The following is a 144,179-nucleotide window of genomic DNA, read 5'->3' as shown; positions in this document are numbered from 1 at the left end:
AAACTTCTTGCCCAAATATTTTTGTGAGGGGGCATTTGTTACTCCTTAATTTTCACATCCGATGAAAAGCGGCGGCCCAACTCAGAGGATAAGCTCATCCGGCCTACAAAAAAATTCAGCCCGGAGGTCCATGCCCATCTAGCCCAGAAGACCCCACCTCGGATGAGAAAATAATTCAAATCGGATAAGAAGAATAATGAGAATAGTGGGGGAGGTTTGTTCCTAAAATGGTGGAAGTTTGAGAAAGTGGAGAGAGTGAATAAATATAATGGTTGGGTGGAAAGAAGTGGGTAGTTAGAGACGTTAAGAGTAAGAAACATAAATATATAAATATGAGAAGGAGAATCATGATTCAGACGTCCTGCACTGTCCACTTCAAAATTTATTTATTGTTTCTTCTTTTATTGTTCTTTCCTTATATTTTATTACATTTTTGCATTCTTTTATGTATGCACATTTAATTATTTTCCCTTTCTTGTTTCTATTTTCTTGTTGAAATCCTTTTTTTCCAATTTAATTTAATTTCTTCTTTGAGTGTACGGTTATACTTCCTAATTTCAGCAAATTAATCACATCATATTCATATTAATTTGTTCTTATTGCGAGACTTAGCTCAGATACTTTTTTGAGTGGGCCGGGAAACCCGATTATTGTCGATTTCGATTGTTCAAGATTCATTGGGCCGTCATCAACGAATTTCAGCTACAATAATTATACAAATATCATTATTTTTATATTACACAATACTAATATTATCACTAAAAATTTTGTCGATGACGATTGAAATCGATAAAAATTGAATTTTTCGGCCTACTCAAAAAAGTATCTTGCAATTAAAAACTAATGTATCTAACTATGTAAAAGTTAATTTGTTGAAATAGTATTTGAAAATGAAAGAAGAGCAGTGGACGAATAACCAAGAAAAACTAATGTGTCTAATTATGTAAAGGTTAATTTGTTGAAATAGTATTTGAAAATGAAAGAAGAGTAGTAGACGAATAACCAAGAAAGAAATGAATTGAATTGAATAAAATAAATTAACAAGAAATTAGGGAAAAAAACTCAAAAAAAAAAAAAAAAACAACAAATCATGTATGATGATGATCCCTCGTTTGATTCTTGCTCTTCTTTAAGTAGTTTGGGTTGCTTGTTCCTAGGTTTTCTAACTTTTCATTATTTTAGGAACAAACTCTTTCCATTACTTATATTATTCGAATGGGATTTTTTAATAGGCTTCTAGGCCGGAGCAGTTTTGGGCTGCTGAATTTCTCTCATCCATGGTGGACTCTTGGGATGGATTAGCTTTAGGCCGCCTTGTCTAACATTCGGGCTAGGCTCTTAATCACTTTTGGAAGCCCAAAAATATTTGGGAGTAACAAATGCCACACAAGAATAATTGGGCAAAAAGTTTGCCTGAAATGCCGAACTTTGAAGCCTAATATTTTTGTATAAGGTTTCGGAGGTACGTTGACTCGGGTTTCACACGACAATTCTATTTTGGTAGCTCCTTTGTTATCTTTTGGCAGCAGCTTTGTCCGGCGGCTCTTTCCTTTCAAACTTAGCGGAGCGATGATCCAGGTCATTGTAGGATCACATTTGCCCCCTAGGAGGCATGGCGGTTGGATTTAAAGGATCTTGACTTTCTTGGCAAGAACCCAACCACATTGATTTTGAAGTCATTTTCATACCGTAGGTTACGCTCCAAGTCGTGATCATTTGTGACGAAATCTAAACTCACAATCGATGTCTTATCATCCTCCGATGCTTCAATGAGTGGCTCATCCTTCGGAATAGGTTCTACTGGTATCTCCGGGTCAGGTGAAACACATACGGCCCAACTTTCATGAGTCTGGCACGACCCAGTTCATTGGCAAGCCGGGCCAGACACGGCCCGAAAAAATATAGGCCTATTTTTTAGGGTCCAAACACAAATTTTTCGTGTTTGGAATGAATTTTCGGATGGACTATTTTTGCCAGTTCTTTTAGATGAAACCGGTCTGGGGGGCTTCAGATCCTCGACATCAAAGTGGTCTCGGCCCCATTCAGCATCATCAATGAGAGGGCGTAACGTGTATTTTATTTTATTTTCATTTTTTATTTTTCTAAAAAAATTTTAAAAAATTCTTAATTTAAATTTCAGTCCTTTTCATCTTTCCTATTTCACAAATTCGAACCCTAAATTTGCTCCGCTCGTTATCACGCAGGTAACCGCCGTCGATGGCAGATCCATCTTCACAATGCCACAGACGGCGCCGTCCTTGTCGGCTCGTCGATGGCATATGCTTCTCCGTCGTCTTCAATTATTATTGTTATCATCATTCATCACATCTGCCTCGATTTGCCTCATCATCTACATCTTCTCACGGCTTCTTCGCCTCCGACATCCTTCTCGGCAAGATGTAAGATATGCAGAATAGTTGTGAATAATAATTTCACACTCTTTGTTACCATCTGATACACCTTTAGCTTTATGATATCCTTAGCTTGTAAATATCAGCAATACATAGGTTAGACCGCTTGGTCTATGGACTTCTTATCCTAGCCAGAAGTGGTTCTAAAGCTAAAATTTTTCGGCAGCAAGTAGTTTATATATTAAAGGAATATTTATATGTGTGTTATGTGCAAAGTAACTAGTTGTTTTTCAAACCTCTTTTATGCATAAAATAGACTTGGATGATAAATATATTGATTTTTATCATATCATGGCTTAATGTTTCAGATTGAATCAGGAGAGATTAAGAAACAATATATTGCAAGGGTAAAGGGAGTATTTCCTGAAACAGAGGTACTTCAATTTTTTTGTTTTGCAGATTCCCATTCGCATATGGTTTTCGGTATATATACCCTTTTCCTTCCATTGAGTACTCATGTTTTCCTTACTTTTCTCTTTCAAATCTTTGATGTACAACAAGTTGCCAATGCAAGCATTGAATATAATGCTCGAGAAGAAAATGGCATGTGTTGCTATTCTTTCAATGATGTAGTTTGATGCACTGTTTGATTTTTTTTATCCTGATAGATAGCGTATTTATTCTAATGGTTTTCCACCACTACCAAAAAAATGGCTATTTGTAGCGGCTTTAAAACCTCTACAAATGGCCATTTTTTATTATAAAAAGCTATTTGTAACAATTTTGTACCGGATTTTGGCCCGTGCATATACTCGAGTTACAAAAAGTCTTACCGATATTTTCCGTAACAAAAAGTGGACAGTCAACGCGAGTGAGAAATATTTTTGTAACGGCTTTTGTAACGCTAACAATGTTTTTTGATTTATTTGTAGCGGATGTTTCTCGTAATAAAAGAGTCGTTACAATAAATGTTCATGCATTTGTAATAGCTTTTGTTACGGTATAATTTTTGTTACAATAAACTGATTGTCAGAAAAATATTTTAAACGACATTCATAATTTTTTGTACCGGTATTTGTAACGAACACAATTTCGCAACAAAAAGTGTATCCTTATTTTTTTAGTAATAACAAAAAAATAGTATCGGAACCGAAAAACATAACTAGTTCGCAATACAACCATTAGTAGCACCAAGTACGCACTGTTTAGGAACATAACTAGTTCGCAACACAGCCAACATATACAATCCAAAGGCAAAATATAGCAACAAACACACAAAATGAAGCAACATATGCAAGTTCAACCTACGTAAAGGACTTAGTATCAATCCACAAACAAAAGTTATCATTATAGAATTACATGCAACGCTGCATCGCCCCATGCAGCGTCAAAATGAATATACACGGTAGTTACGCGTGACGAACAAGCTGCCAACATAGTGAAAAATTATATAAGAATTTACTTGCGAGTTGATTAAGTTATAATCTAATAGAAAGTTATAAAAATAGTTACGTACATCCTTGAATGTCCAGTCGGTTGGTTCGACATGGACAAACTCACAGAGTGTTTGCACTTTAGAAATCGTTCGTGAATTAGCGTAGCCTCCGGAACGGTAACAGCCGTGAAAAAAGCTTTACTATATTAATGGTATAACCTACATACATATAAAGAAAACATGTGCATATCATTGAAAACAAAATGCAACTCACAAAATTTCATTATCTTAAAGCGGATGATCGATACTGCAGCATTAATAAATATACAAAACAATCATGACCTAAGAGATATTCACATGTGGCTTCAAATGCATACCGAGAAAATATATAAAACTATATATATCCAGAAGAAATGCTTGCAAGTTTCTAGATTTCCTGCATGAATCGAAAACATAACCTATATTTATTTTTTTTACAAAATTGATGGAATGAATAAGAGAAGAGGCAAGGACAATAGAAAAAAATGCAGCAAAATTATTCTCACATAAAAGTTATGACATCTCTTTATTACCAAATCCAAAAGTGTTGGCATAAAACAGTTAACCAAAGGTAGCATCGTACCGAACTGGAGCCCTTGACTATAATGCATATAGGAGAAACCACTAAGACACATTCATTAGCTGAATAATCCAATTATAAAAAAAAAATCACAATACTGAATAATAGACAAGGAAATTATAATTCTACATTCTTTCAGCATATTATAGAGGGACACAATATCACCACTAGCTGCAAATGCCTTGTCTCTCTACCTTTCAAAATTTTCCAACCATATGTTAGGTGAAAACACGAAAATAAAATACAAGTGACTTGGGAGGCAAAAAGACAATCTTCAAAACTACAAACCCAACATCCGAGTCATCTTCCCAACTTCTGTACAATGTCTAAAGCCTGTCTACCTGTGATGCACATAGATTTAAATATTATGTACTCATGAGAGCGAAGTATTGAATTGATTATTAAGTAGCATTTCAGTATTCAAGATATCTCAACCTTTACAGTAAGCAAATAGATTATATTTTCTGATAATTAAAAGAAAGTAATTTATAGATATAGTCAAGCCAAACTTTTAGCTTAAAAAATACGGAACTATTTCTCTAACTATTGATGTAGTTAATCAACTTGATTCTTGAGCATATACATGATGTTTTTCTCCAATGCATTCAACTTAGTTCTGAGCAATATAAATTGATTATGCTCAAGTGCAAGACAAACATGTTCACACAATACAGGTAAATACCAAGCCCTATAAATTTCGGGCAGACAAATTCCCACAAACAAAATAATGCAAAAGCAAACAATTCATTTTCAAGAATCACAAAATAATTCCATGCAGTAGATTGGATTTTCATAAATCAACCAACAAACTTAAAGACCCACAAATTAGAAATAGATGCATGTAGCTCTTTTCACTTGGCCTAGCTCATGATATAAAAACAAGTCATTATAATGATTACCCGTTACACTTAATGTGAAGAAACTTATGAAATCATCAGCACAAGAAATCCATAAAGTTAGTGAACAATTTCTATTGTACAAACCAATTGACAAATAATAAGTTGGACTTTAGCTAGCGATAAGTTCAGACATGGCTACTGCAACAAATGAAGAAAAGTCAATCTCCACAACTGAATTGTCAGAACACAAGCTTGATTACACTTTTTCTTTACTACCTATATGAAAGTAATATTTCCTAGTGATTTTGATAATTTTCATACCTGAAATAATGTCAATTATAGCCATACTGCCGTGACTAATCAAATATGCAAGAAAAATTCACTAGGATTAATCCAGTATTGATGTCTGCATCCTTATAGAAATCCAGTAATGATTATAGAATAAATTTTTTGGTAGATAACAATGCATAATTGACAGGAATAAAAGATAACTTTTTAATTGAATTTGTTGATACATCACAAGAAAACAGTCGAGGCAGTGCTTGTTTGCTTAGCAGAAACGTCTCCCTATATACCAGACGAACAGAAGCATAGCATCATGCATTACAAGACATAGAGAAAGTTTAGAGAAAATAACAAAGAAATAATGTTTAAAATGTAAAATTTTAGTTAATAATAGCTAATTCATACATGATAACATTCTACACCACAAATCCACACTTCCAAAGAGCTAAACAACGGAAGAAAATTAAATCTGGAATAAAGTAAAAATAAATTCATGGGCTGCACTTTAATCAAAATTGTTCAAGTTCAGCCCAAATTCCTGTTCCAAATTAGATACAAACCTCATATACATAACCCATATCATATGCAAGGATAAACAAATAAAATGAAGAATATGAGTCATGAAATCCATAATTCATTACAAAACCTAAGTGTATATGAAGAATAAGTTCTTTATTTTTGGCAGTAACAACACAACTCACAATCATAACTATAGAATCATCCACAATGCAAATCCAAAAGTAAATCAATGACAATAGCTATTCTATAATTAATAGTTATTCATTAATCATAGAAAAAAATCCACTAACCTATTATATAATTAATAGCTAACACAATGCATCAAACTAAGATCTACAAATCAAACAAATACGAAAGTTGGAAAACCATCACAAGTAACCAATAAACTCGTGAACATATACTATTAATTAAAATTCAACAAAAAAACAATACATGAATACCAACCAAACTAAAAAATAATAATAATCATACTTTAATCTATATCAACACCAAAATACACGTGCAAACCAACAAGTTATTCAAGACATATATTCATATAACCTAAATATTAAAATTATTTATCGATACTTTTGGACCAAATTAACTTAAAAATTTTAACATCAACCATAACAAGAAGAAAAATAAAACAACAAAATTCGAAAAAAATGTCTCGTTTTCAGAACTTTTCAGTTTCTTGGGACGCATACTAGAAACTGCAACCGATTTTTTCTCATTATACCTCACATGATATTTTCAATATTAATAAGGTTGATAACAAAACAAGCAACGGTGTGCAGTAAATGACAACACCACATATCATATGCAAACTTGAAACTAGAACCTTTTGTCTGGAATTGTGAAGCCTTGTCAGTTTTGTCTGCTACTGTAACAACCTTGTTATTCTCGGGTTTAACAATATATCCAGATTGAACCGAAGAAAATCAAGATTCCAAACCATAATAATAAAACAAGCAATGGTGTACAATTCTAAATTACCACATAACAGATGCAGACTTAAAATAGAACCTTTTGCTTGGAATTACAAAGCTTTATTATTGTTACTCTCTAGCTTGATAGCATCTTCAAATTGAATGGAAGAAAATTAAGAATCCCAAACATAGGAACACAAATTCAAAATGATCATAAACTTGTAAAAGTTAAATTTAAAACAAGAAAAGAACATAATATTCATCTATCAACCAATGTGTTATATGGTGAGGCAAGAAAGACACATAAAAGATGCAACAATTTGAAAATAACACACCTTCATTGTCTTTTGTTCGAAGCTGCTCAAGCTGACCACCATACATGGTATTTTTAACTAGAATGTTTCTACCTCCAACAACTGAACAATTCTTCAACTCAATGGAATGATTAGTATCTTGAATGGCAATACTTACAATTGAGAATCAATATCAAAACTAGTACCACTCACAAAATCCAGAAAAAAATTATTAAAACAAAAAATTTTACTTACAATTGAACATAGCCAAACCTTCGATGCTCACTTGATCCTAATATAAAAACAAGCAAAGACCGATCAAAAATAAAATCTTAGTCTAGACAAAATGTTTTTGCTACAAGAAATAAAAAAAATCATGATTTTTTTACTTCAAAATAAGCAATTTTAAAATCAATCCCATCCCATCTAAGTATTATTCTTTTGGTTGTCCACAACATTTAAAATCATAAACTTGTTTCAGGTGATCCTCAAATTCAACGTGGGCACTAGATTAGCCTACCTTTTTTGGTAACCATAAAGCATCTTCTTATTGGTCCAATCTTACTGAAAGTTTCTTCCATCTAAATAAACATCGACAACAAAAAATAACACAAAACAATAAATAAATCTAAACTCACGGAAAGATCTAGGGTTGGCATTTCAGGATGTTGGTAGGCAGCGGTGACTCGCTATCGACAGGTCGAGGAAGACGGTGGCAGAGCGCGATTAACGGCCGACGAAGGTGGAGATGTGCGCTGTTCAAGGGTGCAGGGCGGAGAAATTAAAGGAAGGTGAAGGAGGACGTATGGGAAAGAGAAGAAGAAAAGGAAAGAAAAAGAAGAAGAAGAAGAACGAAGGACGAAGAAGAACAAGAAGGACGAAGAAGAAAAGTGAATAAGAAGAACAGAGAAAACGAAATAGAAGATATGAATTGGACGGCGCATTAGGGTTTATTTAAAAATGTTTTAATTTTAATTTTATTTTAATTTTTATTGTATATAATAGTTTCAATTTTAAATAAATATATATTTTTTTAAATTTCAATTTGTATATATTAATATATAAATATTATATATGTGTATGTATATATGATATATATGTGATATATTAATTTAGATTATTTTAGTATAAAATTTAAAATTAAAAGTATTGTAATTGTAACAAAAAAAATAACGCAACAAAAGAAAAATTTTGACCAAACCGAAAAAGCTATTTGTTACGAAAATATCCGGAACAAAAAATAGCTTTTGTAACAAAAAAATTGTAGCGGAAAAGATTTCGCTACAAATGACCATTTTTTTGGTAGTGTACCGATGTCATGGAATTTGCTTGGGATAACACATCCTGCCATTTCATGCTTAGAAATTTAGCATCTACAATAGTCCAAATGGGAAAAATCCTTCCAAAGGGAAGGCCGCCTGCACAAAGTTCACTAGAATTAGCACTAACAAAACACAAAGCCTTGTCTTGTGTGAACCAATCACCTGAAGGACACATCAGGTAAAATATGAAAATATTAGAGATATTTGCTTATCTTTTACATTAAGAGTATATCTTCACAGTCCACATCTCTTTGTCTAGGTAGGAGGAGATGCTTAGTTCATTCCAGACACTTGTTTTGTGGTTCTTGGATGCTCAATCATGTAAGTTCTAATTATTTTAGTTGAATAATTTGTTATAATGCTGTTTTATCTTGAGCTCTCTCATCTTGCTTTGATCGGTTTTGAATTGGACTGTGCAACTATGAGCTCTTTCATATTTGCTACTGTTTTGTGTAGATCGGTTAAGTTCGAGTCCATTTCGGTTAGAACGGTTCAAAATCGTTTCGATTTGGTGAAAACCGATTTTGTCCGTTGTTATTTTAAGAAAATAAACCGTAAAACTTGTTGTTCCACCTTATTTTCGTGTAGATATATGCTTGTTGGGTTAAAATCCAAAAGTTTTTCAAGAATCTTTAAGACCAAAATTAACTTTTTGAAAGATCTTGTTAAATCTGTATTTGTGGCCTAGTGTCTCTGTTCGTGAGTTTCGGTGACTCTAACTTTGTTTAGAGGAGAAACATTGTTTCTGGTTTTGTTGTTATTAGTTGGCTAACCCCTATTCTTGAAAAAAAAAAAAAAGAATAGGTTATTTGTATATACCTTTGTACTGCTGTAGGGAATATATTGTTGCTGTACTTCGAGGGTAAACTCTTTAACCCTACTATTTTATTACTGTTATTTTACTTTAGTTTAATATCCGCATTTAAATTCCGCCCAATCGATTGTAAAGGCTATTATGATACCAAGGTTGCAAAACTCCGATCCTCACTCTTGTGAGTGATTCTCGAGTACCTTCGGTGGAATAGTCACGAATGAATGTTGTAATAGATAGGCTTTTTTTGTTAATCTTTGCCTGTGATTGCAATATTCTGTGATATATTTGTTGCTGTGTTTGACTGTTGTATTTGTTTTCTGTGAATTGCTATTAATGTGTTGTGATTTGGGTCTTTGTTTGGTTCTCAATTTGTTTTAAAATAATCTGTATTTTAATAAACTGTTTTCACAATAAACTATTTTTTTTAAAAACAAACATTTTTTGCCAAACAAATTGTGTTTTTCGGAAATTTTCTTTTTCTTTCGAAAACTGTTGATCATGGCTGGGCAAACCTTTTTTAATATCCAACCTTTGGATGGAAAAATTGATTTTGCTATTTGGAAACAAAAAATGAGAAGTATACTTGTTACTCAAAAATTAATAAAAGCTGTGGAGCCGGATCAAGCAACCACAGTCCCTCTTGAAAAGAGGCTGAGTTGGTTGAAATGGCTTCTTCTTGTATAATTCTAAATTTAGCTGATCATGTAATTCGTAAGGTTGGTAGACAAGAATCTGCTGTGGCATTGTGGAATAAATTGGATGAATTATATACTCAAACTTCTTTACCTAGTAGGCTTTATTTGTTAGAAAAGTTATTTAGTTTTAAACTTGATCAATTTAAAACTATTGATGAAAATCTTGATGTTTTTAAAAAATTAATTCAAGATATTAAGCTTACTGGTGATAAGAAGATAGATGATTATAGTGCAATAATTCTTTTGAATGCTATTCCAAGTGCTTTTTCTGATGTGAAATTGGTAATTAAATATGAGCGTGATTTTGTGACTTTAGATGTGGTTATTAATGGTTTGAAAAGTAAAGAATTAGATTTGAATGTAAATAAATCTAATAACTCTGGTGATGTTATGTTTATTAGGGGTAGGTCTCCTTTTAGATCTAATAGGAATAATAATTCTGAAAATTCTCATAATAAAATTAAAAATCAGAATAATAATAATAGAAGTCGTAATAGATCTAGAACTCCTAATAGAGGAGGAAAGAGATGTTATAATTGTGGTGATCCTTCACACTTTGTTAGATATTGCCCTAAGAAACATAATAATAATAATGTAGCAAGTGAGTTAGCCAATATGACTGTTATTGACAATGATTTCGGAAATGTGTTTGCTGTTTGTCCATATTTAAATTCAAATATTTTGAGTGCTAATGAATGGATAGTTGATTCTGCTTGCACATTTCATATGACACCTTTGAAAAATATTTTTCTGAGTTTAAGACTTTAACACATTGTTATGTGACTATGGTTGATAAACGTGTGTGTAAAGTTGAGGGAATTGGTGTTATTAATCTGAAATTTAAATCTGGAAATATACTGAAATTGCATGATGTGAGATATGTGCCTGATTTGTCCAATAATTTGTTGTCATGTGTTAGATTATCTACTTTAGGTTTAGAAGGAAAGTGGGGTTTAAATTGCATGAAAATAACAAAAGGGTCTTTAGTGATTTTTAGGGCAGAATTAAAAAATGACTTATATGTAACTTCTGCTGTGAGTGTATGTTCTGATTTAGATAATTCTGAAATTGATAATTCTGAATTTGATAATTCTGAATTATGTCATAATAGATTAGGTCATATTAGCAATAATGGCTTGAAAATTCTGCATGAATCTGGTTATTTGGAAAATGAAAAATTTTCTATTATTCCCTTTTGTAATATATGCAAACCTGAAAAATTAAATAAAGTTCAATTTTCGTTAAAAACCCCTGAAAATTATATTTTTTCAAAACATATTTTGGAATGTATACATATTGATTTATGTGAACCTTCTAATGAACCCACTTATGGTGGGAGTAGATATATCTTAACTGTTGTTGACGAGTTTTCTAGAAAAATTTGGATTTTCTTATTGAAAAGTAAATTGGATTTGTTTAAAAATTTCAAGAATTGGAAAATTCAAATTGAAGTTGAAACTGACAAAAAAAGTAAATATATTAAAGCTGATAATAGTTTAAATTTTTGTAATATCTGGTTTAGTAATTTTTGTGTGCAAAATTGTATCAATTTTTAATCTGTCCCCAAGGCATCCCAATTTAGTGGGATTGCTGAAAGGTTAAATCATACTCTTTTGGAAAGAGTTGGATGTCTTTTGACATCGTCTGGTTTAACTAGAAAATTTTGGGGTGAGGCTGCTGTAACAGCAGTTTATCTTTTAAATCGAATACCCTCTATCCCCCTTAACGGTGAAATTCCTGAAAGTAAGTGGTTGGGTAGGTTAGTCGACATATCTAATGTTTGTGTGTTTGGGTGTCATGCTGTGGTACATATTTGCATTGATGAATCTGAGATGAAAACTGAAAATTGTGTTTTCTTAGGATATGGTGTTACAGGGTATAAATTGTGGTTAAGTTCTAGACCCGGTTTGAAAACTGTTATTAGTAATAATGTGACATTTAATGAATGTTGTATGCCATGTTTGGATATTGGAGAATATGAATTGGTTGATTATGAAATTAGTGATATTGATACAAATGTTTCTAGTATAGGAATAAGGTGGAGCATAATTTGATTGATATAGAAAACAGAGAAATTAAAGCTGTAAAATCTGTTTTTAGTTTTGAATCTATTGATATTCAGCGTGTTGTTTGTGAATCCAAAAATGTGCAATTTGTTGACATTGAAATTGCTGCGATTGATTCTGTAATTAACTATAATGTTGCTGAAAGTGTATCTGTTCTAAGAAACGAAAATGCAGAGGTTGAGAGAGTGAGAGATTATGTTGATTATGTTTCTGATTGTGTTCAATCTGCTGAAATTGTGCAAATTGATGTTGAAATTGATAATATCAAATTTGAGGGAGAGATTAATACTGTTTTTGATAGTGTTCAAAATGAGGTAGATTTTGCTTTATACAGTGAAACTGATATTTTTGTTGGTGATTTTCGAATCTTACCTGTTGCTGGCCAGCCTATTGTGAATAAGTCTGAAAATACAGTTTCTGAAATTGAAAGCAATGTTGGAATTGTTTCAAATAATAGTAATGAGATTGAAAATTACCTATTTGTTAGAGATGAGGTTAGGAAGAGTCCTAAAGTGTTCTCTATGTTTGGTAATTTTGATTCATCTTCTTCACCTAGAAGTATGTTTGAGAGCTTAGATGTGGAGGAACCTATGAGTGATAGGAAATTGTTTAATCCAGAAAGTAAGTCTCAATGTTTAGTGGTAAAAGAAGATAAGAGCTCATTAGTTGATAATAAGTGTTTGAAATCAGTTCCTAGATTTTGTCATTGTCTTCTTGGCATTGTGTTATCATTGGTTGTGAATGATATGAAACTTGTGAAGCTTGCTACTATTGTTTTTTGTATATTGTGTGCTACATGTTTTGGTTGTACGACACATTTACAACGTACTGTAGTTCTATTGAAGTTTGGATTTGAATGTATTCCTGCTGTTATAGATACAATATTCTTGAAACTTGATAAATTTGTATCTTGTTTGAAAATGATATGTTTTGATACATTTGATTAGCTGTGTTCTACACATATGTAGATGGTAGGCTAAATTAATGTAATGTTTTTCTTTTTGCAGGTAAGTAATCCAAAATAATAGGCAATGATGTACCCCAGTCACTCGGACGAAAAATCAGGTGGAGGATTTGTTGGATTTTTTTGTCCATAATGATCCACCCCATTATACACAATACACACCCATTCTTTACGCAGCCCAATTGCATTTGGCCCAAACCCATGTGCCAGGCCCATGATCCGCTTACCTCTCTCTCGCCCGTGACCCGCACCCATGACCCGGATGGGATCCACGTCCCTTTTGCGAGGCCTGATCTAGGCCGTTGATTCTGGATCTAAATCTTGGCCATCCATTGCTTTGCCTTGAGTATATATATATTGAGAGAGAGAGATCGTGACTATCATTCACTCCATAATAATTTCTCTCTCTATATATCCTCTCGCCCGTTCTCTAGCTCCTCTCCTCTCTTTGCTCAACCTGTCTGGCCCTCCATTCCGGCGACGATTTCCAGTGGTTCTTCGACGGTTGCCTTCCTCCCATCTGTGGAGCTCTTTGGCATGGTTATTTTCCCCTGTTTTGTTGTGTTGAGCCGCAAGGGGCTCTCTCAACGTGTAGGCTTCTGTTAAGCCTTGTATTTTTGGTTTGTGGGGATATATGTCTTGTGTCGTGGGTTTTAGGCCGGTGCTTTTGTGTTCGTCGTGTTTGTTGGGTGTGTTTTAGTGTGATTTTGGTTTTCCGTGTTTGGTTGGGGCTGAGCCTTCAAAACCAAAACTAGTTCATGTTTTATCTTGCTTTATTTATTCGATTTCTTTAATAAAATCGCTAGATCCGTTTCGTAAATTTCATAACAGCAATCATTTGCATTTGCTGTTAATTATAGAATGAAAACAACAAATAAATAAATTCCCATCAATCCAACAAATTTCTCCCAGCTATGAATGTTTCTTCATATTCTGCCATTGCGTGTGAAATGCACAACCATGCATGACAACATACATCATTATTGCCAATAAACACTTTATAGTAAACAAAAATATTTCTTATATTTCTGATGCAACTGTAGTGGATTTCTTTTATACAATCATTTAACCTGAATAGATCTATTTACTATAAATATTATACTTTGCATATTCTTTTCAATACATTTAGCTATGGCAACAACAAAAATATCTGAGCCTTGATGTTCATGCCCATCTGATTGTTGCGGCTTCAGTCAGAACTGGCTTAGCATCCATAAACTGAAAGGAAAAAAATTAGAATGAAGTGCTTAATTCATTCAGAATTGGCTTGGCATCCATAATATGAAGATCAGTAATCTTACTAAGAAGATTGATGCACCAGTGCTTGTATTTCCTTCAAGTACACATAGCTAGTTTTCATTTTAGGCATATCAGAATTCAGTACCTGAAAAAAGAAATATCAAACGCATATGAGGTAAATTTGTCAATTGTATATCTATAATCAATAAATCATAAACTAATTATGCTTATAAATCTTGATGCTAATACAACACACCTCATTCCAAGTCCATGCCCATTATTCCAAATTAGATGGTTATGATCTATGATCTCCTATAACATTAGCAACTTCAGAGGTGCTGCTACGGACTGATTGAACCTGTATAAGTGTAGGCATTACTAACTGTGCAAAAATATAATAATTCATTTCATAACACTATAAATTGCAATATAAAAAAAATACCTTAAGTAATTCAGTGAAATTCATTGCATTTTTCAAGTCCCGTGGGCATTGAGTATGTATGTTTGGCATTGAATTAAATGCTTGAATCTATAATTACAAATCAAATAGAAAAATAAAATCCAGGTATAAGAAGTATAGGATAAGATCCAAAAGAAGTTTTTTTTTTTTTTTCAATAAAACATAACCTGTCGCGGGGCTGTTTGATGTTGCTGCAATCGAATGCCATCATCTTCAATGTATGTCTGATTTATCAATTGCTACTTAAGAAATAATTTATTTATATTAATATAAGATAAAAAAAATTGTAATAAACATCATTAATGCATCTTATCTTAGCTAAAATATCATTTATTCTACCATAGTTTGTTATTTTTTTTTCTTGAATTTTTTTCTAATCCACTTTTGGGTTTTTTACCCGAACGTACTCTTACTTTTTTTTTATCCCCTTTATTTGTATGTTGCTCACTTTCTCCGTAGTTTTTCCAACCCCTAAGCATGGTTGAGTATCTCTCACACACGATATCTCAGACACAATATTTCTCTTTAGTAAATGTTCATTCACCCAATCTATGGTCTTAAGAAATGTTTCTTTCACAATTTCATAAGTTTCTCTAGTTTCTAAAGCTCTTATGACTAGTTTGTTGAAAAACAAACTTAAATCCTTGTATCTCATGCTTGATTCCTTTTTTGGATCATCAACATTCTCTTCCAAGAAAACCACCCTCCCTAACTTGGCAAATTTTGTCCATCTTTTCATTACATATTGTTTTTGAATCTTCATAACATTATGAGTTGTGAGGACTTTCAACGCATGAGAACACAACAACCTACCAAATTCAAATTTCTTACAACTACAACAAACATCGTCATTTGAAGAGTTAAAACTAACAACATGCTGCTTTGTTCCTCCAAAATAACTCACATGATACTCTCAAATTGTTTCATGTGTGTGACTAAGGACACCCACACAATTATAAGCCTTCCCAATTTCTTTTTGGAAACCTTTAAAAACTTTAGGTGTATACACGTTTGCCGTATGTTTCAAGAGGTGAACAGACAAAGAAAAGACCGGAGCACTTGTACTTGCTTTGAAATCGGCTTTCAACTATTTATACCGGCAAGATTCAATCAAATTTTTGAAGCATTCAAAAAATACTCGCAATGAGTTCTTAAAACTAACATACCTTTTGATAACACAGTTTATACTCTCATTACGTTGTGTCGTAGTTATATCAACACAGAAAAACTGATGTCCATATACCAATTCTCATTTCTCTTTCACTTTGAACATTTTTTGTAACCAATAATTTTCTAAGATATCATACGTCATTAACATTTCATTCCATCTGTGCAAAAACTCATCTTCATCCTCAAAGTCATAGATGCAATCTTCCAAAGACATGTGCAAAATCTTTATGCTTTTCAAAAATGCCACTCAAATGTATTGACATTTTGATATATATGCCAAATAAATAATTTGTGACAAGTTTTGGCCATGTTGAAGCAAAGCATTTGCCATAGCATGGTCTTGATCTGTCAGAATAGTAATATGCTTTTTCCCACCCATGCTACTTGCGAATGTGTCAAACAACTACTGAAATGAAGGGATTGTCTTATCATATAGAAGTGAAGTGCCAAAAATAATCGTCTGTCTATGGTGATTAACACCAACAAACAAGGCAAGAGGATGACTTTCTCTATTCTTTCTATATGTTGTGTCAAAATTCACAATATCTCCAAAATCAGCACAATCTGCTTTCATTATGCCGTCTACCCAAAATATATTAGTTATCATGCCATCTTGATCCACTTGAATGGAATATGAAAAAATTAGGATCTTTACTCTGCATCCCATGCAAATATTCAAGCACTCCACTCGTATATCCGATTTCCATATCTTTTGTTCTTTTTGTGCGCAAATAATTCTTATAATCCTGCCTAGTAAATCCTAAATTGTCTCGGCTACCGGCTTCTTTAACCATTAGATTATGCGAGACTTTTGGAGTAAGTTCTACACATTCTGCTATCTCAATTTGTGCAGCATGAGCATCGCTAATCTTTCTATGCGATCTATGAAAATGTGTTTTTTGAGGACTTGTAAGATGATGCATATGTTAAAAAATGAACTCAACTTCATATTTTGCATTATTTCTCAAAGAAATTTTCATTCAAGCCTTGCACTCAAATCTTGTAATCGGCCGCGGAGCCTTGACATTGATACTTCTTTTATCTTCTCTCCGCTTTCCTTTAGCACACTACATGAAAATAATTTGTAAGTTATCTTACCCTTTTTATCTTTATGTAGCTTATGCCTTTTTATTCCAAACCCCATTTTTTTTAGCATAAGCTAAATAATACTGATACGCTTCTTCTTCCGTATCAAACTCCATTCCAGTTTAAGGAATTGCTTATGCTCCTATTCTATTTACATCAAGAATTTCAAACTCATTTTCCGCATTCTCAAAGTCTAATATACGAGATGACGAAGATTTATTCATCTCAAATTCATTAAATTCCATATCCTGTAATAAATAAATAACATACATGTATATTATTGGTAAAAGTGAAAGGGAATCAAAATGAAATTAAGAATTGACTATCATATAAAATAATTAAATACAATCCCAAATAAAATCATAAACCTCTAGGTAAAACAAGCAAAAGAGAATATCTATATTACTTGAAATATTCCTTGATTTTTGGGTAAATTAAAAGACAACTAGTGCAATATGTCATCCAGTGTTTCTGGGAGGCCAACCATTGAAGTGAATAATCTGAAGGCCATAACGAATAACCAGACATTCCATAAGGTGAATAATCATAAGGACACTGAAAATGCTCCATCAGGCCTAAGGAAGAACAATCATAATAGAAATTTCATTTGAGACACATTATTATTTGTACTCACTCCCACATCGCGACTTGACCCTTTTGCAGTAGCTACTAGTAAACATTAGCTTGTGCTTGCTTTTTTTGTCTCGTTCTTTCTAGCTCTCTCATAGATAATAGATTTATGATTATTGTAGTAGAACTCAATGCAATACACTAAATTTCATTATCTAAGCCATTAAGCATGTGCCATATCTAACAACGCATTAATATAATACAAATAAAACACATACTAACAACGCACCATGTAATAACAAACAATACAATGTATTACTTCTAGCAGTATATCTTTTGATATAATAATTAATATTCAAATATCAACACGTAAAAAGTAAATGTGAGCCTTAGAGCCGGACGGAGGTAGTAATATATAGATATGAATATGTATAAGAATGCTAGTAAATATATAAATAAACATTTGTGTTTGTGTATATGTAATTACATATAACTCTGTAGATTTGGAGAGAGATGGAGAGTAAAAATTTGTGAGTAAAATTATGGAATACAAAAGTATGTTATTTCATTAAACATGAGTTGTTTATAGCCAATTTCCACTAAGGTGAGTGGTAATGACTTAATAAAATAATGCATGACACCTACGTTACATTAAATGGTGACATCTGTTGTAGTGTATCTCACAGGGTTATTTTACTCTTGTAACTGAACTTTTTTATCATTTTAATTTTATAATTGAAGCTTGTTTCAAAATAGTCTTGTAAGTGAAAAATTTTCGCAATTTTAGTCTTCTGGTGCCAGCGATGCCTACGTGGCACGTATGTGGCTCGAAGGAGGACACGTGTCCTCCAGGTCAGCGACACTTGGTGAACACGTGATTTTTATTTTTATTTTTTATATATTTTAAAAAAATTTAATTTTCAATTTTTTTCATTTTTTTAATTTTTACAAAAACAAAAAAAACAAAAAAATAATTTTTTTTTTAAAATCCACGTATCCGTCAGGTGTCGCTGACCTGGCAGACACATGTCCTCCGGCGAGCAACACTGGTGTCACGTAGGCATCTCCGGCGCCGAAGGATTAAAAGTGCAAAAATCTTTCACTTACGAAACTGATTTGCGATAGACTCCAGTTATGGAACTAAAATGATAAAGGGGTCCATTAATGAGACAAAAAAAATCAATTTACCCTATGTCACAACATTCTCCCTTAGGTGTCACTAACTACTACGAATAGTTTCGTTAAAACCTTATTGGGAAAAAAATTTAGTGGGATAAAAATTCTAATGAAGGAAAAAGAGTATGTAATTCATGCTTTCAAAATTGTTTCCCTTGATGTGGACTTCACTTGAAATATTATAGCCGACACATCCTGATGTTATTCACCATTTTTTCGAACGTGCAATCGATAAACCATTGGTCAATAAATTTGGTAAATTCACATCTGATCGAATCTTTTGCACATCTATTTCACCATTTTCTGAAGATCATGTGTAAAGAATAATTTTGATTAAATATGTTTCGTCATATCTCCTTTAATATATATTCATTTCAATTGACTTATAAAAACTACATTATTTTCGTATAAAATAGTGTGAGGATTATCATTTTAAGATCTTAAGCCACAATTTTGTAAAATATGGTGAATCATTGATCTCAGCTAAACACATTTTTGACTAGCCTCATGAATTGCTATTGTTTATGTATAATTTGAAGATGTGATGGTTAAAGTTTGTTTAGTGGATCTCAAGGATAACACAATACCGCCACAAGTAAATATATAGTATGTCTGAGACTTTGCTTTATGTGGATCAGAAAGATACCCAACATCTTATATCCAATCAATTCATGTCGAGATCCATTTGGATATAATAAACCGAGATCAATCGTTCTTTGAAGATAACGAATGTTTAATGCATTTCCAATGTTGTGTTGGCATTGCACTAAATCAACTAATAAATTTACAGAAAATCCTATGTTTGGTCTTGTACTTTTAGCCAAATATATTAATGCGCCGATAACATTTAAATATGGTACTTCAGGATCAAGTATTTTCACACTCTCTTCTATCGGTCTAAAAGGATCTTTAATAGAATCGAGAGTTCTAACGACAATTGAAGTACTTAATGAATGTGCTTTATTCATTATCAATCATTTCAATACCTTATGGGCATATGCAGATTGATAGATGACAAATTTATTTTCCAAATGTTCAATTTGTAGATCAAGGCATGATTTTGTTTTCCTAATATCCTTGATTTTGAGTTCATTTTTAAAGTATTCAATGGCTTCTTGAAGCTCTTCAGGAGTTCCAATTAAGTTTAAATCGTCCACATAAACGACTATGACAAAAAAGTTTCTCCCATTCTTCCTTATAAAAACAAATGGGCAAATGAAATCATTAGTATATCATTCTTTTGTTAATGATTCATTAAGACGATTGTACCACATGCAACCAAATTGCTTGAGCGCATACATATATTTTAATAATTTAGTGGAATAAATTGTTTTGATTTTGATTTGTATGCTTCAGGCATACGGAATCCTTTAGTAATTCTCATATAGCTATAAGTATCTAATGAGCCATATAAATAGACGGTTACGACGTCCATCATATGCATATTCAAATTTTCATAAACTGCCAAATTGACAAGATATTGAAATATTATTTCATTAATTACTGGAGAATATATTTCATTAAAATCAATTTCAAGTCCTTGTGAAAAACCTTGGACTACAAGTCTTGTTTTATATCTTGCAATCTTGTTGTTGTCATTTTATTTTCGAACAAACACCAATCTATAAGCAACAAGCTTAACATTTTCTGAAGTTTGTATAGTGAGTCCGAAATTTTTTTGTTTTTCCAGTGTATTCAATTCAGACTGGATCACATCTTTTCATTTGGCCAATATTTTCTTTTCCATCCATCAACTAATTTAGGCCTCGTTATTTTCCATTAAAGTAAGTGCTACATTATATGTAAAATTATTATCTATAATTATGTCCTTTCAAATCCAATGCTACATAATTTTTTGAATTTTCAATTAGTTCATTATTTTCAGGGGAATGTTTATCGGGATCAACTTCTTCAGAAGTTTAATTAATGTTACTATTTGTTTCTTGAGAATTTTGATTAACATCAAATCCTCAACCTCTTCTATTATTCCTTTTTTTTAAAGAAATTTTATCTTTAAAACCCACAGTCTGCCATACTTAATGCATGAATTTGATTATTAGCACTTTGTATTTTTTCTTCAAAGACAACAATTTTATCAAATGCAATTTATGCACTTATATATAATCTAATAATTCTACTGGCATCACAAAAAATATCAGATAGCTGATTTGCAATACAAATGCCCAATTTATTTTTTTTCACTTCTAAGTCACTTTGATTTGTGTGAGGATCAAGGAAACTAAATATTAATTTTCATGTAACTTCATTTTCTAGTTGATCAGTTTCTCTTCCTAATGTCGGAAAATGTGACTCATCAAAATGACAATCAGAAAAATGATTTGTAAACAAATCACTAGTTAACAGTTCAAGATATTTAATAATAGATAGTGCTTCGTACCTGATATATATCCCCAATCTTCGTTGAGAGCCCATTTTTTTTTTAAAAAAAAAACTATATAGCAATGGCTACACCCAGACGTACCCGAACGGGATCAAGCCATACGTAATTCTATATACAAGCTATACAGTTTCAGTAAAGCAAACAGACAAGACAAGCTAGTAGTGTAAGTATCAAGGCCTAAAGCAATATGCCTAAGGCGTCGAAATCAAATACTAAGCTATTAAGTCTAAATATCATCTATCAAGGCTAAGTCAAGAATCAAGGAATAAGGTGAAGCCTGCTACCTGAAGCGGAAGGTCGGGAGACCGTCAACATCCGCTCGAAGGAGGCCTCTAATCGACAAAGGAATATCTGAAGGGAGAAGTGTCTGCTCAATCGGGAGAGAAACCGCCAAAGTCGCTAAGGCATCTGCGACGCGGTTCCCCTCTCTATATATATGCGATATCCTCCAAGTCACATCCCTAAGCCGCAACCGAATACACATAAGGCATCGGTGGAGAGTCCAGTTGTAACACCCCCAGTTGGCTCATACTGGAAATGCTACCGCCACACTGCATCATGAGGTCGTCACCTCCTACTTCGGGCCCCACAATACAATGTTAAGGCTAAATTAACCATAAAAGCGCATTATTATATATCAAAATCTGATTTATAAATATTTACAAAACACACCCCTTAACAAGAGGTTTTTCCGGTTAAAAATTTACATATAATACAATAGACGTAAGTTCACTCACTCAACCCGTCTTTCTATATCCCGAGACGTCCCCTATCTCGGATGTGCCATGCATACCTGAAACAAATATTTTCTTAAAAGCAGTCCAGAATTAAATCCATTTTAAGAACTAACGTGAAATATGTCATTTCATACCTTTTTAAAATAAATTTTAATTCCCGTTAATCATAAAATACGTGTCATGTCATGCCAATAGTGAAATGATGCAATACAGATATCAAACTCGACAACAATGCACATCCACATATATACATATATACATCTGCGAAAGTGAGCAGCCGGAATAACCTCGGCTCCATAATCATAGGCTCGCTACATCTGTCTAACTGAGCAACCGGAATACCCTCGGCCCCGTAATAACAAGCTCACTAGACCATCATCAATAAATAGCCGAAAAATCCTCGGCTCAAGTAAGGACCTGATAAACCCATAATAATATAACGGTCATCCGGTCACTTCCATATACCCACCATACCACTCCCACAATCAATACATGGAGAGCCGAACGTTGTCGCCATTAACCACAAGACGCCCCATAGTCTGTGATAGCGAAGATAGTACCCCCGCTGACTAGCCCTATCCCATGTAATGTAGTAGAATCCGTGCAACCTGAAATCACCCAAGGGAAACCCGGAAACTCTACTCCTCCTCGCGCGCCCTAACGGGATCACGTTTGGAGTTTGGCATATGATCCTAAACTACCGGTAGACCTCACTAGTAGCTACTCCAATGAGTGGAACAACACCAAACACGAATGATTAGATCAAATACGTCTCAACAACCATGGGTCTAATCCCTGAATGACCGTGCGACTAAGTCACCCAGTTGTCCGACTACTATCGTCCACTATCGCCAAAGTGTTACGGTACATCGGGGTCGAATATCCTAACCCCAGATGATGCCCTCGCCTAGCACTACCGCACCTGGCGACTAGAGGATAGATCCATAAATCATATCCGATAAACCGTGCAATATGTGTGCAACATGCCAAATAAGTGAATTTACCGAAAAATGGCTGGTGAGACAGCTCACCTATCATCCTTTTCATAAATTCACCAATGCGATCAAATACGTATATTAAATATCATAAACTGTGAAGTCTCCCACATGCATACGCACACACATATATATATAAATATATATATGCACTAACAAAATGATTCACATAATATCACGTTAACATATTAATCAGAATCGCATGCAACATGCATACCTAATTTCTTAAAATTAGATTTAATTCCCTACTGCTTACCTCTTGTCGACACTCCCTAGCTTTCGAAATTTCACCCAAATCTCTTCCAACGTACACCTGTTCCATTATTTACTCAATTCAGCTGAGGTATATGCTTATTCATAGGATCTACCTGCTTATTCAAAAGCTAATTTCTATAGTTAGCTCGTTGAGTTTCTAACTTTTATATTTAGTAGACTACGATATTCTAGCTATAAAACTTTTATACCTCATAATATTTATATCGCCCGATTATTAAATAAAATTACTTAAAGATATGAATAAATAGACAGGTGCAATTCACTGCCGTTTTCCATTCGGCTCGGATCGATACGAAATTCTCAAAATATAATACTAGGACTACGAATAGGCTATTAGCTAAAGAAATTCGTCGATTAAATAGTCAAATAGCCGGTTATGAATTTTTGAAGAATTTCTAATTTAATATTCCCAATATCGAAATTCCTACTAAAATCCATAATTAAATTCTACGTATAACAAAAAATACAATACCGAAATCGGAATCGAAATCGAACGGCTAAATCTTTTTCTTTCTTTTTTTCTTTTTCTCATTTCTTCTCCTTCACGTTTCTTCCTCTGCCTTCCTTCGCTTCGCAGGTAAGTTTGCTTGTTTTTCTTTACTTAATAAATATATTTATATTTATATTATATTATATTATTATTATTATATATTATATTATATTATATTATATTATACTATTATTAATGTTATTATTATTATTATTATTATTAACATCTTTATCCTCTTTATTTATTTATTATATTATATTATTAAATTATATATTATATTTTTATATTTATCCTTATCGATATTTATCCATTTAACAGTCTTTTCAATCATAATCAACATATAAAATATGAATAAGATTTATCCCAAAATATTTAATTTCTTAATTCCAAAATATTATAAAATATTTATTTGCTATAATAATATTATTTTATACACTCCAAAATCGGAGTATTACACCAGTGGCCCGTCTCGGTGGAGATCAGAGAGATGCATGCCGTCGAGTCTGTCTCGATCCATAATGGCATCAATCCTCGGTCAATCGCTATCCCTACTCCAGTCTGAATCGCTGACAGCTCTGCCAAAGTGTTTGTTGTTTGCGGAATCGGAGTCTAAAATGCAATGAGTACTGCCCCGGCTGAATCTCGGATAATACTAGCCGCTCCCGTTGCTCCAGGATTGCCAAACGAAGCACCATTAGTGTTAAGCTTGAACCATCCCGGAGACGATGCCTGCCATCGCACCATAATCGGAGGTTGAGGAATCGAAGGGGGGTATCGAAATCAAAGACCATCTGCGATATGAATGTCACCCGCCCAATGTCGACGTAAGAGAATTCTAACTCTCCAAAGAGTCTGCAAGTGTGAATGAATCCGCCAGATGATCTTCTCGGAAGATACACGAAGCCCCCGGTGCTTCGCATCGTTCCGAGCAATCCAGATGAACCATAGTATCAACAACGGAACATACGCCCTAATACTCTGAGAGTGTGCCAAAGAAAGTCTCCACGAGGACACAAGTAGATGTAGTGATGTGTCTCTGGCAAAGATAGCTTGAAAAGCGCCGCAAAGTGCTCCCATACTCGTGGGGCAACCTCCAAACCAATAAAGAGATGCGAAATTGTCTTCATCTCCATACAACAACAATGACATCGCAAAATAATCGAAACACCATAGTGCTGAAGGATCTCATATGTCGGTATCCGACGCCAAAATAATCTTCATAAAAAGACTGACATCGTTGGAGTAAGGAAGCGCGACCATAATATCCCTGAAAGCCAACTCCGTACCCCTGTATCACGGCAAAGCTCCCACGCCGAAGATGTCGTAAATGTGCCAGATGGCGCAACCATCCAACTCATCCGGTCCTCAGACTGTCTATCGAACCTCCATAACACGTTGAACTAGTGACTCCGGAAGATACGCTCGTAGTCGCCCAACGTCCCATGCGTCACCACTCCACATGCATGTCCCGAACTAATATCGGTGGGGGTAGTCTATCCTCCCGAAAGGCCGAAAGCGGCTGCTCCCCAAACCATCTATCCTCCTAAAAATAACACTCCCCTCGGCCTAAAGTCCAATAAATCTGGGCCTGAACCTCCTTCCTAACACGGCACAAGCGCTTTCACACTGGGCTGTCGTATATCCGACAAGGAGCACTATCCGGGAAGGAATCGCGAAATTACTTGTGTCACATCGCCTGCGCCCACAAGGAGGAACCTCACGAAGCTTCCACCAAAGCTTCATAGAAAATGCATGATCCATATCCGAGAGGCGTCTAAGTCCCAAGCCACCCTCCTCTTGCGGCCATGCCGCATCCGCTCAAGAAATCCAATGACTCTGGCGATGACCATGGTACGAGCCCCAAAAAAACCGCGCACAGATCTTCTCAACCTCATGAAGTATCGACTGTGGCGGATGTAAACACCTGAAGTAAATACAGTGGAAGGGACAAAAGTGTACTCTGAATAAGCTGTAATCGGCCGCCATGTGACAATACAGCCCGATCCCAACGGCTCAAATATCTCCGAAGCTTCCCTAGAAGCTCCTCGTATAGAATACTCCTCCGGTTCCCCACATAAAGGGGCGTACCAAGGTAAGTAAGTGGAAGATCAGAAACTCTAAATCCCGTGACCGTCTGAAGCTGCTCATGGACTCTCTCCGGGCATCTCCGACTAAAAACAATCGTACTCTTTTGACAGTTGACCTTCTGGCCAGTGATCCGCGCATAATAAGCCAAGAAGGTCGTCAAAGAGCTCATCCGATCCCCACAGGCACTCGAAAATATCAAGACATCATCGGCATATGCTAAATGGGACAGCAAAACCCCCTTCTACATCTAAAGTAAAGCTCCGGGCACTCTTGGTAGAGACGCTCTAAACCCCTCGATAGAAGATCTGCCGCAAGCACAAACAAAGTAGGCGACAACGGATCCCCCTGTCGGACCCCTCGGGAGGATTTAAAAAATCCCCAAAGATCTCCGTTAATCAAGACAGAGTAATAAGCATGCTCCACACAATGCATCACCAATGTAATGAACTCCTCTGCGAAACCGAACCTCAACAAGGCATGCCTCAAAAAACGCCAAGACACCCTATCATATGCCTTATTAAGGTCCATTTTAATAAGCACGTTATGTGACGTGCCTCTAAGGTTCAAGTCATGAACCATCTTGGATGCCATCAGTATATTAACCGCAATCGCGCGCCCCTTCACAAACCCACTCTGATGCAGTGAAAGTAGGAGCGGTAGCAAAGTCCCCAATCGTACCGTGAGCAACTTCGTGATGATCTTGTTGCTCACGTTGCACAAACTAATCGGCCTATAATCAGCCCAAGACTTCGGAGCATTTCTCTTCGGGATAAGAACGATAGTAGTGGCCGTATAAAACTTCGGGAGCGGGATCCCTGGAAAGAACTCCAAAACAACCGCTAACACGTCCCGACCAACAATATCCTAACAAGCCCTGTAAAAAGCCGTCGAGAATCCATTCGGACCTGCCACACTATCCGGATCTATCGAGAATACAGCCTCCCGAACCTCCGCCTATCTTTGCGGCGCCAACAGCTGCCGGTTCTCCTCTAGTGGAACCTGCGGCGGCACATCCGCCAAATCATCCATACCCGAGGTATCAACATCATCCGCCTCCCCAAAAATCGAGGCAAAATAAGCTATTTCCGATGCCTTGATGTCTGAGTGCTCCGTAAGCTCCCTATCCCCATCTCGCATGTAAAAGATAGACGCCCATCGGCGGCGCTCTCGGACCATCGAATGAAACATCCGGGAGTTCCTCTCCCCATCGACCGCACACCTACATGGGGCCTTCTGCCTCCAAAACGCCTCCTCCAACGCAATGCCATGTGTCAAAGCTATCACACTACGTTGTCGGCGTAAAAAAGTAGCCTCCGAAGGATCCCGATCATACTCGGCCTCACACTTTGCAGCCTCCCTCTCGGCCTCCGCCAAAATATGAAACACATCTCCAAAAACATGTCGATTCACCACCTCAATGACTGCTTGAGCCTCCCTAGCTTCAAGCGTAAGTTGAGAAGCCCCGACACTCCCATCGGAACCTCCCAACTCTCCCGAACTCTATCCATAAAAGAGTGATGACGAATCTACATACTCTGAAATCTAAACGCTGACGAAACCCGATGCCGTTTTTTTTTTTTTTTTTGTGCACTAGGTTGGTGTTACTGGCATATAGACTGTACACCCAAATATTCACAAATTTGAAATATTAAATTTTTCATTGTACACCAGTTGTACTTATGAGTAGCTATGATAACTTGTTGGTTTGAGTATTATTAATGTTGCTGCATGTAAAATTGCATGTTCCCAAGCAGTTACAGAAAGTTAGATTTCATCAACATAGGTCTTGAACTTAATTGAAGCCTCTTTATAAATAATTCTGCTAGACCATTTTGAGTATATAGATATGTTACATGATGTTCAATATTAATTCTAATTGACGTGAAATAATCATCAAATGTCTTGGTTGAAAATTCACTATCATTATCGAGACGAATTTTCTTTATTGAGTAATCAGGAAATTGTGCTTGTAATTAATTATTTGAGTAAACAACCTCGAAAATGCCAAATTGCAGGTGAATAATAAACATACATGCAGCCATTGAGTTTATATTGAAATGGTCAGCATGATACCCTGAATTTGTTTTAAAAATACTGGAGATTCAATTTCTACTTTTTTCTGGCAATGGTCTTGTTATTAATTTTCCTTTTGAGCAAGCAACACATTTCAACTCATTTATATTTAATACCCTTTTATTTTTTAAAGTATGGACATATGCATTTTCAATAATTCGTCTTATCATAATATTAATAGGATGCCAAGCCGATTGTACTAGATCATAAAACCTATACTTTTGGTCTATCAGATATATAATGCCCCAATTTTGGAGTGTATAAAATAATATTATTATATCAAATAAATATTTTGATAATATAATGAGATTAAGAAATTAATATCTTGATATAAATTTTATTCTAATTTTGTATGTCAATTATAATTGAAGATAAGTTTAAAAGAATAAATATAGATAAAGATGGTAAAGTATAAATATATACTCCCTCCGTCCGGCCCTAGGGATCTCATTTACCTTTTGCGTCATTGTACTTAACATTAAAAATATCATTATATTTATTTAATTTTTTTGTAATAATGTTATTATAATAATAATATTGTAAGATACTAATAAAAATATTTTTTTCTTTTTTTCCTTGATTTGTACGATATTTTCATATAATAATTAATATTCAAAGAGTAAAAAATAAATAAGACGCTTAAAAGTATAATATAATAATAAATAGGATAGTGATGGTCAATGATAATGATCACAATGATAATATATATAAATATATATATATATATATATGTGCATAGAAACAAACAAACCAAAGTCTTATATCGTGCAGAAGCACGAACGCGCCGGGAAAGAAAAAAAGAGAAGAAAGGAAAAAAAAAAAAAAAATTGGTTATCTGATTTTAATTTCGATTTTGGTATGGTGTTTCTGGTTGTAAGTAGAGTTTGATTAAAAAAAATTCATAAATTGGCTATTTAGTTGTTTAATTGACGAATTTTTTTAGCTAATAGCTTTATTGGAGTCATGTTTGTTTATATCTTTAAGAATTTATATTTAATAATCGGATGCTATAAGGATTATGAGGTATAAAAGTTTGAAATCCAACAAATTAGTTAAATAAATTAACTTTTGAATAAGTAGGTAGCTCCTATAAATAAATATGTACTTTGAATAAATAATAAGACAGGTGTACGTTGGGGACAATTCGATGTGAAATTGCAAACAAAAGAAAATTCAATAAAGAGGTGAGCAATAAGGAATTAAATATAATTTTAAAAAATTAGGTATGCATGTGCATATGATATTATGATTATGTTTATAATGTTATTGCGATATCATGTGGATATTTTTTTCAATGCATGTATATATATATATATGTGTGTACATATATATGTGTGAGACTTCACATTTTATGATATTTAATATACGTATTTGATTGTATTAGTGAATTTTTTAAAATGAGGATAGGTAAGCTGTCTCACCATCATTTTTCGGTAAATTTACTTATTTCACATGTTGCACACATATTGTACGGTTTATCGGATATGTTTTATGATCTATCGTTTAGTTGTTATGTGTGGTAGTGCTAGACGAGGGAACAATATTAGGATATTCGAACCCAATATACCATAACACTTTGGCGATAATGGACGATAGTTGTCGAACAACTGGATGACTTAGTCGCATGGTCATTCAAGGATTAGACATATTGTAGTTGAAAAATATTTGGTCTAGTCATTCATGTTAGGTGTTGTTCAACTCATTGGGCTAGCCACTGATGTGATCTATCGGTAGTTTAAGATCATATGTCAAACTCTAAACACGATCACGTTAGGGCGTGCGAGGAGGAGTAGAGTTTTTGGGTTTCCCTTAGATGATTCCAAGTTGCACATATTCTACTATATTATATGGTGTAGGGCTAGACAGGAGGGTCCTATATTTGCTATCATAGACTATAGGGTATCTTATGGTTAATGGCGACAACGTCAGCTATCCATGTATTGATTATGAGGATCGTATGATGAGTATATGATAGTGACCAGATGACCGTTATCTTAATATGGGTTTATCAGGTCTTCCATTTGAGGTGACGATTTTTGGCTATTTGTTAATAATGGTCTAGTGAGCCTATTATTATGATGCCAAGTTATTCCGACTGCTCACTTAGACATATATAGTGAGCATATTATTATGGGGCCGATGTTATTCCAGCTGCACATTTAGTTAGGTATATATTTGTATGTGCATGCTTTTTCGAGTTCGACAATACTGTTGCATTATTCCAATATTAACATAGCATGACATATTTTATGTTTGTTTTTAAAATAGATTTAATTCTAGATTGTTTTTTTAAAAAATATTTGCTTAAGGTATGCATGGTATCTCCAGACAAAGAATGTCGCAGGATATATGAAGATAGGTTGAGTGAGTGAATTTGTTAGTAAGAGATGACGACCTCATGATGCAGTGCGACGATGATATTTCCAGTATGAGCCAACTTGAGGTGTAGCAGTATGATACTATATTATTGATTTTCAAGATGATAACCATATAACATTTTGCATACCGCGGTATACCGTTAGCATAAAGAAGTTCACTGTATATTACTACTGATATTTAACAATCTTCAGTATATATAGATTTTACAGAGTGTATACCAAAATACCAAACATAATAAAATAACTATATATCAAAATTAAATAAAAAAATATTATATTTTTATTTTTATTTTTAATTATAATCGTTTTCAATATTTTAAGTTATTTTGTTTTTTGATATACAAATAATCTTGCATTATATCGTAATTTTAATATATTAATTTTTTATATTGTAAAACAATCAATAAGGTGTGCTGAAAAATTGGTACGGTATCAGAATACATTTTTTTTTTATAATGTAATTCACGGTAACACATTTAAGGTAGACCAAATTGTTCGGTATGAAAACTTTTGTACTATAATTCCGACTTAAGGTATATCGAATGGTTCGACATGGTATCAATATAGCCTTGTCTCATACCATTATTTAAGGTAAGGCATATGATATGACAGTAAAATTTCGGTATACGACCCTTACCGCAATTTTTTGTTCGAACAACTAGCAATACTACTTGGAACTTGTTTTGTTTGTTCACTTGTGTGTTCAATCAAATAAGAACGATATAGTGCAAAACCTTTTGTCTAAGGAACAAGTCATGTACATGTACAATCATATCACCATTAATTTACTACGCATATATATTACATATTACATTACATCAAACTTGGGAAATTAATTTAACAATCCATCTGTTAGCCAGTCTCTCATCAACACAAAAGCTTCCTCTGCATCTTCGTCTTCCTCCACACTCTGGGGCCTGTGAGCAAAACCGTGACCCCTCCCCTTGAAAACCACCATTTTTATCCATTCCTTATTCCTCTCTGATATCTCCTTCAGAGTCGAGACCGGGCAGAGTGCGTCGTTCTCCCCTGTAATTACCAACAGAGGCACCTTTACCTTGCTACCTGCATCAATGTCGATGTTGGTGCCATAGAAGGAAACTCCACACCCAAAGTATGCACCCTGGTCTTTGGCTAGGATGTCTACCACTCGACCACCACCATAGCAGAAACCTATGATCCCCAACTTCTTCGAAATCCCCACCGATTCGAATTCGTCCACCATCCATTTTGCTGATGCTGATATGGCTTCTGTTATGGCTTCTGCTTTCTGCTTACTAATCCATTGCTCAAGCAAACTACTTGGCCTGTCTTTGCTCCATGGATCTCCATTAAATAAATCAGGAACAATGACGCTGCATTTGCATCACCCATAACACAAATTAAAAGCACAGCAAAACCAGGATGATTGATTCAATTTCAATAGGATGTTATATGTTTTATGATGATGTGGGCTGGTTGATTACTTGTAGCCACCGCAGGCGACACGATATGCGAAATCTCTGGTGGAGGAGTCCTGGAAGCCGAAAATGTCGGACAAAAGTAGTATGCCGGTGGAATTGTTGTTCTTGACAGCCTTGAATAGGTAAGCTTCGATGCCATCTCCAATGATCAGTTCTGTCCCGTTCACTAATTCACACGCTTCCTCAGCGGTATTACCTAGGCTGTCTTCCTCCACTTCCACCTGACTGCAACGAACTCTCAACTTGTTGTTTTTGCACACTGTGGAAGACGACTGCAATCGGACATTCTGTCGATTCTGCACATCAACTACAAGGCTTGCAATCCAGGAACGTTGAAATAACAAGCCCCCAATGGCCTGCGGAGGTGAATCTCATCTCGAGTAAAAAGCATAGGGATGCAGAAATTAATTTCGACATAGAGAAATTAGAAACTTACAGGGAAGTAGTTAAGCCTGCAGACGCAGACGGAAGCCTGCAGATGCAGACGCTTGTGAATCAGCGGCGGAGATGACGAGAGAACATGAGCTGTGCCCAAATCCATTTTCTATGATGAGTCCACTCGATTCGATTCAATTCAATCCAAGTCTCCGGAAAGAAAGATATGAGAATCATCCACTCAGAAATATCCATATGGTTGGGGGCGACGACCAATAACTACTACATATCCACCCTCTGTTGATATTTGGGAGGCCAGGCCCACTACTACACTTCAAATTGAGACGGGGCCCACTGTGTGCTCATACTTCGTTGTCATGGCAAAGGTGTAAATGAGAAAATTATTACTGTTTGTGTCTATTTAAAATATGCTTAAAGTTTTTTAATTCCTATAAAAGAAAAGAAAAAAAAAATAATTACTATTTCAAAATAATTTTTTTAAAGACATTATAAGGGTAAATCTTAAATTTTTATAAGATTAGTATTTTAATTGTTAAATTAACAAAAATGTGAAGTCTACCAACCGTGATATATAAAATAATAGTGGATAAAGATTTAAAATATGATCAAATCTTATTATTAAATACGTTATAAACATATTTTTTGATGGACAAAATAATTAATATTATGTTTAGTTTTGTAACCTACACTACCACTAAGTCATTCGTGCCGGGATTTGCTTGCTCAACCTACAGTAACTCTGAGGGTAATTGGGAAGATTCTTTCAATAATAAAGGGGGAAATGTAATAGAAGTAATCAAAAGAACAATGGAACAGAGAAATTGATAGAGATGAGAACTCTGCAAATCAGAAAAATTGAATTATGTGGGAAAGCAAAACTGTGCGGTATATTGTACATGAGAATGATTTAAATACAAAATGGAAACCGCTAGCTAACAGATTTGTTAAGATTCTAACTAACTGACAACCTAACAAATTAACAGAATCACGTGAATACATCCATTGTCAATAGCTTCTGGAATCTTCTTTTTTAAAGAGGTGATAGTGCGCTCATTCATCACTCCCCCCTCAAGCGACGATGGGTCGGAAAGGACCAAATTGAGCTTGGATCGAGCTAAGGTGAAGGCGGAAGAGGATAAAACTTTGGTGAAGATATCAGCAAGTTGCTGAGAAGAAGGAACATGGATTGGAAGTGATTGCGCACAAAGTGACGATCAATGTCCACATGTTTGGTACGTTCGTGGTGGACTGGGTTCTTCACCATATGGATTGGCAGACATGTTGTCACAGTAAAGAGGAATGGGAAGCTTGTGGGGTATCTGAAAATCACGTAAGAGATAAATAATCCATAGCAATTCAGCAACAACAGTAGCAAGAGCCCGATATTTAGCTTCGGCTGAGGAACGAGCGACAGTGGCTTGCTTTTTTGTCTTCCATGAGACTAGGCATGGGCCTAAGAAGACACAATAACCAGTGAGAGAATGTCTTGAATCAAGGCAGCTAGCCCAATCTGCATCAGTGAAGGCGAGTAAAGTAAGAGAGCTAGCATAAGGAAATTCCAGTTTATGATGCATAAAGCCGTGGAGATATCGAAGCACTTTTAGGGCAGCCTTCCAATCCAATGCTCACTAGTCGGAGCTGACATGAATTGAGTCAGCTGCTGAACAACATAGCAGATATCAGGGCGTGTCATGGTGAGATATAGGAGACGGCCAACTAAGCGACATATAGGAGACGGCCAACTAAGCGACAATAGTTCTCAGGATTTGGGAAAGGATCACCGCTATTTTTCTGCAACTTAGAACCAGGAGCAACTGGAGTGGCAGAGGAGTTGCAATCTTGAAGGCTTGCTTCATTGAGAATATCTTCTAAGTAACGGTGTTGGGACACAGTGATTCCTCCATGAGTGTGAGTAATTTGCATACCAAGAAAACAGGGCCCAAATTATTTATAGTAAACATCTGATGCAAAAAATCATTGACAACTTCAATGGCTTGAGGATCATTCCCTGTAACAAAAATTTCGTCTACATAAAGGCTGTAAATGAGTTCTTAGAAGAGCAAGTGAAAAGGAAATTGTCATAGCAGGATTGAACATAACTGAAGGGAAGAAGTTTGGACTTGAATTCCTTGTACCATTGCCGTGGTGCTTGCTTCAAGCCATAAAGAGATTTCTTTAGTTTACAGACATGGCCATGTGGAATATTTCTTCCTTGTGCTGGCATCTTATATATGGTTTCATCAAGATATCCATGTAAGAAAGCATTATTAATATCCAGTTGATGAATAGTCCATCGATACAAGGAAGAGATGGCCAGAAGCACCCTTACTGTAACTGGTTTGGCCACCGGGGCAAAATATTCATTGTAGTCTTTACCTGGTATTTGTAGGTACCCTCGAGCAACCAATCGAACCTTGCATCGCCGAAAGCTCCCATCAGCATTACGTTTTACTAAAAAAATTCATCTACATGAAATAGGTTTTACACCTTGAGGTAAGGGGGTGATATCCCAGGTCTCATTGGAAGTGAGAGCATTGAGTTCTTCCTCCATAGCAGCCCTCCAGGCAGGATCTCTGTAAGCCTGTGCAAAGGATTTGGGCTCCTGCAAGTTGACATTAGAAACTATATGCCATGCATGCATGGGTGAGTGAGTAGACGCAGTAACATAATCTTGTAACCAGACTGGAGGTTTATGAGTTCGCCTTTGGGTAATGAGATGTGTCTGAAGAGTTTGAGATGAAGGAATAAAGGTATGAGGGGAGGCTATATCAGAGGATGAAGATTCAGAGGAGAAGGCATCAGGACTTGGTGCATTAGAAGGTGAAAATTCAGAGAGAGAGAAGTGGGGTAGGGTCTGAGATTTAGGTGTAGAGGTAATGGATTGCTCTGGTTGAGTAGATTTTGTGATATGTAAAGGATTTTTGAAGAGAGGTACGCATGTATCATAGGGTTGGTTATCAGATTCAATATAAGGTAATGGCTGAGATGGAGATAGAGCAGAATTAGTGGCAGGAGGGGAGGCAAATGGAAAAACAGTCTCATGAAATACAACATCTCTAGTTATAATCCGTTTATTGTTATCAAGATCAAAGAGCTTAAACCCTTTTTGGCAAGTTGGAAAACCAAGAAAGATGCATCTAATAGCACGAGAATCAAGTTTGCCTTTGAAAGGATAGGTATTAGTTGCATAACAAAAGCAACCAAACACTTTCGAGTTGGAATAGTCAAGCTCTTTATTGTAAAGTTTTTGAAATGGGGTGGACCAATTTAGAATGGAAGATGAAATTCTGTCAAATAGGTGGCATGCAAGACAGCTTCTCCCTAAAAATTTTTGGGAAGAGATGCTTGGAATAGAATGGCTCGAGTCAATTGAAGAAGGTGCTTGAGTTTTATTTCAGCTCTACCATTTTGTTGTGGTGTGTGGGGATATGAATGATGGTGAATAATGCCATGAGCTCGATATAGAGCTTGACATTGGTGATTAAGAAATTCAGCACCATTATCGGTTCTAATGCGCTTAATGGTAGTGTTGTACTGGTTTTTCACTAACAAAATGAATGTCTCAATGTGATGATGAAGTGTTTGTTTGTTTGGTAAGAGGTATGTCCAGGTAGTTCTAGAGTAGTCATCTACAATTGTTAAAAAGTAATGACAACCATTTAAGGTAGGAATCTTGTAAGGACCCCATGTGTCCATGTGTATCAATCCAAATAGAGAACAAGCAGTGGAAGAGCTTTTATTGAAAGGTAATCGAACTTGTTTGGCCTTATGACATGTATCACAAGGTTTACAAGACGATAAACTACACAAATTCAAGTGCTTAAAAGTATCAAAAGAAGTATGACCTAACCGACAATGCCACAACCAAGAGAGATTGGAGGCAGTAGATATTGAGTTGACATTGTGAGAAGGAAGATGAAGAATGTAGAGACTTCCTTCTAGTTTTCCAACAGCCAAAATTTGTTTAGAGCTCTGGTCCTGTATAGCACTATGTGAGGATATGAAGATCAAGTTAGAGATGTGTCATGTAATAAAGCACTGATAGATAGAAGGTTAAATTTTAAAGTAGGGATATAGTAAACATTATGCAAAGTGATTTTTGGGTGTAGCACAACCGAACCAGTTTGAGTAGCTGTAACATAAGTTCCATCAGGAAGCATTATTTTGGGCTTGTGTTTCAAATGGGTGATGGAGGTAAATAACGATGGATTTATGCATACATGACACGTAGCTCCGCTGTCCACAAGCCAAGAGTTATTATCCAAATGCACTGAACAAACAGTTAGAGGCATACCTGAATAATTAAGAACAGAGTTGGCAAATTCTGTTGGTGCAACAAATTGAGTCAGAGTCACATTGGCAGGATTGGAGTTCATCAATCTTTGCATCTCCACTTTCATAGACTTGATTAACTCAATAAGCTCAGAATCAGTGCCAAGAGGTTTACCAGAGATTTTATTATTTGTAATGGCAACAACAACTGTATCCTTTCTGCTACTTTCTTTGTACTAATCTGGAAAGCCATTAAGTTGGAAGCAAATCTCTTTATTGTGTCCTTTCTTTTTGTAGTATTCACATATCCGATTTCGTTTGTCAATTTGATATTTCCTCTTCTCAAGACATTTTTGAGTAGAATCCTTCGCAGCTGCCATGGCATTGTGCTCCGGTGAAACATGTATTTCACGTTATTTCTCAAATTGCATTAATAGAGAGTAGACTTTGCTCATATTTGGTAGAGGATCCATGAGCAGTATTTGTCCTCTTGTTGCATCATATGAATCATTCAGACCAGTGAGAAATTGAATTACCATATCTCTGTCTATCTTGGCCAGTGACTTTGTATGCATGCCACAGTTGCATATATTTCCACATATGCATTCAATATGAGGATCGACATTCATCCATTCTTCCCATAGCTCTTGCAGTTTGATTGCATACGTTGCAAGGGAGTCGCTGCCTTGCCGGAGAGAGTTGAGATCTCGTTTGAGTTGGAATATAAAAGAAGCATTGAATTGCCCAAATTTCTCTTTCAAACTTGCCCACAGACCACTTGCAGTTTGGATGAAGATGAATGCTCCTTGTAGCTCTACTGAAATGGAGTTAATAATCCATCCTCTAATAAGAGCATCTACCTCCATCCAAGTATCATAATCTGGAGAGGCAGGCTCTGGTTTTTCGAGTTTACCTGTGAGGAAGCCTGTCTTTCCTTTGACCATTAATGCATTCCAAACACGATGACTCCAGGTAAAGTAGTTATTGATTGTGAGAGGTGTTGAAGATAAAGTAAGGTGAGGTTGATCACCGCTTGTTAGCTGGAGTGCCTTAGGCAGAATATGTTGAGTAGCAGCATTCTTCTGAGCAGTAAGTGCTTAAGCTGCAAGCTGAGCAAGTGTCTCGGTGACTTCACGTGGTATTCTGATTTGGGTGCTGCTGGGTGTTTTTTATGAATCAGTATTCTCCATGAAGAGATGAGTGTCACTGCTCTGATACTGTGATAGAAGTAACCAAATGAACAATGGAACAGATAAATCGATATAGATGAGAATTCTGCAAATCACAAAAATTGAATTATGTGGGAAAGCAAAACTGTGTGGTATATTGTACATGAGAATGATTTAAATACAAAATGGAAACTGCTAGCTAACAGATTTGTTAAGACTCTAACTAACTGAGCTAATAACCTAACAAATTAAATTAACAAAATCACGCGACAGTCATCTATTGTCAATAGCTTTTGGAATCTTCTCTTTTGAAGAGGTGACAGTGGGCTCATTCATCAAAATAAAACACCCAAACATGAAGTTTATTTATTAAAATATGAATGAATCCCTCGCGCGCACATTCATTAACTCCGTGGCTTAAAAACACAATCGCCTGCATATGCATGTATACATTATGATAATTAATCAGATAATGTCTAATCAATCTCTAGCTCAGGGAGCCAGCAGCAGCAGCCTAATTAAACAAACTCCAAGGAAATACAATCATATGTATATATATAATTAATTGTATATATTTTACTAACTGAATCGAAGGTATATATGTGCGTGTGTAATTATTGAATTGAATGAGGTAGGTGCTTAATTGATTATAGTTCGGTGTGGGTGTGGGTGTGATGATCTGCTGCTGCTAACTTGTGGTGGTCTTGGGAAGATGAGGAAAGGCAGTCAGCTGAAGGCTGAACATAACCGTAGCCGAAGCCTGCAGCGGCGTGGCAGTATGTCTCCACAGAGCCGTCGCTGCTGCGTAAGTTGATGTTGTTGAGAACAATGTTGGTGCAGGGAACGCTGTCGCTGCATGCAAATTTCATTGCCTTCTGGCTTCTCGAATTCCCGGTTATGTTGCGGTACATGATTGAGCTTATTTCCACCGCCGAACTCTAAATACATAGTTGCATTGTCACATGATCCAATGAAATATTATTCAAATGAGTTATTAATTACTTAACTGACCTGATTTTGACAGGCAGTTGGAGAATCGCAGTAGAACTGGTCTATGATGATGGGGTTTGAGACATCATCCATCCTGACGTTCTGGTACCGGACCGACCTCACATGCCCAGACCCTCCCTACCAAACCAATATATTTTCAATAATTGGGAATGATAGAAAGACAGATGGATAATATGTGGAATAATAATACCTGCCAAGTCTTGATTCGAAGGCCATTGGTTGTACCTCTGAGGAACGCTTTTTCCAGCACCACTTTCTCAACTATGCCGATGGAGTTGTCCTTTCCCAGGCTTCCTATGCTGCATCCATATAATTAGTCAAATAAATAATTAATCAACAACAAACACACCCATTCAGATTCAGGTCTAAATCATTATGTATTGATTATCAAACAATTAATTATTCACTTTCGGAATTAGTAATGTGCTCCTGCTGTCTTTGCTTCAAAGCATGCTATACTAGGCTAATTTGAAAACTACTTGCTGCCGGCCTACCTACCTATATTTGTACTAACACCATGCAATTTACTTACAAGTACAACCAACCCATGCAAGCATGCATAGTTGTTATTTATGTTTTCACCTGATTCCATGGCCGGGCCCACAATATATGTTCTTCATCTTTATTCCATAGCTACCATTCACAATTGAGATGCAGTCATCTCCTGCACATGAAATAATATTACTTGAAAGACATGGAAATTATTTATTTACTTTAAGCTAAGCTAGCAAGCTAGGGAATTATATTAATAATAATAATAAAGAAATGAAATGAACCAGTTCCAATTTTGCAGGTCTGGAGAATGACATCAGTGGAGTCAGAAATATGGATGCCATCAGTGTTGGGACTGTCCTCAGGAGCTGAAACTTTAAGATTGATCAAACGCACTGAGTCGGACCGAGAAACAACAAAGTTCATCTGCTGCCCGTTTTGGATTGTGATGCCCTTCACCCTTATAGCTGAGCTCGAATCGATGGTCAATGCCTAATTCAATATTCATTACTTTACTTCTTTCTTGCCTAATTGATGAATTCAATTTATTTATAAGGTGGGAGAAGGAGGACCTCACCGTGGGAGCTCCTCTGCATGGCTGATCCATCCATGGACGACAACAGATCCCGCCATATATATATATAAAAGTGATCATTGTAGCAGGTTAGCAGCAACACACATTTATATGAGAATTAATAGATTATGTGTGTACGTACATTGGACTTGTTCTTCTTGCAAGATGCTGCCCACCATTTGTGACCCACCCCATCAATGACACCCTTTCCTTGGAAACGGGCATTGGTCAAATTGGTAAAGGTGAGCCAGTTGCGTGGATTCTTGGGGTCCCAATTCTTTGGCTCATCTGGTGCCACAATACCCCCATCGATCTACACGCACACTACACATATATAAATCTATATAGAAAAAGAAAAGATGTATGTGGGTAGATTGGTTTATACCTGGACAATCAACTTATCAGCACAAGGTCCTCTAAACCTGGTTGCATTGAGCAGATACCGACGCCCTTGAGGAACCAACAGAACTGATTTTGGTGTAGAACAAGCTTGTTTCCAAGCATTCACAAAGGCCTGTATGTATGTATGTATGTATTGGGGGGTTTATGATGAATGCATTATCTGTATTGTATTGTATTGTATTGTAATTTGTATAATACTAGTGTAATATATATATCTTGCTACCTGCGTATCATCGGATGCTCCGTCTCCAACAGCACCAAATGCATCCACATTCACAAGAACTCTGTTCCCACGCTCAACCCAGGACCTCCGACTCCAGCTGCAAGACCTCGCCTCCCATTCATCATCATCATCATCATCGTCGTCGTCGTCATCGTCATCGTCATCATCATCATAATCATCATCGTCGTCGTGATCATGGTGCCAGCTGTCTTCTGTTTGATCTCCATCGACTTTAAGGTCACCAGAGATCCCGCTGAATCTCATGTCATCAGAAGAATCTCCCGCGGCTGCTGCTGCTGCAATCCGAGCAACAAGGGAAAGAGCACAAACAATAATAAATATTAGTAACTTATTCATATTGTATATTGTGTAATCGATTGGATTGAGGTGATTCTGGTGGAAGAGGTGTGATAAACTTAATTAATTGATCACAAAACGTAATACGAGCAGTGAGTATATATATATATAAATATTATTTAGTGCATTATATTACACATACACAGATGCAGCTGAGGCTGAGGCTCCTAAAAGAGAAGAGAAGAGAAGAGAGAAGAGGGGATAATTGTGTGGGTGTGGGTGTGGCTTAGCTTGAAAGGACATGAAGGTGCAACATTTTTCAACACTACTTGAAGTGTAAGGGTATATATAAATTTGATGAATAACTTTGCTTTACTCCTCATCACTATATTATATATGTATGTATATATATGCACAATTGCATGATTCCAATTGATCTCTAATCTCTTAGCTACCAGCATTAACCTGACTTTGAGTTTCATCAAAACCAACCAACGAATATTATATGTATATGTAGAAAGGTTAATTATTTGGACCCTTGATCCTAATAACATGAGGTCCTCGTATGTGTAGTAATAACTTTTCCTTAAGATATATACTGGTTGGATTCCACCCAAACCACTGTTCCATCGACTTGTGATGTCTATTTACTATTATTAATATACTATTAATTATTATTTTTATTTAACCTGCCTAGGTAGAATATGTCTATTTTTAGCATGATTCTTGTTTATATATATTATTATCATATATATATACCGTGTATTATTATAAATGATTTTATGTTAATAATAAATAAATATTTCTATTTTTCTTATATTATTGTATTCTTTAGAAAATAATATATCGATTATAATTATATTAATATATTTTTAACATTAAATATAATTTACTTTTTAAATTCAAATATAAAAATCAACATTTTTTTAACATTATTAAATATATAATATTTACAATAAAAAAAACTATCCAAAAAAATTCAAATTTAAAATTCTTCAAATTAAAACCACGCAAGGATAAAACTCTAGTGGTTTTCTGAATTTGTTAAAAACTAATTTTAAAATTCCAAAAAATCTAACCGTGGTTTCTAAAAAGGTTGTCCATCTCCTTTAAATCTCACTAACTGGCATTATATTTTACAGGAATTGACTGTTATTCCCCTATTTATATTTTTAAATTTATTTTTATTTGTTTTAGATTTACTTTCCGTCTCTACTCCTCTTTCTTCTCTCTATGCACATAACTCCCATCTTCTTCTTCCTTCTTCTAATTTCTTATTATTTTTATAATAATTAATAATATATAATAATTTAAATTATAAATATATTATATTATTAACTATATATTTTTACTCTAATTCATTATCCAAATACACATCCATGAGGCCCGCAACAAATTGCCGCCATTTGACTGAGTACTCTGTTGACCGTGGTTTATTTTTGTGTCAAACCATCCTATCAGCCACGATCTCCTCGGCCACTTTTTCATATGTTGTCCGCATTCCCGAGGGTGCCCTTGTTGACTCGTTCTTGCTCGAGTCTTGAACATCTTCACGATATGGTTTTAATAGACTGACGTGGAATATGGGGTGGAGCTAGGGGCTCTGGAAGCTCGACCTTGTATGCCACCTCGCCAACCTTCTTCCACACCGGGAATGGGCCTTCATATGTCTGATACCACTTGTAACGGGTTAGATCGCAACAGGTTGTTCTCTCTGCTTTTTTTTTTTTTTTTTTTTTTTATTCTTCTTCCCTAATTATTTTCTTTATTCCTTCTTATTTTCTTCTCCCTTCTTCTCCTTCACAATAGCTACCACTGCACTTACTTCTTTTTGTATTTTCTTTTCCCCAATTTTTTCTTTATTCCTTTTGTTTCCCTCCTTCACCGTCAGCGGTTCAAAAAAAAATATAAATAATGATTGAACCGCCGGTTCAAACCTTAGCAGTTTGGCAAATCCCGAAATCGAACCGTCGGAACCATTTCCAGTTTGAATCCTGATTTGAACGGACTTTTTGGAACCGGGTAGAGAAGTTCTTTGAGATTGATTTCTTATATTTTTGGGTTGGGTTGGGTGAAAAGGGAAGAAAAAATCGGTGAGCAAAATGTGAGCAATTACCTACGGCATTCTTGTTTCCATCTTCGTTCAATCCATTAATTGCGTTCTAAATAGATTTAAGTTTGATTTTCCCCAATTTTTTGGCCGTTCTAAAAGCATAATTTTTTGATGGAATGAAAAAATTGAATTTACGAGAGATTAGTTTCTAACTTGTAGAAGAGAAAAAAATAAAAAAAACTTGCAAAAGAATATGGAGAAAGAAGCCGGGGAAATAAGGTGAGTTCTAAAACAATATCTTTCTGATGGAATGAAAATTTTAAATTTGTGAGATATATCATTTTACAAAAAATCGCAAAGAGTCATTTCTATTATTTATGCTTTCTTTGTTATATCCAAAATTTCGCTTCTTGGCGGCTAATGTGTGTTAGGCCTATCGGAAGGATAAAAAAAGGGTAGATTCTCGACTAAAAAACATCTATGAGTTAGTCTTGCATAAGATGGATAGGTGAACAAAAATTAATATAAATAAAATAAACCTAATAAGGCCAAAAAGACAAATAGAAATTAGAGAAATTCAACACAAATGAGAGGAATATAAAAAATAGCAAATTATATAATTTCTCCTTGTATTTTACTAAAATGTGTAAAACATTCAATGTTTTATTTATTATTTGAAACCCTTTGTATTAATATAAAATTTGCACGAAATACTCTTTTCGTCCAAAATTGATATTTGATTGTAAATATGAACTCAATAACACAAGTTTTTATAAAAATAAAAGAAACAATATATCTTAAATAATTTTTTTAATAAAATAAATAAATAAATAATTGATTAATCCTTCGTTTTATAATTTTTTAGAGATAAATTGTTATTTTAGTTTTAAAAAATTATAAAAATAAATGATTGATCAATTATTTATTTATTTATTTTATTCAAAAAAATTATTTATGATATTTTAAGTTTTTTATTTATATAAAACTGTAATTTAGATCTTTATTTAGCATCAAACATCAGATTTGGACAAAAAGTATTTCGTACAAATTTTATATTAACAAAATGAGGTTTCACGCAATAAATAAAATATATCAATAAATAAAATAAGGAGTATTTTGTGCATTTTTACTAAAAACACAAGAAGTGTTATATAATTTACTCTCTCTATATATATATATAAGATAAATTTGCATTGAATTAAAGAAAGAAAAGAAAAATACATTGCATAAAAAATAAAAATAAAATAAAATAAGGGAAATTTGCAAAAAATGTCCTGAGTATAAGTCCAATTATCATTTTTGAACATTATTTTCTAATTTCGCAATTTAGAACATTATATGTACTCCGGACATTATTTTTGTTATCCGGCGCCGGAAAAACGCACATGACAGTCACGTGCGCCTTCGTGGCATGACCGGCGCATACGTAGACGTCGCCATTGCATTGCTGTCGTCCGTGTGTTGTTGGACAGGTGATGTGGAATTATTTTTTTTCACTTTCGAAATTTAGGACATTATGTGTACTTCGGGTATTATTTTTGTCCTTCGGCGTTGGAAAAAAATTTGTTCTTGGTTTTTTCTTTTATTTCAATTTGGTCCAATTGGATCAAATTGCAAATATGTTATTTGTAATTTAGTCCAATTGGGACAAATTAAAATTTTTAAAAATTAAATAAAAAATTAATTCCATGTCACATGTGTGATGATCCTAGTACAAATTAAGTTTTGGAATCAGGGGACAAAAATAATACTTTAAGAACACATAATGTCCTAAATTTCGAAAATGAAAAACAAAAAAATTCAACGTCACATGTCCAACGACCACGCAGGCGACAACACAGCAACGACGACGTCCACGTATGCACCGGTCATGCCACGAAGACACATGTGACGGTCACGTGCGTTTTTCCGGCACCAGAGGGCAAAAATAATGTTCTAAATTGCGACAAAGGAAAAAAAATGTTCGAAAATGATCATTGGGCCCATATACAGAACATTTTTTTTTTGCAATTTTCCCTAAAAACAAATGATAGAAAAAGGATAAGTTTGTCGTGTCTATCTTAGTCGTCCTCTCCCTCGGGCAAATTGTCATCTCTATAAAACTCCATCTTCTTCTTATTTTAATTATGCCAATTAAGCTCCCATTACTTCATCATTATGTCCTTCATCAAAACTTCATTAATCTCCTTTGTAATTTTCTTATTTAGTGAATCATTGATTCTCACATGCAATCTACCCCTTCATTAAATATTGTCAAAACTCGTAAAACTCCATTTATCCTCTTAATATTTATCATAAAACCTCCTTATTTATTAATGCTCACCGTAAAATTTCTTTATGCTTCCATTAATGACACATTCCTTACCATGTATCTTTTCATATCTTGGCGTTCCTAGGCTTAGGCTTCCAAAGTTCTTGGACCAAACACATTTTTCTTGTTCCTTTCATTTGGGTTATTTTGGAGCTTTTCCTTTAAAGCCTTGAGTTTTATTATCCAAATAAGGCCAAGTATCAATTCAACTCAAGGAGGATTCATTTTATAGACTTGCATTGGGCTCTCCTTGCTTCCTTGGCCAAGTCCTCCATCGATATGGCCTTCCGTCCATCAAATCTTCCATCAATTGGGCCTTCCATCCATCCAATTTTGATTCCTCTAAAATCTACTTGATTCCTCTCCGGTTCCTCTGACATCGGATCGAATCCTTTGGCAAATGATAACACTTTAGGAGCATGCACTTGGTGTTCTTTCATAATTGAAAAGTATTCTTCAATTTTCTAGTAGGTTGGTTGCTATTTTTTAAAAACCATAAATATAATCCTAAATTCTTTGGTATCCAATGTGGGCCATGTTCATCAATTAAATTGTTAGTCTGTATTATATATTGAAAATCAAGATAAAAAATCAAAATAAGATTAGATAAGAATCGAATTACAGTCTCGTGTTAAACGCAAATTCCTTAAATGAAGTTCGACCTGCTACTGATCACTCCTCAGTTTAATTGCAACAAATTTTATTTTATCTCATAATTGATTTTAATCGGCCAATTATAAAAATAATCTTATATATATATATCACAAGTCCAAGTATGTAAGCTCAAGCCAATACTTCTTATGAAAAATACTTCTCTAAAATCTTCAATTCTTCTGGTCTGTTCATTGTGGAATTTTTTTATTTCAATTTGTTCGAAGAGTTTTAGGAGATTCAAAAATATTTTTAAGATACAAAAATGATGTATGTATAAAATAAAAGCAATGTCGTATGTATTCATGTAGTAACTCTAAAAATTTTGTAAAAAAAAAAAAAAAAATCTTTTTAACCCGTGAGTATCCAGATCGAATTCAAGGATATGCGAATATCCTATATTTAATTAAAAAATGTGTAATGAGTTAATGCAATCAAACATTATTTATGGGCTATTTAAATATTTAATTTTGACTAAATTAATTTTATTTAATAAGTATTATTTATTTAAATAAATATTTATAAGATGTCTATTATTATACAGATGAAATAATGCTTGAAAACTTGTTTGGAGTCCAAAATTGGCCTTAAAAAGTGAAAAAAATGGCTTTGGGAGCGAGAAAATAGTCACCGGCGTGAAAGTCAATGGTCAACGCAAAAAAGTTAACGAGCGAAAGTCAAAGCCAACCGTTGCGCAGAATTTGAGCGGTGGCTGGCGCCGAAAGCGATGGCGGCTGCACGGAAATTTAAGCGAAGCGGAATTTTATGTTCATTAATCCGTGAGCGACGGCTACATTTATGAGTGCAGAAGGCCATACATGAAAGTGAGCGAAGCGACGGCTGGCGCGGACTCCGTGAGCGACGGCTGCATAGGTGTGCGCGAGCGCGGAAGGCGAGCGACAACTGCATTTCTGTGTAGCAATTATTGTCCAGGTTCCCCCAACTCCTACATTTACTATACTCTCCTAGCTCTCTTAATTAAATTTCTGCACTACTTTTTAGCCAATTTTTGGCTATTTTTGTGTAATTTTTTATTTTAGAACCTTCTAGAAAATAGGTAATTATTAGTAGTTATATTAGTAGCATCTCAATTTATAGAACGCATTCGGTTGATGAAAGACAGATGCCCGACCGTCATTGATCAGGGAGAAATGACTAATTTGGTGCTTCGTAACATGCACACCAGGCTGAGGGTGGCTTTGACGGCTCACGATATCCGGGATTTGGCACAACTTTCGTTAAAGGCAGGACGGTTGGAGTCTTTGTTTAAGGGAAAAAACCAAAGTCTAAGGAGAAGAAGATTCCAACAAATGGCCAGTATGGGGTAGACACGTATACTCCTGAAGCAGCCGACTGCGAGGAAATATAAGAGATGGCCGCTGAAGTCGTTAAAGGGAAGCTTTATGCCTGTCCCAAATTAAAGCCTACGCCCAGGACAGAGACAAACAAGAATCAACCTACTTTTGATACTTCCAATACTGACGACATTTTTGATATACTATTGGCTGATGGACAAATCCGTATTCTGAAAGGACAGAGGTTGGCCACCAAAGAAAAGATCAAAGGGTGACCATACTGTAAGTGACATAATTCGTTACACATAATACAAGTCAGTGCACCTATTTTCGAAAAGAAATACAAAAGGCTATCCGAGAAGGAAGATTCAAGTATGTCACTCTAGGGTTTAAGCAACAACCATTTCCGAAAGTTACCATGGCTACCATCGGCATAGGAGGAGGACATAAGTCTAGGGAAATGTTGGAAGTTCCAACTAGAGTAGCCAAAAAATGGGACCACTTGGATGGTACCTTTGAAGTTGAGGTAAAAAATGCAGCGTTCGTACGTCCTAGGTCCATGCGCAAGCCCCAACCACCGTAGGAAGATGGATGGAACCGGAAATGGAAGCCTTTACCCATCAATATCGACCCAAGGTTCCCTGGGATGAATCGTACGCATATTAGTAATGCTAAGCGAAGTATGCAGCTATGCAAGGGAAACGGCCGAAAACGGTCGGAGTAAGTAGAATATTGGGAATTGTAACCAGGAGGCAAAAGACAGACGTCAGGAGCAGGTATTAAAAGAAGTTCCCAAATAAAATGTTAGCATTCTGAGTCGAACAAAGAAGGAACGCCCTCTTGCAGAAGTAAGGAGATGTTTTAGGTGTGTTTTTGCCATCAAATCAATAGGGATCCCGAGATAGATATTGATTTCGGGCCCAAACCAATGGTAGTTGGAATTTTTTCACCGAACAAAGTGCGGGACTTGTTGCGATTGAAGCAAGTTCCTTCCAAAAGAGAGATAGACTCCAAGGAGAATCGCGATCAAGTTACCAACGCTTTCACAGTAAGGATGTTGGGCATCCATCAAATAGATGAAGAGCCAGTATGAGCTCATCTATTGGATGACCCAGTGCCTGAAAAGGAATGGGCTTCGCTGAGTCCATATGAACCACTCGAAACAACTCGGTTTATTTTCCCACGGATGCCTTAGGAAAAGGTTTCACATTTGAAGCCCCTTTATGTGGATGCGCATATTTATGGGAAGCCGGTAAGTAGAGCTTTTATTGATAATGGTGTAGTATTTAACGTTATGTTTTCGAAAACCTTGTACAAGCTAGGGAAAAGTGTATCTGACCTCACACCGGTAGACATTGAGATGACCAGCTTCACTGATCAGCTGACCAAGCCAAAGGGCATGATGGCTTCTCCTATAGAGGTAGGCCCGAAGACTATTTCTACAATTTTATTTTTTTTTGTGGTTGAAGCGGATACCACATATTATGTTATGTTGGGGAGAGACTGGATTTATGCGTCTTAGTATGTTCCGTCCTCGCTTCATCAGCAATTGATGTTTTGGGAAGGAAATTGAGTTCTCACCATGGAAGCTAGAAAAAGTCCCTTCTGTCCTTCCGACACTGTTGAAGAGGCTGTTTTTTACACAAGAAACTTCCCACCCATTTCTCAAACAACATTGGTAAATGATTATCCATGGAAGAGCTTTAAGCTTTCCAGTCACGGGTACATGTTCTCTTAGAGAGAACAACTTTCAATGGTTAATAAAAGCCAACAAACGCTTTTCCTTTTAAAGATTTGATGAGTTATTCGGATACTACTGACTATAAAGGTATTTGCAGTCTTTTCTTTGAACAATTAATGTTTAAGTTAAGAAATTCAACGACGTAGTTTGATATTCAAAACCAAAACAGCCACTTTAAATATTCTAATCTTCTGAAGAAAACAGAGTCAACTCTAACGACATAGGATCCATTGGAGTAATTCAATCTGGGACCGGAAGAAGCCCCACGAATCATTCGTGTCAGCAGGCTTTTGTCGCAAATTCAGCAGAGAATTCTTGTGGATTTAGTTTGGAAGCACGTCGAGTGCTTGGCTTGGGATTATGCGGAGATTCCAGGGCTAGACTGAGGCTTAATCGAACATCAGTTCCCCATCAGGGCAGGTTTTAGGCCTTGTAGACAAGCCCCCCGATGGGTCTCACCAGAGCTGATGCCAAAAATTAAGGAAGAAATTGAGAAGTTCTTAAAGGCTGGATTCATTCGACCTTGCATATATACGGAATGGTTGGCTAACATAGTTTCAGTAACAAAGAAGAATGGCAAGATTAGGATTTGCATCAATTTTAGGGATTTAAATTTGGTCACCCCTAAGGATGAGTATGTCATGGCAGTAGCCAATAGACTCATAGATTCAGTAGCAGGTCATCAGATTCTAAGTCTGATGGACGGATGGATACATAGGGTATAATCATATTTTTCTGACCAAAGAAGATATCCATAAAACAAAAGATACCCTGGAGCTCTTGGGATCTATGAATGGACTGTAATGGCATTAGGTTTGAAAAATGCAGGGGCTACTTATCAAAGGGCTACGAATACCATTTTTCATGATCTAATAGGTAATTCCATGGAAGTATATATCGACGATGTCATCGTCAAGTCAACTGACTTTGAACCACATTTATCCGATCTTGAGAGAGCGTTCGTCCGAATGAAAATAAACAATCTGAAGATGAACCCGATGAAGTGCGTTTTCGGGGTTTCAGCTGGAAGTTTTTCGGTTTTCTTGTACACAGAAAAGGAATTGAGGTAGATGCTAACAACTCTAAGGTTGTGTTGGCTATCCGCCCCTATGAGACCGTCAAGGAGATTTAGAGCATGCTCGGGAAAGTAAATTATTTAAGAAGGTTCATAGCCAACACGGCAGGTAAAATGAGGCCTATTACGAAGCTCTTGAAGGCCAAAACAACGTCCGATTTTATTTGGGGGGAGGAGCAACAAAAGGCCTTAGATGCAATTAAGCAAGCTCTTACCAACCCACCAGTTTAAGTGCCACCTAGACTCGGTCGGCCACTCAAACTTTACCTAGCAAATACATACGACGTGGTGAGTTACCTTCTGGCGCAGTATTGGGTTGACGGCAAGGAAAGAGCAGTGTTCTACCTCAGTAAGACATTAGTTGGACCCGAACTCAATTACACTATCCCTGAGAAGATGTGTTATTCGTTGGTCTACACATGTACCAAATTGGAGCATTATCTTTTTTCCAAAAGAGACTGAGGTAATTTCCAAGTTCGGTATTGTTAAGTTAATTCTTCAGAGGCCTAACATGCATGGAAGATTGATGAAATGGGCAATCAAATTAGCCCCTTTTGCGTTATCATACAAACCCCTGAAGGCGGTCAAAGGCCAGACCATGGCCGATTTTTTGGCAGAATTCTCCCAAACGGATAAAATAAATTATGATCGTGAATTTTTGATCAGTGTCAGACCATGGGTATGTACTTCGATGGGTCCAACACTCGGGAACATTCAGGAGTTGTAGTAGTTCTGGAAGGCTCGGGGGCCAAATGGATCAAATTTTTTCTGCAGTTAGAAACTATGACTCATAATTCTACAGAATATGATGCCCTAATCTTGGGCTTGAACGCTCTTGTGAAGAGAGGCGTTTAGTCAGTGATCATAAAAGAGGATTCTCAACTTGTTATCAATCAGCTTTTGGGTTAGTATGCCTGTAACCTTCCTCGTTTGAGAAAATACAAGGACATAGTAAGTAGACTACTAGGATTGCTGAGGTTACGATCGAGTACATTTATAGAGTGGAGAACCGTTGGGCAGACGAGCTGGAACAAAATAGCCATATGGCGTACCAGGGTATTAATTGTGTGACAGGGGAGGATCCCGATCATGAGATTAATAGTGTGGATTAGAGAACGGAGATTGAGGATTATTTGAGGAACCCGGATACCTCAGTTTTGGTCAGTGTCAGGTTGAAGGCTCTACGTTTTTGCTTAATCGGTGAGTCTCTATATAAAAGGACGGTGGAAGATATTCTTCTCCGTTGTTTGGGATCTGAAGAATCGGTTGATGTTATGCATGAGGTCCATGATGGGATTTGTGGTGCCCATCGAGCAGGTCTGAACATGAGATGGGTCATTCATCATCTGGGATACTTTTGGCCCAAAATATTCGAAAATTGCATAAAGTTTGCTAAAAATTGTGAGGAATGTCAAAGACATAGGCCGTTGAATCATTTGCCCAATGTGGAATTGCAAGCGATGATCGAACCATGGCCGTGCAAATCTTGGGCCATGGATATTACCTGGAAGATTCACCCATCATCATCCAAGCATTATTGTTTTATTTTGGTGGCAACTGATTATTTTACCAAGTGGGTGGAAGCAATCACTTTGAAGAACGCGCCCAACAGGAAGTGATTGATTTTGTTCGGGAACATATTATTTTCCGCTATGGGATTCCGCACACTATTGTGACAGACCAGGGGCTCATGTTCACTAGAGAAAGGTTCGTGAAATTTATGGCAGAATTTAATATTAAGTTGCATCATTCTTCGCCGTATTATCCACATGCGAATGGACAAGTTGAGGCTGCAAACAAGATCATCATCAATATTATCAAAAAGATGATTAGCAATCATCCGAGGAGATGGCATACGTGTCTGCCATAAGCTCTGTGGGCATATCGGAACAGCTGGAATTCGGCCACTGGGTTCTCGCCGTATCAGTTACTTTTGGGCACGATACTGTCTTGCCAGCCGAAGTTAGAATACCTTTCGCTTGAACGGATTTGACCAAAGTTGGTGACGGAAATGATATGAGGCAAAAGATGCTTCAGTAATTGGAAAAGTTGGACGTGTCTCGAATGGAGGCTATCGACTATATATATTTGGAGAGCCAGGTTCGAATGAAATATTACAATAAAAAGGTTAGTGCAAGGAACTTCAAGGAAGGAGATATGGTGTGGAAGACTATTTTACCAACCTACAAGAAAATAGATCAACTATGAAAGTGATCCCCCAATTGGGAAGGACCTTACATAATTCACAAAGAGATTGACAAATGAGTCTTCATTATTATGGACCAAGATAGAAAATAAGTACATGATTGCATTAACGTCAAATACTTGAAAAGGTATTACCCTGCCTTTTCAAGACACATGACTGACTAAATGGTCACTCTATTCGGAACCTAGAGGGGGGTTCGGGGCTGTGCGGAACCTAACTAGTCTTCATCAGGGATAGTGATGCATGGGGTATCCTCATCACCATCGGAGTTTAGGGCCCATGGTCCGACAGCTATTGGGAGATCTTCATCCAGGAGATCATCCAGTTCTGGGAGATACCTTTCCTATTGTTCCTGCATTTCCTTAAGGGTTCTTTCGGTCCTCTGGGAATGAGCACCCGTAAATGGGTAAAAACTGTTCTTTGCTGAGAAAATTCGCTTACCAACTGAGATCCGGTAGGATGGCCATGACGTGGTGTTCAATCAAATCCATGTGGTGTTCAAGGTTGGGGAAACGACTGAGCATATCTTTTGAGGTCTCGTAACTCTCAGTGACACGTTACATCAGACGAGTGGTTCGGTGTAAATTATGGTGTCCACTATGAGAAAACTTAAATTTGAAATTTAGTTGTTTAAGCACATGCAACAGATCTTCTGCATAAACGGAAACACGGTGTTGCCCAACCAAAAAGGGTTGTAGAACACCTTCCTAGTTTCTAATGGGGACGTAGATGCAAGGTTATTGAGAAGACATGTTGGTCTCGTGATCGAAGATTTCGGTCTGACAGGTACTGTTGTCAGGATTGAAGGTTGATTGCCTATTTATTCCATTGGTTGCCGATGTTTTGGCCTAGTTTGTGGGATTGAGATTTCAAATTAACCAAGTGTTGGCTCAAAACAAGGTAAGGCGTAAAAGACAATGTCCATTATAAGTTGAAAATTTACAGGGTCGTTACAAAAGTGAGTTGATTGCGGCCAGGATGTTTAACCACTTTTGGTTTAGCCTGGCCGCACTCCGTTGGGCAACCGAGGAAGTTCTTTCTGCCCACTGTCTGGCTCGGTAGATGATCTCCAGTTCATGTACAAGTGCTCTCCGGTTGTCTGATTGGCTTTGCACTATTTGATGTTTTTCGAACAGGCACTTGTCCAATTCGGCCAGCTCTATCTCTTGCCTTAACAGTTCTTGCCACCAACTCTCGATTTCCCGTCTATCTCTGTCTATGTCTGCAGAGAGCTATTCCCTGGATAGTTAGAGAATCATCACTCATTGTTGTGATCTACCTAAAGCCGAATCCAAGTCTGCTAAGGTGCGATTAATAGAGTCGGTCATGAGAGTCAGAGTTCCTGAGTGGCGGTCGATTGAAGAAGTGGTAAGTCTACAACAACCTCTGACAGTCCCTCGAGAATCCAGTTGAGCACTTGATTGGCAGGGGATCCGGCAGGCTGGTCACCCAGCAGACAAAGTAGGCTGTCCATTAGTTTATTTAATTCATCTTCAGTGAGGCTGGTAAGAGATCTCCCGACTATCTTGGAAATCGTCTGTCGGTTGTTAGCGGAAAGAGCAACGCGGAAAGGGGAGACAAAAATCCTGGGTCCTGTATAAAGAATTAAGAGTGAGTGTGTTGCGAATATGCTAGTAATAAAAGAAAATGCAAATTCAGCGATCTGGTCCTGAGTGGCCGTTTGGGCTGATAGGGCCAAGTACACGGATGGGTCGGACAAAACTTGAAGTCGTTGCGGAGCCGTCAGCGTTCGCGCTGAAGCTGCAGGAGAAAGGGCCGCTATTTCTTCCCTCATTTGGGATCGGGCGGCAGCCCCGCCAGTCAGCCCAACAAGGCACCCTTCGGGTGCATACGAGACCGATTCCTGAAATATGACAATAAGGAAAGCCGTGGGAGTTAAGTTATCATGAATGCACTAGCTTACCACGTATGACTCTTCATCTGGAATCTCACGTTAAGGGGAAAGAGGTTGCTCAGGAGCTTTTTCAGGCATTATTTGCAATTCGGCCGCTTTTGGCAGTCTTTATCTCTCTGCTGGTGATTCTGCACCTTGGTTGTTTGGTGATTGGCGGACCGTCCCCAATCCCTCTCCAGAAACTTCGACTAACTAGAAACTTAGCATATAAATACAACTCAAATGAGATATACATAGTTATTGAAAGCCAAAGGCTACCTGGACTAGGGGCCGGCCTCCGACTTCGGTAGGCACTAAGTGCTCAGAACGTGGAACATGGGGCAGACGAGATTTGCCTTTCGACCAGTGCCTCTATATTATGGTCAGTCATTGGCAAGTCGGTTGGTACAAGTGTTCGTGCGGCTGAAGTTGGGTTCGTCGGCACGTTGGTTGGACTGAAAATCGGGCTGGTAGCAGCTGGCGCAAGAGCAAGGTGTGATCAAGGAGAATGGGTAAGATTAAGGGTGTCCTGGAACGAGATTACCTGCTAGGGCTCGCTGTGCAGTGGATATTCGGAATTCAGGGAAGAGACTCATGTCTACTTGTAGAGAGGCCAGGTAATCTCTCCCGCTTTACGTTGCTCCTCTGAGCTCGCTGGCTGGGCCGTTGCTGGGGCTTTGGCCTTTTTTTGGGAAGAGCTAGCCCTACCAATCTGCTTCTCTCGTTTCCGTTTCGGTTGTGAGGCTCCCAAGGCAACCTGCCCCGTTAAATTTTGCGGCAGAAGAATCAGCTGAGACCCCGAATGGGTGGTCGGAGGGAAAAGGATCTTTACACAATCAACAATGGGCAGACCACAGACTAAGCCATCTCCGACCACCATTTTCGAAAGGCTGGGACGGTATTAGGGCAGTCACGGAAATGAGTGTAAATATGATTGATTAAATAATTGGTGAGTTGATCGGTGTATGGCTTGATGGCGTATTCGGCCACAACATTTTTGGCATGAGTTCGGACAAGGTGTGGGGTAAAGGTTAAAGCTGGGATGCCTTGACGACAGCCAAACTGATGCGCCAAGTAATGTGGGTAGGGGAATGCGGCATATGTCTTTTTTATTTTTTCGAGCTTTTTCCTAGCGAAAAGGGATCGAGGCTTTAGCGCCGCCTGCAAGGAATATTTGAAGGTCGGATGTGGAGATTCAGAGGATAGCGCATATGGAAAATGAATAGAAGGGGGAACATAGAAAGAGGGTGTGGCAAAAGCAGTAAGATGAAAATAGGAATAATAATTTGAATTTGTCAAATCGGTTTCCAAAATAGCTTTAAGGGTGGTCTCGGGGTCTTTATGATGTTTTCAGTCAGAACAAAGGAAGAGGATATATTGACCGAATGATATATCCGAATTGAGAAGAAGAGGTGGCTGTCCAAAAAAAAAGGAATGGAAGTACAGACGGTGCCAGAGTTTCAAAAACCAAATCGGACCGGAAAAGACGGTGTCAAGTTTGGTGGAGCTGGACAGTTTTGGGCAGGTTTTGGAAAGGCCCTCATAAAGGCTGGCAATGAACAAGGTACCGATTGAGAGAAATCGGCCCTGAGCCAGGTGAATTGCGATATCAGTATGGGTGTAGGTGATGGATTTGGAAGAGGGGCATATTACATATCTATTATGACCAGAATATAGACACGTATAAGAAAGTTGTACAATAAAGATAAAATGCTGAACTCGGAGAGAACCATGTATCTGCAGAGCCAGTACAACAGAAAGGCAACATGTTCTTTATCGGTCACCGGAGTGCCTGTCGCCCCACAGTGCAGTTTTACAAAAGGTCCCCAGGCCACGACTTTGTTGCACAGGGATGCCTTTATCGCCCAGCCGGGGTGGTCGGATGCTGGTTCTTGACTGATTAGGGTTTCGATTACCGGATCCTCCCCTACAATCGGAAGATGGGCGATCATGTTGACATCCATCAAGGTCGGGCCAATTGGCCCTGACGGCAGCAGAAACGCACTAACTTCCAGATCCCATAAAGTAGTCATGGCGAGAATTAGTGTGTCTTGAATGTTGAAGCTTTGGCAAGACAACAAAATCGCTTTGTCTAGCCCTTGCTGCTTCTATTGCTTTCCGAAGCTTTTCTCCATTTTTTCATACCAGGTACAAAATTCATCTTTGGGATCCAAAAGATTGGTCTTGATTCCGTCCCAGAGACGGGCGGCATTGAAGGCTCCGTCATAAATGGCGACGTGGCGGTTGTGTTGTAGAAAGTTAAGCGTAGGAGCTCCCTCAGAAACAGTGGAAACGAAGGGACGCACCACTGGAGTGATGGTAGAAGACGGATTCATCGCCAGTGGTGGAGCGGATTCATCAAAAGGGATGAGGGTGGTTATCTCCATGGGTGTACACACAAATGGCTAAAGTGAGTAATGAGAGCGATGGACTCAACAGGGTTTTTTCGGAAGAGGTAGGGAGAGGTATGTTGGCGATGAAAGGTTTTGTATATTTCCCTCCGCTTTTCGACGGTCATAATGATGATGGTGCAGACCTGGGATAGAGGAAATAAACCATCATGTCAAAATCACCGTCTTCGAGATGTGACTCTTAATATTCTCTGGGAGAGGAGGTAAGTTGTTGAGTTACGAAAAAATGGTGCCTAGGGTTTCGCTCCACGGGCCCATTAGGAAAAAGTGGGCCAACAAAGCCAAATTAAGTATAGAAATATCTTGCAGTGCAATTCGACAAGGCTGGTATTAAGGTGTGATGGGCTGAATGATTGAGAACTAGGAAGCACTGATTGAATGACTGGGGTATCCGAAAGCCAAAGAGGTGCACTCTTTGAAGTAACCGATTCTGGTTATTGGAGGTTCGGGAGGTAACCATCTGACGGTTACCCATAACCGGGTAACCGAATTCAACTGTTCGGAATTGGTGCGGACGAACGGAAAAAAAATGGGAACAGAAGAACACAAGGGAGGCCCAGTACAAATTTGAGATGCTAATTTCCTTTTAACATTACTTTTATTTAATGTAGAGATTTCGAAATTCTGTTTTAACAACTCTAGTGCTTAGGAATTCGTATATGATATCAGGCTAACTCATCAAATTCAAAGGTCTATCATTCTTTTTTTTAATTTTACTTTGCTTTGTTGGATTTCCCTGGCCAACAATACTATTTCAAACATCAGTAATATATAACCGGCAAGGAATATAGTCAAATTAGTAATGTAATTCAATCAAGATACCCGAAGAAAGCTAAGAGGCGAAATGTTTATATTAAAACATAAGTGTCACTGTAATAAGACGAGAATTACATGCAGATTCGACCTATATATCCGTTAAGATGGACTACTATATATATATGCATGGTATGCATGGTTGATTTCAACGTATTATTCATAATCCAGTATTTGCATACATGGATGTAGTAAATCTAGTCAATAATAATAATAATAATTAGGTAGCTAATATATATATGCAGAGGCTAGAGCATGGCCAATTGGTGTATGTTAATGGGATGAGCAAATGACGTGGAGGGAGTGGGAGAATCGTATGCTCTCTTGGCAAGCAATATATTGACGGCTTCCGTGGGGTGAAATGCATCCCAGAATATGTACTTTTGGCGATCCTCACATGGGGTTTCTAGAGGCAGGCATGTGATCTGTCCGTTATTTCTCCCCACCCCACAGCACCCCTTGTCCACCACCTCAAATCCATATGTCTTTGCATTCTCAACCAGATCTTGGCTGCTTCTGAATGAATCCAAGTACACAAATTTGGATCCTGGAAGCTGCTGGTTGTTATTGTTATTGTATCCATCCACCAATGCTTTGAGTCCGTTGTTGAAGAGGGCAATAGCACTGTTGATTTCCTCATTGCACGCGCTCCCGCTGCCATTGTATCGCGCCAACTCGTATGGAATGCACCCTATTTTCCCAATCCCACTCACAATCACTTTCCGAGCTCCCAGCTTGTATAATGCCTAATTAAGAAAACGGAATGCATGGTTAGGATATTGAATGGCTCAAATCAACATATATAATCATGATAGACAGCGTGTATACGATATTATATGATACTGATATTTTAACGTTACTGCATTTACTCACGGTACATGCAGTATAATTTTATATAGTATAGCATATTATTGATTTCACCGTAATAAATATATTAATATAGGCTGCAGATTCGGCCCAAGTCAGCATATTTTATATGAATGACAGTATATATTTATATATGTATATATATCTCATCATATGTTTGTGGTATAAGATAGCATATGTTTGAATTATAATATAATATAATATATGTTGTACTATAAATATACTAAAATATGTATAAATACATATTAATCATCCCTGTATCATATGTTGATCCGATCAAATAAATACGATGCTGATTTGATCATATCAACAATTGAACTATACCCATTTATATATCATAATACAAATTTAATATATGACACAGCTATATGTTGTGCAATATTGACGTTGTTTGTTTGATTTTATGTGTTGAAGAAGTATTGATTAGTGGCCATTGGAGAGAGAATTTATTCATCCATCCATGGATCGGTAATTAATCAATAATGATGGATAGAACTGAATTGAATGAAAGCAAATGAATGAATGAATTATAAGGAGCTTACTGTCAGCTGTTTGGAATAATCCTGGAGGAGAGAAGCGGCGTAAGCCTGTGGGGTGTACTGAGATCTTGTGGAATAGTAATCGGGCATGAAATAATTGTTGAGATAGTCGTTGCTGCCCAGTCCTGAGTAAAATATGCATTTGCTGAGATAGGCGGCCACTGCAGCATTGGCATCCCCCCTGAAATACAATCTCATCCTCTTCAGCTGCTCCACTGTCTCCCCAAACCTATCTACCTGCTGGTTCATCGACAAGTGATCCCCCTACATGCATGCATTTTTGTTAATTAATTCAAACTCAATTCTTTATAATTAATACCATTCTTTAATGGAACACAATAATCAATGTAACATACCAAATTATTGCCCGTTTCGTCTCTGATTCCAGAAGCTCCAGATGCATAGTTTGCTCCATCGAGTAATGCTCGTCCCCGGGCCCTCGCGAAAGGGAGGATATAGTTGCGAAACCCTAGCAATTGGGCTGAATCCACCACAAAATTAATCAATTAATTACTTAATTAATATGTATATACGTATGTACGTACGTACCTAGAACATCGACAAAAGTGCGAGAATTTGTAAAACGTCCAGTGGCGCCTTGAGGAAAGTCAATGCCATAAGGCCTGTAATTTGCTCTGGAAAGAGTGATCATGGCGTTGTTGTTGCCATTGTCCACAAGCGAGTCCCCGAATATGAACATGCCAATGCCAATGCCAATGCCAGGCACCACCTGCTGCTCGCTACTATTAACCATCATATTCCTATTATTATTATTATTATTATTATTATTATTGTACGGCGGTAATTCATGTGGCTGTGAATCAATTTCACCTGCTGCTGCTAAATATAAACAACATACAGTAAACAGTCCTACTACTGCCCGCGCCTCCGCTATGGCCAAATCGCAGGAATTCGCCATATTAATTAATCACTACTTGAGCAAACATATGTATGTGTGGGTATATATATATATATATATATGTGTGTGTGTGTGATATATAATAAGTTGCATGAACACGTTAATTTGGATGGGGGGTTGATGGAAAGGTGATTCCCCGTGAGATGATATATGTATATAATAATAACTGAAAACTTTATGTTGGATGTTGGTCTGTTCGTTATTAATTAGCTAGATGTTGGTGTGCATGTACGTACCTACAATTAATATATGTAGAGTTGAAGGAGGAGCATTTACGCGGGAGCAGCCAGCTAGGGTAGCTAGCGGTGGCATGGCTAACTTCACGTGATTCACCCACGCAGTTTTAGGTTTTGATTAAATTGACAATTTTGGAGTTATGAAATTTTAGAATATTTTGAATCTAAACTAATATAATCGAGATAAATGCCTTTAGATAGAAATTTTGAAAATGTTTTTTTTTTAGTTTTTTACAGCAACATAATACGAAATAATTTATGTGATTAATGATATCGAAATGAAATATTGATTTAATATGTTTAATAGAAAAATTAATTTAATTTAATATATTAATACAAATATAATTGTTGGATTTTTTGATTCAATTAGATCCACCCCAATATAAGATACATACCCGCTATGCAGCCCATTTTATACCTGGCCCTGCCTCACGACCCGCACCCGCCACCAGAACCGCCTGTACCCGCGACCCGGACCGAACCCGCGACCCATGACCTGATCCGTCTTGGATCCGCGTCTAGCCTTGATCTTGGCCGTCTGATTGTGGATCTTGATCTGGTCCGTCCGTTGCTTAATTGAGATAAATATATATACTGAGAGAGAGAAGGGTTTCACTTATTCTACTCACTTACGTTTCTCTCTCTATACAACTTTTCCTCTCTAGCTCTTCCCTCTCTCTACCTCTCGACCTTTCTGTTTGCCTTCCAGTGACTGTTTCCGGTGGTTTCACTGCGGTTCTCAGTGGCGCCTCCCTCCTGTAACTTGTGAAGGTTCTTTGGCGTGGCGTTTCACCCCTTGGTGTTGTTCGTAGCCGCAAAGGGCTCGTTCGACTTGTAGGCGTCTGTATTTTCTTTTGTTTCGTCTTGTATGTGAGTGTGGAGGTTGATTTGTGCTTGAGTTGTGTGTTTCGGGCCGGTTTAAAGTGTGTAGTCGCTAGTAGGTGCATTTTGTGTGTCGATTTACTGTTTTGAGTGGTTAGGGGCTGAACCTAACCAAAACTAGTATAATATTTGTGTTTTTACTCATTTTTCGTTAATAAAATTCTCGATCTATTCCGCATTTGTCATTACAAGTGGTATCAGAGCTTTTTGGTGAAGTTTTCTTTACAAAATTATCTTTATCTTTCGATTTTGTAAAGATCTGGTTTAAATCTTCAAGATCTAAAAGGATCCGGTTGAATCGGCCTATTTTTTAAGTGCTTGATTCTTTTCCTTTTTTATATCTTTGTCAAAATCGGCTCATTGTGTTTCGTTCTCTGTATTTTAGCCTTGGTTGAGTTTTTTCTTTTACGAAATCGTCTTTACTCTTTGATTTTGTAAGGATCTGCTCAAAACCAAAGCGATCCGTAAGAAATCGAAAGGATCCGGTTGAATCGAACATATTATACTGTGTTCGGTTCTTTTCCTTTGATTTCGAGTCTATATCGGCCATTGAGTTTTTCGATCCGTGCTAATATAGCCGCAGTCGAACTCTTAATGTTGGGTTTTGGACTTAATTGCTACTGTTTTGTGTAGATCGATTAAGTTTGAGTCCATTTCGGTTAGAACGGTTCAAAATCGTTTCGATTTGTTGAAAACCGATTTTGTCCGTTGTTATTTTAAGAAAATAAATCGTAAAACTTGTTGCTTCGCCTTATTTTCGTTTAGATATATGCTTGTTGGGTTAAAATCCAAAAGTTTTTCAAGAATCTTTAAAACCAAAATTATTTTTTGAAAGATTTTGTTAAAACTGTTTTTTGTGGCCTAGTGTCTCTGTTCGTGAGTTTCGGTGAGTCTAACTTTGTTTAGAGGAGAAACATTATTTCTGCTTTTGTTGTTATTAGTTGGCTAACCCCCATTCTTGAAAAAGAATAGGTCATTTGTATATCTACCCTTGTACTGCTGTAGGGAATATATTGTTGCTGTGCTTCGAGGTAAACTCTATAACCCTAACTATTTTTGTTACTGTTATTTTTTTCTTAGTTTAATATCCGCATTCCGCCCAATCGATTATAAAGGCTATTGTGATACCAAGGTTGCAAAACTCCGATCCTCACTCTTGTTAGTGATTCTCGAGTACCTTCGGTGGAATAGTCATGAGTGAATGTTGTAATAGATAGCCTTTTTGTTAATTTTTTGCTTGTGATTGCAATATTCTGTGATATATTTGTTGCTGTGTTTGATTGTTGTGTTTGTTTTCTGTGAATTGCTATTGATGTGTTGTGATTTGGGTGTTTGTTTGGTTCTCAATTTGTTTAAATTAATCTGTATTTTTATAAACTGTTTTTTCACAATAAACTGCTTTTTTAAAACAAACAGTTTTTGCCAAACAAATTGTGTTTTTCGGAAATTTTTTTTTTTTAACTATTTTTTAAAACTGTTGATCATGGTTGGGCAAACCTTTTTCAATATCCAACCTTTTGATGGAAAAATTGATTTTTCTATTTGGAAACAAAAAATGAGAAGTATACTTATTACTTAAAAATTAATAAAGGCTGTGGAGCCGGATCAAGCAACCACAATCCCTCTTGAAAAGAGGGCTAAGTTGGATGAAATGGCTTCGTCTTGTATAATTCTAAATTTAGCTGATCATGTAATTCGTAAGGTTGGTATACAAGAATCTGCTATGGCATTTTGAAATAAATTGGATAAATTATATACTCAAACTTCTTTACCTAGTAGGCTTTATTTGTTAGAAAAGTTCTTTAGTTTTAAACTTGATCAATTTAAAACTATTGATGAAAATCTTGATATTTTTCAAAAATTAATTCAAGATATTAAGCTTACTGGTGATAAGAATATAGATGATTATAGTGCTATAATTCTTTTGAATGCAATTCCAAGTGCTTTTCCTGATGTAAAATCGGCAATTAAATATGGGCGTGATTTTGTGACTTTAGATGTGGTTATTAATGGTTTGAAAAGTAAAGAATTAGATTTGAATGTAAATAAATCTAATAAATCTGGTGATGTTATGTTTATTAAGGGTAGGTCTCCTTTTAGAATTACGGACAGAAAGACCCTATGAAGCTTGACTGTTCCCTAGGATTGGGTTTGGGCCTTTCCTGCGCAGCTTAGGTGGAAGGCGAAGAAGGACTCCTTCCGGCAGGGCCCCAGGTTCAGGGGGGTAAATGCATTAAAAGGGGACAAATTTTAGCAGATGGTGCTGCTACAGTTGGTGGCGAACTTTCTTTGGGGAAAAACGCATTAGTGGCTTATATGCCATGGGAGGTTACAATTTTGAAGATGCAATACTTATTAGTGAGCGTTTGGTATATAAATATATTTATACTTCTTTTCACATACGGAAATATGAGATTCAGACTCATGTGACAAGCCAAGGTCCTGAAAGGATCACTAACGAAATACCACATTTAGAAGGCCATTTACTTCGCAATTTGGACAAAAATGGAATTGTGGTCTTGGGATCTTGGGTAGAGACGGGTGACATTTTAGTAGGGAAATTAACGCCCCAAATCGTGAAATAATCATTGTATGCTCCCGAAGATAGATTGTTACGAGCCATACTCGGCATTCAAGTATCCACTTCAAAAGAAACTTGTCTAAAACTCCCTATAGGTGGTAGGGGCCGGGTTATTGATGTGAGGTGGATCCAGAAAAGGAAAGGTTCTAGTTATAATCTCAAAACGATTCGTGTATATATTTCATAGAAACGTGAAATTAAAGTAGGCGATAAAGTAGCTGGAAGACACGGAAATAAAGGGATCGTTTCCAAAATTTTGCCTAGACAAGATATGCCTTATCTGCAAGATGGAAGACCCGTTGATATGGTCTTCAACCCATTAGGAGTACCTTCACGAATGAATGTGGGATAGATATTTGAATGTTCGCTGGGGTTAGCAGGGAGTTTGCTAGACAGACATTATCGAATAGTTCCTTTTGATGAGAGATATGAACAAGAAGCTTCCAAAAAACTAGTATTCTCTGAATTATATTAAGCCAGTCAGCAAACAGCGAATCCGTGGGTATTTGAACTCGAGTATCCAGGAAAAAGCAAAATATTTGATGGAAGGACGGGAAACCCTTTTGAACAACCCGTTCTAATAGGAAAGCCTTATATCTTGAAGTTAATTCATCAAGTTGATGATAAAATCCACGGACGTTCCAGTGGACATTAAGCACTTGTTACACAACAACCCCTTAGGGGAAGGGCAAAACAAGGGGGACAACAAGTAGGAGAAATGGAGGTTTGGGCTCTAGAAGGATTTGGTGTTGCTCACATTTTACAAGAGATGCTTACTTATAAAGCGGATCATATTAGAGCGCGCCAAGAAGCACTTGGTACTACAATCATTGGAGGGACAATACCTAATCCTGAAGATGCTCCAGAATCGTTTCAATTGCTCGTTCGAGAACTACGATCTTTAGCTCTGGAATTGAATCATTTCCTTGTATCTGAGAAAAACTTTCAGATTAATAGGAAAGAAGTTTAATCGGAAGAAATTAGAATTTTTTTCTATGATCGATCGGTATAAACATCAACAGTTACGAATTGGATTAGTTTCTCCTCAACAAATAAGCGCTTGGTCCACGAAAATCCTCCCTAATAAGAGATAGTTGGAGAGGTGACAAAACCCTATACTTTTCATTACAAAACCAATAAACCGGAAAAAGATGGATTATTTTGTGAAAGAATTTTGGACCTATTAAAAGTGGAATTTGTGCTTGTGGAAATTATCGAGTAATCGGAGCTGAAAAAGAAGACCCAAAATTTTGTGAACAATGTGGAGTCGAGTTTATTGATTCTCGGATACGAATATATCAAATGGGCTACATCAAACTCGCATGCCCAGTAACCCATGTGTGGTATTTAAAACGTCTTCCCAGTTATATTGCGAATCTTTTGGATAAACCTATTAAAGAATTAGAAAGCCTAGTATACTGCGATGTGTGATTTGATCAAAACTCTGACTTTACAGATTCGCAATAAGAAACTGTCATCCCAGTCAATCCAATTGGGATGCCCTGGATCTGACATGTCACTTGACAAGTGTACCATGAAGCTCGGACTTGGGGAGGGGGGAGTAAATACTCCCCAATCAAAAGGAGAATTGATCCATGGTCGATTTTGGGACAAATAAATCAAAATTGAAATTTGCATCTCGTAAAACGTAAAAAAGATTTTTGGTTTTGTGGAATTAACCATTTACTTTCTTTTGCAAAGAAATTATGTTCACGCAAGCAAATATATCATGATTACAGGAGTCTATCCATCGCATATGGACTTTAAGGACATTGTGAAAAAATCGTCGAGATGAAGTCGGGACCTAACAGATCGAAAGGAACAATACATAGACAAGTAAATCCCCTCTGAATTCCAAGGTACTCCTTTATTGGAATTTCATTATTGAAGTCGAATTCAGAATTAAGGAATTCATCATTCGAAGGGAAGTAGACTACTCAAGAATCTCACATTTCATTTATGTCGTAGTTGAGTAACGAATTAAGAAACTGACATCCTAATAATAAATAAAAAGAAGGCGTAATTAATGAAATCTTGCTGCTTGTTCTTCACTGAGAACTTGAGTAAGGAGTAGATCTTTTTGTTTTGTTGGGATTTTCTAGAATTTGAAAGCGAGACCTCCTCTCTTTAGTCGGTGTACCTACTTGAGCCGGATGAAAGGAAACTTTCACGTCCGATTTGGAAGGGGGGGAGATCCTAGAGTATAGGATCTTATCCCAATTTTTCTTTTGCTAGACCCATAACAAAAAAACCCACTTTCTTGCGATTACGAGGTTTATTTGAATATGAAATCCAATCTTGGAAATACAGCATCCCACTTTTTCTTACTACCCAGGGCTTCGAGACGTTTCGCAATCGAGAGATCTCTACGGGTGCAGGTGTTATTCGAGAACAATTAGCCGATCTGGATTTACGAATTATTCTAGACAATTCATTGGTAGAATGGAAAGAGTTAGGGGAAGAAGGGCTTACAGGGAATGAATGGGAAGATCGAAGGGTTGGAAGAAGAAAGGATTTTTTGGTTAGACGCATGGAACTGACTAAGCATTTTCTTCGAACAAATATAGAACCAGAATGGATGGTTCTGTGTTTATTACCCGTTCCTCCTCCTGAGCTAAGACCCATCATTCAGATAGATGGGGGAAAATTAATGAGCTCGGATATTAATGAACTCTATAGAAGAGTTATCTATCGGAACAATACTCTTACCGATCTATTAACAACAAGTAGATCTACGCCAGGAGAATTAGTAATGTGTCAGGAAAAATTGGTACAAGAAGCTGTGGATACACTTCTTGATAATGGAATAAGTGGACAACCAATGAGGGACGGTCATAATAAAGTTTACAAGTCATTTTCGGATGTAATTGAAGGCAAAGACGGAAGATTTCGTGAGACTCTGCTTGGCAAACGGGTCGATTATTCAGGGTGTTCCGTCATTGTCGTGGGTCCTTCACTTTCATTACATCGATGTGGATTGCCACATGAAATAGAAATAGAGCTTTTCCAGACATTTGTAATTCGTGGGCTAATTAGACAACATCTTGCTTCGAACATAGGGGTTTCGAAGAGTAAAATTGGGGAAAAAGAACCCATTGTATAGGAAATACTTCAGAAAGTTATGCAGGGGCATCCAGTATTACTGAATAGAGCACCCACTTTGCATAAATTGGGCATACAGGCATTCCAGCCCGTTTTAGTGGGGGGCGTGCTATTTGTTTACATCCATTAGTTTGTAAGGGATTCAATGCAGATTTTGATGGGGATCAAATTGTTGTTCATGTACCTTTATCTTTAGAGGCTCAGGCAGAGGCCCGTTTACTTATGTTTCCTCATATGAATCTTTTGTCTCCAGCGGTTAGAGACCCCATTTCCGTACCAACTCAGGATATGCTTATTGGACTCTATGTATTAACGAGCGGGAATCGTAGAAGTATTTGTGTAAATAGGCATAATCTACGGAATCGTAGAAACGATCAAAATAAAAGAAGTCACAATAATAACCATGTTTATACAAAAGAATCCTTTTTTCTAATTCCTATGATGTGATCGGCGCTTATCGGCAGAAACGAATCAATTTAGATAGTCCTTTGTGGCTCCGGTGGCGACTAGATCACCGCCTCATTGCTTCAATAGAAACTCCCATCGAGGTTCACTATCATTCTTTAGGCACTTATTATGAGATTTATGGACACTATCTAATAGTAAGAAGTATAAAAAATGAAATTCTTTTTATATACATTCGAACCACTGTTAGTTCGATTTCTCTTTATCAAGAAATCGAAGAAGCCATACATGGGTTTTCTCATGTCTGCTCATATGGTACCCAATTGCGCTAAGAAATTCTACGATGCCAGTAGGAATTCAAATCTCTTAACTTTAACTATCAACTAGGCCCATATTTCCAGAATTTCTACCCGAATCAAGATCGAGAAAAGGAAATTTTAAAATCACTGACTCAACCCCATTGTTGAATCATACTCAGCAGAATATGGAAGTACTTATGTTATACCAGGATGGGCCAATCTGGTATTTCAGAATAAAGTGATAGATGGAACTGCCATAAAACGACTTATTAGTAGATTAATAGATCACTTCGGAATGGCATATACATCACATATCCTAGATCAAGTAAAGACTCTGGGTTTTCAACAAGCTACTGCTACATCCATTTCATTAGGAGTTGATGATCTTTTAACAATACCCTCGAAGAGATGGTTAGTTCAAGATGCTGAACAACAAAGTTTGATTTTTGAAAAACACCATCATTATGGGAATGTACACAAGGTAGAAAAATTACGCCAATCCATTGAAATATGGTATGCCACAAGTGAATATTTGCGACAAGAAACGAATCCTAATTTTAGGATGACTGACCCCTTTAATCCAGTTCATATGATGTCTTTTTCGGGAGCTAGAGGAAATGCATCTTAGGTACATCAATTAGTAGGTATGAGAGGATTAATGTCGGACCCCCAAGGACAAATGATTGATTTACCCATTCAAAGCAATTTACGCGAAGGGCTTTCTTTAACAGAATATATAATTTCTTGCTACAGAGCCCGGAAAGGGGTTGTAGATACTGCTGTACGAACATCCGATGCTAGATACCTCACGCGCAGACTTGTTGAAGTGGTTCAACACATTGTTGTACGTCGAACAGATTGTGGCACCGTCCGTGGTATTTTTGTGAGTCTTCAGAATGGGATAATGCTAGAAAGGGTTTTTATCCAAACATTAATTGGTCGCGTATTAGCCAATGATATATATATGGGCACACGATGTATTGCCACTAGAAATCAAGACATTGGAATTGGACTTGTAAATCTATTCATAACCTTTCGAGCACAACCAATAGCTATTCGAACTCCTTTTACTTGTAGGAATGTATCTTGGATCCGTCGGTTATGTTATGGCCGGAGTCCTACTCATGGCGACCTGGTTGAATTGGGAGAAGCTGTAGTATTATTGCAGGTCAATCGATCGGCAAACTGGGTACTCAATTAACATTAAGAACTTTTCATACCGGCGGAGTATTCACGGGGGGTACTACAGAACATGTGCGAGCCCCTTCAAATGGAAAAATCAAATTCAATGAAGATTTGGTTCATCCGACACGTACACGCCGTGGACATCCCGCCTTTCTATGTTATAGAAACTGGTATGTAACTATTGAGAGTGAAGATATTCGACATAATGTAAATATTCCACCCCAAAGTTTTCTTTTAGTTCAAAATGATCAATATGTAGAATCAGAACAAGTAATTGTGGAGATTCACGCAAGAACATCGACTTTGAATTTTAAAGAGAAGGTTCGAAAACATATTTATTCCGACTCAGACGGAGAACTGCACTGGAGTACCAACGTATATCATGCACTTGAATTTCCATACGGCAACGTTCATCTATTACCAAAAACAAGTCATTTATGGATATTATTAGGAGGTTCGTGCGGATCTAGTCTAGTCTCACTTGCAATCCACAAGGATCAAGATCAAATGAGTGCAGATTTTCGTTCTCTCAAGAGGGGGTCCACATCAAACTTCTCAGGAAGGAATGATCAGTCGAGACAAAAATCCAATTTTTCGGGTAGAGGTAAAAAAGAACATAGGATTCCTGATTATTCAGACATTAGTCGAATTCTATGTACTGGTCGTTGGAATCTCATGGATACCACCATTCTCTACCAGAATTCGGATTTATTCTCATAGAGACGAAGAAATAGATTCATCATTCCACTCCAGTCGATTCAAGAACGTGAGAACGAACTAATGTCCCCTTCAGGTATCTCGATTGAAACGCCCCCCCAATGGTATTTTGCGTAGAAAAAGTGTTCTTTTTTATTTCGACGATCCTAGATACAGAAAAAAGAGTTTGGGCATTACTAAATATAGAATTCTAGAAATGCATTCAATCCTCCAAAAAGAGGATTTGATTGAGTATCTAGGAGACAAGGAATTTTGGCCAAAATACCAAATGAAAGTAGATCCGTTTTTTTTCATTCCCGAGGAAGTGCATATCTTACCCGTATCTTCTTTCATAAGGGTACGGAACAATAGTATCATTGGGGTAGATACACAAATTACTTTAAATATAAGAAGCCGTGTGGGCGGATTGGTCCGAGTCGAGAGAAAAAAAAAAAAAAAACTGGAACTGGAAATCTTTTCAGGAGATATCCATTTTCCTGGAGAGAGAGATAAGATATCCCGACATAGCGGCGGCTTGATACCACTAGGAACAGGAAAACAAAATTACATGAAATAAAAAAAACGGAAAAATTGAATCTATGTTCAGCGGATTACACTTAGCAAGAAAAAGTATTTTGTTTTGGTTCGGCCTGTCGCCACATATTAAATAATGGATGGTATAACTTTAGCAACTCTTTTTTACCCGGATCTGGCGCAGGAAAGGGATAGTGTGCAACTTCAAGTTGTCAATTATATCCTTTCTGGAAACGGTAAACCAATTCGAGGAATTTCTGATACAAATATTCAATTAGTTCGGACTTGTTTAGTATTGAATTGGACCGAAGAAAAAAAAAAGGTTCTAGTCAAGAAGCCCGTGCTTCCTTTGTTGAAATAAGGGCAAATGGTTTGATTCGACATTTCCTAAGAATCGACTTGGCAAAATTCACTATTTCATATATCGGAAAAAGGAATGATCCATCGGGCTCAGGGTTACTCTCTGCTAATGGATCAGATTTCACCAATATCAATCCGTTTTCTTCAATTTATTCTTATTCCAAGGCAAGAATTCAACAACCCCTTAATCAAAATCAAAGAACTATTCATATGTTATTTAATAGAAATACGGGATTCCAGTCGTTAATAATTTTGTCATCATCCAATTGTTTTCGAATGGGTCCATTCAATGATGTAAATAAAAAATGGGTAACATTTTAAAATATGTGATTCCTCTTAGTTAGTGGCCTTGAGCAAATTGCTAGCCGCCCCGTAAACACACCAGGTGAAAACGAAACAACTATAATTTAAAACAAAAGAGAATGTATATAATATATAAATATTTATATAATTAAAATTTATATAATATAATATAATATATTAAAAATATATTATTTGTGGTGCGCCCAAATTATTTAAAAGGACCCACCTCAATAAATTTTATCGGATGTCAATTTTTACTGATATCAAAAAAACGATGCCCAAAATCTTGAATTTGTTAAATTTTAGTGGACATTAATTTTTACTATTGTCAAAGAAACGGTGTCCAAAGTCTCAAATTTATTGTGATATTAATATAGAATTAATTAATATAAATATTAACTATTTTTTCTGGTAACCACTGTATATATATATATAGCGGTATGCGTATATATAAATTATATGTGGGTAAATATATATATATTTATATATGGTATATATATATATATGGATGTATCACTACAAGAAAAAATCATTTTTGTAACAAAACTTTTTTGTCTCTAAATTTACTTTTTCCGTTACTAATGACATTAGATACAGAATTAGTAATGGAATTACGTTAGCTACGTGAACTTTAGGGACGGAATTCCGTTACAAATATATTATTTTTTTGTAGTGTATGTATGTTAATAGTGATGGACTTGCATGGATGAAACTAACAAGAAACTTGGAGGGGCATTTGACCCTCAAGTTCCAAAAAAAAAAAAATACACTACCAAAAAACTTGTAAACTTCTATTTGTAGCGAAATATTGTCGAATAAATCTGTCACAAAAAGATGTTTTTATAACAAAAACTGTCGGAACAAAATTTTTTTATTTGTGGTCAAATTTTTTTTTTTATTTGTTTCGGTAGAATATCCATAAGAACTACATATAGGACAAGATGTCGTCATATATATTTGTTATGCAAAACAAGCCGTAACAAAAAGATCAATATTATAATTCTAATAATAAATAAAATCTATATATATTTTTCAAAATTTTAAAAACGTAAAACTTATTAGTTTCGGTAGTTTATGGGTAACAAATACATATACAACAAGATATCGTCCTCTATATATTTGTTACGTAATTAAACCGTAACAAAAAAGTTTAATATTAGATTTTCTATAATAATAAAAAATTTATATAAGAAAATATATTTATTTCGATAATTTATCTATAACAATTACATATATATTTATTTGTTATGCAATTTAAATCATAACAAAAAGTCAATATAAATTTTATTATTATAAATATAGTACTAAAAAATTATATATAATTATTTTAAATTTATAAAGATAAAAGCGTTATTAGCTTCTCAAATACAACCCCTACATCCATTCAAAAAGGCTATATTAAAAAAAAAAAAACTTGGAGAAATTACCGTGCTTCACTTTCCGTTTTCCAAAATCAAAATCGATCCAGAGACGGTGATGTTGCTGCCCGTCATTCTACTGCATCGCAATGCCCGCTTTGAGTTAGGTCAAAATCAACCGTGGGCTGCCATCTCTCACCTGCGCAGAGTGAGGTAGGCCGAATCGACCGTGAATCTTCCAAGTCGCAACTATTGTGCTCACGAAATCGACAAGTTAGTTAAAAACTTAGCTATTCTATTCTCTACCTAACATGTTTGTATCTTGCTTAGGGTGTGTAAATCATCACTAATATTTTGGAAATCCTTACATTGTTTGAACCGAATTGCAATTTGTGATAATTGTGAATCCGTTTGCACAATTTCGCTAGTTTTATTTTTATTGAGGAAATGGTGTTTGGTTAGGGTTTCATCCGTATCTTACAATTTGGTATGTATCTAATAACTAATGATATTTTTCATCTATGATGTAATCTTATAAGTTGTTCTTCAATCTGGTTTTGTGTACTGTGTTCTAACACTCAACCCTACCTTTGTTTTAGTTGCTATAGTTTTGGGCTTGAACTTATAGTCATTGATCTGAAGGAGAAGTGTTCTTAGAATGTACAATGATGGCTAATTCTACATGCCAAATACACTTAATCAGATGCTCATGTGACTTGTGTCTTACCAATCGAAAATCAAGAGTAAAAGAAAAAAAGTCGATAATTTACCAACTTGGGAAACTGATTAATTAATGTGCTAGAAAAATAAACATTTAGGTTGCCTTTATCAAGATTTAATTTCCTATTGCATGCAAAACTATCCTTAATAGCGGGGGCCTCCAATGACTAAACAATCTAATTATCGTTCGATGTAGATATAAAAAGGGTATACAGCGTAGGCTTTTTTCCAAACTAATTAATAGGACTGGGGGTAAATCTAACTCCCAATGGCTGTAAGTTAGATTTTTCTTTTAATTCAATATATAGAAGACTCATCAAACACATCCAAGGATATGATTATGTCATAATGTTGTATACATAAGTGTGTCACATTGTGCAGTCATATCATATTCTTGATTTTAGTACTTTCTTTGTTTATAATGTTTTACATTGTTTCGGTGCAGCATAGATAAATTCTATATGATTGGTAACAATATTGATCAATGGCTTTTTAATATGGCATACAATATTAGAGGTGTGTGTTCCACTTCCTCACTTTTTTAATGTTGGTGCCAAATATGTGTTAGAATAATGGCATCACACCGTTTCTAATTGTGCTTGTTAAAAAGTTATGCGATTGAAATTAATTGTTTGGATTGCCCAGTATTTTGCTTTTTGTTCCGTCTTTCCTAAGGACTTTAGTTTCATAAGCAATACTTCTATTTTTTTTAGTAGTCCCTACCTATTTACTAATTGGTGGGCATCCAGATAGTTGGCTTATATTGTCGCCATGACTGTAATATGCTATGGTTTCTTCAGAATGTAAGGCTCTTTTGTGCACTTCTTCAGAATGTAAAACTTCATTAGACATGATCATGTCTAAAGAAGTTATATGTTCTGATTTCTTTGAAATTTTTTCTCTCTCATCAATCACAACACACTGCATGCGTGGCCACGCTTAAGAACCATGTATATTCTGCTTCATCCAACTATGAATATATTATCTGTATGAAAATATCAAAACCAAGGCATGAAACTAACTCAAAAACACAACAAAAACTCAAACCACACAAAATAAAATAAAAAAACTTGGGTTGCCTCCCAAGAAGCGCCTTTGTTTATTGTCGTTGCTCGACACAATGTCTCTTAAAATAATCACGTGGCTCAAATAGAGCTACGCACTTCATTTCTTTGCTCTGGAACCCCTCATAATAAAGCTTAAGAGGATGTCCATTCTGTAATACCCACGGAGTTGGGCCAGTGCTAGGCCAACTTCCGAGTATGGATGAGCCGGTGTCAGGCTACAAGAGTGAATAGGTAGGTTAAATGGATTAATAGACTACTCATATCAATAAAGTACATATTTCTTTTCGGGTGCCCCACTGAAAGAACTCTAGAGTTAAGCGAGCTTGACCTAGAGTAATTTGAAGATAGCTGATCCCCTAGAAAGTCTCTCAGGATACATGTGAGTGAAGACAGAAGCACGTTGAAAGGACTCGTGTTGACCTGTGGGGACAGTCTACAATTCCAACACGTCCGGCTTTGCGTGACTTAGGGGCCAAGGTATCATAGTTGATATCAAAGCCAACCTAAGACAACCCACAGTCATTGACTAGACTGGTGACGGGCCTAACAGTTGATGATCCTTGGGGTGTAACGTGGACATTGCATTATTAAGTAGGGAATAATGTAATACCCCCGAAGTTGGGTCGCTGCTAGGCCAACTTCTGAGTATGGAAGAGCCGGTGTCAGGCTATCATATAGTGAATAGATAGGTTAAATGGATATAACAGACTACTTATGTCAACAATGTGCACATTCTTTTCAGGAGCCCTACTGAAAGAACTCTAGAGTAATTAAAGGATGGGTGACCTTCTGGAAAGTCTCTCAGAATGCACGTGAGTGAAAACAGAAGCATGCTGAAAGAACTCATATTGACCTGTTGGGCCAGTCTACAATTCCAAAACGCTTGGCTTTGCGTGGCTTGGGGGCCGGGGTGTCATACATTCACAACAAAACTTTTTTCCGTGCTCAGACTTTGAATCTCAACTGTACCATACGGAAACACGTTAGTAAAAAAAAATTGACCTATCCAACGAGAATGAAGCTTACCCGGAAAGAGCTTAAGGTGAGAATGATAAAGCAAAACCTTTTACCAACCTTAAAATCCTTCCTCAAAATATTTTGATCATGAAATTTCTTACTCTTTTCTTTATAAATCACAGCATTCTCGTAAGCTTCATTTCGAATCTCCTTCAACTCTTGCAACTGCAATTTCCTACATTCTCCAACTTCACTCAAATTCATTTTACACTGTTTAGTAGCCCAGAAAGCTCTATATTCAAGTTCAATGGTTAAATGGCAAGGTTTACCAAATGTTAACTTGTAGGGCGACATCTCGAGCGGAGTTTTATATGCAGTTCTATATGCCTATAACGCATCCTCTAAGCGTAAACTCCAATCCTTTCTATCCGGCCTCACTATTTTTTCTATAATTCCCTTGATTTTTTGATTAGATACCTCTGCTTTCCTGTTTGTTTTCGGACGATATGACGTTGAGACCTTATGAAGAACTCCATACCTATGAAACTAAGCTAAAATAGTTTTGTTGCAAAGTGTGTGCCCCGATCACTTCCAATTGACTTAGGCATTCCAAAGCAAATGAAAATCAAGGACTTTAGGAAATCTGCAACAACTTTAGCATCGTTAGTTCGGGTGGCCTTTGGTTCCACCCACTTTGACACATAATCAACAGTAAGTACGATATATAGAAAACCATGTAAAAGTGGAAATGAGCCCATAAAATCCATACCCCACACATCGAATATCTCAACAAACAACATTGGTGTTAGGGGCATTTGATTTCTACCAGAAATATTGCCTACTCTTTGACATTTATCATATGCTTTGCAAAATTCATAAGCATCCTTAAATAATATAGGCCAATAAAATCCACTCTCAAGTACCTTTCTTGCAGTTCGTTGAGAGCCAAAGTGACCTCCACATTCTAATGTATGACAAAATTTTAGAATCGATTCACACTCATTTTCTTCTACATATCGTCGGATGACTTGGCCTGCACATCGTTTCCACAGATAGGGTTTATCCCAAACATAGTATTTTACATCACTTTTCACCTTATCTTTCTTCACTATTGTCCATCCTGCAGAAAATTTATTAGTGACAAAATAGTTCACTAAATCAGCATACCAAAGAAAAGAAAAGGAAATCATAAGTAATTGCTCATCCGAAAAATATTCCCATATATGTAATTCTTCATGAACCGTAGAAAGGCGACTTAAATGGTCAGCTACCGAATTTTCACTTCTTTTTTTTATCTTGAATCTACACATCAAATTCTTGTAAGAGTAATATTTATCGTATAAGCCTTTGCTTGCTTTCTTTCTTCGCCATTAGATACCGCAAAGTTGCATGGTCAGAAAATACAATCACTTTAGTACCCAATATGTAAGATCTAAATTTCACCAAAGCAAAAATAACGGCTAGGAATTCTTTTTCAGTAGTGGAGTAGTTAAATTGGGCTCTATTAAGTGCTTTTGATGCATAGTAGGTTGCCCATAAAATCTTTCCACTCCTCTTTCCAAATACAGCCCCCACTGCCTTGTTGCTTGCATCACACATGATCTCGAAAGGTAAGTCCCAATTTGGTGGTTGAATGATGGGCGGTGATGTCAAAAACTCTTTAATCTTGTCAAATACCTTCTTACACTCTTCATCAAACTCAAATTGAACATCCTTTTTGTTACAATCGGAAAAGAGGAGCAGCCACCTTCGAGAAATCTTTAATGAATCGGCGATAAAATCCTGAATGCCTTAAGAAAGAATGCAAATTCCTCACCAAAGTGGGATAGGGTAAGGTAGAGATAATGTCAACCTTGGCTTTATCTACCTCTATTCTTTTTGTTGAAACTAAGTGTCCAAGAACTATTCTTTTTTCTACCATAAATTGACATTTTTCTCAATTCAAAACTAACTTTCTCTCTCGACACCTTTTCAAGATCAAAGCCAAATTATCGAAAAAAATATCAAAATAATTTCTATATACACTGAAATCATCCATGAAAACCTCAATCATATTTCCTACATATTCAAAAAATGTGCATATCATACACTATTCAAATGTCGCAGGGGCATTGCATAAGTCAAATGGCATTCGCCTATAAGCAAAGGTGCCAAATGGAAAAGTTAATGTAATCTTTTCTTGATCCTCCAGTGCAATGACAATTTGGAAATAACCTGAAAAACCATCTAGAAAGCAATAATGAGATCTTTCCATTAATTTCTCAACCATTTGATCAATGAAAGGTAATAAAAAATTATCTTTCTTTGTGACTGAATTTAGCTTACGGTAATCGATGCATTGGCGCCAACTGGTTTGTTTCTAAACCGGAATCAACTTACCATCGTGGTCAGCCTCAACAGTGGCTCCCACCTTCTTTAGAACAATATAAATTGGACTTACCCATTGGCTATCCAAACTTGGATGGATGATGTCGGCATCCAAGAGTTTCAAGATCTCTTTCTTTACAACTTCCATAGCATGATTCAACCTCCTTTGAGCTTGCCTTATTGGCTTGGCATCTTCCTCAAGCACAATCTTGTGGATACAAAGAAATGGGCTAATACCTTTTATGTAGCTAACATCCATCCAATGGCTTCCTTGTGCTATCTCAAAATTATGATCAACTTCCATTCTTGACTAGGAGACAGTGTAGCAGATATGATCACCGGTAATGTCTCTTCAACTCCTAGGAAGGCATTTTTCAAGTTCGAGGGCAATGGTTTCATCTCCCAAGCCAGCGTCTGCACATTAGATGGCAACAACCCCTTATCAGATTTTATTAAAACTGAATTAACCACAATGTACCTAAATGGTTCAGGCGGCGGAGATTGCAAAGCCCGAATCATTTTCTTCAATGCACCACTCATTGTCAATTCATCCAGAGAGTTCATAACCAGACAGTTTGTAAGTGTAACCTTCAATTCATCATTTCCACTCAAGTAAAAGATTTCCTGCACATTTTGAGTAAGGACATCTACACAACACAAAGTATTAGGCTCCACAGGATATCCCATTGCATCAAAAATATTAAAATGAACCTTTACACCTTCGAACTCCATGGTCAGTGTCCTTGTTTTAACATTTATTTTTGTTTATACGGTGCACATAAAAGGCTGCCCAAGCATAATAGGCGAAGGATTAGGTGAATTATCATCATGCATATCTAAAATATAGAAATGAACAGGGAATATTAACTCATTCACTTGCACAACAACATCCTCAATTATCCCTTCGGAGTAACCGTTGGTTCTAGTAGCTAGTTAAATTATTACTCATGTTTCTTTCAAAGGCCTAATGTTCAAAGAGTTAAAAATAGACTTAGGAATAACATTTATGGTTGCACCTAAATCTAGCATAGCTCTTTTGATTTCCATTTTACCTATCTTGCACGAGACTACAAATATACCTGGATCTTCACAATTTTGTGGCAATTTCATTTGCAGTACAGCAGAGACGGTCTCTCCAACTAGCACTTTTTCGTCCCCTCTCAACTTCTGTTTCTTAGTCCACAACTTTTTCAGGAATTTTGCATAACGGGGGACTTGTTTAATTGCATCAAGCAAAGGAATCATTAGCTCCACTTTCTTCAATATTTCCATGATCTTCTTGTCTTTATCACTTTTAGTCGGTCTCGCAGAATTGGATTGAATAGTAGGCTTAGAACTCACCTGATCAATAGACTTTTTTGCTTCTTGCTCTATCTCTTTCTCAATCCCCTCTTCAGCTTTCTCCTTTTGTGTAACAACATTCAGACCTTCCAGCTCCTTATCATTTTGCAAGACCATTGAACTAACATTGCTCGGGTTCATGTGAGTTTGAGCCGGTAACTTGCCTTTCTCTCTTTCTTTCATGTCCCGCACCTTTTTCACAACTTAAGACATTTTTTTTCCAATTGTTAATGCTCGTTCTCATCTCTTGCTGAAATTACAAAATATTAAAGACAATTATTTTTACCATATCGTGCAAGGAGTTACTAGGAACGAGAGCTTGAGGCATGGTCCTTTATGGCTGTTGTTGTGTATGTGGTTGGAAACCCGATGGTTGCTGCTGTCCAAAGGATTGTTGATTCTGATTCTCATATCGAAAATTCAGGTGGTCTTGCCATCCTGGATTGTGTGTATTCGAATAAAGGTCGTAAGCTCTTCTTGGTGCTAAGCCTGTTGTATTCACTTCCACTTCTTCCGTCAATGTAGGACAAGCATTCGTAGGATGCTTAACACTCGCACAAATCCCACATGGCTTCATTTGAGCGTTCACTACCACAATTTTTCTTATAAAAGTAGTTAATTCATTCAATCTTTGTTGTATAGAAGAACTTACCAAGATATCTTCCTTAACTCCCATAACATCCCTTGGCCCAAATGTTTTAGAGTTCATGGCCATGTTGTTCAGCAATTCTCATGCTTCTCTCGGAGTCTTGTTCATTAGAGCTCTTCCATTGGCAGCATCGATTCTCTTGTCAATAGAAATTAGTCATTCATAGAATTATAGAATTAGAAGTGCTCAGAAATTTATGTTGAGGACATCTGGCAATTACTTTATTGAATTTATCTCAATACTCGTATAAAGACTTTCGCAAATTCGCAGCCCGGGATGCAGGAAAGAACTTCTCTAGGAATTTGCGTTTCATATCCATCCATGTGGTCATGCTCCCGGCAGGAAAGTTGTAAAAACAATCATTGGCTGCATCTTTCAAGAAGAATGGAAAAGCTCGAAGTTTTATCTAGTCCTCAATGACTCCCGGTGGTTTCATGCTCGTACACACCATATTGAACTCCTACAAGTGCTTGCGTGGTTCTTCCTCTGCCAAGCCATTAAATAACGGCAATAAATGTATTAGTCCAGATTTTGACTCAAATGTTGTATTATCGGCTATAGCAAGAAAACTAATACAAAATGGATGCTGAATTAAATCGGGGGCAGCTAGCTCCCTCAGAGTTCTCTGTCGTTCGATTTGATGTATCAAAACTTCTTCAACTTCCTTGGCCTTTTCACCCTTCTCGAAACTAGAAACATCCGCTAGTTGAATAGCTAAGTTAAGTTCCAGCGACTTAACTTTTGTTTTGGCCTTCTTTCGTTCCCTAGCTTCTTTTCTCAAACAACATGCAGTTCTTTCAATCTTCGAATAAAAGAATAATTGACCTCTACGACCAGTTCGAGGCATAAACCATTAAGCGAGAAATAAAGTTAGATAAATACAACCAAATATCAAATCCTTATACTATCCCCAGCAACGGTGGAAGAATTGAAATTCTATCGCACAACTGAAAAATAAGTGTTAGTTCCTACGCCACTGAAATATGCAAAATGCAGTAATTTTGGTGAGTAGGGTCTTCTCCTCAGGGAACAGTAACAATATTGTCTATTCGGTTATTTATAATTATACTAAATATATTAAATGGGGGGGCTTGATTTATCACACTAAATTTGAGAAAAATAATTTTTCTCAATAAAATAAAATAAAAGAAAATGCAAGATGGTTTACCAAATATTATTAAACTCTAGCATAGGCATGCATGTTCTGTTGGGGATATAAAATTTGTTCATCGACTAAAAATCAATTTCATTGACTAGTTGGATAAATTGGTTATAGTTGATCTACACACGTTCACAACCAACCTTTCCTAACTTTGTTAATAGTTAAGGTATGACCGTTAGCTATTTCCCTAATCGAGTGAGAAGCCTAGGAACGACAGTAGTTTTACTGACTCAACAGCATTAAGGATCAGAAAAGACCAATTCAATTTAACAAAATTCGGAAAAAGATTTATTCAAATTTGATTTTAATGCTTCCTTACAGTATCCTTCCTCTAGGTTGCTACACAAATTGGAAGATTACACAATTACAGGTGTCAATCTCCAGTATAGCTGTAAAATCTCAAAGTAATACGTACGCAATAATCAATTTAAGATTTCTAAACTTAAAAATTAGAAAAATTAAAAATATCCAATATCGATGAACATCAAATTCAACCAAAGCCAAGTCTCACAAATTCAATCCCCAACATCAATTCACACCTACGCTAGAAATGAAATTACTCACAATTCACAGAAATTGAAAACACAAAACAAATCAAAGAGTTCATCATGCCTTCAATTTTAAGAATTGACAACAAACCATTTCTAAGAATGAACAAAGAAATGTCCGAAAGTTCTTTTTGTGTTGCTTCTCAAAAATCTCTGCATTATGCCGTGCTCTTTTTTATTTTATTTTTTTCTCATTTCTCCAGAAGTGATGTCGTGGTGAAAAACGTGGTAATCCTTTTTTCTCCCCCCCCCCCTTCTTCAATTTCAAATCGTATGTTTTTAATTCTTCATCCCATGATCCTCTTTGTAATTAGATCCTCTGTGTAATTAGATCCCATTTGCAATTAAATCCCCACAATTTCTAAGTTTGTCAATCTACCCCAGACAATTTCTTTGTCAATCACGCCTAACATCTTTCTACATTTTGATCCTTGTTTGCACAATATGCCCAAAAATTTGCTAACTCCGCAATGCCTAGTGAACAACCCAAAAACACACCATTATGAGCATATGTACAAAATTTACACCAAAAAATCGCTCAGAATATAACAAAATATTTATGTAATATAACACATATCATTCCCATATTCAAATGGGAAAAATAAAGTTTGTTTTTCAAAATGATGTGAGCCATAACACTGTCGATAAGGCATATATTGTTCGGCTCCAAAAAATTTGGCATCCATATCTTTCCAAAAAGATAAAAATAATAAAAGACATATATTAGTAACATAATCAAAATAGACTTATATTATAGAGGGTATTATGAAAAGCGGGGCATAAATCATCAAAATAATAAAAAAACATACAACAGCATTTCATCATTTAGCAATATCAGCTATCTCAAGCAGGTCATCTCCATCCAGGTGTGTAATATTTTCATTCAGCACATCATCGAATGTGTCGTTGTGGGCAGCATGATTTTTCTCAGCGGCAACTCTTCCCTGCCTTTCTTTTGAGGCCCGATACAGTTCAGTCAAATGACTGACTGTGCAACAAACATGGGCCCAATGGCCTTTGATTTCACACCGGGTGTATTCCTCATCATTGTCTCTGTTTCTCCCGGTGTTAAACCTTTGTTGAGGTCTACACGGCCGGCTATCATTGTAACGCCGATTCGGCACATAACAGAGCTTGTTCAAATACTTCTTGTGGTTGTATGAGTTAGTCCGGCCCTGCCCATGATTCAAATTTCGATCGATATCAATTCTTTGATTTTTTGCATACCCACGATCACGCACTGGATTTTCCCGTTGTATTGCATTTTCCTATAGAAATGGATTTGCACCTGTCGGCCGAGATTCATGATTTTTCAACAGTAATTTATTGTTTTGTTCGGACATCAAAATACAGGTGATCTGCTCAGAGTATTTCTGAAAGCATCTTTCGCGATACTGCTGCTGCAAAACCATGTTAAATGTATCAAAATTTGATAAATTTTTCTCCATCATATCAGTTTTAGATATATTTTTGCCACAGTGGAATGTTATTTTAAATATAGCAAAATTATACTTTTTGAGTGTTTAAAAGTCCTGAAGCCAAAGGCTTTGCCATTCGCTTCTTGCCTTTGGCAACAAAGTCAGCCGCATATGATCGTATCTTTCTTTCAATCTCTCCCACAAGTCGAGTGGAAATTCCAGCAACATTTACTGCATTTTTAGTGCCTCATCGATGTGATGTCACAAAAAGATCATGATCTTTGCACGAACTTGGCTCGTTGAATTTTTATCCCAAACAACGGTATTTTCTAAGCCCATCGATACTAGATGCATTTTAACATCGCGAGTGCTGACCATACAGTTTTGGCCATAAACAAGGAGAGAAGGAACTTCTTGTTTGGCAAAGTTATTACTTTACAACAACGGTTCGTCTTTAACACTATTATTGAGAAACTGCATAACAAAAAACCTTATGTCTGTTTTGTTGATGGACCAGCTGGTACTGGGAAAAATTTTTTATACACTACTATTTTGTCATACACATCTGATCATAACATTAAATCTATTGTTGTAGCAACATCTGGAGTTGCTGCATCGCTCCTTCCTAATGGACAAACTGCCCACTCAAAATTCAAATTGCCATTGGATATTAATGAGCATAAGACTTGTCAGATAAGCAAACAGTCTACCTTAGCAAATGAGTTACGACATACCGACCTAATTATTTGGGATGAAATTTCAATGGCAAGACGTGAACTAATTGAGGCTTTTGACACTACTATGAGAGATATTATGGATAACAACATCAGTTTTGGTGGTAAAGTTATAATCTTCGGGGGGGATTTTCATCAAATTACTCCTGTCATAAGAGACGGAACAAAGGACCAGTACATCGAAGCAAGTTGTGTATCGTCTCCTCTATTTACACATGCAGATAAGTTTCACTTAACTGTCAATATGCGGGCACAAAACGATACATCATTTGCAGCATTTCTTGAGGAAGTATGGAACAATTCTTGTGTAAATAACAACAAAGGAGAGATTCAGATCCCAACAACTTCATTGATTAGCTTAGAAAATGATAACTTGTTGCAACTGATTGACAAAATCTACCCACAGAATTTACTCCATCCAAGTTCCTCTGCTGCATTAATTGGTAGATCTATACTGACACCAACCAACGAGACAGTTGATACTATTAACAATCAAATAATTGAAAGCATGTTTGGAGAACCAATCGTACTAATTGCAAGAGATGTAACTAAAGATTCATCACAACAAGCACATTATGAAGATTACCTAAATACTTTGACACCTAATGGTATGCCACCTCATAGATTAGTTTTGAAGACAGGTGCACCAATAATGCTATTGCGTAACTTAGACCCCACAAATGGCCTTTCAAATGGTACACGGCTTGTTTGCAAGCAAATTACACGCAATCTCTTACAAGCAGAGATTGCCACAGGCCCGCAAAAAGGAACTTTATGTTTTATACCACGAATACCTTTAAATCCTAACAATATACATGAATGCTCTGTTGAGTTCATACGTACTCAATTTCCAGTGAAGTTGTGCTTCTCAATGACCATTAACAAATCACAAGGGCAGACATTAGACGTTGTTGGAGTGTACATGAAACAACCAGTATTTATGCATGGCCAACTATATGTTGCATTATCACGAGCAAAATCTTTTGACTCTTTGCATGTCCTCATTCCTTCAGACATCAACACTGGAATGCATTCTTCTTGGACGAAAAACATAGTTTACAAGAAGCTTTTACAATTGGCTGGCATTAATATACCTCCACCTCCAAATCCCACATAGTCCACATCCATAAGAGTCCACCTGCTACCCTTACTCCCACATTGTTGTCAACAATCTATTTCTTTTTCATTTCATTTTTTGCCTATGTCACATCTCATGCCTTCTTCAGTTTCTTTCTGGTGATTTTTCATAGAATATATTTTTATGGAGGCTTAAATCAAACATGGTAAGTTCTCTAATATTTTTATAATTCACTTAATGTTAGTGTGAGTTATAGTTATGCTCTATTTATTTATTCATGAATCTTCTATTTCTGTCAGAATTTTCAGTCCTACTTTTTCCTACTGTTTGATGCAAGCTCATTTTTAGCCATTTATATTGTTATGCATGTATGGTTTTTTCATGTAGCATATATGTAAATAGAGTTTATATCATCTGCACCTTATGTACGTATATTATCTCTTATAGATTGCTCTGGTATTTGTTGTCAGATGTCAACACTTTGAGTTTGTTATACCTCTGGCAAAATATGTGAAGGCTATATACCACACCAGAGTATCTAATGGCATGCGCTTTCAGAAGCTGTTTGAAACTAAAGAATCCAGTGTTCATTGGTAGGTTGGACATTGATTGTAGTTTGTATTATAAAAATTACATCTTTTTATTGAGTTCTCCAATACGTGCTTAACTACAGGAATATGGCCACAATTACTCACATAAGTGACTTGAATGCTATTAGCCGGCCAAATTCACATTAGCGTTCTGTCAAGGTATGATATTCATTCGAAATTTCATAAATGACTATAGAAGAATTAACTTGTCTATTGTACTAAAGAGTGGGGATGTACTTACCTATGAATGTAATTGCTTATTTGCTTATTATATTGTTTATTTGGTATTATTATACACTTAAATGCAGTGACATTAGAGATTCTAAGATCAATGTCGTTCACAGGCTAAGAGACGGCACTGGTTTGTTAGTGAATCAGTGTTTCTTGCTCTCCTACACCTTTTAGAATACAATTAAATTGTAATTATAGCAATAAGGAAAATATATTTCAATCTTCCTAAGCTAATCTTCTTTGTGTATGTCCTGCTTTTCATTTGCTATTGGACAATGTCGTACTGGAAATGCTGGGAATGAATCAATCCATATACACAGCCATAGACGTTTCGAAGTCCATTAATGGTTTAGAGATCAAGTATGTGGATATATCACCATTGTTGTTTGTCAGCACTGATCTCGAGATTAATGGGACATAGCTGCCTACAGTACCGGATTTCAGGCAGAAGATTGTTGCTGCCGACAGCATACTCTTTGCTTAACCGGAATACATTTACTCAACGACCGAAAACTTTAATTTACATATATGACACATATGTTGTTCCATTACAGCCTTACATTAATTTAGTCCATATTTATTTGCTATACAACAAAGTCTAATGTGGTCTTAATTCGTAGAACCATTTCATCTCAACATGATTTCTTGTATGATAGAATAAAATCCATTCTACAGCTGCAACTCCAAAAATTCTGAGGGCAAGATTTTTAGTGCAACATCACTTTCATAATGATTGAACATGCATTATCTCATCAGCTTGATCCTTGTTAAGATTAATATTGAATGATTACAATTGATATCTTCGTTTTCATATACTGTGTTATCACCTCTGTGTCTCGGTGTTTTTTTTTCCCGCTCAGTGTGTCAAAGTTTTTTAACGATTTTTATACAACAATTTAGTCATTTTAGAACAAGTAGAATCCAACTGAAGAAAAGATTATAACCAACATGATATGTTTTTCAACATTGAAAGTTTCGCTCGTGTGCCTATTGCCTAATGCAAGGTATGTTGTCCTCAATAAGTCTTAAAGTAGATAATCACCACTTTTGTATTCAATAAGCCAGCATTCACCACTCAATACCCTAACAAATACTAATAACAGAAAACATTTACAATCCAAAACCAAAATCAATTGACCAATTTACAAATAATAATTAACCATAACAAAATAATACAGTAATAATAATTAAAATAACTATCATTTCAACCCGTGCTATGCACGAGTGCATACATAATTAAAATATTTAGAAATTAATTAATCAACTATAAATGATAACTATTTCTAAAATAATATTACATTATACATGTATATTTAAATGTTAATTTTTATTTGACAATAATTAAAATAATTAACTATATTTATTATTAAACTATTGAAATAAAATAAAAATAAAAATATAAAATACGAAATTAATTTTAATTGAATCTATCATTGAAATTTGTATTCAATTAATAAATATATAAATTTAATTTCAAATAATATATAATGAACAATATTATATTATCCAATATCTTTATATAAGATAATATAAATAAAAAGTAAAATAAAAATTATAAAGAAGAAATATAAAATATAATTATTGTTGAGCATAAAAAATAATAATAATAATAATAATAATAAATAATGGCAGTAGGATGTTGGATCAGTCAGGATATAAGCCAAACGGCCCACAAGTCGGGAAAAAAAATGTTGGACAGGCGCAGATGTCTATGAAAACGAAGGTCGGGCAAGGAAGAAGTATGGACAGACGCGAAGGTTCGTGTAGAGGACAGTCTGTCCATGTAAGGAGATAAGACAAATAGAGCCGGTCGGTTGCTCTGTAGTCGGGACAGCAGTCGGTTGCTCTGTGTTTGGGACCACAGTTGGTTGGTCTGCCAACCCTTCTCCTGTCGACACGTGTCCTCAACCGACCACAGTGTCATTCTCACTTTCTACAATATCTAACTCCCTGGACCAACCGCAAACTTTCCGCCTTATTGATCCGACTGCAAATCTCCCGACTTACAAACCGCCCGACCTCAGCATTTTCCGACCTGATGACCTTTCCACCTACGGACTTTCCGTTCCGAGGACCTTCCGACCTGAGGATTTCCCGACCTGGGGACCTCAAGACCTGGGGACCTTCCGACCTGAGCACTTACCGACCTGCAGAGCTCCGACCTGGGTATCTCCAGACCGGAGGACCTCCCGAACGGAGCACCTTCCGACCTGCGAACGTCCTGACGTGGGGACCTTCCGACCTGCGAACTTCCCGACTTCCGGACCTCCTGACATGAGGACCTTCCGCCCTGCGGACCTTCCGACCTTCCGACCTTTCCGACCCGCAATTTCCTTAGAAATATATCTATTATTCCTGATTTTCCAACAGGGCCCCTCCGCCAGTTTGATCAAGTGCATTCCTAGACCCATTTTTCTTTTTACCCTAAGCTTTTTAACATAATTCAAAATTTCATACGTAACAATTTTAGTATTCTACATTACTTTGAAATCCCTAATCTCAGGGAGATATTTTTCTATTTTCGAATTTTACTTTTTATTGTTGAAAAACTGCATCAACAGTTATATTATTTAATATATCTTTGTACGAATATTATATTTATACTTTACAGAAATTTAAGGTAATGTTTACATTTGTTACATAAAAATGCGACAACACACATTACATAAGAAGCGCTTTGAAGGCGGTTACTAGGTCCGCCCATTTCTGTTCAGTGCGCGCCATTCTTCTTTGATAGACGGCACTTTCGTGCTCCTGGATCATCCTTGACCGAGTACTGGCTTGGAGTTGGTCATGCAGGCTGGCGCAAGTCTGGCGTTGCTCCTCCACCAGGTGACCATCTTCCTGAATGCAGCCTTCTAATGACTCCAGTTGTTTCTGAAGGTTCTCGAGTTCCTTCATTTTCTGAGAGATTTCAGCTCTCAAATGATGGCGCACTTGCTGGTGTTCAGTCAACCTACTAGAAGCTTCATTCAGTACCGCTGTCGCCTTTGACAGAGACGCCTCAATGGTTGCAATGTCAGGAATGGGCTGAGAAGTTCAATGATCCTTTCCATCATCCGACTGAGAATTGGTGCCACGACAAACTCAGTAGGAGTCTGCACCAATAAATCAACAACCACCTGAAGTAGAGAGTTTACATCTTCAGAGCTCAGATCAGCCAACGAAACATCGACGCAGCGCAGTACTACTAGTCGGGCATATCCCACTAATGGCACTTTGCTCAGGAAACTAAGCTCACGAGTTGCCTGTTCAACTACCTCACAGTGATTAAAGATTCATAAGTTAAAATAAGGTAATGGAGTTATATGGACGTTACCTGGTGGAGGACAGCCGTAGCTTCAGAAGGAGTTAGCAAAACCGGAGTTAGTGGGGCAGGGCCAGAAAGGTTCCTCATCTGACCAACCGATTCGGCGGCTGCGGGCAGAGGACCTGTGAAGCCTGGCTCAGAACCCTAAAAATGTAAAACGTCAAGTCAAAGACAATTGCGATTAGCATACGGGGATGAAAACAAAGAAAAATACTAACCACGGCTTCGCTGCTCTGATTAACAGAAGGGTCGCCCGACTCTGAAGAAGAGACGTCGACTGCTTCAAAGTGTTGGATGGTACAGGGTCTGCTTGGACTGGTTCAGGGTTTGCTTGGACTGGTTCAGGGTCTGCTTGGACTGATGCAAGGATCGGCGGTCCTGGTTCTGCGTTCGGTTGAACCAGGTCAGGGACCGCCGGCGGTTGTTGTTCAGTGATCGGTGGTTCGACCACCGGATCAGCTGCCGCACGTCCCTGAGATAAGGAATATAAGTTAGACTCTAGATACGAAACATTATCTCACAACATGCTAAATGCTCACCGGGAGCACAGGCGGCTGAGGAAGGGTAGATGTCGATGAGGCAATCACCATGACCGTCGGGTCCTCTTCCCGACGAATCACTGACGGTCCCGCCGATGGATTGACGGACCTTTGGCCGACCGGCATTTCCGGTTCAGACTGGGAAGAGGTGGATGAAGACATCTGCCTCAACGTCGGGTCCTTGTCAAGACGCATCAGGGGCAGCTCCTTCGGTATACCGCCCAATTGTTCACCACTCCGGGCTGCAATCGGGAAAGAAGTTGCCTGCGCGCAGGTAAAGAGGTAAAGTTAGAAACCATAATTACGAGAAATGAAAGACTTTGGGGGGATTACCTCGGGGACGGATATTGAATCGCTTCGCAAAGCAGCTGGTAGGGCAGATGCCAACGTAGTTGGTCGGGTGGTTGGCTGATCGGTTACGTTGGCGCATGCTGGATCAACCGACCTATCTGTTTCATGTTCGGCAGTCTGGTCGGCTGGTTTCTCAGCAAGCGAGTCTAAGGAAAAACCTTGTCAAAAATAAATTGAAGAAAAAACAGAATTAAGGTTACCATTTATACTTACCCATGTATCGCCGCACATTGGCAGGCATCCAGATTGGGTCCACAGGTAGGGCCACCAAATAATCCTCTACCGCCTACCGATCATATACCGGTCGTGTGGTGGCCTTCGGTCGGGCGGCTCTTTTCCTCCTTGGAGCGCTGGGGCCTTCTGCGGGAGCCACCCGTTTGCTCCTCATGACCGTGGCAAGAGTTCGTGACCCCAAAGCAAGTGCTGGAGGAGGGGTTAATATCGCCAGCAATTGGTCAGTTGAAGGGGCCACCACTGCCCAAGTATCCGACCACCAAGACGGAAAGGTTTCCACCGTCTTGGGGTCACGGCGGAAAGGAAGGTAGGAGTTGGAAGCTATGTAAGAAATCAGCTGGGAGAGATAAGGTGAAATCAAAGAAGGGGTAACTCGCCCGTCGGGGCTCTGAGTTATTAGGTGTGGACGGGCGAGTGGACCCGGTAAACCTTGACAGCAGCCGAACTGTCAAGACAAAAATTGCGGCTGATAGTTAAAAGTATGAAAAGACTTACGGTTTCTCTTATCAAACTTGGGACTAGAAGAAAGGGACCGTGGTTTAAGAGCTGAGTCCCAAGAATGAGGATAGCTCGGGTGAGGCAAAGGGTCTGGATACGACAAGGGGTAATTGGTTTCTGAATAAGGCCAAAAACATTCAGTAAGATACTGAACGTAAAGCTCATAGATAAAAAATTTTGAGTTACTACGGTCGCCCGAAAGAATAGCCGAAATTACACGGTCAGAAAGAGAAAGACTGGAAGAGTTTGGAGTTAGCTGAGCAAGGGCTAAACCAAGAGATCTACGAGGGTTCGGGGTAATGGGCACCGACCACAAAAGGCGTTCGGAAAATAGAGTCTCAGCCAAAGCTACAAAAACCAAAAAGGACCAGACGCAGTTGTGTCCGCCCTCTTCGTATCTACTAGACGGTCGCTAACTCTGGATAACCCCTCATACAAATTGGCCAAAAAGAGGGTCCCTAAAGAAAAGAAGCGACCAGTGGCTAAGTGGATGGCTAAGTCAAGTTGCGAGGTCAAGATTGATTTTGAGGGAGAAAGAATTATATATCTGAAGAAAGGAGCAGAAAAGAAGGTTCAACATAAAAACAAATATATAAAAAATGAATTACATAGAGGAAATTCTATACCTGCATAGCCAGAACAGCAGAAAAGCGGTGTGCTCCAAGGCATTTACTGGAGAACCCTCTGTACCCCGAAAGCAGAGGACAAAGTAGGTCCAGCTGCGTTCCCTCTCAGGTATGCGCGCAAGCGACCAGCCTTCATGGTCGGGCGCTGGTTCTTGCCCATCCAACGACCCAAGGACAAGGTCGTCACCAACCACGGGGAGGTGGGCAATCATAGCCACATCCATCAGAGTTGGGCCCATGGGGCCAGTTGGGAGAAGGAAAACACCCAATTGGGCATTCCAAAAGGCAGCCATAGCAAAAAGAACTTTGTCGTGAAGATACAACGGTTGAGTCGCTAGAAAAATGGCCTTATCAATCCCTTGCCGTTGCCATTGTTCATGAAAAACGGGATATAGCCTCGAATACCAAGAACGAAAGGCATCTTTGGGATCGGTAAGATGTGTTTTAATATGATCATTAATGCGTTCGGGTTTGAAATCAGGGCTGTTAATAGCTAAGGGAGTTACAGAACAGATAATACTCTTCATACGAACAGCATCCTCAGAAGATGTACAATAAGGACGAACAGTGGGAGTAAGAACAGCAGAAGAAACAAAAGGGATTTCTGGATATGAACCATCAAAAGGTAGAGCTGGGACGTACTGGTTAGCCATGGTTGAAAACAGCAAAGCGCGAAAAGACCAAGAGAAAGTATTGGATCGCAAAAGCAGAAAAGCAATTAGAACGCGTAAGGAAGAAGATGAAGACGAAGGGGATTTAAGTAAGGTTTTTCTGCAAAAACCCCAAATTAAACACCGTAATAATCATCTGACTCCCTCAACAAATCACATCTCACATTGATCGAGAAATGACGGCAGGGAGTCCTGCGGGAAAAGCCAAATTGTTAAATAATTTAGGGTTTCTTTCGGCGTATGGTGATAATCTAACTAATCGGACCCACAAATAAAATCTAACAAATGAAAGTTTCTAGGGGGCCCATTCAAGAGAAACGCCTGTTCAGATCCTACCAGGCGAAAAACTAACTCTTTCGACCGACCTCAATAGGCCCGACCTCCTTATCGTCCGTCTCATCTTCCTTGTCCGACCTTCTTTGGACCAACCTTGCTATAACCAACCTCCTTTCAAACCCTGCTACATTATCATTAATATTATTATTTTTTGTACGTAACAAATATCTATTATATAATTTATTATATTTCTTTCCCTCATTTTTTTATCTCAACCGACTACCTAACGGACGGTTCTCCTCCTTGTCATCCGACCAATTCAGTATATATATCATCTTGTAAAAAATAATTTTTTAACAAAATAGAAAAAAAAAATTATCGAAAGAAAAATATATATATTTTTTAAATTCGTTGGTTCCACAAATATAAAAAATATAAATTTATATAATTTATTATATTTTTTCTCTCATCATTGTATCCCAAACGACTACCTACCGGACGTTTCTTCTCCTTTTCATCCGACTAATTAAGTATATATATGATCTTGTACATAATCATTTTTTAATAAAATAGAAAAAAAATATTATCTAAAGAAAATATATATTGTTGAAAATTCGTTCGTTACACAGATATAAAAAATATATATTTATATAATTAATTTCTCATCTTTCTAAAGCAAACGAATCATTGGTCGCCCAATCAAGCAACCACCATCTGGTCACTTCAATCAGCTAAACAACCATTCGTCCAGATGATTCATTGGTCGCATAAACAAGCGACCACCATACGTCGCCTTGAAATGGCCGAACAACCATTCCTCCAGAGGATTTATTGGTCGCTACAATCAAGCGACTGAACTACTGTTCACAAATATGGGCGACCAATTAACAGACCTTTCTTCGGCCAACCTCCGTATGGGCCGTTTTATCCTTCTGTCGGTCTTTTCCTCTTGTCCGACCACGTACCGGTCGTCCCATTCTTCTTCGCACGAACTGACTTACTCCGAAGTCGGCATTAACCGACCACCATATCAGCCGATCTCCGTGTCGTCCGACTCGACCGACCGCGGACCGCCCGATTTGCTCAACCGACTGTCGACCATCTGACCTATTTAAACGACTGAGAACCAACCGACCCCCGATCAGCCGACTGAGAACCAACCAACCGTGGATCAACCGACGACGAAACAGAATCCTCTGCTCGCATTATCTCCTTAGATGGACGACTGGTCCAACCGACCTCCTTTTGACTCTACTACCATACCGTCTTACCTTTGCCCGTCCGTGGGCCAACTAACCAACTTACTTTCGTCGAACTATAGACCAACGGACCAACTTTCTTTTGTCAGACTCCAAAGCAACTGACTTGCCTATCCGACTGCGTACCATTCCATCTCCATCTTCGGTAGACTTCCTTTTTCAACCGACCTCTGAGCCGTTTAGCTTATATTCAGACCCATCCACAATCGTACTACGGTTATTAATTATTATTATTATTATTTTTTCTGCCCAATAATAATAATAATAATAATAATAATGGTTGAAATAAAAAAAAAAAGTATTGCATTTATGATAATGAATACCCAAAAAACCAGACTCTGATACAACCAATCATTTAAATAAACACACAATTTACAAAAATACTAACTGCAATCACATCCCTTACCTTAAATTCAGCTACAAAGTTAATCTACATACGTAACTATATCTACTAGAGTCAATCTACCTGACCAAAATAAACACATAGAACCAGCCACTCACTAACTACTATCACTTCTTACATAAAAAAATGTGTCACTCACTAACTTCTATCACTTCTTACATAAAAAGGGTGTCACTCACTAACTTCTATCACTTCTTACATAAAAGTTTCCACTCTAACACAGCAACCACTCTAACACAGTAACACGCCAACAACATCCATTTAATTATAAAAACAAGATTGACTTTTAATATGTGCTACATTCTTCCTTAGCTTTTCTTTTTCACACGGTTCATCACTCTTCCATCAATTCTCCTTACTGCTAATCACTACAAGCCAATGGCTAACGACATAACACCCATAACTGATTTAACCATGGAAAATAGAAAATGGACAGTCCATGCGTTACTCGTAGAAATGTCCGCTATCAGAACAGCCAAGACCAGTGGAAAGCCCTACAGACGATACGTCTTTGTTGACACACAGGTATTCAAACAATCCTACTTATAAAAATAATTGATTGAATTTATATACTACTATCTAAATTTTACATTTAATATACTTTATCTAATATTGAATAGAATTTAAAATTAATCATATTTATTATGCTAATAATTTATTATTAGTTATTTTATAGTAGAAGAAAATTGATCAATCAATTTTATACATTACTAATTACTTTTTTCGGGGTTAACTATCTTATTTACTTATTTTGTAGGGCACCAAACTCATGACGTATGTCTTTTCTGCGGACATGGAAGCATATGATCATTGTTTAAAACTCTTTAAGACCTACGAGATATTAGCTAAACAAGGCAAAGACTACAAGACGGATCTACCAAACTTCAACTCTGAAATCCAGCTCTATCTCAACAGACAATGCAGCATCGTTCCTGTCGAAACTAATGCCATATCTTCTCTAACTGGAAAGCCATCTTTCAAAAAGCTCTCATGCATTGGTGATTGCCTAGCAACAAATGAGTACATCGGTATAACTGCTATTATGTTTAGGCTATAATTCATTTGCTTGTCCATATTTTTGCATTTATACCTAATATATGATACATATCAAACAGATGTGATCGGTGTACTGATAGATGTTGCAGAACAAAAGCAAAGAAACAAACGTCAACAACCGACCTCTTCCAACATTATAGGAGATCGTGTTCAAGAGATTGTAATCGTAACTGAGGAGTAAGCATAGATTCAAGTAGAGATATTTTAGTATCATTATATTTTTATCACCTTTTTCACATCAATGTATGTATTCATCTTTAATCACAATTTATTTCTTCTAAAAGAAGTTATGTCAATAATTATGCCTAACAACTATATTTAGAAATAAATATACTAAATTTTTATCAGCTTCCATTTGTATTCGACTTCTTTTAATAGTAGACTAAATTTACCAAATTCATAGTAGCATATGTTCTTCACACAGTTTTTTCCATTAATTTTCATGCATAATAGATTGCTACCGACAAAACTGACCTTATGAAATGAATTGGTGGACGCTGAAAGAAAATACTTCACATCCATTGTGAAGGAAAGACCTATCATTGCGGCCCTCTACCTGAAAGCAACATTATATACAGGTAGTTTATGCATCAATCTTATTTGACTCAACATATATAAATTATTGTCAATACTTGTATCGTAGTCCACCTAATTACCATTTCACTTCATTTGATTCTATATTCGCATGTCAAGGTATTTCGTTATCTGCAATTTCCATGGCAAATTTTATTATTGATCCTCCATATCCTGAAGCTAACCATCTATTGAGCTGGTAATTTTTTCTATATCAAATCAATATTTTATATTTTTTATATCACAACACTACACTCCCATTGAAAATCAATTAAAAATTTCATTTTAATTCAAAACATTTTACATCACAGGAAACTCAATAATAAAGTATGCATTGATGAACTTGTAATCCAAAAACCATACTTCAACACAGCCAAAGGAAGCCCGCTAGCTGTAGTAACTCTCTCAACAATTGCAACCATGTCACAATCTACTCGCGTGAGTTATTTATAATGTATATTTGTTTATATACAAATAAAACATCATAAAGTAAACAAAAACTTGCCTGATATAGCAAGGTGAGTACAAAATCAAGGGATGTTTGTCAATCAAAGTGGATAAGAAAGTGCAACTCCACTACAACGTCTGCGATAAGTGTTACACATCAACTCCAGCCCCAATAACACGGCAGTTTTTTTGTTTAAGGTGCAAATATGTCCAATCGTCGGAGCAAAAGTAAGAAAGTCTACTTATTTTACTTTATACACATTGAAAATTTGATATATATTTATATACACGTAACAATACACATGTACAAACAGGTCAATTCTGCGCTTACAGATTGTTGATCAGACAAGATCAATTACCTGCGTTGCTTATGACAATATAGCGCAACAAATTCTGAACTTTGACATACCAGAGTCGAATGAACTAGGACAACAGGTTATACTTTAAATATTTCATCAAAGTACTATACTGTCTCATTATATATATATGTATATTACACAGGAAATCATTTCACTATGCAATCTGCGCAATCAAGAACTTCAAAACCAATCATACCTCTTTCACATAAAGAAAAAGGCCGCTGCAGCATCCCAAATAGAAACACATACTTACACACTTATGTCTGCTACCAAAGAAAACAAAGGTACATTACATTATCATTAAAACAACTATGACTAATACATCTTATGGTGTAATTATATACTACTCATTTATATAACAAATAATATTCATGTACAGATAAGGAAATTGCTGCCCAAGAAACATTGTCAAAGAACCACCCTATTGTACACAAACACACTGGGATAACACCTGAAATGCAGAAGAAAGCAACCTGCACAACTAATACCTTAAAATCATCTGTTCCTGGTAAGAACAACAATATATCATCCCAACAATATAAAATAATAAACATAGGTACAATTTCATAGTTTCAACTATACTTATACAAAAAACATTATTTAGGTAAACATGCAAAGAACTTGCTGCCACTATTCAATGAGTTGCAATCAATCAATGATCACAAATCAAAGGATGAAGTGTCAACGAACAAGAATTCGGTCGCTCCACCGAAAGAATCCAAAAAATAGTTGTGAAGCTTTTCTACAATATCTTTTGTTCTGTACTACATCCAACTACTAAACTGCCTACCTTTTGTAATATTACTATCCGATATGTACGTACAACATTTTGAATATCTATCGGCTACATATATTTATCAAATTTCTTACTACTATAAATTCATAATTCCATTGTGTTAATGCATTTATCCAACAAACAAAAAGTAAAATTCAAATATATAGAAATATCCTTAAATTCGAATAATTACATTAGAAATCTCTAAAGATTGTAGGGTATATAAGTGTTGATGTATTTTTCCAATAAACAAAAGGTAAAATCCGAAAGTAGGACCAACCTACTGTTCACTTAGCAGGCAACCGAATTTTCTCCGTCCGACGACGTACCAACCGACTTGCATATCCGATCGCATCCGACCCGCTTACCCGACTGCTGAATAACCGGCATGCTCGTACAACCGACTCACCCACCGACCTGCAGACTTTCAGAACTTTAGACCATCCGACACGCTAACCAACCAACCTGATTATTCAACCACAGACCTACCCACCTGCGAACTGACCGAAGACCAACCAAGTTGACTATGCCACAGCGGACCCACCAACTTGACCTACTGAAAGAGGACCAACCGACTTCCCTATCCGACCGCAGACCTTCCAACGTCCAGATCCGATCGACAGCCAACCGACCCAAGAACAACCGAACAGACCAACGGAGCTCAACGCAAATTTTTCTTCTTTTCCACCTGACTTCGTGCATAACTTCCTTTAAGATCCTGCTTCCTTTCTTTTTATTATTACTTTTTGTACGTAACAGATTGCATTATAGAATAGTCGCGCGGTATACCACGCAAAAGCGGGTTCTAGTATATATATATAACATAATTATACGGGTCTATACCCGCAAGGTGGTTTGGGAAAAAATACTGTGCAAACACTATACACAGTGTTTTTCTCCCCAACCAGCCCGATTCCCTTTGCCGAATGCAGCCTTTGCTGCATTCTTTTTTCTTTTTTTTAATTTATATGTTTTTAAATATTATATTTATTTAATATTTATAATAATTATATGGTAAAAATATATATACAATATATATGTCATTTTGTAGAGAATAAAATTTTTTATAATAAAAATTTAAATATATATATTGAGTATAATATAAATTTATAATCAAATCAAATAATATAAATTTTATCAATTAAATTTAATATACATTTATATTATCTTATTCATTATCCATCAAATCAATACACATCAAAACTCCCAAAACCCCAACCAAACTCAAACACAAAAAAACAACAAAATTCAAACACATCTCAAAATTCAAATAAAAATCAAATTCAAACTCAAATTTGTCCGGACCCCCTAAATAAACACAGCCGTACTTTTTAAACACAATTTTATTTATTATTATTATTATTATTATTATTATTATTATTATTATTATTTTCTATCAGTGCACCATCCAGGTGCAATGGTCCAACACATGAGCAGTGAATAAGAGCCGAGAAAGCAAGCTAAGCTAAGCTAGGTTATAGCATGTGTTGTAATAATTATTTTACTCAATTACTTTATTTATTATTTTTTTTTTTATCTTTTATCTATATCAATTTTACATCAATATTCAACTTATTTTTTTTAACATTCTTATTAATCATTGCCTTCAACTAATTATTTCTTTTTTTTTATAAAATCTACAATAATTTATTTACTTGTATATATTTTAACTGTCTATAAATAATATTTATTAATATTAAAAAAAATGACATTGAAAGAAAATGGGTAAAACAAAAATATTTAACTTAAGAAATTAATATTACTGTTGTCAAATTTATAGATAAAATTTTGTTAAATTTTAAACTTCAAAACCTTTTAGATTATAAATCATTTTTATTATTATTATTATAAGAGATAATGAGTTTTTAAAATAAAAATAATATACGTGGTGATGAGAATTTGTCAAAAATAAAAATTCAGATTGAATTTCAATATGAGTGAATAATAATATAATTGGGCGGAAGTTTGGTAGTAAAAGGAATAGAGGGATGGATGTAGGATGATACCTCGACTCTCTTGAATTGAAAAGTAGTCGAAAAGGCAACAAAAGTGATGAAGCTCATATCGCACAATCCTTTAAACAAACCAACAATACATGGTAAGGCAAGAATAGTTCCAGTATAATTTGAGATGTCACGCCTTGTTTCATATCACTCTAAACAATTGGATTTGGGGATACGAAAGTTTAAAGGAATCATTGATATTTTCAATCATAGAACTTGAAATTACATCATATAATACTCTTTATGTCCCATAAAATTAGTTTTTTCTTTTTTTTATATGGAGTTTAAAAAATGATGTATTAGATGGTCCTGGGTTCTCTTCCTCATCTATCAATTGATCCCTATGAATTCGATTAATTAGTTTGATTAATTTGTGTAATGTTTGTAATGTATTTTTATTTTAATTACTTTTTATTTAGTGAAATATTAAAATAAAATAAAAATAATTTATTTTTTCTTTTATGCTAAATATGTTATATTTTGAATGAATTTTAAAAAAAATAATTATTATTATAAAACTTTTAATGTAAATACCATTTTTACATAAAATTCATTCAAAAGTAAATATGAAAAATGAAACATAAATTGAATTTATTTATTAATAATGATATAAATGTGATGTAAGAGTTTATGGAAAAAAAAATTCACACACCAATAATCACTGTTTTTAATAATATTTTTCTCTTCCATCAAATTTAGTCTTATTTCTTTGTAAATATACAAAGGTACGAAGCTAAATTTATATTATTTTTTCTTATAAAATAATATAGTTAAATAACTTAATAATATTTTTATAATTCTCAATAACTAGAATAAAAATACAAAATATTTTTAAATACTAAAAATACTTATTTGTGAGATTTTGAAATGATTTTGCTATTTCATTTTTGTTTTATCTAAAAAAAATATTAAATCAAAAAATTAATTTTTATTTACTATATTTATATTAAAATTTAGTTTTATATTCAAAATATCACATCAATATATATTCATATCACATTAAACACGGATTTCAATTTAAAACTTTACTATTCAAAACTAAAATCTCACAAGTAAACACATTCGTAACCTTTGTTTTTTTTTTTAAAGAAATACTTCCTCTGTCCTAAAACAATGGTCTTGTTTTTTTATTTTCATCCGTCCCAAAACAATCGTCTTATTTCCTTATTTATTAATCGTGGTTCCCAATATATAATAAAATTATCCTTACTTTTACACAATATTTACAAAAATGTCATTGTAATTACAAATTTAAAATACACACCAATTAATTAAATTATTCCACACACCCCAATTAATATCTTACCCACCTCATTTAATTGTTATCCACCCATCCTCATAACCCTAATTCTAATATTCTCTCTCTCTCTCTCTCTCTCTCGTCACAGCTCTCTTATTTCTTCTTCATTAAAGCTCTTATTTTCTTCTAGGCTTTATTCGTTGTAAAAAATTTGCCGTCGCCGCTCTTTTTGCCTATAAATAGACCAGAAAACTTTGGAAATGACTTCTCATCTTCAAGGTGAGCCGGATGAGCATTCGGATTCGGCATTTTTGTGTCCTCCGTTGCCGATTGGATTTTCCGATTTCGGCTTTGATGACGCCGTTGTCGATGACGAAGTCGCCATCGATTCGGAGTCTGACGGTGAAGAGTGGTTGAGTGTGGGGGTGAAGGAAAGAAAATACTACCTCCGTTCAGTTTGAAGGGTCTAATTTACTTTTTGCATGTTGATATTTGAATATTAATTATTATATCAAAATGTAATACAAATTAAGAAAAAATTACAAAAATACTTCCATTAGTGTCTTATAATACTAATAGAATGACATTTGTACAAAAAATTATAAAAATATAAGGATTTTTTTTGTTAAGTACAATGACGCAAAAAGTAAATGTGACTCTTAGAGGCGACGGATGGAGTATCTTTTTCGTAAACCCCAAAAGCCCTCTGAAGCTTGCGAGATGTTGTTGATGTTTATTCAAATCCTTAGTAAGCTCGCTATGAAGTTGAAGAAGTACAAAAAATATAAGATTCGTAGTTGATTGTTATTTTAGAAATTGATTTCTCACTATTTTCTTAAATCTTCATTATTTGTGTATTATTCCTATTAACATGTTTAATTATTGATTAAATTTGTTTTTGGTCGGAGGAATCATTCGAATAAAGCTAAAAAATGGGAGTTCTAGACTTATTCTAGGCACCGGTTGTTCTGCCAGTTACCATTCGGAAATGAAATGACTTGAACTTATGTTTTATATGTGCTCCAATGTGCTTATATGTGATGCTATGTGAAACTTATATGTTTGATTTTGTTAGGAGTTTGAGTATATGGGATACTATTAATTATAGGTAACTTTTCTTTTTATCACTCGATGATGAATGTATTAAATGAGAGTGATCTTCACACCCTAAGTCAACCCAATAATTGTTTCATAAGATCAAATTCTATTTGATGATGACTTTAAAGTCTGAAGGTGGACATGTAGATTGATGACAATAATTTGAGAGCTATATGAATAAATGTCCATATATTACACTATGTCAAAAAAAGGTTTACAAGTATTTAAAACCTTTTAAAAATAGATTTTACATACTTGTATTCCATAGTTACAAAATACTCCTATTTAGCAGTTTAATCTACACATAAAAACATCAATTTTTCGTGAGAAAACATAAATCCTAAGACATCTTCTCTACGAGTATGATGAGCTGCTCAATGCCTGCGGCTTTATTACTCTCGAAGAGTTGTTTCAATGTGAACTTGACCAATTCTTGGTCTACTTCCAAATTGGTCGGAAGTAAACCATTTTTTGAAAGCGATGTTTTGCCCACATGTGGTATCTTTTAGTCATTGCCATGTTGACACTTGAGAATCTCCATTAAACAACTTTGTAATGCCATGAAAATATTGTTAAGAGTTGTGTCTGATAGCTCTTTAAAAGAATTGACAACAACTTTTAGTAATTCTTCCACATTGTAGCTTACTTTTGATACTTGTAAAGACTGCAATGATCTAAACCACCCTAAATCATTTTTATTTGTATTCGGGCTATTAGGCGGTTGAAATACCAAATGGATATCAAATCCATCACTACTTGCCATTTCCAAAATTCCGAATCATTATCCTTAATGTAAGGCTTCGCATTATCTTGTTGTCTATAGATTGTCTTAGAAGCATCATTAGGCCGTCTTTTCTTTATTGTTGAAATCACCTACAAGTACAACTCAGTGATGATTAATAAATATTGGGTTATTACTGAGAGTTGTGCATAATTTAGCCAAAAAAGAATAAATATGGTGTTTACCTCATCTATCAATATTTGCTTGGTGACTCCTTTTGTAATTGAGTACAATGGTTTAATCTCCATTATCCTGATAGCCACATTCTTAAAATTACGCTACGCAAGTTCTTTTTTTGTGAATGGAAAATTTTGTTGGAATATATGGGTATTGCGATAATAAATTCTACCATGAAACCGAGTCGAGGATGGATCCTCTTTCAAAAAATTAGATACGCCCCGGTAGTATCTCCGGTTGTTGGCATTCTAACCTAAAGATAAAACTCTTTCCGTCTCCAATGAGAGTGGCACCTCTAATCGTTGGAGCTCTGGCGAACAAAGCGAGAGAGGAACTGAATTGGGGAGGTGTCCGGAAAGCTAGAAGAGAAGAGAGAGAGAGGAGAGAGTTGTTGGTGTTGGTGTTTAGAATGAAGGGGGAGGCTCTTTATATAGGTGTCTCCACTTGGCCAAAATGGCAGATGATCAATTACGATCAGAATTATGACCTTAATTATCGATGTAATTTATTCTAAATTCAAACCTACCGTTTGAAGCATTCGTAATTGATTCTAATTACAAACTTTCCGTTTGTGACGATCGTAATTTATTCTAATTTCAAACCTTCCGTTTGAAACGAATGTAATTTATTCTAATTTCAAACCTTTCATTTGAGATTATAATAAATCTATCCAACGGATAATATTTTTTCCAAATAATACTGCGACTTAGGCCGTATACCCTGGTTTAATTTGGGATTGCAGAATTTGGTTTGTCTCGAGACAGACAAAATAGCCAGAATATAAACAAAACCCCATATACAATAAATAAATAATATTTATTTATTTCTTCCAAATTAATCTAATTAATTTGGTACACCTGCCCATCGTGTTTTCACTCACAAAATAATCGACTGCAAAATAACTGATTATCCAACAAATTTTCAATATTTCCATCAAATACATACTCACCATTGGAGCCGTATATGGGTCTTGATATGGCACAAAGGAACATTACATTGGTAATAAACCTTTTGCTTTGACAAGTTCTATACGGTTCAACCTCATCAAATGCTAGATAGTACCTATCATTCTTTTTAGATAAGTTAATCCATTTCTCATCAATGTGCACGGTGTTGAAAATGATTTTGTACCTTATGATGTTAGATTCCAATGCAACCTCCAATGGTTAAGCTTGGTTGGATTACATTCGTGTGTGCTCTGAATAATTTATTTTTGTATCATCTCTCAACACTACTTTTGCTTACTTTTAACTTTTTGGCAATGCACCTGTACGTACCTCTTTTGCTGCAATAGATTTCTTTCAAACTATTGACATCAAATAAAGCTGATTTTGGCCTTCATTTGCCGACTTTTTGGTTTGTCAAAAGCATTTTGTTACTTGCCTTATGTTTCTCGTTTGCCCTTTTTTAAATGCGGCTGATTGTTAGATGTTCCTATAAAATCGGAACATATTGCGGATTTTTGTTATGACCTGCTTGGTACATTTGCTATGTTGTTTGTTGTGTTGTGCATATCTACGCTAAATGCTATTTATACTCATGTTGCTACCTGCCGTGACCTCTTTTGCATTGCTGCCTGTCGTGACGGCTTCTGCATGAATGTAATTTATTTTGATATTTTTGTTAATAATATATATATATATATATATATTTAGCTGATTTTGGAGGATTAATTTTAATTTTATTTTTTAGTATTTACACTTTCTTTATTTTGTTTGTACAAATCAAGTTGTAATTATCACTTGAATCTATTTTTTCAACTCTTTCATAAAGTAAAGGCATTTTAGTCATTTGTATTCTACTTTATACCAACTTTTTAATTAAATACTATTATTCTTTAATTATCGTGTCAACTCTTACTATGACACATCTTTGGGACGGAGGGGGTATAAATTTACATCTCATTATTTACTGATTCTCCCACCCAAAATATTACATCAAACATCCAACAATTTTTTTGATACGTTTTATGATTAATATTATTAAAAAAATACAATATATGCATATCAACATAATATATATATATATATGCTCTACAAGCTTATAAAAATTAACGATTTAACAAAAATTATTTCTTATATTGTCAACATTTCTTATAAGTAATGTTAAATATGTCTTACATTGAAAAATATGTGGGAACTTCACCCATGACCAATTGACTTTAGGTTGGAAGTTCGAATCTCTTCTTCACATGGTATTAAAGTCATGGGGTCCATATTTGGAATTGATCCTGTATGCATTTTTGAGATTATCATCTCGAAGGGAAAGTGTTAAATATGTCCCACATTGGAAAACATGTGGGAACTCCCTTGGCTTACAAGGGCGAAGGGTTACCCCACTATCACCAATTGATTTTAGGTTGGAAGCTTTGATCCTTTCTTAACATGGTATCAGAGTTATGTTGTCCCGTATTGGGTATTGATCCTGTATGAATTTTTGAGATGGCTTATAAGGGCGAAGGGTCAATCCACTTATCACTTATTGGTTTTAGGTTGAAAACTAGGATCTCTTCTTAACAAATAATATAAAACTATCTCAAATTAAAAATATTAACAAATATATTTTTATTTTTTATATTATATTAAAAATTAATTTTAAATTAAAAATATCATATCAATACTTATTTATTTTATATCAAAGTTTAAAATTTTATTATTCAAAACCTCCAACACAATGTGTAACCAAACAAATAAGGGTAAATAATATAACACCTCTTGTATTTTAATAAAAATGCAAAACACCCTGTATTTTAATAAAAATGCAAAACACTCTGTATTTTATTTATTGCGTAAAATCTCATGTGTTAATATAAAATTTGTACCAAACATCCTCATTGTCCAAAATTGTTATTTGGTTCTAAATAAATACACAAATTACACAAGTTTTATACAAATAAAAAATGTAAAATATTTTAAATAATTTTTTGAATTAAATAAATAAATAAATAATTGATCAATCATTTATTTTTATAACTTTTGTACAAATCAGATAACAATTTGTGTAAAAAAACTACAAAATGAAGGATTGATCAATTATTTATTTATTTTCTTTATTCAAAAAATTATTTAAGATATTTTACGTTTTTTATTTGTATGAAATCTGCGTAATTTAGGTCTCTATTTAAAACTAAGCATCAGTTTTGGAATACGGTGTTTCATGCGAACTTTATATTAACACAATGCAATAAATAAAACATATGTGTTTTGTACATTTTTATTAAAATACAAATGGGTGATATGTAATTTATCCAACAAACAAAAAAAGATTATTAGTAATTTAATAAAATATAGTTAAATTTGTAATTTAAATTATTATATGTTAATTATTGTTTTATTAAGAAATATGACTAATTTGATGGACAATAAAAAAGAAAAATAGTACTACTAATTTTGTGGGACAAAAGAGTATATCTTAAAGAAATTTTCCATTTTGTTCTAATTTATCATATTACAATTTTTTTTTATTATTATTTTTTTAGCTATTACCAAACATTTATAATTTTTTAGATTCGATATTATTTTATTACCCTTATCAATACAATAAAATGGTGGCATTCAAAAAATAAAAGCAAAATGATAAAAAGTTGATCAAAATTATATGATCCACAAACCTCCACCGAAATATAAACTAGCAAACTGATAAATTGATTGGCAGAATGTAGTATAAAATATGAAATCTGGGATGTGTTACAAGGGGTACGTACGTTAATCAAAACATAGATAGATAGATAGATGCGAATCAATTAAATGAATCGATCCGCCGGCGGCATCTACAGTAATTAATACTGAATATCTCGGGACATGCACGTTTTTCGTTATTCACGACGACATTAACTAGTAATTATATGATCTGGTAATACCACTATAGAGAGAGAGAGTAATACCACTATAGAGAGAGAGAGAGAGAGAGAGAGAGAGAGAGAGAGAGAGAGAGAGAGAATGTAATAAATTATTTGGACTTGGAGTGAGCATTAATGAGGGATTGGGCATCGGAGGGGGAGGGCAATGCTGGGATAGCTCCTTTCTGGGTGGTCGAAATTGCCCCGCACGCATTCGCGAATTTCAGCGCCTCCTTCAACTTGTTTTCGTCCTGCGCTATCGAAGGATCTTTGGCAATCGAATACAGAATAGCCCCCACAAAGGCATCCCCTGCACCCGTTGTGTCCACCGTCTTCACTGAAAACCCGCTGACTCTTCCCTTAAAGTTCTGCATCCAACCAACCATGCAGAGTATTAGTATTCGTATTATTATTATTATTATTATTATTTAATTAATTAAATAATAATAATAATAATTAATTAATAATTGCCTTGGTGAAGTATCTGCAGCCCTTCTCTCCGTCAGTGACCACAAGAAGCTTGAGCTGATCGTGCCACAGCGACAACACCGTTTCATCCTTTTGCGCGTCCTTCTGTGTCAGGAACTCCACCTCATCATCGCTCACCTGCACCCATATCATTAAATTTTGAAATGAAATCCCGATCATCCTCCAATGCAATATTAAAACTACGGTTTACAGAATGAATGAATGGATGGATGTAATGATTAACCTTGATGAAATCGGCCTGGTTCCAGATACTTTTGATCCCGGTGCGCGCAGCGTCGTGGGAAGGCCAGAGAGGGAGGCGAACATTGGGGTCGTAGGAGAGGAAAACGCCGGCTTCCTTGGCGGCTTTCATGGCAGCCATGTGAGCAGACCTGCAGGGCTCGGATATGAGGCTGATGGAGCCATAGTGGAAGATGTTGGCCTCCTTGATGAGCTTCATATCCAGCTCCGACTCCTTCAGCAGCATGTCCGCGCTGGGGTTCCTGTAAAACATGAACTCCCTCTGCCCATTGTTCTTCAGGGTCACAAACGCCAGCGCCGTCCTCGCCTGCTCATCGAACCGCACTCCCCCGCTGTCCACCCCGTTCTTCTTCAAAATGTCCACCAGCATCCGCCCGAATTCGTCGTCTCCAACCTAATTCAAGGGTTGGGCGGGGTTCAATCCCCCCCTTAGATATGAAAATATATATATACATAAAAAACAAAGAAAGACCTTGCCGATGAAGGCGGCGCGGCCGCCTAGTCTTGTGATGGCACAGGCCACATTGGCTGGTGCGCCTCCGGGGGCCTTGAGGAAGCCCTGAGACTCCGCCAGCGACACTCCCGACGTGTCCGGCACGAAATCGATCAGCATCTCGCCGAAGCACACTACCATGGAATTACCTGCAGCTTTGTTGGTCGCCATAGTGCACAATTAATTGATTAATTAATTAGCTGATAAGGGTGATGATGATGATGATGAGTGTATGAACAAATATGATGGATCGATCGACCTTGATCTTGTGGTGGTGTTGTGTGTGTGTGTATATATATATATATAGAGGTGGACCGAGAGTGAAGTGGGTCTGTTGAAGAAGAAGTTGATTGATTTTGTGGTGTGTGTTACATGTGTCTGTTTGTATGTACGGGAATAGAATTGGAAAGAGTCAGTCAAAAGAAGAAAACCACCCAAATAACAATGGCGCGCGGCCAGATGTTGGTCCCATGGATGCCCATGCCCTCCCCTCCATTAATCCCATCTCATAAGCTTATCAATGCATCTCGTCTTTGGCTCTCCGGGAATTCAGTTAATGGATGTATCGCACTATTTCCTCATTATATATATATACATATAAATAATATATTTGACTTTATTTCTATTCTATTTGTAACATAATTCAATAATAATTATTTAGTAGTAATCAATTTTTTGTTTTTGTAATATAATTGATATTATTCTTTTGCAAACATCGTAAGGCTAAGTTTACACAATTATTTTTCGATTGGTTGCCACTTTACATTTCGGATTTTTATCCAACGTCTTGCCATTCTGTTCGATTTATTTATTTCAATATGCACTCACATTATGAAAAGACTAACACTTTTGTAACAAAAATTAGAGATATAATTTATTTTGATTGTTATTAGAGACGAAAATAGAAATAAAAATACCTTTATTATCAAATAAAAATCAATGACAGAATAAAATGCATCCATTGGCTGGGTATCTTCAACGAAGCGGATCACTGCTTGGGAGCGATCACAATGCAAGCGATTAGAACTCGTTCACAAGGATATACGACAGTTTTATTTGGATTTAACTTTCAATATGAATGAACCAGTCGCTGAAAATCCTGAATGAACAAAAAATAAATATTAACAATATTTCATTATTTATTTATTTATTATATTATATATATATAAGCTAACAATAAAACAAAAGAAGCAGATAAGGTAAGCGGCGCTATATTATTATTATTATTATTACTACGTTTAGTATTATTATTAGTATCATTATTATTGCCTAAAACAGATAAAAAAAAAAATTCAAACAGAAATGAAAAATAGAAGCCGTTGTGGTAAGCGGTTTTTTGGAATTTTCCAAATTTTTTTTTTTTTTTTTTTGAATTTTTCTGATTTTCTCCGATAGATACATTGCCGTGCAGGTTTGATCCTTGAAAGATATCGCACTCTCGAAATCTACAAAGCATACCGCCGATGGATTAAAGGTTCAAAATAAAATAAAAATTAATATTAAAATTAAATTAGCATTAAACTCAATATTTTCCAATAAAAACAAAGATACTAGGTTTATTCCCAGGCAACGGCGCCAAAATTTGATCAAAGATTTTTGGAGAGATTTAAAAATATCTTTTAAGATACAAAAAAATTGATATATGTATAAAATAAAAATAGTTTCGTGCGTGTTCGTGTAGTAACTTCAAAAATTTTGTCAAAAAAAAATCTTTTTAACCGGTGCGTGTCGGGGTCGAACTCAGTGAATATGTGAATATCATATATTTAATTAGAAAAGAAGTGCAATGAGTTAATGCAATCGAAAAACTGAAAAGATAAATTGCAAAAAATAAATCTAACTAAAAAGCAATTAAATATATGTATCTCGAAAATGATGAAGGGAGGTGTTTGTGTCTGACTTTTGCGTTCCTTAATGGCTAGATTTCCATAGATGAAATGAGCGGGATAACGATGGCGTGATAGCGAAAAATATGTGTATAATTGCGGAGCGGCTCAGAGGATTGAATGTGATCGCATTTGCTCGCTTAAGCCGATTTTCGACTCGGTTGGTACTTAACCTTAGGGGATTTACAACGAGGCTTCAACAACACCCAGTGAAGAATATTACAAGCAAGAAACTCTACTGTCACTAGAAATTTCTATGACCCAATAGACCACCGCCTATGCCCTATGAATTATTCTTCTAACTGTTCCGCTAGTGGCTCTACCCCTCTGATACCTCTCTTTAATCGAAATCGAATTCAGAACAGCAACTAAGCAGGACGACAAGGCTCCCGCGTACTTAGCTACGTTGAACTACCCGGAATCTGTTTGTGACACGAAACAAGGCTGAAATAGTCGATTCTTCTATCGCCCTTCCGCAACCTTGTTGAAATCCAACTTGAACAATTCAAATCGGACATGGAATTTTTGGGTGAAGGTGTGGTAGAGAAATATGATAGGAATTTTACTAGCTAAAAGAATATGCAGGAATTAAAAGAAAATGAGGAGAAAATCAGTTTGCTCGCGATACGAAATCGAAAATCTCGTATTATTAAACTATATAAAAATATGGGAGAAAAGAAATGGAGAAAATGGAGTGTATGAAATGTATATTGTGTATATATGGTGTATATGTGTTATAGGGGATATTTATAGGAGGGAAAGCTTCTAGAAGCTTCACGATTACAACCGCCCATAAATAACTACTTCTAAAAATAACTACTAACTACCCCTAAAAATAACCATAAATAACTACCTCTAAAAATAACTATTAATTACCTCTAAAAATAACCATAAATAACTACCTATAAAAATAACAACTAATATAACTACTAATAACTTACTAAAAACTACCTATTTTCTAGAAAGTTCTAAAATAAATATCACACAAAAGTAGCCAAAATTGGCTAACCGATGATGCAAGAATTAAATATGGGAGCTAGGAGAGTGCAGGAATAAATGCAGGGTGGCTGGAATTAATGCAGGAGTTGAGGGAGGTTCGGCGGATTTAGGGCGTGTTTGGCAATTAGCTGATAGCTATTAGCTGATTCAATTAGCTAATAGCTGATTCAATTAGCTGATTTGACTAGCTGATTCGATTAGCTGTTTGTATTAAAATGTTTGGTAAAACAACGGTTTGATATTAGCTGTTTATATGTAAAATGACAATTGATGACATTTTTATTTTATTCTTGTTTCTAATATATTCAACTATGTTTTTTTGAGTTCAGAATGTTTAAAATTTTTTGTTATTAGTTATTGAAAATTGTAAAAGTGTTATAAAAGTATTTATTTTTATTACAGTTAGATTTAAAAAATAATATATTTTAATTAAAATATATAAATAGTTTTTTTTTATTGAAAATGATGTAAAATATAAAATAATAAAATTTTCGTGTATATATTTATTATGTTAGTTATCAATTAGTTCATTATATTTATAATTTTCAATAAATTTAATTTATTTAATTTATTTTTAGTATAAAATTTATATAATTTAATTTTAATAAAAATAAATAAATTATTAATATTTATATTTTTATTTATGTTAATTTTAATAAATTTATATATTTTATTAAAATAATTTTTATATAAAAATTAATTATTTTAAATTTATAAAAGTAAAATTATAATATAATAAAATATTCTAATATAATTAATAAATAATCAAAATATATTTATTTGTGTAAAATGTATAATAAATTTTTAAGGGCATATAAGGAATAAAAAAAAAATTTATAGAAAAAGCTATTTCAAAACGTTGGGTAAGTTATCTTTTCATAAATTAGCTTTTTTGTTCCAAAAAGCTATTCCAAAAAGCTAATTTACCAAACACCTAAATTAGCTTTTTGACTGGTCAAACAGCTAAAAGCTATTCAATAAGCTAAAAGCTCTTCAAAGTGCTATTTGTCAAACACCCCCTTAATGCAGGGTGGCTGGAGTAAATGCACCGCTGACCCCGCGGCAATAAACGCAGCCGCCGCTTGTTTTCTTCATAGCCGTCATCGCTCATTTTTATGCAGAGATTTCCGCTCCGCTCACATTTCCGTGCAGCCGCCACTCACGGAGTCCGCGCCAGCCGCCATTGCTTACCGCGTTCATAAATGCAGCTGTCGCTCACCTTCCGCGCTCGCGCACTCCTATGCAGCCGGCGGTCATGGAGTCCGCGCCAGCCGTCGCTTCGCTCACTTCCATGTATGATCTTCCGCGCTCATAATACAGACGCCTCTCACGGATTAATGGATATAGAATTCCGCTTCGCTCAAATTTCCGTTTAGCTGCCATCGCTTTATGCGTGGCCATCATCGCTTTCCGCGCTTGCTCACTTTCCGCGCCAACTGCTAACTTTGACTTCGCGCATTGACTTTTCACCGTTGACCATTGACTTTTGTTGACTTTCGCGCCGGTAACTGTTTTTTCTCGCTTTTTATAAAAGCCAGTTTTGAACTCTCAAATCAGTTTTCAAACATTATTTCACTTGTATAAATAATAAACACCTTATAAATATTTATTTAAATAAATAATAAATAAAATTAATTTAGCCAAAATTAAACACTTAAATAGCATATAAGTAATTCTTTAAAATATAATTCAAGAAACACATCAATTAATTTAATTTATACACCAAAATAATTATAAATTACACCTAAAAATTAATAAATTAATATTATACACACGAGATGAAATAAATACAATTATTAGAATAAATTAATATAAATAATACTCAAATTCGACATAAATAAATAAATAATTAAATAAATATAAGTTATATAATATGACAAAATCAAGAGTTATCAATACACAATAAATAGTCACCCCAATTCCAACCAATTTTAACTATATATATTTGTCATTGCATCAAAGGTAACCTATTACCATAAATTAGGCATAAGGGCCAAACACCTTAGACATAAACAATGGTTAAATAGCTTACTAAATATGGTGTAGCTCAAACCACAATAACTATCCGTAAAAGCATTAAGAAATTATTAGGTGTGAGCATTTGGATTTTCGATCCAAAAATCCAAAATTTTTGAAAAAGTCAATTCGAACCGAATCGAAATAATCGAAATCCGAAATCCGAACTAAAAAATTCGAACCAAACCAAAAATCCGAAATTCTAAATATTTTTATTATTTTTTTTATTTTTAAATTTCTTTTATATTTTATTATTGTTTTATAATATTAAATATATATAATATATAAAAATTAAATATATTAAAATATAATTAATAAATTTGAGTTTTTTATATTAAAATATAGTATTTTCTAATAAAATATTAAATATATATAATAAAATAAAATGTTATATTTCGGATTTCGAATTGGTTCGAATTTTAAGTATACCGATCCGATCCGATCCGAAAATCCAAAATTTGTTAAAAATTCAATCCGATCCAATTCGAAAAATCCGAACCAAATTTTAAATTTCGGTTTGGTTCGGATTGAATTTTCGAATTTCGAATATTTTTCTCACCCCTATAAATTATCCATCGGGAAAAAGTAACATCTTCAGTATTATTTTGTTGTGCAAGATAGGATGATAACGACCACACGAGAATAATAGTTAACCATTTCAATATGTTTTGAGCGTTATAAAAAGTAACAAAACGTCTGTATTCTTGAGGTTATAATATGTGTATATGATTATAACGGATAAACGTTTTTCCTTTTTTTTTTTTTTTTTTGGATATATCAAAATTACAGACGAAACTTTACCATAATTTTTAATACATGTTCACATATTTGTTCAAACATAACATAATTTTTATAGAACTTTCAACTCTGCATTTTATTTCATTATTTTATTTCAATGCGAAAACTGAACACAAGAACATGATGCAAAATTATTTAACATATGATTAAAGTGAATAAAATAATACCCACTCCGTCACAATACAATAGTCTTGTTTACCATTTTTGTCCGTCCCAAAACAATAGTCTCATTTTCATAAATAACTATATCACTATAAAATTATCCCTACTTTTTCATTATTATTACACAATTGTCACTACTTTTTACACTAATATACTCACAAGGGCGAAAAAATCATTTATCCATACTTTTTACCAACTACCAATATAATATCAATATTCCTTAAATCACGTGCCAAACACAATAAGACTATACTTTTAGGACGAAGAGAGTATTATAAACACACCTCATGCATGTGTAATTTCTTTTTAGTTTATTAATTGATGTTACTCATAAATAAATTAAAGTTTGCTATTTTAACATTGTATTATTTTAGTTTTATTGCATATTTTATTTCAAATATATAATGTAAATTATAAATTTTATTAGTATTATATATTAATTTATAGTTTTTATATTTTTTTTATAATTCATTTTAAATAATATTTTTTTAGAAAAAAACTCAATTTTGGTCTCAATATAATCAAAATTTATCAATTTTGGTCATAATATAAAATAATAATAATAATAATAATAATAACTCATCCATTATAGTCTCATTATAAATAATTTCAATCAATTTTGCTCTCATTGTTAAAAAAAAACTAACGGAAATTGCTGACGTGGACGTACGAGGTTGACGTGGCAGCTGATCTGGAAACAACACGGTCATATACAATTATACACGGCCATGTTATCACACAGCCATGAATAGTTAATGTACATTATATACGGTCATGTTGTCACACGACCATATTTAATTTTACATGACCATATATCTTTCGATTTTGGTCTAAAATTATTTTTTTGTTATATTTTTTAAAACAAATATATTTTGAATTTATTATAATTGATATAGTTAAAATAGAAAAAATCAATAGCAATCCTAATATAATTAAAATGTATCAATTTTAGTTCAAATATAAAAATTTATTGAGTAGATTTTTTTGAAAAATTTTGCCTAAAATTATACTATTCACCAAAGCTTTTGCTCTTACAAACATCAAATTATACAACTATTTTAGGTGAATTTTAGAATTTTAGGCAAAATCTTCCAAAATAACATACCCCATAAATTTTATATTTGAACTAAAATTGATACATTTTAATTATATTAGGATTGCTATTAATTTTTTATATTTTAATTATATCAACTATTTTAAATTCAAAATATTTTTTTAAAAAATATATATAATAAAAAAAAATAGACCAAAAAATAAAGTTACATAACCATGTAGAATTAAACATAACCGTATATAATTATACATTGAATTATACGTGACCATCTATATTTATACATAGCCGTATTGTTTCCAAGTTAGCTGTCACGTCAACGTCAGTTATTTTCGTTAATTTCTTAACGGTGAAACCAAAATTGATTAAAATTATTTATAATAAGACTAAAATTGATGAGCTTTTTATATTGAAGCCAAAATTAATAAATTTTTTATTTTTTCCTTATTTTCTTTTATTAAATTTTTCAATTATTATTTTTTTAATTATTATATTTTAGTAAAAAAATTAATACTTTTTAAACTTATCAAAATATTAAAATACTTAAACATACATGTAAAATCAATCCAAATTTCTTTAATGATGCATTTTGAGATAAAGAGTATTAAATATGTATACATGTTTTTAATTGTGACCGTAAAAATAAAATATTATTAGTATTTTTATATAAATTGACTGTGTATAATACTATCTCCGTCCCACGTGACCATTTGATCAAGGACATATATATTTAAGGTGAGATTGTTTAATTAATTAATAATAATTAGTTATGATATTATTATATTATTTTTTGTATAATTAATAATATTTATAGTTCTAAAGTAAATTTAATATATATGATTAAAAAAATTAAAATATATGTTTAAATATTTAAAAATTATATAACAATTAAAAAATATACGCAATATGGATATCATTTTTTGTAGAGAATAAAATCTTCTATAATACAAATAAATAAAAAAATATTTTTGTTTATTTATAATTAACATAAATCAATTTTATAAAAGATGTGTAATTTTAAATATAGATAAAAATATTTATTTTTTTAAGGAGGGGGTTAGAAATAAAGGGGTTTTGAATTGGCCCATATTATTTATTTATGATGTTTTATGTTACATAGTTAATTAAGTTGATTTATATTTATTAAATATTACTAAAAATAACGTCAATTATGGTGGGATGAAGGAAGTACGGCTAGTATATATATCTAAATTATAAATTATTTTTTAATTCTAGTATTTTTTATGATTTTATATAGTGATAAAAATATTAAATTATAGTAAAGTATATATTAAAATTGAAAAGATAAAAAATATAAAGAGTTAGTTTATAATAATTATTTAATAATTAAAAAGTTGTTTAATATTTTTTCATTTTTTTTTAAAGTAAATATATATTCAATAGTTTCATTAGATAAATCAAATTTATAGTTATATATTATAAAAAACAATAATATAATATAATATAATATAAAAGTGACTGCCATTATACGCTCAACAAACTTAGCTTGTTCCATCTTCCCAGTAAGCTTGGTTTCCTATTTTTGTGCAGTTTCTCCCCACATAATCGATAAAACCCGGAATTCAAATATAATGGGAAGAACAAGAATAGAATCTCATATCAGGGTTTTTCAACGGGTGGGTGGCAAAATCGCAATCCCATGAATTAATGTCTGTCGGCTTTGCCGATCGATCATGAATACAATAGACGATTGCAATTTCTGTAAATCACTCCAAAGGAAGGAACCGGCTGGGCAGCCAATTGATGATTTCTTAATTTCATGGCTAATTCCATATCTTGTGAAAGTGCAGTAGGGTTGGCCGGTTGGGGAATTAACCCTCAGCTAAACCTAAGACCATCCAGGATATCTCTCCACTGGTAATTAATTAGTATGTTTTTTTTAAAGTTAATTTGATTTTTTCAAACTAGTTTTCTTTGGCCTTGGATGTTTGCATGCTTAATTTGATCCATATAATATGCCTGTCAATTCATTTAATTATTTTTGATGTGATGTTTTACACCAAACAAATCAAATTAAACACTTTCTGTTGCCAGTGCTGTGAATTAATTTAATTTCTTGGTTGGTTCTAGTCAATTATATTAATTGCTTGCTACTTTCTTCATCATAGTTCTGGTTCATGTCTAGCCTATTGCTATTATAATTCATATTCTCATTATGCTGCTGCTTATAAAAAATGGTAAACATCGATCCAATCTTTCGATCATCATTGTTGTTTATTGCATGAATTTCCTTTCCCAGTAAATCAGGAAAGATCAAGTCTCTGGCATCACAGAGCTCAGCATTTTTAACTCAGAAATCATTTAGTGTGTCACGACCGGGCATGGGCATCCATTCATGCGGTAGGAGAGGACTCGGAGGCCCCTTTGTTGTTAGAGCCGAGCAAGTGAGATATCATCTATCTTTCTGTAATAACTTGAGAGAAAGCATGTCCAAATTTCGTATAAATTTATTAAGTAGATGAACCAACTTCTTTCGCATTTTATTGTATTGTATTTAGTTTTAGTGCAAACTTTGTTACATGTAGGAGGACTATTACTCTGTTCTAGGGGTGCCTAAAAATGCAAGCAAGCCAGAGATCAAAAGTGGTGAGTATAACTATTAATTAGTAAGCATTATCATTCTCCATTCTCGATATATTATCATCTTTCTTTCCCTCGAGAAAATTAAAATTTTCATTGCAACAGCCGCATTTCATTTATTTTCTTAGAGTCGGTCGTCTTCCTTCCTTCCTTGGTAATGTTTATAACTTATAAGAATGTTTCTTCTTCAGCATATCGAAAACTTGCCAGGAGCTATCATCCAGATGTGAACAAGTGAGTCCTGTTGGTTCATTATTTAGCTCTCATCTTTAATTTACATACCTTCATGTATACAATAACATCTAAGATTCTTGTATATAAAATGCAGAGAGGCTGATGCAGAACAAAAGTTCAAGGAGATTACCAACGCTTACAAGGTAAAACATAACATTTGATTGGGAATGTTTTGTACAGAAAAATATACAAATAAATTCATTTCTCATATTTGTTTGTCTTTTAAGGATTGAAAGTTAAAAATATATTTATTTCTAAAATTGAATTCTTTACACTACAAACCCAAATTTATATTATTTGTAGTATACAATTTTCTGTTTATCTCACAAAATATTTCAATCATACATTATTTTAATCAAAAGAACACACCCTAAATTTTTTTTCATGAGTATCCATCACCGTCGTCACACCATTCTTTACTATTGGAGAGTTCTAGATATAGAAAATATAATTTTGTAACAGAATTATTATTATTATTATTATTATTATTGAGAACACATGAATAAATGATAATTAATTTTCTATCACACTTTTTAAAACTGTCTTACTAAATTAATCCATTCTCATTCTCCAAATTAATTCCAGTTATCTGTAAGTTTATTTTTTGTTATCATTTTGTCACAATTCCATTTTCTATATCAAACACATCTCTAGTTAAAGATTGTTTACTTATGATGCTATTGCAGTACATGTAAAAACTGATCCTTTTTCTTAACAGGTTTTATCAGATGATGAGAAACGTTCCAACTATGACAATTATGGAAAGGCTGCAGGTTTTAATGGTGGTTCTGGCATGGGTGTGGGTATGGGGGTAAGTATTTTTGCTATTGAATGTACATAAACCCAACACCTATGCTATGAACATATCTAAAGTATTAATTTGGGGAGTTGTAGTATTCTCATATCTGGTATAATGACAGGATTTCAGCTACTCATTCGATCTCTACAACTCATTATTAAAAGGCATGGGAATGGGCGTAACATCCTCCCCCGCCATGGGAGGGGAAGACTTGGTCTATAATCTGGTTCTGGATTTCAAAGAAGCCATATTCGGCACTGAGAAAGAGATGGAAATAACTCATCTTGAGAGCTGCAGCAGCTGTAACGGATCAGGATCGGCACCCGGAGCAGAGCTGTCAAAATGCAGCGCCTGCGATGGCCAAGGGAAGGTTTTGTCGTCGGCAAAGACTCATCTAGGCCTATTTCAACAAGTGTCGCCATGTTCGACCTGCAATGGAGCTGGAGAAATACCATCTACTCCTTGCAGTACATGTGGAGGGGGCGGCCGGATAAGCAAGTCAAAGAGCATTAACTTGAAAGTTCCGGCTGGGGTTGATTCCGGTTGCCGCTTGAGGGTCAAGTCACAAGGAAATGCTGGGATTAGAGGAGGCCCTTCTGGCAATGTTTTCGTTGTCATAAATGTTCTTCCGGATTCTGTCCTAAAGCGCAATGGCGCCAACATCCTTTATATATGCAAGGTTTCTTATACTGATGCGATATTAGGGACAACGGTGATGGTACCTACTTTGGATGGGGTGGCGGAGCTTGAAATTCCAGCTGGCACACAGCCGTGGACAACCTTAGTTATGGCTAACAAAGGCGCGCCTTTTTTAAACAAGACAGACGCGAGGGGTGACCAGCTGGTTAAAGTACAGGTTGAGATACCGAAAGAGCTAAGCTTCGAGGAGATGGCGCGCGTTGAAGAACTCGCGAAAATGATGCACGAGGCCAATGCCGCTAGCAGTGTCAGCTAAATCCAACAGTTTTCTAACATCGTATATGGTTGGTTTATTTGAGTGTAGAATTTCGAATACTTTTTTCATGAGATTGGGAAGTGGCCTCTGTGTTCCATTAGAATCTCCATTGATGATCGATCACACAAGTGAGTATTTGAGAGCTAACTTCTTTTTTTTTTTTCAAATTAAAAAACTATGTATATATACATATTGTGAATTCTCTTGCAGAAGCTCCTGCCCTGCAGATTGAGGAATTCCTCAGAGGTTTCTCATCGTCAAATACTTTGTGATGACCAAAGCAAGAATCATCTTCACCCACCATTTCTGCCCCTTGAGTGAAATGGATCCACCACACATCAATCTGTTGTCATGATATGTGCACTCTGGCTGCTTCCTGTAAATTAAATAGATTCCAGATCACTCTACAGAATCATTTAATTTAATTTAGTTTAGTTTAGTTTAATCAGACCTGGAAGAGCAGAAGGAGACGACATAGTCGGCGCCGGAGCAGGTGAATATACTGGTGGGGTCATCGTACGCATAACTGTAAGCCGTGGGGCACGCGCGCTTGAACTTCTGCGAGTAATACGTGGGGCGGCACGTGACCGGATTCCCATATGCACCCCGGCAGCAATACTCGTCGGTGTTGAACACGTCACACGCGCTCCGGCAGCCCACGACCCTTCCTCCGTTGCCTTTCACGGCCAGCTCCGGCGGGCAACTGCGCCGTAAATCAGAGCTGCATCCCACCACGCTGCAATTCCCCTTGCCGTTGATCGGCGTCACGACCATCGGCAAATTGAAGCCGTCGACGAGGCTGACGTCGTAGAAGTCAGTGGTTGTCAGGGTGAACTCAGCCAGTGAGGCCGGCGGCTTGCCGGAGGCCGAGCACTTGAGGGATGGGCCGCAGTCGCCGGTGAGGCACGAACCGTTGCCGGTCTGGTCGAAGTTGCAGTTGGACCGGCCCCATATCCGACCGCTCCACCCAACCGGGGCTCTGAAGACAATGCTTTGGCCGGTTTTAAGGGAGCCGCTGCTGCCGCCGTTCTCAGCGTCGCCGGGCATCACCGCCGGCCAGACTGGTTCCCGGCAGTAGTTTACAATTGTAAACGTTCTGAGACATTCGGACGGATCAAATCCTGTAGTAGTGAAAGGAAAATTAGTAGAATCAGTTAGTTTGTTCCATTACTCAATTCAGACATTTGTGGATAGCTGACCTGACAGTACAAGTAGAAAGAAAAGCAATGCTGCTGCAGCAAGAGATTGATTTGGGCATTCCATTATCATCATCGATCAGGGTTTAATCTCAAGGTTTAAAAATCGCAGACCGTTTCAGCTGGCTATAAGTGAGGATCAACAAGAGATTAAAAATAAAAGAAATAAGAAAAACGAATGATTGTGGAAGAGGAAGTTTCCAAGAATGAAAAAGGTAAGTTTACTTTCTGAAAAAGGAGAGAATGATTCTTTTCCTTATTGATTCGTGGAAGCCATCGGCCATGGAAGTGGAGCAAGTCAGCCTGCCTGCGTGCACAGATTAAAAAATATCAAATGTTTATTCACGGATAGGATAGGATACAAAGCTTCATCCCAACTCTCAGTACAAAACCACAATAGCAATCGCCATCGCCATTGCATTCATTACAAACAAGCCAAGTAAATAACATCATCCCCATCTCCAAGGCCCAGCTGGTGATGGATTCTATAATCTTCTCGTGGTATTATTATTCACTAGTTGGCTTCTTGGGTTTTGCAGCTCTCTCTCTCTCGCTCTCTCTCTCTCTGAATATATATATACATCCCCAATTTTACTTTGGTTTGCTTCAATTGACATTGAGAATAATAAAAGAGCAGAGACAGACCTTTTTACCTTCCCAATTCGCTCAGCCTCAGCTGGCCTCGCATTTAATTCTAATTTTACTTTTAGGGCGCACTGTTTTTAACAATGGGGGAGGCGAGGCGTTTGATCTGTAAATAAAACTAATATATTATTTAAAATTAAGTATTAATTTAAATTTTTATTTAAATATTGATATTGTAAATAAAATAAATTATTTTTATTAAAGATTATATCAATATAAAATTTAATTGTATAAGAAAATATTTTTAATATTTAATTTAATTGATTATTTTATAAAATTATTATTTTTTTAAAAAATATTCTTAATCAAATAACTCCAATCCATTTTTAGAGTGGAGTTCTGTAGCATTTTGTGGTATTTGGTGTATTTTTGTTTTTGTTTTTTTTTTTTTTTTTTTTTGGTGTATTGTGCAATTTTTATTTTTTAAAATGATGATATATAATTGTTACGTATGAAATTTATAATTAAATCCAAGTTAAAAAGAAAAATGGGCCTACAATTGGGTTTGTTGGACTGATCAAGGGGTGTTGCGAAGAAATCAGGTGAAATAGACGTATTTCTAAGAAAATAGCGGGTCGGAAGGTCCGCAGGTCTGAAAGTCCGCAAGTCGGAAAGTCCACAGGTCGGAAGGTCCGCAGGTCGGGTGATCCATAAGGCGGAAAGTCTGCGAGTAGGACGGTTTACAAGTCGGATAGTCTGCAGGTCGGGTGGTCAGTGGGTCGGACGATATACAAGTCGAAAGGTATGTGGTTGGGCCAACAAGGCGGATAGTCTGTAAATCGGGAGGTTTGCGGCTGGACCAACAAGTCGGGTGGTTTGCAAGTCGGGAGGTTTGCGGCTGGACCAATAAGTCGGAAGGTTTGCGGCTGGACCAATAAGTCGGAAGGTTTGCGATCGGACAAAAAAGACAGAAGGTTTGCAGTCGAACCAACAAAGCGTAAGGTCTGCGGTCAGTCCAAAAAGGCGAAAGGTTTGCGGTCAGACCAACAAGGCGGAAGGTCTGCGGTCGGTCCAAGAAGTTGGATACTGTTGAGAGCGAGTGAGAGTAATAATTCGGTCGGCTGGAGACACGTGTCAGCAGAAGAAGAGTTAGCATACGGTTGAAAAAGAGGTGTTGTAACCCGGTTTCCAGTACCGTTTCTAAAGAGTATTTAATGATTGAGATTTGCAACTGACAAGGTATCTTTAATCATCTTCAAAACGACGACAAAGTCAGTGATTCGAGGATCATCATTTTAAATTTCCAGTATTTTAATTTCCAGTTTGTTTTTTTAGAAATTCCTAATCTCAGGCGATAAATATATCAAATTCGAAGATAATTTTCTATTTTCGGATTTTACTTTTTATTTGTTGAAAAAATACGTCAACAATAATATTATATTTTATAAAGTTATATGTAATTTAACATTTTTTTTTTAAAAATAATGTATAATTTTATTTTTTTTTAAAAAATAATATATTATAATTTTATTTTTTTAAAATTATTTTATTTGTAATAGTTATTAATTATAAATATTAATTTTCATATACGAAATTTTTAAATAAACAATAAATTATTTATGTATGGATTATAATGTATAAAATAAATTAAAATTGAAGTATAATTTATAAATATAAAAAATTATATAAAGAATAATATATAAAGAATATATTTTTAAAGTAAAAATTAAAATATATGATTGAATTAAAATCAACAGTATTTTTACTATAGCTACTGCAAAAATAAAATGAAAAATTAAAGATAATCTAAATTAAATCTAACAGAAGAAAATATTTTTATATTAATGCAATATAGTTCACGAACACAAACTAATTATAAATAAATAATATTCAAATTCTTTTTTTTACAAATAATAGGTAGTAAAAAACACATGTTATTTGTATATATTTTTAAAATTTTAATTCTGTGCACTATAATGATATCAAATGAATCTGTAAATAATAAATGCTCAAAATCCAAAAAGAAAGAATTTAAAAGGGAAGAAAATAATTAAAAAAGGGAAAAGTCGGCGCGCCATCTGAACCTCCGCCGACCAAATAATTGCTGCTTCCGTCTCCGACGTTTTCCCATCACCCACTTTTCTTGAATCTTGGGTTCTCCCCTTTCAATTTTGATCCATCCATCCATATAAATCTGTATAGATTTACATTCGTACGTGTTCTTTGTATTCTGATCTTATCCACTATATAGAGAGGGAGACCGTACTCGACACCCCACCTCTCTCTCTCTCTATCCTTGCTCTGTCTGACCCATTATTCTTCGCTTCAATTTTAATCTCTTCTTTTTTTTCGAGGGTTCTTCCGCGATTTTTTTGGGTAAAGCGGAAGATCGCTTCTTTTCAATTGATTTGATCTAATTTTTATAAATTTTTATTCTTAATCTTGGGAAATTATGGGGGTTTTGGTTGTTGAATCGAACAGGGATTTTAGTCGCCCTGAGGGAAGTTCTGCTGATAATGATTTCAAAGATAAGAAAAAGAAACATCGGTCTAGAAAATCTAAGCAGCCTATATCCGGTAATCTTTCTCTCTTCAAATTTTTAGTTGAAGGATTCGGTGCTATGTGCTTTGCACAGTTACTATCTTTTGTGTTTTCTTCTTTTAATGTATGTTGGGGGTGGGAAGATCATTTTGCCTTACCATCATTAATCGGAGTATTTGTAGGTCGAATTTTAAGGTTATGGCCGATGGTAATGAACTTGCTCAGAATTGCAATTTGTGATTGTGATAGTAGATTTTTCTACTTTTAAGTTGGTTTAGAAAGTCCAATCAAGGTGCATTTTGTTCTTTGATGATACCTCTCTGTTTAGCCATTGATTCAAAACTTGGAAGTACAAATCTAGTGGAAGTGGATGTTTGTAAGATATCCTTCACCTGTTAGTGTGTAATTAGCTACCTTGGATTCTAATTGAATGATTTAATGTTTCTGAAACTGCTTGTTGCTTTGTATTTAGGTTCCTTGTATTGTGTGGTTTCGTATTCTTTTCTTTTTTAAGATAATTATGTTTGTCAGCTGTGATACTTGTTGCAGGCACTAGTTATGAAAGTGAGATTTGTGGGGATTCTTCTGACTTGCAGGGAGAGAGCACTTCATCAGATCATGTTGTTTTGAATGGAAATTGTCAACTGCCTGAACAATACGACACCGTGACTCATCATGTGGGAGTAAATGGGCATCATCAAGTGCCCAAAGAAGGAAAGGCAGGTGTAGACTTGGACACGAGTTTGTGTCAGTATGCAAACGAACATATTGTGGATGCACATCAGCAAAATCGGCAGGTGCACTCTTGCTATGAGTCGAAGGAGGCTGCAGTTGCCAGCGAAGATACTGTTGGACCTACCATAGTGGCTAGGCCTATTGATTTCCAAGGACATAGAAAATGTTTTCCTCCGCATCTATCTATGGAAGCTGTTTCCGAAGCATTGAAGGTTTTTATTACGGTTCTTTACTATGTAAATCTCATGATTTTCTTTACTAAGGATATTAAATACAACTACTATTTAAATCAAAACTTAAAAAGCCAAACACACCATTGGTACTACCTTTTCAGGTCCCAATTCTATTGTTTTTTTTCTTATGCAGAGTGGTAAGTTATTGAAAGCTGTATTTCGTGTCAATGCTCACAATAAACTTGAGGTTTGTAACTTGTTCACTTTCCATCTGTAGCGATTGCCGTTTGTATTAAATGAAACTCTTATGATCTTTGATTTTAGGCATACTGCAAAATTGATGGCTTCCAAACTGATGTTCTCATTAATGGTGTTGTGGCTCAGAACAGAGCTGTAAGTGTTTCTTCCGACTTATTACTTATTTTAGTATCGTTTACTTGCAGTCAATACCGAACCCGGTAGATGGGAATGGGGTCACAGGACCCTACTTGATTTTAACTTTTTTAATTGATAAAAGATTTATCATCAAGGGATTTTTTATTGTTTGTATTTAAGAACTCTGATTTATAATATTAAATGTACAATTTTCTCTGAAATGATATACATCCACAGCTCATTCTTCATTTAAAATATCACTTCCAATAACTAATTATTACATTAGAAGAGAAAAAAAAGATTTTCTTAAGAATGCTGTAAATAATATTGTAATGTAAATGTTTTCAATGTAAGAAAAATGGAAAGACAATTCTGATTTCAAAGCTTGTGTTGTAATAGAACCTTATTAAAATTTTCCATTTATTATTTCATCTAGATCCACCACTGCTTGCTTATTCTTACTATTGATCAGTCAGCCATTTACATTCTTTTTTGTCTCGACTTCTCTTTAACTGGACCTGTAGTATGTCAGTAACCATTTGTGTATTTCTCCTTTTATAACTTAAATCTTTTGTCTCTATAGGAAGCAGAGGATTTTATTGTCTACCAGATTGCATATGCATGCACATGAATTCTGACTTATACTACCAACTGTTTTTTCGATTGTGTTTTTTTAATATTTACTCATGCGTTGAACTCTAAGATATATATGGTTTATTAAAACTGAAGCTTTGATGTTTATAGATTGAAGGAGACACTGTTGCGGTAGTCATTGATCCTCCATCTCTATGGCCTAGAATGAAAGGCTCAAATGAAATACCGAATAGTTCAGCATCTCAGAACAGTCGTCGTGATGCCATTGTACATGTTCCAGATTGTTCCATTGTTGCAAACAAGTTGCATCCTGAGAGTGAGATTGTGTTGCCCAGTAATGGCGAAAATGGCCACGAGGACAGTATGTATTACGACTGTGCATCATCTTATGGAGCACCGCCAGATAATGGTTTTATGGGGGAAGTGCTAGATAACACTTACGCTCGCGGCTGTGAACCTTGCTCACCTGCTGCTAAAGGGAAATATCATAGTGAGTCATGTGATTCAGTAAATGTATCGGAAAAGTTGCGCTTCTTCACAACTCTATATCCATCAAAACGTCCAACAGGTAGAGTTATTTCTATTATTGAGAAATCTCTTCGACGGGACAATGTTGTCGGTTTTTTGAGTGTGAAACAGTGGATTTACAACAGAGAGAAAAGAAAGAATTCCAGGAAGAACAAAATTCAGTCAGACCTCAGTTATGGGTATGTTTTTCTGTCGCCAAATGATCCTAAATTTACCAAAATGATGTTATCTGTAAGGAACTTGCCTGAAAGCCTAAAAAAGAGACTTGGAGCTGGTGATACAACAATTGAGACAGATCTGGTTGCAGCAAAAGTCATTGATTGGTCTGAAGAAAGTTATATTCCAGATGCATCAGTCATTCAAATTTTTGGAAGGGGAAGCGATGTCAAAGCTCAGCTTACTTCAATTTTATTTGAAAATGCTATAGATGCTTCTGAATTTTCTCCTGAAGTGCTTTCATGTATTCCCCAAGCCCCTCTAGAAGTACCACCGGAGGAACTACAATGCAGAAGGGATCATAGAAAATTGTGTGTCTTTACCATCGATCCTGCCAGTGCTACTGATCTTGATGATGCATTGTCAGTCGAAAAATTAGCAAGTGGTGATTTTAGGGTGGGAGTCCACATTGCAGATGTTTCGTATTTTGTGTCACCTGATTCAGCTCTAGATATGGATGCACAGATCCGATCAACCAGTGTCTATTTATTGCAGCGGAAATTGCCGATGCTGCCTTCTGTGCTCTCAGATAATTTAGCATCACTCAATCCTGGAATTGATAAACTAGCGTTTTCCATATTTTGGGACATCAATTCTGCCGGTGAAGTTTTAGATCGATGGATTGGCCGCACCATTATCCAGTCATGTTGTAAGCTTTCTTATGATCATGCACAGCAAATGATTGATGACACCTTTGATTTCAAGGATTCAAAAAGTCTGATGGTTAATCAATGGCCTAAATTGTATGGCAAGTTTGCATGGTCTGATGTAATTAAATCGGTGAAAACCCTCCATGAAATATCAAAAGTTTTGAGGGAAAATCGGTTGAAAGATGGGGCTGTGTTGCTTGAAACCCCGAAAATATCCTTCTTGTTTGATGAGGAAGGCATGCCATACGACAGTGTACTCTCTGTGCGGAGGGATTCAAATTATCTTGTGGAGGAGTTCATGTTGTTAGCTAATAGAACAGCTGCGGAAGTGATCACTCGAGCTTACCCAACTACTGCTCTCTTAAGAAGGCACCCTGAACCAAATGCAAGAAAACTTAAGGATTTTGAAGCCTTCTGCCATAAACATGGTCTAAAATTGGATACTTCATCCTCGGAAAAACTCAACCGATCTCTGGAGCAAATCAAGAGGGAACTTTCACATGACTCAATTTTGTTCGACATACTAATGTCTTATGCTGCAAGACCAATGCAGCTGGCTTCCTACTTTTGCAGTGGAGATTCAAAGGATGCAAGTGATCTTTCGCACTATGCTCTGGCTGTTCCTCTATTCACACACTTCACTTCTCCTTTGAGACGATATCCTGATATTGTGGTGCACCGTACATTGGCTGCTGCTTTAGAAGCTGAAGATGCTTGCTTGAAATGTAGAAGAACACCACATAGCCCAACCGAGGAGGTAGCCTTAACCAGATGCTTCTCTGGTTTGTGCTTCGTGGAAGATGTAGCAAAATCTACCCAAGCCCAAGAAGCATTGTCGGCTGCTGCATCAAAGTATAGAGTTCCGTGCACAGAAACTCTCGCTGATGTGGCAGCACATTGTAATGAGAAGAAGTTGGCCGCTAGGCATGTGAAGGATGCAATAGATAAACTCTACATGTGGGTGTTGCTTAAAAAGAACAAGGTATGCCTTTTTAATATTCCTTACTGTTCGTGGAGTTTAATTTGGTAGTTTCTTTATATTCTAATTATAATGCTTGTGAAGTAACGATGTCACTTACGGTTAAACTTTGTTGGGCTTTTGTAATTTGATATTTCAATTAATATTGTTGTCATCTTTCTGCTTACACATCTGAATCTCCACTACTTTACCTTTTTATATAGTTTTATCGTCGCATCCCTATAAGACTTGTGCTGTCTGATAATGTGTTGGAGAAATTTTTCTTTTTCGTTACAAATCTTGTGGCAATTCAACACCTCTCAATAGTTGACCATGATCTGTAGCTCTTACACTGTTGTACTGACCTTTAAATGTCTTTTCTAGATAATGAAATACAAAGGGGTGCATAATTTAGCTGTTTCTTGCTCTTTTCGCAGATACTGTGTTCAGAGGCCCGAGTTTTGGGTCTTGGACCTCGGTTCATGTCTGTATACATTCCCAAGCTAGCTGTAAGCATCTTATGGTTTTGTGCACGATTGATTTATTTACCATCTGCTTGATGTGAAAGTATATAATGCTCACTCTACTTTGTAGATTGAGCGACGGATATACTATGATGAAGTGGAAGGCTTGATAGTGCAGTGGCTCGAAGCAACATCAACGTTGGTGTTGTCCCAATCTTCACATAAGCGGCTGGGCCGGAGAAGTAGCCCGGGTAAATGTAAGACACTTGAGGAAGCTGTCCTGATTGTTAATCCAGCAGATCCTAATCTGGAATCAAAATCATCCCAAGATTTTGAGGGAGGTGAAGGCGAGCCCAAAACATGTGGGGATGAACCTGCTTTTTTCCCTCTCACTATTCATCTTCTTTCAACAATTCCTGTGGCGCTTCATGCTGTTGGTGGGGATGACGGGCCACTCGACATTGTCGCTAGGTTGTATGTCAGTTCGTACTTCCACCAACTGTAAGGTTGATGAACTTATCTACAACAGTGAGATGTTTAACAGTCGAAGGAGTTGAAGAAATGGTCTCTTAAATGCATGGTTGTTTTGTCGGTAAGGATAATGTACAGGTAGGCGGGGACAACAGACACAGTCCACAAGGAATTAACATAAGTCGTATAGCCATGTCTAATTGCTGTTTCTTTTTGGGAGGGAGGGTGGGTCTGTTTTTGTTGGCCACCTTCATCCCATCCTGGTTTGATGACTTATCTTACTTAATTAGCCTTTATTGTCCCTACTGAATCGATCTTTTTATCGGGTGGAGAATAAGGCATTCTATTTACTTCTTTTGTGGCTATGACATCTTTTTACATAGACTATGTGTGTATGGTGTGTGTGTCTGTTTTTGGGGGCAGTGGCAGTGGAGAACAAGTAATTTCTGTGCTCTTCAATAAACTCTCTGTGAAACTGCTACTCAATGGATTGGCACTGTTCAATGTTGTGATGAATTTGATTGACAACTTAGTTTTTGTAAGATTTCTTGTCTTTAATAGCAGCAGCAGTTACAAACATTGCATTATCATCATTCTCATACCAATGGCAGATTTGGCAACGGACAAATAAGAAACAGTCAGCTCAGTGTCTATACCAAACAGCATTGTTGGATTCTTTTTGTTACAACTTTACATGTCTCAATAGATGCTTACATCAAAAACCTTTCTGCACACGTACTTGCTAACCCGAGTCGATATTATCAACCAAGGAATGATCCCAACCTGCAATCGAATGAGCTGAGCCAAATTAAATACTGAAGAATATGCATTACATTAACACAATAAGTCTCAATAATTCCCCCCAACATATTGCTTGGCTCCAACAATGTTCATGTGATAAAAAAACAATCCATACGTTCACATTACACATCTACTCTTTGGTGTTAAATTAATCATTGGCGAAAAAGAGCATGTTTTAACTTCATTTTCCAAAGGCAAACAAGCACAGCTGTGGCTATGACCTCGCTAAACAAGAAGGGTGCAGTTATCATATATAGGGGTGGCAAACTAATTGAGTTTCAACTGTCTCACCATAACATTGCCGTCCACAGATCCCCCTGACCTCCAAGATAATAGCTTGCCTGCAACAGAAGTGGACTACTAAGTGAAAAAAACTCTTTTCATTTTCATTATTGAACGATGTTTGGACTTTCACTGCGAGCGTGTGAATCAAGGATATTCAAGAAACTAAGCTTGAGTAGTGAACATGTCAAGCAATCCGAAAATTGCAAAATAGAAAAAAAGAAATACCTAAGGGTTGCACAAGTTGTTTGGATATCATAGCAACTGGAGACCGCCAAAACAGCATGATAATTGAAACATATGTAAGAACCTTCAAAAGAAACAAATGCAAAAAATTCAATGAATCTAAAGATATCAAGTAAAGCAACTCTCAATCATCCAAGGCCTTTATGAGTGACCTTTAGTATCAGCAAGGGCCTTCCATACTTATTGTACGAAGCTTTTATATACTTCTCATTCATTTCTTGAACTGCAATCATAGGAAGAGTGCTCTGAGAATTGCAAGCAATCAATGAACGACAAACATTATTTACCATAAAATGATATCAGTGACTGGATAGAGGATGGAATTTGAGACTTATGGTTTATAACAAATCATCACTGGATATAATTTAATGAAGTAGCCTTAGCCTTATATCTCTAAGTGTGCTAATACCGACAAGCTGAAAAGGCAACTATACACCGATATGTCAAATCTCCTTGTAGATTCCACCACACTGGCAACCATGTAAGATCTTATTGTACCTAAACACCACATATATTCCAAAACAAATACTTGTAGTGTGAAGGAAGCTTTTGAATTATATAACCATGTGACAGTTAACGGTGGCAATCAGTCAACAACACACAATTTTTAAATGACAGGAAGCAAGATTAAAGTAAAAATAAGCATTTCCTACATTTGGCAAGTTCTTTCTCCTTTGATGCAGCCATCCTTCTTAACTTTGCAGCCTGTGCAAATGTCGATGGCCTGAAATTAGCAATTTTAGCAAGAAACATCAATAAAATAGAGACATTATTTGACTCGGAGAAAACAATATGTTATATTTAACATAGATGCATAATGCCTAATGGTATTAATATAAGTCCAAATTATAGAGAGCTGTATATCTTTTCATAAACAATCTTTCATTATCCTAAGAACACAAAATTGGATCAAATAATTGTCAATCCAGGATTAGAGCAAATTCCGCAAAATTGCACTCTTACTGTGTCAAGGAACCGGCCTCTTTCAGCAGCTGATTAATCTCTTCTCGCAATCGAGCTTCCACACCACCCGATAATTTCTACGAAATACCCAAAAATTTAGAAAAATAGGAACACCAACGCACTACCCAATGCTTCAATTAATTCAATTGGATCCAATTAGAGAGAGAGTAAACAATAACGAAGAGGAAAGAACCTTCTTTGTGTAGGATTCGACGTATAAGGCGGCATATTGGAAAGAGAATACCAAGACGAAAATGGCTGGAGCTGCCATGGATTTTTCTTCTTCCATCGTTCCCCTTCTGTTAACCTCTGCGTTCTATGTGATGCAGTTATTATTCATCAGACCAGGAGGTATATTGTAGAGCTACGGTATGGAACCGCCGGTTTACAGGTTTCCGAACCGGCGGTTACGGTTCGAACCAAAATCGGACACAAACAGAACCAAAATCGTCGTATCGGTTTTGGTTTGTGATTTTGTCGAATCGTAAATTGCCGGTTCGACCATTAATTTTAATATTTTTTTTTATTGAATCTTACCGCATTAGAGCGAAGTGAAGGAGGAGGAGAAAAAGGAGGAGAAAGAAAAAACAAGAGAGAAAAAAGGAAAGAAACTGAGAAAAAGAAGAACGCATGCCGTGGCTGGACTCTGGATCTGGCCCCGTAAATTATTGATTACGGCAAAATGTATTTTATAATAGTAATAATATATTTTATAGTTAAATTTTTTATATATTATCGAAATTTTAAAAATAAAATAATATTTACCTTAATAAAAATAAATAATTATTGATGATATAAAAAAAAATTAATAAAATAATATTATTTTTATATTTATATTTTAAATTTTATAATTTCTTATTATATAATTATATTTAATTTAAATTATTTTATTATTTAATACATTAATATTTTATAATTTATTTTTATTTAAAATTTAATTTAATTATTTACTAAATTTGTTATTTTTATATTAGAGCAATCTAATTAATTATAATTTATATAATTCTTACATAATAAATAAATATCTAAATAAAAATAAAAATAATTATTGTTAAATAAAATTTAAAATTAGTAAATTAGAAAATAAAAAATATATATATAAATCAATTTTTCAAATCGCGGTTTTTCAAAATCGAAACCGATGGTTTATAAAACCGAAATTGTCAAACCTTAACTCAAGCCCTCGTTCAAAAAGCCCAATTTCGATTTGATATTTCAAAATGATAATTTGTAATAATAACCAACTGTCTGAGCATACACAAGTAATTAATGAAACTATGGGTATAACCAGCTATTTAGACGTCTTGGCAAATCTATACACAAGTAATTAATGGAACTATGGGTTGTGTTGTGTTCTAAATTATTCAAAGGTGTATTTTTTTTTGATAAATTTGAGAAAATTTTGATTTGAATTTAGTATTAAAATAATATGTGACAAAATATTTTGTGAAATGAAAAAATTTATTTATTTTTTCGAAAAATACAGAATCTAAATAGTAGAAAAAATGAAGCTCGTGTAACTAAAGCAATACATCCTAAATTTAACAGCTACATTGCTTGCTCCATAATTTTAGGATAATAATAATAATAATAACTGTATCCCAAATTCTATCCTATCATATTACATATATATATATATATATATAACTATAGCACAAAGACAAAGAGTGTGGTCCCATACTTCGCAATCTCTTTTTTTTTTTTAATTTTTTAAAACAATTTAATAGAATATTTTCAAAACATATATATATATATAGATATAATTTTCAGTTACTCAATTACAGTTTTTTTTTTTTTTTTTAAATAATGGAATAGTGGGGTAGTTTATTAATTTAGGTTTTAAATTAAGTTTGTGTATCATACTTTGCAAAATACGGTAATACGAATGCACATATGTATTCTTTAGAAAATTTAGCAAAATCATAATATCCGCGATTAGTCTCCGGTGTTGGATTTCGAAAAGGTGTGTTGAAAGTCCAACAAAAACTCGGCAATGATTTAGTGACTCGATCTTTTACCCGTATTACATTTATTTTCAAATGCATTCTTTCCGAGATAATCGCTTTTATTTTTAGATTTGGTTAATCAATTTTGGATAAATTTTATTTTTAATATTTTTTTGTTTACTTGTTTTGTAAATAAATTACTATATAAAGAATTAAAAGAAGGTAAACACATAATATCCATTAATATTTTTAATATATTTGACATATATTTTTTATTTTATTTGTTTTGCAGATAAATTACGATCTATTAAAAAAAGAAGGTAACACATAATATTCATTTTTTTTTTTTATATACTTTACCTATATTTTTTATTCTATTTATTTTGCAAATAAATCACATCTATAGAAGGAGAGGGTAAACCAATAATATTCATACAATAAAGTATACATATAATATTCATATAAAAATATACTTAAAAAGTTATAACTATTAAATAATATAATTATATTTTGTATTTTTTTATATAATTTTTATTTTTGTTATGTATAAATATATAAAGATATTGGATAATATAATATTGTTTTATATATTTTTAAAATCTTTAATTTATTTTTTATTTTTGGTATATTTTGATTTTTACTAATTTAAAAAATTATAATTAGAATTAAAATTAAAATTAAAATTATTTATTTTATTTTTAGTATTAATTATGACTAATCATTTTAATTTTTTAAAATTGATAAACAACAATTTATATAAAAATACAAATATTTAAACACATTACATAATATTAATTATTTTCTATATATTAATTTTTTTTAAAATTAATTTTTTCTAATTTAATAGTATAAATTATTTTTTATTTTAAATAAGAATATAAACCATATTTATTTGATAAAAATTGTTTTAATTTATTTATTTCTCTTATTTCTTTAATTATACCTTATATATTTTTATCATGCAAATATTTTATTTTATTTTATATTAATTAATTATATATTATTTCAAATTAAATATATATATATTTATTAATTGAATATAAATTTTAGTGATAAATTCAATCGAAATTAAGATTTTGTTTTTATGTTTTTATTTTTTTTCTTTTATTTCAATAATTTGAAATTATTCTATTATATATATTTTGTAAAATATAGTTTGTTATTTGTGAAACATATATATAAAATAGAAATATAACATTCATAATAAATATAATTATTTGATATATTTTTACAATTTTTATAATTTTGAATCAGTATTTATTATTATCTACTAATAATTTTGTATATTTTAAATTGATAATTTACTTATTTAAATATCTGCAATATAAAATTGAAACAAATAATTATTTACTATTTTGATAAATTAAAATTAAATGTAAAAAACAAATTTTATTTTTATTACATATATTTATACATACTTTGTATATATTATAATGTGTTATTTGTTACAATACATAAAAGAAGAATAATATATAAAAAAAAAATGATAAGTAAGTGGATAATAGTTTTATCAATTTATATTTACATTGAAATTAAAAATATAAATTTTTTCATTGTTATTTTTAATAATAAATATAAATAATTATTTTAATTTTTTTAAAATAAAAACTAACATTTAAACATACATGTATAATACAATATGAATTTAAAATAATAATTATTTATACTTAATTTTTATTTTTTAAAATATTTTAATTATGTTGACACGGGTTTAAATACTAGTTCTTTAGCATTTTAAATTGAGATTTGCAAATGTTTGAATCTTACACAATCATATTAACATAAGAATCTCGAATGTCACGTTTGCAAAGCATCTAACTTATTTTAATGAATTGAAGAGTAGATGGAAATCTATGCTGCAAAACGACTCTTTGAAGTTCAAGAAAAAGCCCAAAAGCCTAACTTTTAGGGCAAGTATTTTTTTTTATTTAAATTTTTTTAAGGATCGAATTTATCATAAGAGATTTTTTGCAGCATAACCTAAAAAAAACTGAGAAAAGACCGGTTGACTGGTTGCGTTTGTTTGGGAATTTGAATTTTTTTTTTTTAGAATTTGAATAATAAAATAAAAAAGGTAGAATTTGAATAAATATATTATGTAATATAAATGCTGAATTTAAATGTCCGATCCTTAAAGCAGAAGCGTAATTGTAGATGAAGTCATATACAAATCTTGGGTGATTAAAGGTTTGGTCTTCCAAGATCAGAGTGCCGGATTCCTTTCTGTCATTGACGGGTGAGGAGCAGAAACTGCAGGGAGAATCAAATCTCTTTTACGGCGCGCTGATCCTGGGGATCTACCCCTAGCCTATTTGTAATAGGGCAAACATAATCATAATTACAATTATGCCCTTAATTAATATTATTAATTTGTCACGTCACCAAAATAATAATATTATACGGGTAGCTGCACTTTCATTCAATAACAATCAAACCTATCAGTAAATAATTAATTATATTAATTAGATCACTTACATAATATGACTAGATAAAGTAATGACTTTAACAACATATTCGATACACATATTTGATCCTTAATCCAACAATCTCCCACTGGATCTAGTATGTGTCTGAATGAACATATTGTTCCTTATGAGCTCAATTTTCAGTCATTATAAAACAAGGCTTGCAACAATCTGGTCCATCAATCACAGCAATATAAGACTAAAGAAGCATTCGCCGTACCAACAACTAAACTCACAGTAATCATGGATATCAGTGTAATCAAACGACATAGATCAATCATGGAACGTGCAGAGAAAAAATTACATAAGTGTGATCTAAATATGTCAATTTTCTACTGGTCCAAACTGAATGAGATCGTAAATTACTTAATCATAATGTCCAAAACATCATAACCGAAATAATGATCAAAAGAGTATAAAACAAATATCAAGTGAACGACAAAAGAATAAAACAAATATCAAGTGAACGAAAAAGAATATAAATGCATACTCCCACTACAGTGAAACTTCCTCAAATTGTAACACACCCATATGAGCAATATGCTTATGGAAGACCTTAGGTGTTACACCTTTAGTTAGGGGGTCTGCTAACATGGATTTTGTCCCTAAGTGCTCGATCGAAATCTGATGATCTTTCACTCTTTCCTTCATAACTAGGAACTTAATGTCAATATGCTTTGACCTGGACAAGCTCCTATTGTTATTGGAGTATTCAACGGCTGAATTGTTGTCACAGAAAATCTTGATGGATTTTTCAACCATCGGAATGATTCGCAGCCTAGCGACAAAGTTCTTTAGCCAAATCGCTTGCTGTGATGCCTCAAAACACGCCACGAACTCAGCTTCCATCGTGGAATTGGTAACGAGTGTCTGTTTGGCACTGCGCCAAGCGGTGGCCCCACCAGCCAACATATGAATATAGCTAGATGTAAATTTTCTACTATCTTGGCATCCTGCAAAGTCGGAGTCAGAGTATCCAACGATCTCCAATTGGTCTGACCTCCTATATGCGAGCAGTGGTTACTAGTTCTCTTCACATCACCCTCTTGGCTGCCTTCCAGTGATCCAATCCAAGATTACTGAGGTATCTGCCTAACACACCGACTATATACGCAATATCTGGACGCGTACATACTTGTGCATACATGAGGCTCCCAACTGCCGAGGCATAGGGGATCTTTTCCATCTCCTCAATTTCCAGATTTACTTTAGGGCATTGGCTGAGACTTAATTTCTCTCCTTTAGCTATAGGGGTATCTCCCGGCTTGCATTTCTGCATGCTAAATCGCTCGAGTATTTTATCAATATAGCTCTTGAGATAATCCAAGAATACACCATCTATCATGATATATTTGGATCCTTAATACAAAAGATGCTTCACCAAGATCTTTTATTTCAAAGTTACTCGAGAGAAATTTCTTTGTTTCGTGCAACATGCTCACATTATTTGTGGCAAGCAAAATATCATCCACATACAAAACCAAGAAAATAAACTTGCTCCCTTTGAACTTGTGATAAACACAATCATCAACCACATTCATCTCAAAACCATATGAGAGAATTACTTGATGAAACTTGTGATACCACTGTCGAGATGCTTGTTTGAGCCCATAGATGGATTTTCTTAATTTACAAACCATTTGCTTTGGGTCACCGACCTCAAAAGTTTCTGGTTGTAACATATAGATCGTTTCATCAATGTCACCATTCAGAAACGCCGTCTTAACATCCATTTGATGGAGCTCTAAATCAAAGTATGCCATAAGAGCCATGATTGTCCTAAAAGAGTCATTCGAAGAAACCGGAGAGAAAGTCTCTTTATAATCAATCCCCTTTTTCTGAGTATAGCCTTTAGCTACAAGACGTGTCTTATACCTCTCCACATTACCATTTGCATCCCGTTTGGTTTTAAAAATCCATTTGCAACCTACGGGTTTTGCACCTTCTGGCAATGGGACAAGTTCCCAAACTTTATTGTCTTGCATTGACTTGTACTCATCACGCATCGCATCGATCCATTTATTTTAATAAGGACCCTTCATGGCATAATAAATATTAATTGGATCATCCTCAATCATGCCATCATTGTCCTCACTTTCTTGAAGAAATGTCACATAATCATCCGGAATGGCATTTCTTCGTTCTCTAGTGGATCTACGCAATTGCGTTGGCTCTTGAACTGTATGTTCTTGAGTTTTTTGAGTTTGTTCCATAGGCATAGGTTCCTGTTCTATACGAACGGGTTCCTCAGTCGCACTTTGAAACTCTATGGGGGCTGGAATGACTGCTAACTCATGAGGTGTTTGATCAATCACATCAGTGATTTCTTGATCCTCAAAAGTAAATTCTAAAACTGTATTTCTCCCTCTAAAATCAACATCCTCAAAGAACTTGGCAGTAGCCGTCTCAAAAATAGTTTTTGATGTGGGATCATAAAATTTATACCCCCTTGACCGTTCCGAGTAGCCAATAAAATAACTGCTTATTGTACGAGGTGCTAGCTTTGGTTCATTTGGCCTATAGGCCTTCGCTTTAGCTGGACATCCCCACACCCTAAGATGATTTAAGCTAGGCTTGCGCCCAATCCAGAGTTCATAGGGTGTTTTGGCAGTCGCCTTAGTTGGCACTCGATTAAGGATGTAGACTGCTGTCTTTAATGCTTCTCACCATAATGATGGTGGCAAAGTAGATTGACTAATCATACTTCGAACCATATCCTTTAATGTGCGGTTTCGTCTCTCAGCAACACCGCTCATGCTAGGTGAACCGGGCATGGTGTATTGAGGGACAATTCCACACTCCTTAAGAAAGATAGCAAAAGGACCTGGACGTTGTTCACCCAAGCCATCATTTCTGCTGTAATATTCTCCTCAACGGTCAGATCTGACAGTCTTAATGCGTTTGCTTAGTTGATTTTCAACTTCAGCCTTAAATGCTTTGAACATGTCCAGTGCCTCAGATTTTTCCTTAATAAGGTACAGATGACCATATCGAGAATAATCGTCTATGAATGACACAAAATATTGTTGATCGTTCCACGAAGGAGTGGGAAAAGGCCCGCAAATGTCTGTATGTATCAATTCTAAGACATCCGTAGCTCGATAAACACCTATACACTTTTAACCTTGGTTTGTTTACCCTTAATGCAATCGACACAAACGTCAAAGTCTGAAAAATTTATGGAATCAAGGATTCCATCCTTAATGAGTCTTTCAACTCTGTTTCTTGAAATATGACCTAAACGTTTGTGCCACAATAAACTAGAGTCATGCAATTTTCGCTTAGTACCTTTTGATTATGTATTAAGTGCCTCATTATAGGAAACCAAAATATCGAGCATATATAAATTGTCATTCACCATAAAAGTACCAAACCCAACCAAACATGAATTAAAAGACAACTCAACTTTATTGTTTCCAAAATAACAATGATAACCGAATTTGTCCAAATAAGAAACAAACCAAATTCCGTCTAAATGACGGTATAATAAAAGTGTCTTGCAATTCAAGAAAATTTCCAGTACTCAATAACAATTTGAAAATGTCCACGGCTTCCACCTCTACTGAGTCCCCATTTCCAAAGTAAATGTGTCTTTCAGCATCAGTTGGGTTTCGGTAGCTCAGGCAACCCTGCATTGAAACACTGATGCTAGTAGTTGATCCAGAGTCTAACTACCAAGTATTTCGAGGTACTGAAGCTAAATTAACCTCATAACAAAACAAAGTAAGAAACATACTCTTCTTCACGCGCCAATCGTGAAAATTAGTACAATTCTTCTTCTCATGTCCAGGTTTCTTGCAAAAGAAGCAAGCCTTTTCAGGACGAGCCCGAGGAGCTGGAGCTGGAGTTGGAACATGAGCCTTAGTAGTTTCAACCTTAACGACCTTATATTTTCTCTTCTTGCCGCCTGCATCCTTTGAGGTATCAACCACATGTACCTCTTCAGTCTTATTACGCTTCATCCTTTCTTCTTCCTCAACACAGTGAGAGATGAGTTCATTAAGAGTCTACTTCTTCTTTTGACAGTTATAACTGACTTTAAACTGATCGTATTGAGTAGGAAGTGAGAGCAAAACCAATAGGACTAACATGTCTTCTGAAAGGTCTAACTTAAGTGCTCTCAACTTAGAAGCAGTGTTAGACATGTTCAAGATGTATTCACTTATATTTCCTTTGCCGCTATACCTCATGGTAATGAGACTCTTCAGAAGAGTACTTATTTCCGCCTTATCGCTTTTGGTAAAGTGTTTCTCAATTTCGACAAGGAAATCATTAGCAGTAATGATATCATCAGATATCGTGCCCCTAAAGATTTCTGGAATGCTTTTCTTTATGATAATTAGACTAAGGCGATTAGACCTATCCCACTTCTCAAACAACTGTTTTTCATCTACCGTGCTTTCTTCTGTAGGAGAAGGGGGTTAGTCTATCCTTAATGCCAAGTCTAGATCTATACAACCCAAATGAATCAATATTGATTCTTTCCACTGCTGATAGTTGTCCCCAGACAGTATTGAGACTGAATAGTTAGAAGATACCATAAGATTCGATCCTGAAGATAACAAGGAATTAATATAGACATAAGTACTCAAGTAGATAATGAAACTCAAAATAAAATAATGCATTCCCATCTCAAGACACTAAACACAACATTAATGTTTAATCTTTGGATCAATGCCATTAACTGCAAGCAGTCATCTTGTTGCAATAATCATATACGGATAATAAGGTAATGTCAAACAGTAACCAATCTTTCCACTGATTTACTATTCACATAAGTTAAATCTATATAATTGTCTCATACATATTATCACAGATGTATATTTCATTATGTCAATTATCGACTGCCTTTGAGCCGAAGAATAATCACATGAATTAAAATACACATGTAAACACTTACGTTATCAAGAAAAAATTTCATATAAGAGAGGTTACTTTGTCAACTTCAAATACTAGATTTTCATCGTCAAAACGCAGCAAGTATTATTAATGAGTTTCCAAATTATTAAAATTATTTGCAATATAAACAAATAATTAACTTCTGAAGATGCATAAATCAATTTCTTAAACAATATATTCCAAAATATTCATGATAAATTAATAAACAAGCAAACATGAATATATGTGTATTTAATACATTAATTAATTAATAAATAAATTCAATGCATCTCCAAAAAATAAATAAATAATCATGATTTCACATGTCTATACTTATATACAATTATATATATTGACGAATTTCAAATTGTTAGAAACATGCTTGAATAAATAAAATAATTAAACGTGTACCTTCGGTAATCTTAGCATATGAATATATACATGAATATGTTGCTAAGAATTAAATACATAAATAAATATATGAATATGCATATGCAGGAAGACTTTCAATCAATTAAATGTTGTTTTGTGATATATGAATCCGTACAACACATAAACAAGAATTTGCTCAAGACAATAAATGAACATAGACACGGTAATCGAGACATAACACACAAACAAGAATTTGTTCAAAGTAATTAATAAATATAGGCACGGTAATCGAGGCATAGTCATTATACATTCTAACACATGTACTTACGCAAATGCATAACAGTCTGAAGATTAACAAAACTAACCGATAATAAATTTTGAAGAGTTAGTTTTATGAGGAGTTAGTTTTCAAGATATACAGCGAACATCGCGATTAAATTAAGAAAGTGCACGGATACACAATCGAATTCAAAACTAATTGCAGATCGTCGGATTCAATCAAAATTTCAATTAATTTATTTAATTAGACAATTACTTTATCCAACAAAGAAACCCTAGATGGACAACAATGTGTTCGATTAATCCGACAAAACATCCAAATAATTCAACATGGCTCTGATACCAATTGCTGAATTTAAATGTCTGATCCTTAAAGCGGAAGCGTACCTGTAGATGAAGCCATATACAAATCTTGGGTGATTAAAGGTTTGGTCTTCCAAGATCAGAGTGCCGGCTTTCTTTCTGTCCTTGACGGGTGAGGAGCAGAAACTGCAGGGAGAATCAAATCTCTTTTACGGCGCGCTGATCCCGGGTACCTAACCCTAGCCTATTTATAATAGGGCAAACATAATCATAATTACAATATGCCATAAATTAATATTATTAATTTGTCACGTCACCAAAATAATAATATTATACGGGTAGCTGCACTTTCATTCCATAACAATCAAACCTATCAGTCAATAATTAATTATATTAATTAGATCACTTAAATAATATGATTAGATAAAATAATGACTTTAACAACATATTCGATACACATATTTGATCCCAAATCCAACAATAAATAGATGATAGTGTAATATTTTGAAGATAAAATTAATTTTTATATAATATTAAAAATAAAAAATAGATATTTGTTATGATTTTTTTTTTTTTTAAAATGAATGAATATTAAAATCTGGAAAAATCTGATAAGAACACATCATAAAATAAAATGAGGTAGAGATAAATCAATAAAAACTATACTGTCGAGTGTTCTATAATATTTATTGCTCCATTAATTTATTTTTATCTCTTTTACATTTATTATTTTGTTTCTATATTGCTTAATTTTGAATGTATTTGTTAATAAATTCCAATATGTATTGTTACCGTAAAATATTTATTTTTTATAAAATATTTAAAAGTAATAGAAATAAATGTTCAAAAATACTTTTATATTTATCAATAATTAACCATAAAAATTGTGTTTGAATTTGTTTTTTTGTTTTAATTTTTAATATATAATTTTACTTTTAAATAAAAATAGTTGTATTTAGAACTTCTGAATAAAAATATACTCCCTTGGCGCTATTTTAAATAGTTAATTTAATTTGAAACACAATATTTAAAGTAACAAGGTTAAATAAATTAATAATAGTGAATTATAATATTATTTTATTATACTTTTACATGAGTAGTATTGTTCATAATTTTAAAATAAAAATTAATATATTATTAAAATAAATTAAAAATATGTGTTTTAATATTTTAAATACGATATCATAATAAAATATTTTCTGTACGAATATTATTTTGTAAAAAAAGTAAAATTTTAAATAAAATAAATAAATTTTTATTTATTTATTTATTTATAATTAAGATAAGCTGATTTTAAATTAAAAAAAAATTCTAAATGTAGATAAATATATTTGTTTATTTTGGAGAAATATGTAAATAAAAGAATTGTGAATGAGTTTTACCTAATGTATGTGTTATATGTCATAAAATTAACTAAGTTAAATTATATTTGTTAAGTATGTTTTGATTTAGTAAATTTTACTAAAAATAAAAATATATCAATTGAAGTGATACAAACAAAAATGGAACAAAGAATAACAAGAAGAAAGTATTATTTACTTGCACAATATATCAAATCATTTGTTCATTTTCCATAATTCGCCGAATCTAGTCATAAGTCTTGTAGTAATAGTTCTAGTTACAAAAACTTACGACTCTTCGTGTTCTTTATCTTCCATTGCATTTGATTATTTAACTTGGTATTCACATTTTCCAAGTTAATATCTATTGAAGTTTTAGATCAATTGCAATAGGCTCACCTAAATCTAAGAAATTATGCCCATCTGCATTTGAATCTATACTCCATCCGTCCAATTTCTATTGTCCTAAAATATATCTGCACGATTTTTTAGGTGATTGTTTTATTGTTATAAATTGAAAAATTTGCCCTTAATTATGTGGTAGAGATTAAAAGTAATAAATGAATGGAGGATAAAAATATAAAATTTGTGTTTAAAAAAGGAAATAGGACAATAGTTGTTGGACGTCCCAAATAAGAAAGTAGGACATTAGTTTTTGGACGGAGGGAATATATGTTTGTACAACTCTTATTCTCGAATCAACTAGGGTGATTGGAGAGTGTAGTTCTACATTACTGCACATTGGAGACTCTCATGGTAGTTCTTTTGCACCGTTACATAACCAATATTTTTTTTTCTCCAAAAAAACTTCCATCTATTTTGATTTATATTTTAATATATGCCACAACATGATTCGCACTTAAGGTCATTTTGTGTTTTTCAACATACGTAGCTTGACAATATTATTTCTCAATGATAAAGTAATACATTTAATTTAAAAAGTTAATTGATTTACAAAAATATGATTTCATCCGCAATAGTTCTGTGGTTCTTCTTAAAACTCCTATAATAGACCATTTACCGTGGAATCTAATCTGAACCCTCAAATTTTTATATTGATCAAGAGTTCTATTATATTTAGTTTTACTTATACATTCTTCTCTTTCAAAAGAACAACAAATTTATCATATATGCACTTCTATAACATTTTTTTTTTTCTTTTTAACAAACACCAAGGCGCATACGTGGTCACATTTCATCAAGCTTTAGTCAATTTTATATTCTCACATGTTGTATAAACCCTAAACACCAAGCGGGATTGGTTTGCAAATGGTCTTCACTTTGAATTGATGGACATGGAATATACAATAGTGATGTATTGTCTTGTGAGGATTGAGTCTTGTGATATAAACATTGAGATGATATTCTGAGTTGTAAGAAATTCTACATGTTAATGTAGAACATAGGTTCATATGTATGTGTGTAGTATTGATGAAAGTAGAAGATTGAAACTCATACAAAAATTATTCAGGGAGGCATGTGCTTGGGGTGTCAACCATGGGGTACTTTGTGTACATGTAGTTGAGTTTAGAAATTGTGATTGAGACTTGTTATTGAATTCTAACTGATCAATTAATTCATATACCTCACTCACTCCACTATTATCGACTCTATAGCTTGTTATGTTTTTATAATAAATATTAAATAACAAAAACATCAAGAAAAAAGCGACCAAATGTAAAAATAAGATAAAATTTCTCATAACTCTTAAGTGGTTTTGAAGTTCGGCGTAAAATCTTTCTATACTTTAAAGTTGCATAATGTCATCTTATACTTTAAAAAATATTGCATGAACTGCCAATATAGTCCTTCATTTGCAGCCATCCTCATTTCTCCAATTCTTTGTAAAATTTAGGCAACAAGACCATAGTTTTTCAAGTTGCAGAAAATTTGGTAAGAGGAAGAAGACGGGATGCACCTAAATCGAATTTAACAAAACAACCATTGAGGTAGTTTATAAACTCCCTGCAAACATGTACAGTTTGAGCGCAATGAATGTATCTCCTATATTAGCTATTGGTAAACATAAATATAAAAACACTGAAGTTAAAAAATAGTCATATTTAGTTGAAATGAATTGAAAACAATTTAGATTAACTTCTTAACAAATACAAGAACAACAATAATAGTGATAGTAGCTTCAATAATTTCACAACAATAATAACATCATAGTAACACAACAAGAAGAGTCTAGATTACATACACAACTAATAGAGTCTTGATTACATACATAACTAAGAGAGTATTCACCAAAAGTAAGCATAGAGAATCACAAACAACGCACTAGAGTACTTTTTTACAATACAAACCATTCTTACAAAATGTTAGTCTTGTCAAACTAAGAACAAACAGATAAGGATTACCATACATATTACATTATTCAAGATCATTATGTAATATAGCATGGAGATTTCCTCCATTTGATATTTCTTCTTGTTGCATGAACATAAACACTGAATTTTAGTATTTGTACATGTCGTTCATTATTCATATAAAAATTGCGGTTTTGGTTTCAAGCTTCATCGTCTACCAAGCTAACTAATTGCTACAATGTTTGCACTTGAAATACATTCTTCCTCAATTTTTTACGTTTCTTAATATCTTAATGTCACATTCTCTACCACAATGACATATTAGTTCCATGTAAGCAGATACACTACCATTAAAAATGTCAATTTATCTCAAAAATTGTTTCAGTAAAAGTTCCGAGACAATCATGTGTTCAGAGAATCTTTTTTTGAGATAAATTAGTGTCTCAACCATGATTTGAGACATAAACGTGACAATTTTTGTCGACCATAATCTCGAAAGTTCTTTTGTAACAATGTAATGTTGTATATTTGTCTCGAAACATCACCAAAATAATAAATTGTCTCGAAATAAGTTACGACAAGTATTCCAAAAATTTAAATTGTCTCGAAATAAATTACAAAAAATATTTCGAAAGTATAAATTGTCTTGAAGCAAGTCACAAAAATAATCAATGAAAATATGTTGTCTCGAAAGTAGTCACAAAATATGTTTCAAGAGTAAAATTTTTCTCGAAGTAAGTCACATAAAAATTTCGAGATTTGAATTATTACGAAATAAATTGCAAAAAATATCTCGAGAGTATGAATTATCTCGAAATGAGTCACAAAAAGTAATATGAGAGTATACATTATCTCAAAACGAGTTAAAAAATATGTTCCGAGAGTTCAAATTATCTCGAAATAAATTACGAAAAATATTTCGATAGTGTGAATTATCTCGAGATAAATTGCAAAAAATATTCCGATAACACGAATGATCTCAAAATGAGTCACGAAAATTATCCGAGAGTATATGTTGGCTCGAAACGAATCACACAATATGTTCCGAGAATAAAAATTGTCTTGAAATAAATCACACAATTGTTTTTTTTTTTAGATTTGAAGTGTCTCAAAATAAGTTGTAAAAAGTATTTTGAGAGTATA

General features: G+C 35.1%; 10 protein-coding genes, 1 long non-coding RNA gene and 1 pseudogene across 16 annotated transcripts; 6 read left to right on the top strand and 6 right to left on the bottom strand.

Moving 5' to 3' along the window:
- The first annotated feature begins 2,168 nt into the window (after nt 1-2,168).
- Nucleotides 2,169-8,191, top strand: LOC127250638 (uncharacterized). Its single transcript, XR_007838712.1, has 3 exons — nt 2,169-2,399; nt 2,720-2,785; nt 7,914-8,191. It is a non-coding gene; the product is annotated as an uncharacterized LOC127250638 (long non-coding RNA).
- Nucleotides 8,192-30,972: 22,781 nt separating this feature from the next.
- On the bottom strand, nt 30,973-32,351 carry LOC127250218 (uncharacterized). 2 transcript variants are annotated; one of them, XM_051273378.1, is made up of 3 exons: nt 32,149-32,351; nt 31,716-32,008; nt 30,973-31,604 (listed from the first exon to the last, which is right to left on the bottom strand). In XM_051273378.1, the coding sequence occupies exons 1-3, from the start codon at nt 32,251-32,253 to the stop codon at nt 31,082-31,084; spliced, it is 921 nt and encodes a 306-aa protein (XP_051129335.1). In that variant the 5' UTR covers nt 32,254-32,351; the 3' UTR covers nt 30,973-31,081. The 2 variants fall into 2 exon arrangements, with proteins under 2 accessions (XP_051129335.1, XP_051129334.1); XM_051273377.1 differs by having other exon boundaries at nt 31,716-32,068; nt 32,149-32,350.
- A 5,575-nt stretch (nt 32,352-37,926) lies between these two features.
- Nucleotides 37,927-40,729, bottom strand: LOC127250499 (probable polygalacturonase At1g80170). Its single transcript, XM_051273815.1, has 9 exons — nt 40,252-40,729; nt 40,012-40,140; nt 39,769-39,939; nt 39,630-39,650; nt 39,337-39,544; nt 39,143-39,224; nt 38,751-38,859; nt 38,561-38,677; nt 37,927-38,487 (listed from the first exon to the last, which is right to left on the bottom strand). The coding sequence occupies exons 1-9, from the start codon at nt 40,606-40,608 to the stop codon at nt 38,197-38,199; spliced, it is 1,485 nt and encodes a 494-aa protein (XP_051129772.1). The 5' UTR covers nt 40,609-40,729; the 3' UTR covers nt 37,927-38,196.
- A 16,288-nt stretch (nt 40,730-57,017) lies between these two features.
- LOC127250545 (GDSL esterase/lipase At1g33811-like) lies at nt 57,018-59,324 on the bottom strand. Its single transcript, XM_051273876.1, has 4 exons — nt 58,954-59,324; nt 58,761-58,885; nt 58,408-58,668; nt 57,018-57,744 (listed from the first exon to the last, which is right to left on the bottom strand). The coding sequence occupies exons 1-4, from the start codon at nt 59,321-59,323 to the stop codon at nt 57,247-57,249; spliced, it is 1,254 nt and encodes a 417-aa protein (XP_051129833.1). The 5' UTR covers nt 59,324; the 3' UTR covers nt 57,018-57,246.
- Nucleotides 59,325-64,017: 4,693 nt separating this feature from the next.
- LOC127250161 (DNA-directed RNA polymerase subunit beta'-like) lies at nt 64,018-66,861 on the top strand (annotated as a pseudogene).
- A 4,468-nt stretch (nt 66,862-71,329) lies between these two features.
- Nucleotides 71,330-84,800, top strand: LOC127250539 (auxin response factor 25-like). 2 transcript variants are annotated; one of them, XR_007838701.1, is made up of 4 exons: nt 71,330-71,537; nt 83,776-83,898; nt 83,979-84,054; nt 84,447-84,800. XR_007838701.1 is itself a non-coding variant. In XM_051273869.1 (3 exons), exons 1-3 carry the CDS (start codon nt 71,383-71,385, stop codon nt 84,040-84,042), a joined length of 282 nt encoding a protein of 93 aa, XP_051129826.1. In that variant the 5' UTR covers nt 71,330-71,382; the 3' UTR covers nt 84,043-84,185. The 2 variants fall into 2 exon arrangements, 1 of the variants encoding a protein (XP_051129826.1); XM_051273869.1 differs by lacking the exon at nt 84,447-84,800 and having other exon boundaries at nt 71,330-71,477; nt 83,979-84,185.
- Nucleotides 84,801-92,668: 7,868 nt separating this feature from the next.
- LOC127250666 (uncharacterized) lies at nt 92,669-93,537 on the top strand. Its single transcript, XM_051274049.1, has 3 exons — nt 92,669-92,818; nt 93,051-93,321; nt 93,409-93,537. Exons 1-3 carry the CDS (start codon nt 92,672-92,674, stop codon nt 93,528-93,530), a joined length of 540 nt encoding a protein of 179 aa, XP_051130006.1. The 5' UTR covers nt 92,669-92,671; the 3' UTR covers nt 93,531-93,537.
- Nucleotides 93,538-104,497: 10,960 nt separating this feature from the next.
- On the bottom strand, nt 104,498-106,182 carry LOC127250558 (probable fructokinase-5). Its single transcript, XM_051273898.1, has 4 exons — nt 105,842-106,182; nt 105,353-105,763; nt 105,112-105,246; nt 104,498-105,008 (listed from the first exon to the last, which is right to left on the bottom strand). The coding sequence occupies exons 1-4, from the start codon at nt 106,031-106,033 to the stop codon at nt 104,751-104,753; spliced, it is 996 nt and encodes a 331-aa protein (XP_051129855.1). The 5' UTR covers nt 106,034-106,182; the 3' UTR covers nt 104,498-104,750.
- An 8,127-nt stretch (nt 106,183-114,309) lies between these two features.
- LOC127250121 (chaperone protein dnaJ A6, chloroplastic-like) lies at nt 114,310-117,684 on the top strand. 2 transcript variants are annotated; one of them, XR_007838541.1, is made up of 8 exons: nt 114,310-114,652; nt 115,035-115,179; nt 115,321-115,381; nt 115,567-115,609; nt 115,704-115,752; nt 116,328-116,420; nt 116,530-117,491; nt 117,574-117,684. XR_007838541.1 is itself a non-coding variant. In XM_051273279.1 (7 exons), exons 1-7 carry the CDS (start codon nt 114,555-114,557, stop codon nt 117,361-117,363), a joined length of 1,323 nt encoding a protein of 440 aa, XP_051129236.1. In that variant the 5' UTR covers nt 114,310-114,554; the 3' UTR covers nt 117,364-117,501. The 2 variants fall into 2 exon arrangements, 1 of the variants encoding a protein (XP_051129236.1); XM_051273279.1 differs by lacking the exon at nt 117,574-117,684 and having other exon boundaries at nt 116,530-117,501.
- LOC127250122 (pathogenesis-related thaumatin-like protein 3.5) lies at nt 117,444-119,228 on the bottom strand. Of its 2 annotated transcripts, XM_051273281.1 has the most exons (5): nt 119,213-119,228; nt 118,785-119,124; nt 118,563-118,685; nt 117,815-118,484; nt 117,444-117,739 (listed from the first exon to the last, which is right to left on the bottom strand). In XM_051273281.1, exons 3-5 carry the CDS (start codon nt 118,633-118,635, stop codon nt 117,604-117,606), a joined length of 879 nt encoding a protein of 292 aa, XP_051129238.1. In that variant the 5' UTR covers nt 118,636-118,685; nt 118,785-119,124; nt 119,213-119,228; the 3' UTR covers nt 117,444-117,603. The 2 variants fall into 2 exon arrangements, with proteins under 2 accessions (XP_051129238.1, XP_051129237.1); XM_051273280.1 differs by lacking the exon at nt 119,213-119,228 and having other exon boundaries at nt 118,785-119,153.
- Nucleotides 119,229-121,215: 1,987 nt separating this feature from the next.
- On the top strand, nt 121,216-127,199 carry LOC127250248 (DIS3-like exonuclease 2). 2 transcript variants are annotated; one of them, XM_051273425.1, is made up of 7 exons: nt 121,217-121,720; nt 122,235-122,632; nt 122,787-122,840; nt 122,918-122,986; nt 123,713-125,938; nt 126,352-126,423; nt 126,509-127,199. In XM_051273425.1, the coding sequence occupies exons 1-7, from the start codon at nt 121,597-121,599 to the stop codon at nt 126,881-126,883; spliced, it is 3,318 nt and encodes a 1,105-aa protein (XP_051129382.1). In that variant the 5' UTR covers nt 121,217-121,596; the 3' UTR covers nt 126,884-127,199. The 2 variants fall into 2 exon arrangements, with proteins under 2 accessions (XP_051129384.1, XP_051129382.1); XM_051273427.1 differs by lacking the exon at nt 122,787-122,840 and having other exon boundaries at nt 121,216-121,720.
- Nucleotides 127,200-127,477: 278 nt separating this feature from the next.
- On the bottom strand, nt 127,478-129,588 carry LOC127250249 (protein GET1). The gene is made up of 7 exons (XM_051273428.1): nt 129,335-129,588; nt 129,142-129,218; nt 128,832-128,902; nt 128,331-128,401; nt 128,161-128,242; nt 127,942-127,991; nt 127,478-127,632 (listed from the first exon to the last, which is right to left on the bottom strand). Exons 1-7 carry the CDS (start codon nt 129,428-129,430, stop codon nt 127,549-127,551), a joined length of 531 nt encoding a protein of 176 aa, XP_051129385.1. The 5' UTR covers nt 129,431-129,588; the 3' UTR covers nt 127,478-127,548.
- Between the last annotated feature and the right edge of the window lie 14,591 nt (nt 129,589-144,179).

Source organism: Andrographis paniculata, unplaced genomic scaffold (assembly GCF_009805555.1).
Source record: "Andrographis paniculata isolate CXL003 unplaced genomic scaffold, ASM980555v1 Contig37END, whole genome shotgun sequence".
NCBI classification, from domain to species: Eukaryota; Viridiplantae; Streptophyta; class Magnoliopsida; order Lamiales; family Acanthaceae; genus Andrographis; species Andrographis paniculata.
This window is presented reverse-complemented; position numbering and strand designations above follow the sequence as displayed.

Excerpts from the sequence above, each read along its gene's own strand:
- LOC127250218 (XM_051273377.1), bottom strand. The coding sequence starts at position 32,253 with ATGGATTTGGGCACAGCTCATGTTCTCTCGTCATCTCCGCCGCTGATT. Across the intron at positions 32,069-32,148 it reads GCAGGCTTAACTACTTCCCT|GCCATTGGGGGCTTGTTATT; the intron begins GTAAGTTTCTAA and ends TCACCTCCGCAG. Across the intron at positions 31,605-31,715 it reads GTCGCCTGCGGTGGCTACAA|CGTCATTGTTCCTGATTTAT; the intron begins GTAATCAACCAG and ends ATGCAAATGCAG.
- LOC127250499 (XM_051273815.1), bottom strand. The coding sequence starts at position 40,608 with ATGAATAAGTTACTAATATTTATTATTGTTTGTGCTCTTTCCCTTGTT. Across the intron at positions 40,141-40,251 it reads GAGCATCCGATGATACGCAG|GCCTTTGTGAATGCTTGGAA; the intron begins GTAGCAAGATAT and ends ACATACATACAG. Across the intron at positions 38,860-39,142 it reads GGGCCCGGCCATGGAATCAG|CATAGGAAGCCTGGGAAAGG; the intron begins GTGAAAACATAA and ends ATATGGATGCAG.
- LOC127250545 (XM_051273876.1), bottom strand. The coding sequence starts at position 59,323 with ATGGCGAATTCCTGCGATTTGGCCATAGCGGAGGCGCGGGCAGTAGTA. Across the intron at positions 58,669-58,760 it reads ACGAAACGGGCAATAATTTG|GGGGATCACTTGTCGATGAA; the intron begins GTATGTTACATT and ends GCATGCATGTAG. Across the intron at positions 57,745-58,407 it reads ATTATTCCAAACAGCTGACA|GCATTATACAAGCTGGGAGC; the intron begins GTAAGCTCCTTA and ends TTTCTTAATTAG.
- LOC127250539 (XM_051273869.1), top strand. The coding sequence starts at position 71,383 with ATGTTGCTGCCCGTCATTCTACTGCATCGCAATGCCCGCTTTGAGTTA. Across the intron at positions 71,478-83,775 it reads TCTCACCTGCGCAGAGTGAG|ATGTCAACACTTTGAGTTTG; the intron begins GTAGGCCGAATC and ends ATTTGTTGTCAG. Across the intron at positions 83,899-83,978 it reads AAAGAATCCAGTGTTCATTG|GAATATGGCCACAATTACTC; the intron begins GTAGGTTGGACA and ends GCTTAACTACAG.
- LOC127250666 (XM_051274049.1), top strand. The coding sequence starts at position 92,672 with ATGGCTAACGACATAACACCCATAACTGATTTAACCATGGAAAATAGA. Across the intron at positions 92,819-93,050 it reads ACGTCTTTGTTGACACACAG|GGCACCAAACTCATGACGTA; the intron begins GTATTCAAACAA and ends CTTATTTTGTAG. Across the intron at positions 93,322-93,408 it reads AGCAACAAATGAGTACATCG|ATGTGATCGGTGTACTGATA; the intron begins GTATAACTGCTA and ends CATATCAAACAG.
- LOC127250558 (XM_051273898.1), bottom strand. The coding sequence starts at position 106,033 with ATGGCGACCAACAAAGCTGCAGGTAATTCCATGGTAGTGTGCTTCGGC. Across the intron at positions 105,764-105,841 it reads GCGCCGCCTTCATCGGCAAG|GTTGGAGACGACGAATTCGG; the intron begins GTCTTTCTTTGT and ends CCCTTGAATTAG. Across the intron at positions 105,247-105,352 it reads ACCAGGCCGATTTCATCAAG|GTGAGCGATGATGAGGTGGA; the intron begins GTTAATCATTAC and ends ATATGGGTGCAG.
- LOC127250121 (XM_051273279.1), top strand. The coding sequence starts at position 114,555 with ATGGCTAATTCCATATCTTGTGAAAGTGCAGTAGGGTTGGCCGGTTGG. Across the intron at positions 115,610-115,703 it reads TATCATCCAGATGTGAACAA|AGAGGCTGATGCAGAACAAA; the intron begins GTGAGTCCTGTT and ends TATAAAATGCAG. Across the intron at positions 116,421-116,529 it reads GCATGGGTGTGGGTATGGGG|GATTTCAGCTACTCATTCGA; the intron begins GTAAGTATTTTT and ends GTATAATGACAG.
- LOC127250122 (XM_051273281.1), bottom strand. The coding sequence starts at position 118,635 with ATGATGATAATGGAATGCCCAAATCAATCTCTTGCTGCAGCAGCATTG. Across the intron at positions 118,485-118,562 it reads CTTTCTACTTGTACTGTCAG|GATTTGATCCGTCCGAATGT; the intron begins GTCAGCTATCCA and ends TCACTACTACAG. Across the intron at positions 117,740-117,814 it reads GTCTCCTTCTGCTCTTCCAG|GAAGCAGCCAGAGTGCACAT; the intron begins GTCTGATTAAAC and ends TTTAATTTACAG.
- LOC127250248 (XM_051273425.1), top strand. The coding sequence starts at position 121,597 with ATGGGGGTTTTGGTTGTTGAATCGAACAGGGATTTTAGTCGCCCTGAG. Across the intron at positions 121,721-122,234 it reads ATCTAAGCAGCCTATATCCG|GCACTAGTTATGAAAGTGAG; the intron begins GTAATCTTTCTC and ends TACTTGTTGCAG. Across the intron at positions 122,987-123,712 it reads TTGTGGCTCAGAACAGAGCT|ATTGAAGGAGACACTGTTGC; the intron begins GTAAGTGTTTCT and ends TGATGTTTATAG.
- LOC127250249 (XM_051273428.1), bottom strand. The coding sequence starts at position 129,430 with ATGGAAGAAGAAAAATCCATGGCAGCTCCAGCCATTTTCGTCTTGGTA. Across the intron at positions 129,219-129,334 it reads TCGAATCCTACACAAAGAAG|AAATTATCGGGTGGTGTGGA; the intron begins GTTCTTTCCTCT and ends GGTATTTCGTAG. Across the intron at positions 127,633-127,941 it reads CTGTGGACGGCAATGTTATG|GTTGGGATCATTCCTTGGTT; the intron begins GTGAGACAGTTG and ends ATTCGATTGCAG.